The following is a 144,179-nucleotide window of genomic DNA, read 5'->3' on the forward strand; positions in this document are numbered from 1 at the left end:
TTAATACAAGGGGAAATTCAGCGTGCTTTGTCTTCATAAGAAATCGGTGAACTGTGCTGTATGCTAGAACGCCTATTCAGAGCTCTTTGAAATAGCAGTGCTTGGAAAACAAAATGGACTGTTAGTATTGGCACATTCAGCACTGCGGTATTTTTAGGAGTGCTTATTGCTAATATATTGATTCTAATTGGTAATTCCCACTTTTAATTATCTTACATTTAGTTACAGCAAATGGTCCCCTTGTTCTTTAAATCTAAATAAATTAGTGCAACCATGTGTTTAATGGCCTCTTTCATATTTTCCTTTTCACCAGTACTGGAGTTAATTCTACTTAAGCTAAGCACCTCCATGTTTTGTGGCTGTTTACTTATCTATCCTTCTTCAGGAAGTACCACAGTCAAGATTAATGGATTGGCACCATCTTGGTAGTTGGGTGATTAATGTGGAAGCTATTTCTAAACCATTAGTTCGTTGTACATGGCATTTTATCTTTGTTTAGGAAAAAAAAATGCATGAAGTGCAGATGCTAACTAGAGATTAAGCAAACTTGATTTATTTTGAAATGTAAATGTAGTGAGAGGGGTTGCCTCCAAAGGTAATTTCCTCACTCATAAGTGCTCAGTGAATAAAATGTCTCTGTTCTAAACCCACTTATGCTTACCAGTTTGTGAGGTGTCTGTGCAAATAACAGTGCATTTCAGAAACACTGATGTGTGTTTTAAAATTAGAAAAAGCAAACAAAACAACAGTAAACCAAAACAAACAACAAAAGAAGAAAGAATAAATAAATAAATAAATAACCCACCACTACTCAAAATGCATCTTTTTTAAGCATGCATGTTACTGGGGGCCCTGAATTATTTGGTATTCAAATTCCAATACCAGGTTTTGTATGCTTCACTTCTGAGTGAAGATATTTCATTGCCGACAATTCTCATTAAAACTTTTTATCTAACAAAAGCTGAAGGCTGTCCTTTAATTTTTATTATTATTTTTTTTTCTGATTTAAATTACATATGTGATTTTATAAAGCCTGGGTAAAGATTTGTGTTTGGAGTCCCTTGGGGCCCTCAGTTTTACTAGGCACAATTTCCTCTGAAACCAGCAAAATTCCCAGCCAGTTAGTGAGAAATGAATTTTGATCCTGTTTCTAACTGAGCAGCACACGTCAAGATGACCAGCTAAGTGCATCATGCAGTTGGGAAAACCTTTGGGAGAAAATGATTCTGGGTGGTACAAACTCCAATACAGATCCACAGTCACTACTTGCAATATGTTGTCTGAACTTGTCAGGGAAGGCTGGTCAATAGTGTGATATTAATGAAATTGATGGCATAGTTTTCCATTTGTGGACACACTACTGCTGATAGACCAGTACCAACTGTGACGTCTTTAGTGAAGGTTAGATCTCATGTGTTGTGTATTTAAACCTCGTTTCTGTACTCCAGATCTATGCTTGGTTGATACAAAGCTTTCCAACAGCCCAAAGAGATACGGGTAGCTCTAGTCCTTGATCAGATAGGAAATTAAACATACAGAGCTAGTTGATTTGAGTGATGTAAATGACAAACCAATGCCATGGTCTGGAATAGCACAATGTGTTCAGGTCTCTACCCTTAAATATTACTTTTTCCTTTCCATTCTGTGCCTACATAATATTGTAAAACTTCACTCTGTGGGGTTTAAAAATTCAGCCTGGTTTCCAGAAGCATTTATCTCATAGCAGCAGCCAGGGAGAGGGGAGGAGTGTGCCATGTAACTGGAGAGAGATCACAAACAATGTCCATCACGGTTCCCCAAGGACAGGCCTACTTTAAAAGCCTGCCTTTCCAGGAATCCTGATGGCTCGTGTGTCCTGCACATCTCTGCAAATCAGGCTCTGTATATTGCCAGTGAGGCTTCCCAGTGCAGATCTGAGATGCTCGTAGTCCTGTGCATCAAGTTTCTGCAGAGTTTGCCCATACTAACCTCCTGTGGGTTTGGGCCATTCACAGGATGTGCTGACTGCAGAAATATTTTACTGTGTCCTACGGTCTGTCTGTCGTGTGTCATCTCAAGTCTTAGTAACCAGAGGGATAACTCTTCAATTGAATAGAAAATAATTTTGCAAAATGAGAGCTAGTGAGAAAAAAAGAAAACTTTATAGCAGAGGAAGATAGAAAACACCATGATAAAATCATCAAATCATTAATGGATTAATCCATTCATCAATTACACTTCAAACTATATGTCAAGTCCTTGTCTTTTGATTTGTATCCGATGGATCAGCATTACTTCCAGGAATAAAGTTGTCTTTTTCTTCCTTTTGCTTGCCTTCCTTTCCTGCCTAGGACACATAATCAATATCTATAAATATCTCCATTTTTATTGTTCCAATGTAAAATCTGTTTTAAAAATACCTTTAGCTAAGACTTAATAGGCAAAACTTCTCTTTTTCTTCCCCAATGATTGCTGAAGGCATGTTGTTTATCATTCCTGCTCAGCACCTGCAGTGCAAACTTCATCTGATAAGAAAGGGAAGGCAGGTCAGAAAGGAAAGAATGGAGGTTAACAGGAAAGGAAAGAATTTTTCCAGAAAGGAAAAGAGTGGAGGTTAACAGGGAATGTGCGTGATGCGGGCCTGTTGTTTATTCCTAGATTCCAGATTTCAAAGCTAAAAAAGATCATTCTAGTCTAACCATCAGCATTATTAATAGATCAGAGCTAGTAAATCCTGCCTGGATCCTGTAGTTTGGGAAGAGATCCTCTCTCAAAAGGAGACACTGGATCCTTCTTGAAATGCTTCAAGCAGCAAAAAATCCATCTCATCCCTTAATTAGAATGTGACTGTTAATTATATTCTCTGCTAAATAATAGCATGCAGTCCTCTCTTGTGTTAATTCAGCTTACCTTTCTGACAAGCAATCCCACTGTACTGTTGCAGGCTACATGGCGAAAAACCCAGCAAGCAGCTGTTTTCTCCATGAATGTGTGATTAGGGACTACAGGGTAAGTCATTTCCCTGAATGTAAGAAGTATTTTTTCTTTCACCATTCAGTAGTGGTTGCTGTGTATCTCAGCATATCATTATATGAGGAGGGAGACAGTATTTTGTGTGGGCATACTCCTTCATTTATATTGCTTCAGTGTGGGAATTTGTTGGACGAGGTGGGATGTTTTTGTGCTGTGAAGCCTGGGCAGTACCTGAAGGGTGGGAGATCCTTTGTGACAAGCAGAAGGGGAGAGACACTGAAAAGTGAGGACCACTGGGCTGAAGATCGTTCACTGGCATTAAACCCTATGCTAAAATAGATTGTCATGCTACAGCAGGTTGTATCCTACAAAAACATTTTAGTAAGTGTCCATTTAAATAATAATCTTTTCAATCTAACCTTACTAGAGAAATGCCATATGGGTGCAGTTAGAGGAGAAAAGTTGTGTGCTCCAGAAGATTGGTTTGTTCCAGGTATATATGTAGTGGCATGGATGTTACCGGATTTTGCAGGTTCTAGATTAGTCGTTTTGGATGGAGAATTGTTCTGTGAAAAACTCCTCAGAATGTGTAAAAAATAAAAATATAGGAGGAGCTGCAATAAGGACTGGTATTTGTAAAGAGTGTTGTCTGCAGGCAGGTCTGTCAGTTTGACTATCCATCGTCGTGAGGTATGTTGTGTGAAAAGGACACAAATAGGCGTGAAGTCTAGTAAATAACAAAAGTGTTTCCTTTTGGACTGTTCTTTCTCCATCTTTAGTACAGTCTGCAGGGGTAATACACCCAGACACAGGCTTGTGATCTTATTCTGGTGCCTACTAGCAAGAAAGTGAAATGGCATCACCTGTTCCCTGCAGTATCATGTCTTTATTAACAGATCACAGTGTTATTGGACAGAAGGCATTTCTGAAGGAAGTTCTTTTATTTATTGAACTATTTTTTCTTGTTGTTTTGTTTTGTCTTAAACAGACTGGGAAGCCACCTCCTGTGCAGGAAAAGGAAGGGAGCTGACAGACTTAACAAGCTTCTCTGACCAGTGACAGCATGGAGGACTGAAAACCCAGGTAAGTCCATGACAACATAACAGGTAAAATTGCATTGGCGGGTCATCTACAGCATTTGATCTACACTTGTGCATAGTCAGATGCCTGCTTACAAACGCCATCAACTATATTTAGAAATAGTTTTTGAATGTCCATCTGGATTGGCAGAGGGCATGTTACTAAATAGACATAAGTATTGAACTCTCTACCTGAAAGAGTTAAAAATGTTTGCACATCTTGAAAGCACAGCCAATATTAGCATGAATTACCTACATCTTCAGTGTCCACTTTGTCCTCACTGTTCTTTAAAATCTGGAGCTCTGTTTCTCAAAGTGCTGCAGCAGATACTTGGGAAGAGACAGAATGCGTTCTGAAGGACACAAGCGGTAGGAAAAGAAACAAACTTCCCAAACACCTTTTTCTACATTTTTTAAAGGCTATCTCTCTTAAAGTAACTGTATCTCAAAATTTTGAGTCACTTATCTTTCTAGTGGTTGCACAGGACAGGAAACTGTCCTGTTACTTGCTGTCTGGCACATGAGAGAGAGGCTCCAGCTGAAAAAAAAAAGCCAAAAACATGCAGCAGGAGAAAAGCTCAGTGGCTACCATTTCTGCGTTTAGGGCACAATGCCTTCAAATAGGGATTTGTGCACTCATTCTACTAGCACATTTTTATGACTGCCTACAGTGGCTGAGGCAGGCTGGGGTATTCTGAATCTGTTTGTTTTCATTGTGTGCAATTTCAGTGCCTTCAGCTGAGTCACATTCTCCATGGTAGCTAAAATGTTATTGTTTTACAGCATGTGTACCAAATTGCAGAGCACACATCTACTGCAGGTCTTTTTTTATGTTGTCACAGAGAAAGTGATTTATTTTTTTCCTGAGATAATGGCGTTCTTATAACAGACAAAAGTTATTATAGTAGATCAATTACTTGCACAAGCAAATCTATTGACTTCAAAGCTTGAATTCTTTCTGCTAAATGATACTCATTACATTTTGGATTAGTATAGTTTTAACATAATTTTATCAAAAGTGGTTGAAATTACTTAGCACTCAAAATTTCTGTTTTCACAGATTTGTTTTTCTAGTACATGTTAGTGTTTTCATTGACAAACAAACAACCAACACAGATATGCCTCCCTGTATGTGTATCTGTCTGCCTTTGTCAGGAAGACCAGAAGGTCTTGAATCTTCAGTTTTGCATTATAAACCTGAACAAATCTAATCAAAATCAGAACAAAATCATATTTGTGTTTCCAGTTAGGTGAGTGTCATTTCTTTCAAATCCTTTCTGATGAATTTTGAGCAGCTATAATTTCCATGAGATGCTGTTGTAAAGTTATTGTCTGGAATAGTCTGCCTAACTAGATCACTACTGCAGGAATGTGGTAGATCTGAGCTGGAGAACAAATGATTGTTTGGCCATTGTTGGCCCAGAGAACAAAACCTGAGCCCTGCATTTGCCTTGTCTTGTCTTGCCACATCATTGTTCTGGTGTATATTTTTTTTATTTTTTGCTCTAATTGTATTAATTAGCACAAGGGAAGATACCCATGCAAATATCTCTCCTATTCAATGTTTATCTTTGTCTCAAGAGCCCCAAATAAACTTACTTCAGACATTTACATGATTAAAGTAATGAGAAGTAGTACATGTATCTTGCTATGTCCCTGGCAGGTGACCACTTAGCTAGCAAACTTCCACTTTACGGATATCCACTCCAGGGAGAAATATTTAAGGCCAACTACTGAAGAGGACACTGATAAACACACAGTAGCTGAGCCATTCTGGAGCAGTGGATTTACACACATACTCAAGCACTTTCCCAAATAGAGATGTTGCCTTAAAGCATAAACCTGTTCACTAACTGAGACAAGATGTGTGTATAGTTACCTGCAACAAAATGGAAGGGGTGGCACCATTTATGTAGGATTCTGCTGGGGAGGAGGAAATCAAGTTAAAAAATGGACATCTATTGCATGCTGGAATAAAAAAAGAAAAAAAAGGAAAAGAAAAAAAAAAGAGGGAACACGAATGTGTGCATGTTTGCATGTGTACACTGACATCTGGCTCTAGAACTACTACTATTCTTTGTGGTCAGGGTTTGGGTATTAGGGGATCTAGGACACATGATCCATGTCCCAACTGTGAGTCAGGCCATGTTCATTGCATCCCAGCTGAGAATTTGACCTACCAACTTTTAGACTGAGAGGGGTGAGTCCCTCACCCTTCTAATTACAGCTGTTCCACTTTGAAAGTATCATCAAACATTCCCTGGAACAGGGAGAGCCTGTTGTGTGCTCTGGCACATCAGGTCATTCCCAGTTCATACCATTGAGAACCACTGGTGAGAGTTTGCCTGAGAAGGGACTGCAAGCACCCATGTGAATTCTCTAGCCACTTTACTTGTGTGACTGGTTTGCTGTCTTGTGTCGCATTAATATTTGAAGTTTTTATTCAGCTCAGTTTCTGCTCAGAATTTTCCTCTGTGTAAACAAAGCAGGAGTTATTGCAGAAATTGTATTATTTCTGTTTGAGATCTGCTTCTTGCAGTGGCAGCTGCTTAGATGTGAATTACCTGGAAAACGCAAGGTTGTGACAGTACGCTGAAGGGCTCACTCCCAGCCTGAAGTGAATGAGTGAGTGCACATATGCATTTGGGGTGTGAAATACTGTAGGCTTATAGTGTATGCTTGTAAGTTTGTATAAGACATACAGCAGGCTTGCCTGGATAATAAAAGGTCAGAGATTTTGTATGTGCACGAACAGATGGTTCTGGAGGTGTACCATGGTCTCCTGGCTCTCTCTGCAAGAAATTTCTTGTAGTGCTTTATTCTGCATCAGAGCTGTGGTACCACTGGGGCTATAAATGCAAACATAAATGAAAAGGGGACGTGGAGCAGCTCTGCACCATCACTTGCTGGTCTCTTTGCTGCAGTGGCTGATGTCAAGTCACCATCCTGGTAATTCCTTCCCCTCTCCGCTATGCATATCCAAAGGCAGTCCTTGTCAGTGGCCGTATGATAGCCCTTCTCTTTGGGACACCAGTTCATCGCTGTCAGTCTCCCTACACAGGCTCTGAAGGCAGTGTTTCACAGAATCACAGAATCACCTAGGTTGGAAGAGACCTCCAAGATCACCCAGTCCAACCTCTGACCTAACACTAACAAGTCCTCCACTAAACCATATCACTAAGCTCTACATCTAAAAGTCTTTTAAAGACCTCCAGGGATGGTGACTCAACCACTTCCCTGAGCAGCCCGTTCCAAGGCCTAACAACCCTTTCAGTAAAGAAGTTCTTCCTAATACCCAACCTAAACCTCCCCTGGTGCAACTTGAGCCCATTCGCCCCCACAAAAAAAAGAAGCACTTGCACAACCCCTGAGAATCGTCAAGAGTTGTTTATTGCCAGGACATCTTGCAGGCAAGCCTGCGGGATGTCCGTGGTGTTTGGTGGCTCCAAGCTAATGCTTGCGATGGAGCCTGAGCAACGAGTAGGGGACTCGCCGGGCACTCCTGCAATGCTGTTGGTGCTCTCAGATGGCAGAGCACAAAGACATGCCGCAGTAGTCCCAGGTCTGTTCTGGCAGAGGTGGATCCACTTCCATCCATTCCTCCACGTTTGGTGGATCCAGCTCCATGGGCTCCACAATGTCGGGCAGAAGGCTAAGCCAGTTTTTGCCCAGGACTGCCCAAACTGGATGCTTTCCGTCTGGAATGTTCTCAGGCCGGGGTGCCGAACCAGGGGTTGTCCAGTCCCACACCTCGGTCCCATGCCACTGTCGGCTTGATTTTCATGCATGGGTCCAATGCTGCCATCTGGTTTACGGCCATTACTGGGTCCCGCACTGTGCTCCAGACTATTGGCACGCTTCTGATCCCTGCGGCTGTCTGCCTGATGCTCCCACCTTTGCCCCACATCACCATTGCTGCTATGGTAAGGCCCAGGCCCCCTGTCTCTGGGTGTTTGAGGGGCCAGCCTGTTCCCCGCATCGTTGCGGTGCCGATGGTACCACCTGTATGTGTCTGTGGGCTGGGTGCCAGAGGTCCCTTGGGCACTGGTGTCTCTTGTGCCACCGGCGCTATCCCTCCGCACACAACACATCTCCTTCCGGTCAGGTGCATTCCTTCTTGGTGCTTCACTGGACTGCATGGCTGTCCTCGCACACCAAGGAGGCCTGCCGCTCACCTTGCTCTTCTAGTCTCCTTCCTGCCGCACAAGCTGGCAGTCAGAGGGCCTAGATGCTCAGCGAATGGTGGGCCAGCTGCAGGGGGCCTGTTTTATAGGGCCCGCAGCAAAGGCAGGGCAGTGGTGGCCGCTGTGACCTCAGCAAGCCTCTGTGATGGAGTGGCCCACGTGTGGCCAAAGGCAGCTGTGTTGGGAGCGGCCTGGAAGATGCTCTCATGTGGAAGAAGGAGGAGGACTGGGGGAGCTGAGGGCCCCTTTTCTGGGGCTGGCTCCCCCTGGCCACTTGGCTTGCCAGAGAGAAAGGCTGCCCCTTGGCCACAGGGACTGCCCTGCACCTCCCATCCTGTGCCCTGGGTTTATTTTTAACACTGTTTTTTAGGTAATTTCATTCTATTCTTTACAGAAAAGAACAGAAGCAAGGTGCATCTTCAGCCCTAATTCCCATGTGTGCTTTGTGTTCTGAGTGAAGAATTTCTTCGTCATGTCACATCTCATCTAAATCTCCCCTCCATTTGTTCAAAGCTGTTATTCCTAGTTCCATGGCTACACTCCCTGTTAGAGGCCCTCTCCAGCTTTCTTCTAGGACACTTTCATGGGTAAGGTTAGGTGGCAAAAATGATGGACCTAGCAAATTGCAGCCTTATCTACCTTGTTCCACATGTTCCGCATGATGTTTTCCAGCTCAGGCTCTAGCCTCTCATCAGTGTAACATAGAATCCTGGCAGTATCTTTGGGGATCAGTGTAAAGGTCAGATGTCACAAAAGGAATGTTTAAGTAGAAAAAAAAAAATAAAGACCAGGTTATCAAAGGCAGAAAATGATTTTTTTTTTCTTTTTATTTCATGATGTAACACTCGCTGCAAAATACAGTACAGACTGCAGTAGCTAGGTGTGGGTCTGGAGAATGGGCAGCCTGTATGCCTGCGTGTGTATGCCTCTTAGGGATTCAGGTCAGCTGCATCTCAGGTGGACTTTGTTGGGTCTCAGCTCATATTCCAGCAATCTTCAGATTTATATGCAGCTCTAGGCCAAGGAAAATGGGGGACTTGAAGCAGGGATGACACATTCCTCGCTGTCCTTCGTGGAGCACCATTTCAGGATGCAACACAAGATGTGCCAACTGGCTGCTGGGAGTGGAGGTGGATCTCTGTGGCAGTTGGATGGGAATTGGGCTGTTGTTTTGATTTCCCTATCCTTTGGAATCAATCCAAAGAGAAGAGAACTGCTGCAAGGAAAGGCTACACAGCCACGTGGCTGCTGAATTAAGGAGGGGATGGAAGAGTGATCGGTCAGGACAGAGGAGGGTAGAATAATTCTGTGTGCACCTTTGAGGCTGCCATGTCATCTTTTTCAAAGAGTTTTCTAGGATTGTGATGTAGTATGTTTGCACTGAATCTCAAGGAAAACACTTTAGTGCCATGTTATAAGTATGGTTTGGAAATCCATGTAATCCATTGGTTACAGTTCTGGTATTATGCCAGGACATAGGTACTCACAAGATGCTTCTGCAAAGCAGAAAGATAAAATTATGGAACCTCTTTTAGAAATACATGGGTTTGGTCAAAGTGGTGAAATATACATTTAACAGTGTTTTCTTTCTCAGTTTTGAAAGACTGATGAGATCATTTCAGTGTGAATGGCTTTCCAACAGGCAACAAAAGGAAAACAAAAGTCAAGTTTACAAGAGATTTATGATTTCAGAAGTAATTATAAGGAGCAGTACTAAGACAGAGCACCTAACACAACGTAACTGAATTATCTCAAGAGATATGTATAACAAATTCTGTCAAGAATAATTAAGGTCACCAAACATCTTATATTGAAAAATCTCACACAGAGAAAAAAATAGAAAGGTTCTTTTAGTCATTAAACCAATTTTAAACCCGAAAGATCTTATAAAAAATAATCCCGACAGGAAAGGAGGTAAGAAAGAATGGGAATGAGATACCCATAAGGCAGAAAGTTGCGACATGGAGTTTGAAATCTCTGGTTCAGGGTCCCTTTCATGACTGCCAGAATGAGCCTCTTTTACTCATGTCAGAAAACTGTTTACCAGAACAAAAAAACATCAGATTCTATTAATGACTTAATGGCACTACTTTGGGGAGTGAAAACTCAGTATAAAAAAAAATACGAAAAGTATTGGAAGTTAAGTTTCCGTCTGCTATCTCGACAGCCCTTTTCTCACCTGAGTCAGAGACCATGAGCTGTAGTAACCCTTTCTCCTACCCCTTCTTCATAAAACTTGCTTGGAGAATCTGAAGCTCCTTTTTGCCATCTGGATCAGTGCTGCATGTTGGCTAAGAGGACAGGGCAGCTGCCAGGATGGATGAATCAAATTCCCAGCATCATTACTGATGCAGAGTCGTGCTGAGCAAGCAAGTGGCAGCAAGCCCCCTCCCCCCCACCCCACACACACACACTTTGTTTTTTCCTCTGTAAATTGGAAGTTGAACTATTTACCACCTTGTGCATGTTGGGTGTGTACATAAGGAGGGCACTGTGTAGATGCTAAATATCTTCACTCAATTGCTTAGCTGTAAACATCAATAGGCAGGAAAGCTTGAATCAGTGATCCAATCTGGACATTAAATCAACAGGCTCACTGCTGGTAGCATTAAAATGTGCACTCCTTTAAAATCCTGACCTTTAATCACACACATTTAGTGGGTTAAATGATAACCTTTTGATGGCTAGAAGAGACTTGGGATGATCTAGATATTAAAATTCCAAGTGGTGTCTGCAGCAGCAGCTTTTCATTCAGCTTAGCAGGTCTTCACCTGCCTCAGCTGACAAATACATCCTTTTGCCAAATAAGAGGACACCACGCATGTCAAAGTGGGAAAAGAGTCTGACAGTGGTGGTAAGATGCTTGCATTTAGGAGGGAAGAGTCACTGGATAGCAAAAAGCCTCACCTGAATTGACAAGTCAGAAAAAGAAGTAGAAGGTTGTAAAAGACCATTATGGTGGGCTGTGTTGTGCTTGATCATGTTATATTTTGAATTAGGAAAGGTCACAATCTGGTATGGACATTTATTGATATTTGCTGGCACTCTTGCTATTAAATCCTTGTCAATACATCCAACTTGCATCTGTTCCCATCAAACTTGCTGTAGCTTTCAGAATTCACCTAAACAGAGAAATTTCTCAGATGTGATCTGAAGAGGATTTCTCAGCATATGTTCATACACCAAGCTAAAAAGGATGTCATTTCAAAAGACCTGACCATTGCTTTGATAAGAGTTGGGAGGGAAAAAAAAAAAAAAAAGTATTATTATCATAGCGAGTTTGCTTAACCATGAACAGAGAAGTGGAGTCTTTTTCTGCAGTTGACTCCCATATTCTATAAGTAAAAATCAGAAGAAAAATGTGGAAAAACAAGGCTTTTGACTGTAACAGTGCTGTTTCAATGAAATAAATTTCATGGGCACATTTACATTTTGATGCCATTTTCAGTGGAAAGGTGTGGAAGCAAATAGTTTGTGCATGTCACTTATGTAATGCTGAATTGCTTGTCTCAATGAGTTAAAACATTTAATTTTCATGCTATTTCATTTAATTCCATTGAGGCTTTTGTACTCTAACATTCATTTTATGCTAAAAAGCTCTATGTTCACTTTTATATTGCTTCAGTGTTGATTTAAGACATCCTATTCTCTCTTTAAACAAAATGGTTCAACATTATCAAAACACAGCCTTTTGGTATTTCCTGAGAAATCTCAACTCTTGTACTATTTTATAATACACATTCATTTCAAAATCTCAGAAGATCCCACTGAACAAAAGTATTTCCTTTCCAGTTCTGGTGGAGGAATTGCTTTTGGACTGTTACAAGTACTGACAGCATGCATTATTACTTTTGCTGGGTGGTATTTCTTCATTATGTCCTCAGTCTGAGTTCTGTCTAGAACATGTTTAAGTAGTCTTAATATTGGTTTTGTATCACAGGCTCTTTAAATGTACAGAAAAGAGGTATCCATTACTCAGTGCTTCAGTGGTCACGACATCACACCATCTATGAAGGTGGTGATCCATGACCTTCTAAAAAGGCATTTTATTCAATTCCTGTTCCTATTTTCCTAATATAGCATTCATTGCTGTTTTTTTCTGGGTGGCTAATTATTATTTCTATTCACAGATCAAATGGCTTTTCCCATTAATCAGCCAGCCGGGCTCTCTGTTTGCTAGGTATAGTCCCTTTCCTTGGAAAGGACTCATTTTTACCACTTATCTAAATGATTCCTCAGGAAATCTGGGGTAGACATGGGGAATGAGTGAGTTAAAAGCTACTTTAGGCAGTATAGCCAGCAGGTGATATCTACCCTTTCTCAGGGAACATGACCCTTAATTCCAGTTGGCTTCTGTTGCAAACCTCTCGTCTTTGTGAACGATGGCTTTGCTGTAAGTTTGTCTTGGATAAACCCAATCAACTGCCTTAAGCTTCTCACCGTGAGGCAGGTGATTTATATCCCAACTCCTCCCAGTAACTCTCTTCTGCACTCTCTTGAAGATAAACAGAGAAGCATGGAGGTAGGGTGGAGGTTAAATGCTTTAGGTTATGCAGCTGTGCAGAAGCAGGTGTGTTGGTAGGCCTCAAGGACTGGCATGGCCAAGGCTAGAGCTGGGACATCTCAAGCAGTACTTTTTGAGTGTGGGGACTGGGCATTAACAGTTTCAGAACAGCCTGATGCCTTAGAGTATTGCATTTTGCAATATTCTTCATATAGGATTTCTGACTGAAGATTTCTGTAGTGGTTTGGGTTTATGGTAAACAAGAACGTAGACTTCTTTCCCCTGTGGTTGCCGAGAAGCCTGCCTATATGAGGACTGCTACAAGTGTGCTTTCCACCTTGCTTCTTCAATATTTGCAATCCATAAACACTTTCTGGCTCTGGGTGAGGTACGTTTTGATGGTATGAGGACTATCAAGAAAGAATCTGCCCTCCTGTGTTATTCCCAGAGTGGGGAGAAAAGGCTCTGAGAAATGTTACAGCTTTGTTTTTGCCAAAGCTTACTTAGGGCAATACAACCAGACAGGCTTCTGGTGAGATGTCTAGCTACATGTCTGAGCTCAATCGGATAGCCTTTTCCCTGTATTCCTCTGGTGAACTCATCACTAAACCTGCATTGCTGCGTGGTGGGACGTAGCAGAGGGAACAAGAGTGGTTGGGAAGGTAAGTGTGCTATCACCGCCTAACACAGAATTTGCAACCTCTCTCTTTTGTCAGAGGCTAAGTACCAGGGGTGTTAGGCTCTGTCACTGTTGGGAAATCGTTTTTCCATTTTCTTAATGTCCTAAGAGCTCTTAGAACTGTATCGACCCTCTGCAAGGGAAAACTAAGGAAAATTGGTTTCCCTGACTTGTCCTGTTTCCTAACAAAACAAGCAAACAAAAGGGTATAGCTTGTTTAAACTCCAGAGGACACCGTGGCCTTTACTCCTGAGCTTTTGTGTAGGAGTAAAACTAAGTTTAAAAAAAATTACAAAATAAGCATTTCTAATGGTGGTGTTATGGAATCATTTGCTGTCACAGTGATGCTATCTCCATCAGCATGTTGGATAAAGGCAAAGTATTCCTTGGCCACACTGGTCCAGATCTTCCATGGCACATTTTCCATGGCAGATGGTCACGGCAGAGCTGGGGACAGCCAGGACGAAGAGAAAACATGCTGCCCCCCAAATTACAATTTCCAAGGCTACAAAACTGAGAAATACAATCAAAGGCACGGCTGTCATTTGGTGACACTGGAAATGTTTTGCTAAGTGTTCCAGTAAAGATGATACAGTAATGGTGTCACATTGTGCATTTATATGTCACAGTGCTTTTTACAGTAGCTATAGACTTGCAGATACACTCCTTGATAATCCTACAATTTTATCATCAGGGAGTGATAAGCTCTCAGATATGAAAGCTGATGTCAGCATCTTCTGCCACTTTGATCTGCGTGTGTTGATGCCTTGAAAATTAATGAGAACGCTACATGTGAAATCAGAATCAATCTGCTGTGGAGTTTTTTCCCCTCTCTGCCTTTCCAGGAGTGCTGGCAGGGGGAGGGAGAGGGGGGGAGAGACATGCGTTATCAAATTTTAAGCGTGGCAGAGTATAAAGGCTGTAATCTCATCTCAGGATTCTTATGGCTTTAATAAACTCTTCATGCTTCATTCTTGCAGTTTACTGCATCATAGGGACCCTTCTGCAAAATTGCGGCCATAAATTTTTCCTTCTGCTGGACAGATTTTACTCCCTTGCTTTGGTATATATGTCATCCTGCTTTCAGCAGAGTCAAGACATGACAAAACTGATTAAACATTTGTATTACCTTTTCAAAATAGATAGAGAACTGCAGTTTCTTAGGTGGAGGGAAAGAAGGTGAAGGCGTTGTGGAGTACAGTTCATAGGTGCTTCTTGTTGCTTGCAAACACACAACGAAAAGTAAGACTCAACTCCTGCCACCTCCGGGGATGAAAATTGTCACTCGATCTAAGATGGTCAAAATATGTTTATTACTACTGGCATTTGGCAAAAGGTATTAGTCAATCATCCAAAAAAGCATTATTGTCCTGCCATCTGCTCCCACATCTGCTTAAGTCCTGATGGCCCCCAAGAAACTGTCTGCCGTTAGCAGTGATCCCTAAAAATAAAGTTCCTTTTACAATGGGTAAGTGAACTAAGTAGACCATGTTCTCCCTTAAGATGGTCTTCTGGCTGAGGCTGTGCATTAATTATGGTCTGGGCTGGCAGCTGTAATTTGCAGTGATTATTTGCCAGCTCCTGCTGGAGGAATTTGTGGGGTGGAGCCTGTTGCAGTCCCATCGTGTTTTCATCTCCCTTCTTTGTCTCAACATGGCCTCAACTCACCCTGCTGCTAGCAAAGCTTTCCCTGTGTGTGCTGCTGATGTATGTGGCACAAGGCTGGTGGTACCGATGGCTGCTGACACGAGAGGTGATGGAGCTGGCTGTCAGGTGTGCCACCTTCGTGTCACTGCTCCTGTCACTTCCCCAGTGGAAGCAAGAGCCATGCTGCAGTTTCCTGGTCTACACAGGTATTTTTTGGAGGCCATTGTTCTTCTGAACCTGTAAGGCACGTAAGGTCCTGCATCCCCATTTCCTCCTCTGGCAGGAACACAAGGACACTTTGTTCAGTTGCAAGCATTTTATTCAGCAGCGATATCGTACTGTTTTTGTCAAAGGGATGTGCTGCCATGATGTTAAGCAAAAGGAGAAGCTCTCGCATATGAACAGAGAAATGTTTTGGGAGTAAAATCCTTTTGCTTAGCAAAATGATCCCTGCTGGAAAGAGTCTCTGACCGGCAGGTAGGCTCAGTTGCTTCACAGCATAGCAGATGTCAGGAAAGGGAGGAAACCAGCCTGCCTAAAACTTGAGATTTGAGAGGGAAATCAGTTAATTTGGGGCTGTAGGCTTAGATGGTTTGTGCAATGTTGTTGTGTGTCCACGCTTTTCCTGCTCTCAGTGATGATGATCACTGAATGATGGAGCTGCAAGGATGGTATATGCACGATGCTGGGGAGATAACTGTTTTCTATCTGGGAAGGCAACCCCTGAGCTGCCAAGGGAGAGAATCTACAGAATGCAATAGAGTCAATACAGCTGGCGATGTATCTGCTCCCATGACAGCTGTTGGGTACACACAGGTGAGCTAGCATCAAATGAACAGCTGGAAGTGGAAGCAAGTATCTCTGGGCACACTCCGTGTGTGGTCAGGTTGTGCTCTACAATACATGGAAACTGTACTTACAATTGGAAGTGGATTTTTACACGTTTTGTCTTCGTTGCAGACAGTTTTGAGCCAAATGTCAAATCAGCATTGAAATGGAGGGGTAGGGTGACATTAGTAAAACATTTGCTGTATAATGTTTTGGCCACTAGGAAATGCAATAATTAGAACCTAGCCCTTTGGGGTTTGGGGTTGATGTTTTTTTGTTGTTGTTTTTTGAGGTGATCAGATGAGCTTTTAAATGGACAAAGACATTAAAAGCTTCATGCCCATCTTCCTAAGGTTGCCAAGTAAGCTGTAGAAGAAATAGGATATTTTTCCATGACAAACAAACAAACAGAAAAAAAGAAAACCTGCTTAGTGCTAAAACTTCAGAGTAGGAGTGTTCTTGTTTTTCTCCTGTTTCAGGGACTCGCATTCAAATTAATCGTAACATAATGTATTGAAGTCTTTTTTTACTGATAATGAAAAATAAATTCAAGTAATCATGGTGCCTTGGTATAAATGTCACGAAGTTTGAACACGCAAGTTTATAGTTTCAAAACTCAAAGGTCTTCGATTAAGAACCAATTTTAAATGTGTAGCTATCATGCTGGTTTCAGCAGGTAGCACATCTGATGGGATGCAGTACACAAATTGAAAAAGCAGTTAAGATTTATGCATCTGCATTACCATTGTCAGAAGAACCTTGCGTGGTTTCTTTTCTCTTTTTTTTTTCTCTTTCTCCTCAATGGTTTGTGTGAAGTTCTTAGATCCCAAAGAAAGGGAAGTAAAGATACTAAGACTTCAATATGAAGACAAGAAGAACGAGACACAAACATTTCATAGTTCAGGGAGGATTGTAAGATGGATGGGAAGGAAGCAGGATAGACAATTTCTTGGATTTTCTTCCAGCCTTATTTCCTGTGATCTTGTAAATCTGAGAGCTCATTCTGAACATCCATATCCATGGTGGGACCCAATGTAGTATGCTGGTGGGGGTGTTCCTATAGATTAGGAGTTTCCTGACCAGGTACAGTTGTATTTGTGCATGGACATGACTCGAGGATTGCTGTCTTCTCTGCTGTAAATGAAGAGCAGCATGTAAGCCCTTCTGTTTTAGCTAGGTTTAACCCACTGTGGAACACGCAGCCCAACACTTAGCTTTAGATAGTCAATTGTATTCACAGTGTTCCTAGAACCTTTGTCCTTTGGTAAAGAAATGTGAATTAATTCAACTAAGAGCATGTTTTTTAACAACTTCCCACTTTATTATTTTCTTGCTGTTAGACTGCGTGAGAGTTTGAGGCACACATTTTTCTACAATGACTTTGCTCAGCTCCTTACATGCATACCCATGAGGAGCACTTGTGCAGTGTGTTGCACCCCTGGTCTGTAGAGCTCACTGCTGTTTGTAATCCAAAGTGCTGAACGTGGAACACAAAGTCCTCAACAGCCTCTGTGTTGCCTCCACTGAAAGCCCTGTATGAGATCCATGCACTGAAAAGCCTTTGACGATCTTTATCACGTCTCACTGATGTTGTGCCTAACAGGTTGGAGCAAAAAAAAAAGATGACCGAAGTACAAAGCACCAGATTTTCATTCTCAGTGGGTATTAAAAAAACAAAACGAAGCTTTCCAAGATAGTTATTGGATTTAGGAAGAGTGGTTTCTTAGGAATTCAAAAAGCTAGCCAGGAAATTGGTATCCAAAAGCTACTTCAGAAAATCTGATTCCTGTTAGATTATTAAAAAATGCACCAGGAAAACTGAAATGTCCATTTTGGGTCACTTTCAATATTTGAAATTTTAGGGAGCTGTATAATTACCTAGCAAGCTAATTTAAGAAGAGGTTAAGGTGTGCATTATTCTGGTAACCTGTACCTCCAGCCTTTTCCATCTCCTGGACAGGGCCCCCCGAAGAACTGATATTTTCACAGAGATGCTGTCCTAAAATAGACATAACTGAGCTGTGGAGCAGAGCCTGCCACCAGCACAGCCACAGTGCTTTAGGGAAGGTGCGGCTCCCATGAAGAGCCTGGGGCACAACCAGGACAAGGAAATACAACTTCCACAAGCCACTTTTGGGGATCTCAAAGGAGAAAGCAGCCACTGTAGCTTTTTTTCTGCCAGTTTTAGCCAGGCGAGAACTATGCTCGTTAACCTTCACATCACATTGCAAGGTCTATTTGCTCAAGACTTTGCTTGAAGGAGAGAGGTTATACGCTGAGCTGATTTGACAATAAAAGCATCAGTGTTGGTTTTGCATTCTTTTATGAACTCGTAATGTTTTAAATTGAAATACATTTGTTCAGAGACTGCCATGGGTATACATCCATCACAGAGGAAAATAAAGTATCACACTATTTCTGATTCACCAGCAGTTGTGCCATCAGAGGCTGCTGATCTATGTCAAATGTGCTACTTAATCAGGAGGAACAGGGGAAACAAAAGTTTTCACAGACACATTCTCCTTGCATTGTCCCGCGGTGGAGTTTGCTGCATTTTCGAGGCAGTGGATTCCTAGCCAAAACCTATCTGATTGTTGGAAATCTTCAAAGACATCTAGCACAGCTCATTGCCAAGCTTCCGCTCCAGACCTGTTCTTACTCTTGTGCCGAATATCTCAAGAGCCAAAGGCAGGCTGCAGGTTTGGTAGCAGTTTAGGCTATTTTCTTCTGTTGTCCCATGTTATTGCTGTCATTTGGCTTTTTCTAGTTTGTTGGGGGTTTTTTTGCCCGTTATGCCTGTTCAGCTACTTAATCTGTTCTCATTGCAATGCTACAAGAAACAGGTTAACCCACACACTAATGTTTCAGTGCAATGCTCCAATTTGATAACAATAAACAGAAGCTTTTATGAGGCTGTAAATGTCTCTTCCATTTATAAATATTGTACTATAACTGCAGGCTCTGGGGTTATCACACAGTCAAACCCTTTATCAAAGCCAAATATTTCCTAAAGTACCACTCTTAAAAATCTTTTGCAGGCATTAATATTTCATTAGTTCTCTCAAATGAGTCTCTATGGGAATCTGGATGGCAAGTAAAATCTACCTCTAAAACATGGGAAAATTAACTGCATTTTTAATTCATTTCTTCAGGATTTACTCCACATGGCTTTTGGTGGTACATACTTGGTATTCCAAGTGAACTGTGCAACTTCTCAGTTTTAAGGTCGGCAGTAAAATCAGTAGCATTAGGTCTATAAATGTGCGCTGTGCAAACAAGTACTCAGCCTCCAGACAGGTTTCTCGCCTGTGTGCCCATCCATCCCTCCATCTACCCCTTGATGTTCCATGGAGAGTATTTGTGCCTACCCCAAGCATGTGTATACCCAATAGACCGTATTACAAAGCCTGCCAAAGCTCCAAGTACAATTATAATACTTCACAGCACCCCGCAGGGACAGTTCATTTCATCTTGAAAAGCATGTCCTTCAGCTTGCAGGTCCTCCTTTGCAGGATGCAGCTCTGCTGCTAGTTCCAGACCTGTCTCATTTCTACTGAGCTGGGGAATCGCTGTGCTGCGTGGGGTCAGCCTGTGCATTGGCAGGTCTGTGTGTGCCTCTCTCCAGCCTGGCACCTCCTGTCTTTGCCTAACAAGCCCAAATTTCCAGAAAGAGGTGACCAAACTGAAGTTGCACCGATGGTGCAACAACCAAAGAAGCACTCTCCAGGTATTTGACCTCTTCACAGATTTTCAGGTCAGCAGGTGCTGTGATTGCCATAACTACACCTACTACTTGTCTCCGCCACCACTCAAAGCAAATTGTGCTAGCAACACACACAGCTCATGTATTCACCATTCTGTTTTTTACCTCTAGCCTTGTGAAATAAGTATCCTCAGATCCTGTTCAGTGTTGAAGTGTGAGTAAGTAGCAACCTGTTGTTACTGCACAGTGGAGCAGGGCTTTACAATTCATGTGAAAGAAACTGATTTTGTTGCCTGTAGTGACTTAGTTTTTTTCTGGTTCTTTCATGGTCCTTCAAGCAGTGCTTAATTTTGTTTGTGTAGCTTGTTCAGCAGACATTTCATATAAAGATCAGCAAGAGCGCGGGTGGATGAGACTGAACCTGCAGTGTCCATTTCACAAGTGACTGACAGTTCATCCTTTCTCTGGAGAGGATTTTTTGGGACTAATCTGCAAATGTGTGAGGTGAGCATCTGCAATCTATAAGGCCTCTTAGAAACACAAACAAAGGCAAACACCTGTGTGCTGCCCAACCTAGTGTGGCAGGCACTGGAGGGAAGAGAAGGCCTGGGGAAGGCAAAAGCACACCAGGAAGCTGTGTCTGTGGGTGCAGGCTTGAAAGCGGGCACACGTGTGAAGTCCTGTGGTTGTCATTGTTGTTCACGCTGTTGATTTGAGCAGGGGTGCAGTTCAAAACACAGTGAGTTGAGCTGTTCCTTGCCTGGTCACAGCTAGCACAGCATGATCTTGGCTCTCCCACTTCAGAGAGCTTTGGAGCTTGGGGTGAAAGCATTGGGAAGAAGAGTGAGTCTGTCCTTGGCACTGAGCTTGACCATCATTATACCTCATATCAGCATAACTGCAGATTTCTGCAAAACGCTGATGTCCGTCTCATTCATGTCACATCTCTGTTATTGAACCGATTGCAAATGTGTTTATCGATAGTTCCCCAAATGCATTAGTAAACAGCGAGTTAGCAACATAACGGTTATGTAACTGATGGGTCTCCCAGGAATCTGTTTGGATTAATCTATTTGGACCAAGTCGTCTACATGATCTGTTCCTGTGGTCTTGAAGAAACTGTCCAGCCTTAGCTGGAGGGAGAAAAAAAATAAAAATGACAGTTGTAGAGTGAAAAATACCAAAAACGATAATGAAGTTATAAGAAGCAGGTGAGACTGTGTGGTGTCATTGCTTCATTTGAACTACATGCAGTCTTTAGTGTAGTCAACACAAGACCGCACATCTAGGAATGCCTGTTATAGTAGGAACTCACTGGGTGGTGTTGAGTATCTCAGAGAATGGAGTCTCAGCAGAGGAGCTGAGCACCTCAAGAGAAGTTGTCAGTGAGTTCCTTGGGACCTGTTGAGTTCAAATGCAAGAAGCAGTCTTCTGAAAGTAGGGTGTAGCCAGAGATTGAGAGAACTTGTGTTGTTTCCACATACAGAGTTACTGAAGCTGTTACATGAATGGTGTGTCCAAGGATGTTTGGGAGCTATGAAAGGTTCAGAGAAGAGCAGAAAACATCCATGGTCTAGAAACCTGTTTTTTTGAGGCACACCTATGCTTATTGCGAGCTAACTTAATTCATGTAGTTTGAATATCCAGCCTGCAAAAACCTACCTGTGACAAATCATTATAATAGGCCCACAAAGGTGCTTTACAAACCTGTGTGCTGAAAGCATTTCTCCTGAGATATTATACAGTCATTTGCAGCGAGTATAGAGGCCCAATTGGTGAATTCACTCCCCAGGCTCTCCATATTTCTTTTTCTCATGTTTTATGAAATTGCTGTCTGTGGCAGTGGCAAGACACCTGCAAATACCTTGCAGGAAAGTTATTCGTCATCAGTGCAGGCAGTTTGAAGGCATAAGCAAACAGCACTTGGCAGGAAAAATTTTTTAATGAGAGCGGTTTTAAGAAATTCAGTGTGAAAATTGTGAAGGGATTCTTTGCACGTGCCTTCAGGTTTTCAGTTGCTTTCCTGTCCACTATGTAAAAAAAAAAATTGAAAGAAAATGCTAATTTTGAATTCATTTTCCCAAATTCTGGGCCTTGCTGATTTCACATGATGGCTTTGCCACTCAGCTTCTCACCAACAGGAACCACAGAAAGACTTCAGAGTTAGGGGAACTGTAGTTGGGATTTTTGATACTCAAAATCTCCACAAAAAAGGCATCATGAAAATAATTGGCTGGAAAATGAAGTTGGCCAGAGAGAGTCTATCAATAAAGTGGAAACGTTGAACAGGGAAGGAATGAGTAACCTCAAGTTGGGGTAGATGACCCATCTCTTCCCATGACATCTCTCTAAAGCAACTGCTTGTGCTCATGCAGGAATTACAGGGCCAATGCAGAGATTATTTGATATTGATCTTCAGCCTGCCTTTATGCAGATCATAAGTCTGTAAAATTAGAGCGGTCCTTGCAAATTTATTAAAATGGCTTAAAGCGCCTATTAATCACTTTGGAAACGCAGGTCAGGGACTGTGAACTGGAGCAATAAAGCCATAAGCCACTACCAATTAGCTGTGGAGTTTGCACAGCAGGGCTGTTGGGCTCCCTTGCATGTGGGGTTCCCAGCCAAGCACGCTTACCATTGCTTTTTTCCTAACTAAACAGGGCTGCCAGGGCTCCCCAGATCATCACCATACCCCACCATCAGCCATTAATTCTCATTAAGGAGGGATACCTGTAGATTATCACCAGGACAGTCGTATAAATTATTAATATCAGAACCAAAGCGTGCCAAATGTGAGAAATGGGAGGCACTGGAAAAAGCCATGGGCATGCATCACTCGTCTGGGGAGCAACAGGGGATGGCTCCTTATCTACACAGAAATAATGGCTGTGCTGTCGTATCCCATTGCTCCTGATAAAGGAAGAGGTCGCTGCCGTGCATACTTTCTGACAGAATGAGGTCGTTGACGTTATCCCTGATTAGCTGAATAATGGTTGTGACAGCTTCTTCGGTTGTCTTGCCTTAGAAATGACAGTTTATTTTGTATCCCCACCGACCTTTTTTTCTTAAATGGAACAATGCTTGCAAAACAGGTCCAGAAACTAAGGTCTGGGGGGCTGGATTTTTTATTTTTTTTATTTTTCTTTCTCCTTGTGAAAGGATAATGGGAAGAGGAGAAAAAAACCTTAGCGGGTACTGTGGTGGCAGGCACCCTGTGTATCTAGCAGTGTGTCTAAAGGATGCTGCTCCTCAGGTGAGGCAGGAGAGCTGCTTGCAAGCAGCTCTTGGGTTATGCTACCAAAAGGATCATAGAAACAAGCTGAGTTAAAAGCAGTGCTTTTTTGGCAGGGGAGGGTGCTTGTCCCAGCAGCTCTGCTGTCACAAGTGGTGGATCTGTCCCTGTCACCCTGTAGGATCTCAGGGGCACGTGGTGGCTGGAGATATATGCTGCCCCTCCTGCCTCTCCCCAGGGATACGTCCTTGCAGCAAGGATCACCAGACACCTCTCCCCATCCCTTGAGAAGGAGGATGGCAGTGGCATGTCCCCAGTGCATCTGCCAGAGCCCTCAGCTGGTCAAACTGGATGTCGCAGAGCCAGGCAGCTCTCTGCTGCAGAGACCCCCAACTGCAAAAGCAACTCTTAAAGGGGAAAATTTAACTCATTTGCTTACATGAGGAATTTATTGAGTTTGTCTTAGTAAGGTACGGTTGAATCATTGCACTGGGGCTTCTTATTTCAGATAAATTTAGCAACGTTTTCCACACAACTTGATTCAAACTGGAGAAGGCACTTTTACAACAAAATGAGAGTTTAAGTTCAGGCGTTATTCATTTTCATAAATTTTAAGGCCAGGCGGATGCATTAGATCATCCGCTTTGCCCTCCACAGCATCTCACCCCTGTGCCCCAGCACTGAGCACAATAACGTGACTAAAGCTCCTCTTAACATTTAACGGCCCCATTAATTTTCAATTGATGCACCACTTAGACTAAGGGATTTGCACCCTTGACCTTGGGCATCTAACACATAAACTATCAGATTATGTTTTTGCAACTCTCTCGTATGCGTTTGCTCTTTCAGCGTCAGGAGCGCAGGCAGCTATAACCAGCTCAGTCAGCCAACATAAAAACCACTTAAACTTCCCTGGCACAGACAAGGCTAGAGACACAGGAGAAATTCAAATGTCCTTGTCTCGTTTAATAAGTTTGAAAGTGTTATTAAACATTGAGAAAATAGAACGTGGCACATCTAGAGGAAGTTTGCGGGGAGTACCTTTTCTCTCTTTTTGTTTTTTTAATTCCCGTTGAAGTCTCCTTGAAAAATGAGAACTGCGAACAGATTCCTCATTTTTGGTGCTGTATAGTGATTTGTAGTGAATGTGAACTGTTTTCTTTTCCCCTCCATCCCTTTAGCCAGTGAATGGAAAACATATTTTGCCGCAAAACCTTTAGGGAGTGCATGGGGATTGGAGTTATTCTAACTAACTGCTGCATTAGAGAAGTAATGTAATGCAGGTTTGGTTTTCCTGTGAAACTTCTCTTGAATTTGAACTGAAATGCAATGAACTAGATCACGCAGATACACTTTGGTAAGAATAGTTGGATTATAGAGAATTGTTACAAATAAAAAAGTTACAGCAGGAGCTGACCTGTGCCTGGTCTCTGGCACCAGACTTGGATAAATTTGGAGTTTGCATTTGTGTCTATCATTGGTTATTCACTCAAGCAGCTCACGGGAACTAATAAAGCACTAAGAATTCACGAGGGCAAACTTCAGTGCATTTAAGTGACTTCTTTCCTAGAAAACTCCTTCAGACACTTCTGACTCTATCTGCAGCAGAGAGAGAAGTGAGGTATGGGTATGGTGGCCATCAGTGAATGAGCTCCCTGGGGTGCTGTACCTCCAAGAGTCCTGTGCTGCGTGCAGCACATCTTGGGCTTCAGCAGGAAAGCAAGGAGGCTCCGAGTCCCTCTGCAGTGTCAGAGCTGGGTGGCGTTTTCCCCAACCACCTGTGGGCTTCCTAGGTGCTGTAGATCTTTAAATGCCATTTCAATTCAGGCATCTTGCCAGCGTAAGGTGTTTTCAGGCTGCTCACAAAGCTTGTAGAAACCTGATAATCTGAAAGAGGGCCAAGGATAGCAAAATGCCAAAGACTTCAGGACCAGGTTTATTACCCAGCTTTGAGGCAGAGTCACAGTTGTCTTTGGTGTGAGATGCTTGCAGAGCACCAACATGATGGGATGTGGGTGCAGGCACACACCATCACATCACCTGAGGGATGTAGTTCATTATCCAGTATTATCCCCTGCTCACTTACAGTGAAAATAATGACAAAGCCCTTTGTAGAAAGAGAGAGAAGGGGCAGTCTGGCATGGAGTGAAAAATAAAGTGAAAAATCCAAAGTTATAACCACACACACAGGCAAAATAATATTTTGCAAGGTTGGTATCAGGGAAAATTAATAGAGCTCTAATGAATATTAATTTATATCCACATAGATGACTAACTTTTGTGTTTTTGCTGACATGGCGAGCAATCAGTATTTAAATGTCTAGTATTTCTTTTGATTTGCCACAATTAATGTTTCATGGCATGTATGTGAGTTTATAAATTAAAAAAAATTTAATTAGAAGTTGTCGCTTTTGGTTTTTTGTAAAGAATGAATGGCAAACAGAGCCATTAAGCCATGCCATGCTCAGAATCAGGATGCTGATGTAAATACGGATAGATGATGCTAACGACTCTGAGTTATTTCTTTTTAATCTCCTCATATTTTGAATGGAAACATGGCTTTAAATGAAAATGCTCATTATACAAATTAGATGGATGTTATTACTAAGCACATTAATCATTTTTTCTCCAAATGTTCACTTTACAAATGTAATTATTTTTAATCATACTGGTTCCACTAAATTAGAGATTTGGTTTCCTTTTTGTACTCACATTTAAGGTCTTTGTATTTAAAAGCACATTATTTTTTATAGATTATTTCCTGCCATTTTACTTCAAAAGCACCTAATAAAATTTCAGTAAATGTGATTAAATAGCACAGAGAAGTTGCCATGGCATTTTTCTTCCTTTTAGCGTCAAAAAAATAGCTGGTTTCTCTATTACAAGCTTGCAGCTTCACAAGGATGTGGGTGGGTAATTAATCTGATTCCTCTCCGTGTATATCACAAATATATTTTCTCGCAGTTCAGTGATTAATATCAAGCTATTAAGTGCTTAACCCTGGCAGAAGATCAGGACAAGGCCTATAGGGCATTCAAATAACACCTATAGCTTTTCTGGAAGTTTCACAAGGTACTTAATCGACGGTGTTGTCACCTCAAAAGCAAGCGTGAATTGTACCCTATTCTTGTAAAAAAAAAATCCCAAATCCTCGAACCCATGGGAGACTTTGTGGACTGCTTTTCCCCTGGCAGTTTGCAGCAGAAAAAGCAGCACAAGATGTTGTGTTATCAGTTGCCATCTGGCAAAATTTCTTTGTCTGAGCTTTTCACCTGCTTTATGGGGAAAAACAATTAAACTCCACATTGAAGACTGTTCAGCCTCACAACCAGATCCAGTCATTTTCAGCACTGCCCCTCTGTTAGTGTGTATAATTAATACGGACTTTGAGACATTAAGCAACAAATTCTGTAATTGAAAGATATTTCATGTGCAGATTAGGAAGCAACCATCTGCCACCTTCTTTGTGCATTACTGTGGTTTATTTTAGAAAGAGAGAAAAAACCCTAACATATTCGTTGTTTTGCAAAGACCAAACATGCTCCCAGGAGAGCCTGGCTTTGCCTTTGCTGGAAAGGTAGTTCAATGCTGAGTGTCAGTTCACGATCTCTGTTCACATTTTCCACGGCGATTTTGCAAATGCGTTAAGGAATATTACTTCTGTGAGATTCTACCTCACCCGAAGTTTAGCAGAAGATAAAAAAAAAAAGTCTGTTTTATGCTAATACATGAATAGCATATTATTTGTCTGTGGTACTAGGTTATTTCTGTTGGCAATCCCATCCTGCAATCTTGGTGCCCCATTCAGTGTCCCTGACCTTGATGTCAGATGTATGACCATGCCCTCGCTTCTCCATAATTTGCCTACAAAAATGTTCATACAAAAAATGGAGTGAAGGTGAGAGATATACTGATGAGATTTTGTAATGTGGGATGAAGCAGAGAAGTGCTGTGAATAGTTGTGATAGTTAAGGGAGTACAGTGTAAAAGAAACCATCTATTCAAAACTATTCCTTGGGAAAACTCTGTTTATTGCATTATGTTAGCAATTCAATGCAACTTGAAAATAGTATGGGAGGTTGTTCTCTTTTCATTTGCTGTATGGCAGTCTGCTGTTGTACGGAGCATGGTGTTAGGGCATTAGTGAAGGGTTGTTTCAAGTCATTTTTGAAAATTGGCAAAACATCTATTCAGGTTTTCTAAAAGTGAACAGACATCCATCAGAAAGGAAGAGCAGGGAAGAGGCTGGCAGAAGACAAACCTCTTGATAGCTGTTCTATGCACTGTCTCAGACGTAACCCGTAGCATGCAAGCCTCTGCACTGACAATGGCCTGAAGATGTTACGTTCTTCTGTAAGGCCCTGCTCCTGTCAGACCCTGAGGCTGAAACCCACTGCAGGGACATTTCAATTCAATGTATGCAACTCCACTGCTGCATTTTAATAGTTTTTACTGAGATGATTAAGTCTTGGATTTACAGGTAACGTTCAAGGAGGCAGGTATCTGTGTTTCCCTGAGACGTACTTGTCTCAGCCCCGTAGGGTGTTTGTAACATCCCAGCTGAAATACTCATTTCTTTTTTGTGCTTCTACCTAGAGCACAGAGCTCAGTTCCTTCTTCACGCTCCATAGCAGGCACAGTGGACTCATCCCCTCTTCGCATCTCTAAAGATAAAAAACCCTTGTGGTGAATAACCATCCAAGTCCAGTACCATAGACAGGGCAGTAATTATTTTACCAGTGTTACTGCACCTCAGCAGCACATTACAAAGCTGGCAACTCCATTGGCAGTGGAATGAATTTGGCTTGGCTTCCTGTGACTTCTGGTGCTGTGTTAGCTTCTCGGAGGCTGATTTGGGTGACCTATCTGTTCCTTCAGTGGGATACTCTGCTAGCATGCATCTCTCTTAGCTTTCCCAGTGCTGTGAAATTTACTGCATTTGAGATGTCTGCCTTTTTGCCATATTTAATAGAAATGTGCAAATCTTTGAATTTACTGAGGAGGACAAAGGCATTGATGTACACATACGTGCAGCACAATTAGGCTTCATTCCCTTAGGGGAGCTAGGTGAAAATGTCCACTGCATCCTCCATGCCCATCAGTGCATAAAATGGTGAAGCTGTCTGTCTTAAAGGGCATTTAATTACGGCACAATTTTAAAAGTGAATGAGTGATAAGTGAGTTCTACTTACCTTGTAGTAAATGACCTGTTTTTTTTTTCCTTCACCCCTCATAATCCTTGACATCTAACCTTTTGCTTATGTAAAACACTTCAGCTGTTCATTCGCAAGTTTAACTATGCTGAAGACTATCCAGTGGAAAGAAATCTTATTATCTTCAGCTTAATGTTTCATTATCTGGCACAATATGAGGATATTAGACTTTGATTGCTGGTTCTCTTTGGAGATTACAGCATTTAAGTTCTTATTCCTATCTTAATTTTAAATTTTATCCTTTTTTTTTTTAACTAGTTGCATTTACGTTACATTTATATCTTGTCTTGCAGGGTTTGGGGGTAAAATGTTTAGGCAAGAAATTAAATATTCTGATTAGATTTGCCTTGAATTGCCCAGATTATTCTGTTGTTCATCCATCCATTTTGCATCCTAATAATATGTAGACAAAACAGTGGGCATCGAGCAATTGCAATGGCAACTCACTCCATACCAACATCACACATCTGACAGAAAAATCCCTTCAAGAACAGTGTGATGACCTGAAGCACCTATGGATATTACAAAACCATGAATCTGTGACAATGTCACCCAAAGTTACAGTAAATAAGTTATCAAAGTAGTTTTATGGATGACAGTAATGTATCTGTTTGGAATCTGCTGTGCTCCGACAGGCATATACATTCGCTATAAAAGGATCTTCAATCTTTCTGAATCATTTCATTCTTTTTTACACACTATAAAATTGCCATTTTTATGGCCAGGCTTGATGTACGATATGGCTGAAGAAATGTATGAGTTAATTAAAGAATAAAGAGCTGTCCCTCCTGCTGTGCATTTCTGTTCATGGCATTAGCATCTTAGGACCAGTGGCTTGTTCTGTGCAGAGATTTAACTGTACATGATTCATATGGGGCTGCGGGAGGTTATCACTGTGGTGTGCATACTCATACTGCATGGGAGCCTGTGATTTGATCCAAAATCCAGAGGCTTTGTATCTCCAGGACAAGCTTCTGCACTCCTAGGAAACATTTACACTTCTTTGAAATTGTCAGCAAGATCCCAGACCACAAAGCAGAGTTCTTTTTGCAAACGATAGTCCCACCAAGGAAGCCATCATGGAAAACTAGGGCAGGAAAGGATCTCTTGAATTCTGTCTGCTGCAATCACAGATGGCCATGCTGTCTCATTCTAGCCAGGCATGCATCAGCCTCTACCTTATATCTCCCTGATATTTGCCTTTCGTTTGTTTTTTGTTTTGCTTTGGTTTGTTTTCTTTATTTTTGCTCTTTCTACCCACCACTAGAAGGCTGTTCCAGGAACTCACTCCTCAAATAGCTAGAAATCACCCTCAGGTTTCCAGCCAAAATTTATTCATGCCAATTAATGTTCATCTGTTCTTGTGCCAACATTGTTCTTTAGTTTAAATTGCTCTTTGGCTCCCTGAAGCTTACCCCACTGTATTTATAGAGCCCAATCAGATCTCTCTTGGTCTTCGCTTTGCTAAGCTAAATAACACAAACACCCTTAGTTCACTCTCGAGAAACAAGCTCATTATTCCTTTGATCATCCTTCACCTATGCCCTGCTAGGTTTATATTTTTTGCACGGAGCTGTCAAGAAATGTCCCCTGAATTGCAGCTGAGGTCTCCCCAAGTTGTCTTGTACGGGAATTAATGCTCTCCTCTCACGGAAGCGACCTATTTTGCATCAGCCTTCAGAAGTGAATGTACATGCCCCAGCACCTACCTCTGAGCCTCACACTAGCCATGTATTTCCTGGCCAGTAGCCCTCTTCGCATGCCAGCGAGCAAAAATGGTATGTCCAGGGAGGGACCCTGGGAGGTATGTCCAGGGAGCACCTTCGATTTCTTTTATTTTGCCTTTGAATTCTGGCTACTGTGCATTAAATAAGATACTTTCTTCCTGTGTCTCATAAGCACGTTCTTTTTCTTCAAAAGATTATTGTTTAGACAGCCAAAAGGAAGGCAATTGTAGCATAGGATGATCATTGGAAAGAGAAAGATACAAGACCTCCTTTAAATTTTAGGAAACATGAAATGCTTTCTAGCTTGCTTATCATTACTCAATATGAGCTAAGGCATTTACAGAATGTATGCTCTCCAAAATAAATTTAAAAGATAAAATATTCTAATTGCTCTTTTTTTTTTCCCCTTCTCCATATTAGTATTATTATTTTAAGAAAAATAGCAGAAAATTGTCAGGAACTGTAACTTGTTACTTTTCTGTATGACTTAGTCCTGTGCCATAATTTCAAAGCCTATATCCAATAACACAAGTTTCCTTTTAACGGCAGCTTTAATAAGTCATCCTACCTCTGCACAGCCTTTATTATTGCTGGGCTCTTTTTGTCTTTTTTTCTTCACATAAATACCAGTACAGACACATTTTTAATATCCTATGGATACCAGTTTTCTTCTTGAGGCCATTTTGTTCTGTGGAAAGACATGTAGAGTCTTTAGTTAACAATAATGTCTTGTTCCCGTGGGGCAAGAGTAGATCCTCCTGCGGTCACTTTCCAATCTCGTTGTTTTGTCACAAACAGCCTAGAAAAGCTAGAAATACAGTTACAGAAATGAACAGTAGAGAAAGAAAGCATAAGAAAGATTTCTAAAGCTGTGCAGGTTACAGGGCATTAAAATGTACATGGCTGTATCATATTTCTTTCTAGAACCCAATTTTGTCTTCACAAATATGTTATACAACTATTATTCCTCTCACATACTAGGCTTATCATCTCCATGTCCTTTCCAGCCTTCCTCATATCCTCTGTGTTAGCTCTAATAAAAGTTAATCCATAAGAAAAGGCTCAAAAGACCAAACTGACCAAGCTCAATTAGTTCTCTGATGAACATAATCAAAGCCAGACCTTCAACTGAAAGGGGTGGCACTTGTAGAGACAGGATAGAGCCTGCTCACTCTGTGTTTGAGCACAAGTTTTATCAGAGTCTTTTAAACTTAAAGCATTTGGCTTTATTACTGTAGTACCTTATGCCCTCTTGCCCTGTACACAAGCCAACTGGAAGGGCACTCGCAGCCTCGCTACACGTAGACTTCAAGTGAGTGGCTAGAGCTAGGCACACATTTTTATTTGTCTGTCCATGGTAAGGAAGTCCCCTTGCAGCATGCTGCAGAAATGTAATGTTTTTTGAGGCAGTTCTGTCCAGATATGTTGTGTTAAAGAGGGTGGAAAACACAAGGATTTGGGCAGGGAGGCAGAGGGGAGGCAGTAAAGAGGCAAACAGGTGGGGCCATGGCACCAGGATTTGGGAGCAAAATCCTTATGTCTGTCCATGCAGGGCAAATCTTAAATAGCAAAATGTATTTTATACATCTTAACTAAGCAGACTAATTCATTCAGGGGCCTCTAGGTCCCTCTTACTTCTATACCATGATTCAAATAAGATTTTCTGTACTTCTCGGCATGGTGTGCAGTCGATGGAGTTTCCCATACTTATTTCTGCCCCGAGACATCTGCACGTGCAAGATACTATATAGGTATTTGGAGAAGAACAGAGGAATACATTTTTAAGGGCTCTTCAGACAACTCAGGTCAGTTCTCAGAAGTTTCATCCTGCAATCAAATATTTAAAAATGCTCTCACAATAAATGTATGCCTGTCTGTGATATGCACTAGCAGCTTGTTCTAACCTTACAATGCTGGAGACAGTCCTGTAATTCTCAGCGGGAGCATTCTCACTGAAGCCCTATAAAAGGTAATGGGTAATTAATATCATCCAAAATTCTTCAGTAGTGGCTGGGGATAGCAGAATTTAGCTCATATTTCCTTTTGGGACCGTGAAAGTTAATTTCTATACTTTCTGGCAAAAAGGCTGATCTTTCTATTCTGAGTGTTTTTATTTCGAAGCATTTAAGCAACAGCAAATGCATGCACTTATAGTTTTGTATCATTCTTATTGGAATTTAATTTGTTCCTTTACTAGTGAAGGAAGATCTGAAACATCCTCAAAGTTTAACGAGATGTTAATGTGCTAGAAAGAGCTTTTGAAAGAGCTTGTTTTAGTCAAAATATCGCAAGAGTGTTAATTCTGAGACTTTCAATAACACTAAAAATGTTTATTGATAAATGCCTCATTTTCTTTTAATAACACTTGCTTTAATGTTGCTGTAAAAGGCATCAACTTTGGCTTAATGATACAGTGTTAGCAGTTAAAAATCTACCTTCAATGGTTATTTGTATTTTAAATTTGGCATTTTCATTTGATCCCATATGCTTTTGACAACCCTGGATTGAATTAAAGCAGGATCCCAGGCACCTTATAATGGCAAGAGAGCAGCTAGATCTTAGGCAGCACCTGAGCTAATGTCTCTTTTCTAGCTGAGTGATAGCCAGGCAGTTTGCAGTGCCAGCAACTGCAGTTAAATCAAATTGACTTTTAGTGTTAGACCAATGGTGCTAATAGGCTGGGTTGACTGTCTATGAGTGGATATGGAAAGACAAATACATTAAAAGCAGAGGTCACGCTTATCTTTTGCTTTCGGCAGCACAGGCTTAACAGTTTGAAGTTCGTTTCCCCTCCAAGAAATTATCGTTCGTCCAGTTTATCTCAAATGAGTTCGCTAATGAAAATCTAGAAGGATTTCTCCTTGCCACATCATCCTCCATAACTCAAGACTTATTGCCCTTGCATCCCTTCATGCTCAGATGGGAGTAGGGATTGTTTTCCTTTTTGTTTTTGCATACAGCATCTAGCACAGTGATGTCTCGACCTTTGCTTTAGGTGTTAATGCAACAACTAATGAGGAGCAAGGAAGGTATGGGAAACACAGGGAGGCTGTGAACTGGCTGCGGGAAATATCTGGTAGGAAATACGGATCGCTGCTGCTTCCAACAGCCAACAGAAAGAGCAGTAGGCACTCCAGCAAACTTGCAGCAATATTCCTCTGCTGATTTCCTGAACTTTTTGCCAATGCTAAAATAACGGCCTTTTCGCACAGCTGAACACCGTGGGCAGTGGAACAGTTTTAATAGTCCTCTCAGTTTTGAATGTCAGGTACTGAGGGCTGCAGAAGTCTTGGCCCATTGGTTTGTGCAGGGCTCGATGAGCATGTGCCTGTGATTTGGCTCAGGGTAGTGCCCAGAAACCTCTGAAGACTCACATCAGGCAGATTAATAGCATCTCTGGAAGGAGTTAGCCTCAGTACAGAGTAACTAGCGCCAGCACAACGATAGCATTGACAGCACAGTAATAACACCAGTGTGTTCACAGCTGATGGCTTGTACCACGCAGTGAGGCAGGACGAGCAGAGCTGCATTTCAGGAAGAACATCAGCAGAAGGCTGCAACTCCTGCTTGGGGTAAGAAGTAGGATAAAGGTGGTGCCAGTAACCAGCAGGATCCTCTGCCTGTTGGTCGTGTCTGAGAGTGCTCCCGGAAGCTCAGCAATGTCTCATTTGTTGTATTGTAGTTAGGGGATCCAAGTGGGATGTCCTTTAAATCCTGCCAGCACCCACAAGATGGGACAGGAAAGAGATCTCTCACTTCTGAGCCCTCTTCTCTGCTGAACCATGATTCACAACGCATCACCCTGAGCTGCTGACTTGGCAAAGTGTTTCACCCCGGTCTCATGCTACTTGGAGGGCACATACAGAGGGAGCAACTTCTGCATGCTTGGGCTTAAGGAGCTCAGAACCAGTCCCACTTCGTGCATTCCCTGCTGCTGTGTCAGCCAGGAGAGGCCGTGTCCAAATGGCTGAACATCAGCCGTGCCATGCTGCCTGTCACCCTGTCTTTGGAGAGTACAGAAATATAAGGTAGACAAGGTGCAGGAGGTCCAATGCTGGAGAGACAGCATGGCCAGAGCCTTGTGCTCTTTGTACCTTCAGTTATTCAGCATGTTCCTCGGAGTTGACCGAAGCCATTTTCCAGAATGGTTTTTATTGGAAAATGCTCTTTCGTCAATGTCTGAAAGCTCTGTAGGAAGATTGTCAAAAGCTGAATTCAGACAGAGAGCTTTGTTTTGAAGAGTTTCGTTTCACCCATCAGCAGTGCTGTCTATTTGTATTAGTTCAGATGATAACAGACATTTTTAAATGCAGCTGTTGCACTCCGTCCTGGGAATCGCAGTGATTTTTACCGTGTAGCAAGGAAACATTTTAACACTATGAAAATCCAACTTTTTGCTCAAACATTTTGACACCCAGAAAGTTAAAATTTTGATATGGTAATTTGATGGTTTCAGTATAGATCAAGCTTGAAATCCTGCTCCACAGAACATTTTGAATGTGCAACAGTTTTTTTCTAATTTGATTTAGAGAGGGCAGAATAACAAGCCAACTGTGCACCAAAAATCTGGAGCTTCTTGCAAGTTGAAAATTCCACGTTTTGTTTCCCTCTAATACCAAGAGAGAAAAGGTTAATCTGAAAGTACACTGAAATTCACATTTACAAAATCCAGTCTCCACAAGGCTGTGAAATCCTTAATTTGTTTATTTCTCCCATAAGAATATAAATCACTGTTGCATCCCCCAAATGTTTGTGAGTTTATCAAAAGGAGCATTTATTCAGCATTCATTCCACTCTGTCATTAAATCCTCTGGATTATATGGCTGTTGTTGTCTTTTAAATTCCTGGTAAATATGTTGCTGACAACCAGCTGTTCTTTTCAGTGCATCATAACCAAGCCTCCTAGAGTAGATCATTAGTCTGCTTGCATCCATCTATTTTATTTATGTCAGTCAGGGAGATTACAACAGCCATCTGCAACCGTGGACAGCTTTTGTTTTGCAGGAATGCTCTATGGCACCATCGAGGGCAGGGGGATGTGGGGGACAGAGCAGAGCTTCAAGGATATCAGCTCGCTGAGGGCAAGAAGGCTTGCCAAGAGCCCATGGTAGGGACACCTCAGTCTCTGGTGACTTTTTCCGTTCTTGCCCCAAGGCTGCTTTGAGCCAGGCAGGCTCAAATGTGGGGAAACATCTGGGGGCTGGAAGCATGAGCAAGGCACAGGGCACCGCCTGGTTATCTTCAGGAGCCAGCTGGTCTCAGAGAGCTTCTGCACCATCAGTTTCCTTCCCGGTCCCCAAACAGTGCGTCCATGCCAGCAGCAAACTCATTACTTCAGCTACGGGGTAAGGAGAGAGGCAGCCTTCTCCTCGCCCGTTTCTCCTCCACATCTCATGGATGGAACAACTTGGATGCTGGCCTCTTGCCTACCTTGAATGTAAGGGTAGCCATTCTCACAGCAAAAATTTGGGTGCATGTTAAGCCTTGGTTATGATACAGTCATCTTTCCTTTGTACTCTTAGCCCATGCTCCATTTGTTAAATGGAGTGTCAGAGCTTTCCAACTACACATTTCCCCCTTGGCAGCATGCTGACTCCTGCTGCTGCTTTGACTTTTCCATGGTCTGATACATCAGACTCGGTTCACTCTCAGTTCAAGCTGTGTCAGAGACTCCCATGTGCACAGTGGTCAGAGGTTTTCTCTGCTGGGGAAATCAACCTGTACGTTTTCCAGCTTGCAGGATTCAGCCTGGCTGGTTCTCTCTCTGAAAGCATGGGGATGCTGTCCCTCACACTCATAATTTACAGGAATTAGCAATGAAGTGATGCTTGGTTTGAGGGAAAGAAGCACTGAGAGCAACTGGGTCTTACAAGGGAGATTTGGAAAGCGAGGTCCCCACTGGGAATCGGTAAATTTTGGTTTCTGGTGAAAACATAAATATTCGACACTTTCTGTAAATCAAAAATCAGAAGGAAAAAAAAAACAGTCATTTTGGATTGATTGAGCTATTTCTCTCACAGCTTATGCTGAAATATGTAGTATTTCATCTGTCTGTGAAATGCAAGCAAGCTGAAAGATTAGTTATATTAATTAGAAAAAATAGTAAAAAAAAAACTGTCTGAAACACTTTCAAAGAACAGATGGCTTTCACTTCTTGTGGCTGTAGAGTGTTTTGCTGCAACATAAAGGCATGCAGCATCTCCTCTGGGGTTGAAAGAAATTGAAATGGAGAGAAAATCTTGCAGGGAAATTCACTGGCAGCTCTAGGTAAGCAGTAGAAATAACAGGCATGATTTTTGCTCCCTCTAACCTTTGTTGGTTTCATTGCCTGCTGCAGGCTCACGGGGCCTGAATCGCTCTGCTCTGAATCAGGGTAAGGGACTGAACCTGGGGCTGCAGTAGACTGGTGGCTGCTCTTTCAGCTTAGAAGTTGACTTGCCTTCAGCAAGATAACCAGGGATTTCTCCACCAAGGACAGCAGTAGACTGAGCCTGCCCAAAAGTGCCAGAGAAGCAGCCCAGACCTGGTGAGAACCTGTGCACAGACTGCTTTTGGGACACTGCAGATCACTGCCTGAGATCAAGGTGTTAGGACATCTGCCTGCCCTCAGCTCTCTGCCCTTCTCCCCATCAGGACAGCAGCAGCAGAAGCCCCGTCTGCAGAGGTTTATTGTGTCAGAGGGTGGTTTTGTCTGTTTTCTCTACCAGCTCGTCGGGCTTAACCTTTTGACCATCCTTCAGCCTGCCTCATAATGTGCCTATTTTATCGACAATTGCAGTTAAAATGGAAGGCAGTTCGGCCAATCCTGCCTGCTGCCGCTTGAAAATTTTGTCGTGACCTTGTTTGTGTCCTTAATTCTTGCTGGAGATGCTCATCTCTTTGCACTGTAACCAATGAATCAATTTTATTTTCTCTGCTTCAAGTGGGGGGTGGGAGTTTCTCCCCCCTCCATATCTCCAATAAGAAAACTCCTGCAGTTTTTCTCTCTTTGTAACTGCCTATTGATTGTGTGTGTCAACCATATGTTTGTGGATGCTGAAGGATTTGATTTTATTTCTATTTGCTCAATGGTATCTGAAAAAAAAATGACTGCTCAAAGGGCTGCTGAGAAGTGGGGATCTTGTCAGCGTGTTTTATAACGCATTATTCACATATAATTGCAACACGACGTTGTGATTACACGAGGCATTTCCTTTTTTTTTGCTTGCTTTAAATATGCCCTTTGGATGACATATGCATCTGCAGTCCCAAGGCTACAGAACTGCAGTAGGCAAGGTTGCCTCCTGTTGCACGTGCCTAGATTTAGTGCCCTTACACAAACTGCATGCCAGTAAATAAAAGTAATTTTTCAAAGCATTTGCAGGCAGTGGCTGCTGTGCTTGTTTTTGTCGGTCTGGGCAGCCATGTGCCACTGAGAGCCAGTCGGCAAACCACCAGCTGGCACATACCACGAGTTGCTTGAGGGATGAGAAACTAACATTGGTGGCTTCTTCAAGGATGACAAACTGCATTAGCTGTTTGGCAGGCTTACCGAGAGAGTTAAACCCATCTTGCATCTGGCTTCAGCACCTTGGCCTGGAGTCCACGGCACATCTTCTAGCAGAGATGCGGTAGGCTTGTGGCATCCCAGCCCTTGAGCTGCTTAAAGAGAACTTGGGTGCTGAAATATCTGGCTGGGGCCACAGCCCCTGGGTAGAGCAGCTCTGAAAAGGAGCAGCAGTGGCTGAAATGGGCTTTGCTTCATCAGGGACTCAGACCCATCAGCACAGGAGCAGGGTGGTTGTGGAGAGCTGTCATCTCCTACTTATGAATGACTCCTGAATTCCCTCTACAAGCTCAAGCTCTCTGGCACAGTCGTGTGGCTGCCCTGAGGGTTTGGTGTCGCAGTTCATAAGTGCAAGAAACTTCACCAGCTTCTCTGGTAGGAATAGCACTTTATTTCCCTGACAAAAATGAAGATGAATAACTGCACATAATAAAACAGCATGCTTTTGTTTAGTCATTATCAGTAATTCCCTGTGTAACTTGCACTACTCTGTGCAAGTCCATGGTGTGCTCATAGTGCATGAGTGAAAATTATTGTAAAATTGGCGTTTCCAAACGAAGTGCAAGAATATTTGAGGTACAGTTTCCAACAAATATTTGCATGTTATCAAAATAGATTACCTGTTTGTTTAAGTGTTCTCAGGGTACTATGTCTTCTAAAGTTAATTTCAGGTCTGTAAGCAAGATCAGCACTGCCTTTATTACATTGCAGTAAATCTTTATTGTATCTGTGCTTCCCACTCCTGGGACAGATGTCCAAGGCACTTAGCCCTTGGGGAAACTACAGCTCTCAGATTACTACGGTCCTATTCACTTTGTCCTTGTGTCTGTACTACTGCAATATCTTTTCCTTTTACCTGCTAGGGCTCTCTACATAAGAAAATATTTCAAACGTATGTGAGATTATGTTGCAGCTTTTATTTCACAGATTTATGGTTTAATAGTAAGATGCTGTTACAAACTTGATTAGTTAGACCTGGAAGAATTATTCTTGTGTTTTGCAGGGAGAAGGCCATGAACAGCTGCAGAGGTTAGGAGCAAAGGAAATGTGTAGGAGAGTCATTCGGAAGTTAGGGTGTGTGGGGCAACAGGGCTGAAATAGGTAACATAGATATTTTATCTGTAGCCTTTTGAAATCAGGAGCTGGTTTTCCTTTGACATTACTGCATATCTCAAAGCTCTAATAGATAAATAGTAAGAGTTAGAATGAAAGCCATACTAGTCCAAACGCAAAGCACATTCTGCAAAGAGATGACATAAACCAGAGGGTGGAAGAATACAGTGTTCTTATGTGACAGTATTCACTGTTGGTTTCAGAACAGGTACTTTGTTTTTCATTAGATGCAATATTGGAGATGTCATCTTTAATCCATTTCTGTCAAGCTCTGTTGTCAGAAAGAGTGAAATTTCTCTCCAAAAAGACATATCTGTTAATCCCTAAAAGCACACTGCAGCCACATTCTAGTCCTTCCAGCTCTCTAATCAATGTTTCATTCTGCAAGGATGCCCTTGAACCTAGGAAATGGCTTCATATTATGTCCTAGAAAAAAAAATAAATAAATTTTCTTTTCTCGTCTTCAGGAGAGGGACACTTTTTTAAGTATTTGTTTATTTTGTAACTCAGTGTCATGGTGCTCCACCAGTCAACTGAAAACTCATCGGCTTTTCAGTATGAGTAAGAGCAAAAGAATGCTTGATGGGGTCTGTTTTCTTCTGAGCCTGCCCTGTAGTGCTTTAAAAGAAAGAGCCCCCAGATGGTGAGAGCTGTAATTTTAAAAGAAAAGCCTTCCTTGTTGAGAATGGCAGAGTATTTGGAACAGCAGAAGGGATCACGGGTAGAGCTATGTTACTTTTTCCCAGGAATAATGTCATGTATTAGGAGGAAGCTGGCTAATGATCAGAATTCTTCAACAAAAGATGTGAAGTTTGCTTTTTTAAATAAGGAATTCATTAGCATTGCTGAATACTCTTATCATATTTCTTTTATCTATAAATAATTTCCTCTTGCTTGGTTACTCAGCCTTCAAATGCTTCAGAAGTTGGATAAAAGCAGATATATGTTAGAACTCTAGGTATTGTGAAGGTGTTAATATGTGGTAGGTTTTTTTAATCCAAATGCACATACTTCAGGAACCGTTAGCTTGTCTTTTCACTTGACAAAAGAGGTTTTAGATTTACCATTATGTTGCAAGGCAATTCAGTGCAGAGTATTTCAGTCGCACAGTGACTGACGCCCCTCATGTGGGCCACTTCTTGTCCAGACAGACAAGAAAATGTTTTCTCAGAGCCATCCTCACAGGGCAGCGCCAGAGTAAAAGCCAGTCTCTGGTGGGCTAGGCAAATAAATAGCCAGCCACCGGTGCCATGATAAAGGCCCAGGGCAGCTCTACTCTTGGTTCCAGTACCTGCAGAAAGAGTTACATGTACGAGTTGCATACATAGCTGAACACTATGTCTGCAGAGAACGTTAGAAAAAAAATTTATTCCATGATGCTAAGGCCGCATGTTATGAAAACTGCCTTTAATTGTAGCTATACAGCAGCCTTTATACACTCACCTGTGATAAACCAGGCTTTTCGTAGTAAAATATTATTCATGTAGATACTTGTCACTGTGCAGTGACAATGCAACACTTCATTTACGTTTATCTGTGGAACGCTGGAACTGGCATACAGTACATTTCTCTAAAAGCTTTCATGAATGTTAATGACAGAGAATATAGCTCGGAGACAAAACTTGTGCCTAGGAAAATACAGAAAAGGGAAGCCAATAAAGCATCATGTGGAAAATATTAGCTTGCTGAAAAACTCTTTATGGTTTGAATTAATTTTTAGTTCAGCAGCACTTGTTAAAACTATAAATAGATAAATAGTCTCTTGCTTTCCTTTAGCTTTCTCCCTCTTATAGTGTACTTTAGAAGTCTTCACATCCAGTGATTTTTATTTTATTATATTTAGCTATCACTGCAGGCTCTCTTTCAGAGCACTACTTTGCTATCAGGTTGCTTTATCTCAGTTCCTAGTGTGATAAAAGCCAATTTAGAGTCACTTTCTTTATACAAAACAATGGAAAGTACAAGATATTTTGATGATAATAGCATGTTTAAAAAAGGATGACCATCTGCCTATTCACTTCTCCTGCTTTCAGTGTTCTATGGAAAGATGAAATCAGTGAGACAATCTTCAGTCCTGTCGACTGGGAAGATGTGTTAACTGTCTTATAAGACAAGCATATGGCTGGGTCTTAAGGGCCTTTTCAAACTGGGCATCCAAATGCAGGCTGCCAAGCTGTGTACAGGAGCATCTGCCACTTCGGTTCCCCATCACAATGCCTCACTGCACCACCAGAGAGCCTGAGCTGGTGCCTGCTCTTGTCAAGGTCGGCATTTCATGGCAAGAGCAGGCCACAAAAATGTAGATCTGTGAAACCAAAGGCCCAACTTTAGGCTACCCCATTTGAAAGTCTTGAAATTAGACTTTGAGAAAGATGAGACTTACCCATCTGGAGGATCACAGCACAAAAACCAGCAGCAAGCTGCTGGGTGAACACAAAGGGACCTGGGTGTGAGGAGTCTCCACCGATGGGAGAGAAAGCAGTACTTTGAGCAGTAGTGTTCACACCAGCCTTACTGGGCAGGCCAGGAAGGACTCCGTGGGACTTCAGCTGATTATTTTCACACTGTCCCCACCAGAACTGTTGTCTAGTAGGCTCATGTCTCTGTACCTTGCCGTATTTGTGGTCTTTTGGCTTGGATGGCCTAGCTTCTGAAGAGTGTTGAGCAGGAATTGCCGCAGTAGATAGAGGCCCTACCTGTGCCAGTAGTTGTGCTGGCTCCCTGCATCTAACCAGAATCTGTCTCACTCCAACTTTGACCACTTGATTCTTCTGCTATACATTGCTCAGCCTCCTGCTTCTTGTGACAAACATCATTATGTTGCGTCTAAGATGGGGGCTGGCAGCAGCATCAAGGAAGCTCAGGCTGGTCACTGGAGCAAAAGGCAAGGGTAAGGAACATCCTGAGCACCACAGGGCTGTGGGTTCACTGCCCTACAGTCCATCACCTTTCCAGGTGAAAAAAAAAAAAAAAGGGAGTGAGCTCAAAGGGAAAGAATTGCTTTGTTTGTTGCAAGTCGTAGATTTCATGGCCCCCACAGGGAAGCAGGACTGAAAAATTTCGTTCACGTTTTCCTGATTATTTTGCCATGTACGCCAGTGCATGCAGAGTGCTGTGTTGGTGACATCCTTCACAATGTCTGTTGACTAACTAACTCTGTATTAAGTGGCCAAAGTAGGGTGCAACTACCTGAGCAATGGGTCACATTGCATGTTGGCTCATTCCCTTTGACCTTGAAACATGATGGTATTCTGGCACTCAGGTGACCCTGCCCATGTCTTCCTCCTACTGATGACTCTGAAAAAGTTAGGTCTGTGCTTAAGAGAGAATATTGCCAAACGTGCTTTCAGTTAACCATTTATTTACTCATTAGCCCTTAATACAAGAAACTATCAGAGTATTTTGAGCTCGATAAGGACTCTTTTTTTCCCAAGTAATTAGTAGTCATGACAAACTTTCCCAAGAAAATGCTTGTGTGGAGATAATTGTTTTGTTTCAGAATATACATGATGCTTGTGGCTAAAATTACTGGCAAATACAGGGAGATAAGTTATCTGTTCTAATCACACAGAACTTGCCCTGAAAATCACAGAAGGTAGAGTAATAGAGAAAGATCCATGAATGTGCAGGAAGTTGGATTTATTGCTATTTGTGAAGTGACTTAACACAATTTAGAGCAGTTTTAGCTAGTCAAGATCACATCAGCGAATCCCAAAATATCTGCCATATTTATTTATTTTTTCTGAGACAGCCTGTTGTAGTATATCTTCGTTTGTTCTTACCTAGTATTTGCTCCTACCCTGATTTTAAAACTTCAGTCATTCAATTAGGGAGCCAACACCCTTCTTCCCCTATCCTCACATACCGAATGACCTACTAAAAATCAGAGAGGTAAACAATTCCTGAAGTACTTACTTGGCCTAAACTAATTGTTGAAGAGGAACTGGGCTCCTAGCAATTGGAATCACTCTGGTAGCATGCCTTGAACAGACTTAAAGCTGCAATAATCTCAACCAAGAGACTACTAGATAAATGTGTAATTTTATCAAGTTACCCTCCCTCATGAACTATTCAAACTTCAAGACTGCTAAAATGAGACATTTAATTAACCTGAAATTAAAAGAATCCCAGTAACTGGAGTTAAAAACAAAAAGAGACAACATTCTTATGACTCACATGTCTAACACTGGTTGGAAAAAAAGTTTCAAAATATTTCTGTTAGGTATAAGTGACTAAAGAGTACAGAAAATACTTTTTCTGAAACAGATCTTTATTAGTAGTCTGGGTTAGACAACTGGGTGTTCACTGTAACTTGGGTTTTCCATTGAGAGGAATAAAAATAAAATAAAATTAGATGTTATTAGCTTAAAAGTTAAAAAAATATGGAAAGTGATTTATTTACCAAGATGAAAATGAGTTATTCTTGCTAATAGGCAAGTTGTGAGACTCTAGATTAGACATTAGAAGAGGAACATAAACACAGTTTTGGGGGCAAATGAACTTTGTTAGAACACTTGGGCTGGTGCTAAGATAACAGTGCCTCTAGGAGACAGACTGCCTACTTTGCATCTGTATTTTGGTATTTCTCTAACAATTAAAGGTTTTCAGGCAAACTTTTTCATAGGCCTAAGGGAGCCAAAAGACCTTGATAAATGTGCAATGGTAGTAGGATGAAACTAGAATTAAGATATACAGAGTTAGGCCATAAATGCATGCTTAAACAGTTCTCATTCTCTTGCTGTTTCTAACTACAATTGTGCTTCTGCATGGCAAGGATGCACTGATTTGCAAATGGAGCTAAACAGTTTTCAGGACTTGAATAACAAATCCAGGGGATCCCCTAGAAAATAATGTCCTGGAAAGTAAAGTAGCAGTGAGAACTTACTAACCAAATTGAAGTGGAGCAGAAGCCATTCAGCAGTGTCCATCTATGACAGTTCAGATAGGGACTGAAATTTTGTCAGAATCCCTCTCCTTTTTGATAACAAGCTGTAATCTGGTTCACCTTGTGCCCAAGGGTTTCACAGTGCTTGATACAAGTTAAAGTGAACAGTGTCCAGATGCAGTCGGGCACTGAACAAGAAGATCTTAACATGCTTGTTAGTCCAGAAAGTCTTCTGCTATTTCCAGAACTGTTTAATGTGAGAAAGGGGGTGTGGACTTAAATGATGTACCCAAGGTCATGCAGCAAATTAGTAGCAAGTTGGGAAGCAGCTCACAAACAGTCCCCTCCTGGGACTGCGGGGCTGATCTGCCTACCTGAAAATAAAAGAAAACCAGACATCTCTGCAGTGAATCATTTTAAGCCAATTTGTATTGAACAATTTGCTATCAGAATCAAATAAAAAAGAAAGACAGAAAAAAAAAAGTTGTAAAAGAAGTCTAAACTGTTTTAGCAGCTTAGCAAGTCATCCTTTGATGTGATGCTTTAGAGGAGTTGAGGCAGGACATGCTGTTTCTGTGCAGTTTAATAGATGCAAAAATCCATGCATCTGGTCAACATCTAACACCAAACCTTAAAATCACCAGATCTGAATGCATGCAGTTGAGGTGTATTCCAGCAGTATCTGTGCCCATTTACACCTGCTAAATATCTAGCCTAATATTCAACATAAACAATTTTCTCATCATCTCCCAATTAGCTCCATTGCAGAAAATTAATTAAAAATCTTTTAGAGGGAAAGAAGAATTCAAGAACTATTTTTTTTTTCACTTAATTAAAATCTCTTCTTTTTGATCTGTTATTTTTCTGAAAAAGATATCCAGTAGTTTGTCCTCTTTGGTTACTGAATTCAGTGGCTCATTTACTCTGCATTAGTTATTGAGCTGTACACTTAGGCTTCAACTCTTGTGAAGGGCTCAGAAGATGATAGGAATCATAGCTGCTTTTCTCCGCACCTCTGGATAAAATTTCTTCAGGTACAGCTTGTGTTTCTTTTGGGCCCAGAGAGACATCTGGATGACCATCAGGAAAGCAAAAATGCCGACTATCAAGAAAAAAGGGAAAAAAAAAAAGGATCGTGTTTTCTTTCAGCGCTTGTTTCTGTGAACACAGGAGGGTTTAGGGAAAAGTCTGCAGTCTCTTCTGTGGGCAGAGACAAGTTAACCCTGCCCTCGTTCTCAGCCTTGCAGTGGCTGTGATAATGTGTCCTGAGGCTCACAGCTGCCATGTCAGAATGCATGCAGAAGATGTTCACATCTTCTAGAGACACCCTGAAACACCTCTGGCCTCATCATAAATCACGGCCTCCTTGGGCCTCGTGCAGTCGCGGCACAGAATTCTCCATGACCACACACGACTATTTCTCTGATTTGCTTCTGGCCTATAACACTTCTTCATTTTTACCTTCAGCTTCCAACTGCAACAGGGAGCTGTGCTGTAATGTTTTGTTGTACAGCTGGACCCTGGAGCAAGCAGACAGCCGCAGATTAAGCTGCCCAGCAGTGAGGTCTCACAAAAGCCTCAGTGTAGATGCATGGGCCCCTGCTGTGGTCATCAAGGCTCAGTAAGAGGTCTCTTAGGTTCCCCTCCTTTCAGGCTGAGAGGTATACAATGTTTTGCCTTTTCTTTTTTTTTTTTTTTTTTTCAAATTCAGTACCCTTTTTCTCCCTTAAAATGAGCTGGGGGATCAGATTCATCTGGCATCTGGCCAAGTTATGTTTGGGACAGTCACTGAAAGGATGTGCACACAGCATCCTTTGCTGTTCTCTGCCCCCAGGAATGCAGCCCTACAATGTCCCTGAACTTTCAGATCATTTCCATACCTGGACCTGTAGCACAAAAATGTTTTATCTTTCAAACAAAATTAAAAGTTTTATTTTTATTTTGTCATGATGGAGTTTAAGCCGCTTCTGAAATCCCTTCCTTTTTCATTTGTAAACCATGTGGGGCTACTTTTTGCAAGTAGTTTTTATTGTTTTCTGTTTTGGAATGGAGAGATAATTAAAAAGTGAATGTTCTGGGGAGCTCAGTCCCGGGGAGTTCAGTCCCAGGGACCATATTTGTATGGGTATTTAGGGCTCTAAGGATTCAGGAAAATACTGAGCAAGATCTGCAAACACTGCTAAGCAGGTTGATGTTAGGAACTGGGTGCCTGATAAAAGCAAATGGTGAAATCCTGACACCTGTGTGTGTCTTTACTCATTGGAACTACTCAGGATGTCTTTTTAGCTCTTCCTATTAGAAGTATCATTCCAGGTTTACAGTGAAAATAAAGTTCCCTGTATCATGTTTGACTATAAATGAAAAATATATATTTTTTAATTAAATTTCAAAGTTAATTTTCACTGTGAGAAGTGAAGAAACAATAATACTTCACAAAAAAAAAACAAAACAAACAAACAAAAAAACCCAGCAGGTTTAGATCCAAAGAAGCTGACTGGGGGTGTTTCAGTAGTGTTCATGCTCCCCACAACTTTCTGAGGGTAGCACTTTGAAGGTTTGTACAGTCATGTCACAGGGGAGATTTGATGACAGTATTTCATGTGCTGTAAATTTGGGGCACATTTTAATTTTACAGAATTCACCTCCACAAACAACAATTTCAGAGCTATCTCTGCTTTATTTCAAACTTACCTGGCAGTGTTTGTGTCATCACCGTGAAACTGATCCAAGAGCCAACCTGTCGCAAAGGAAGAGGCATTGTTAATTGTATACACAAAACAAAAGGGAAAATCTTCACAAGAAGAGCCTAACACTTTGCACTAGAGAGAGAAGAAAAACATCTAGAAAGGGGCCACCCAGCATCCTGTGTGAGGGTGAAGAGATGGGGGGTAAATCATTTGGTTGCTGGGGACTCTGTAATGGAGGAGAATATATTTAAAAGTCATGCTATAGGTGTGAGGGAAGAGAAGGGCTGGTGGAGAAACATTTGTGGGAGCAAGGAGACTCTGAAACAAAAAATGTAATGCTTGATGTATAGGGAGATGTGTCGAGGAGCTGCAGATTTGCTGTGGGCACAGGCTGAAAGTTTTACACAACCTAACAACCCGCCCTTAGCAAAGAAACAGGAGAAAGTCATGTACCTCATATGTATAGTTGGGACAGGATACCAGCAAGTAGAGCCATGTGAAGGGGTTGTAGGTTGGACTTGGAAAACAGGCTTTACTTCCTTTATAAAAGAGGGAAAAGAAAAAAGAAAAAGACAAGCCCGTGGTTTTATTACAGGGAGGGGAACAAGGCCCTATAACAAGCTAACTATGTGACAAGGGTCACTTTGGTCAATGCTTCCAGAGTATAGTTATAGTCTGGAAATTTTGTGAAATCTTTGAGACAGCAAAGCTGCATTTATCCCGGTGAGAACACTGCTTAGCAAGCCATGTATCCATTTGTACAGGAAAAGTTTGGCATGTCCAAAGCATAAGACCTTTGTTCAGAGGAAGAGAGAAATGAGTAGTTTAATGTGGACTAGCCAGCAGGAGAGTGCTAAGGGCACTCTTCTGGGATATAAAGGATGCAGATGTATCTTATTCAGCCTGACTCATGACCATGAACCTGTCCCCTCTTGCATCCTCATCCTTCATTCCTGAGCAGAACAGGAAAACAACTCCAGAGCTAACAGCACTACTCTCTACAGCCACTGATAACGCTTATATAAATTGCAACATTTCGCTTTTCGAGTTCTGGCAACGGTTCTGTCTTTAATACTTGTAGGCACTGAGAATGCTTAAAAAAATGATTTTGCTGCTTTTAAACTGCTTTAGACTCCTTGCAATAAACAACATAAGCACCTGCCTAACCACAGTACATCAAAAGCTTTCTGGAACAGAAGAAACTGACTTCAGTGTATGAAGTTGATTGTACCATGGTGAAGTATTTTCTTGAATAGGATGCTATTATGAGAAATTACACTATTATTACCTGAAAATATATTTTATTTTCTAGTATATCCAGTATATATAGGTTTTATTCGCAAGGTATAAAAGATCCTGAAAAAAAAACATGCCTGAAACAGCCTTTAAAAGCATACATATGCACACTTAGATAGATGTCTGTGTAAGTATTCATGATTTTATCGTGTGTTTGTACATATGTGGATGTGTATCTGTGCATGAGATGGGTATATCTAAACCTCAGCAATTTCACTTTTAAAATTTTGAAACTGATTTAAAATTGAATTCTTTGTTGTCAACAGGATGCTTTAGAGGAATTCCATGCTTAAATTCACACTTAAATTGTAGGTGTGTATAATTAAGATAAATTTGCTACAAGTTTTAGAACAACAACAAGTGTTGTTAATATTTCCTTGTCACCACATTTATTTTGAGCACATCATACCGATGGCAAGGTACCTACTTAATCTTTCTTTATTCCATGCTCATAGATACATAAATTATTATATACCAGCAGAAGATGGATAGGTTAAGCACACTTCAGTCTTAAATAGACAAATATGAAACAGACCTGAGTGATTTTGGTGAGCTAACGCTACGTTGATAAAGTGATTTCCAGCTTCACACATCTGCAAGACATTAAAAACATCTTTTCAGTTGTATGCCTAAAATGCTAGCTGCATTACAGTGCATAACCAGAGTCCCCCCCTCTCCCCTACAGCTTTGTCTCTGTCTCCAAAATATACTCTGGAAGGACTTCCACAGCCACACTATGGGAAATGCATGCTGTGCCCTTTGTCCAACACACAAGTGCTCAGTGAGGGAGTGCCATGGGCAGAACCTGGGGTGAGAGTCTGGAAACCAGTAATTAGGTAAATCATGGAGGAAGAAAAAACTGGCTGAATAAACACATAATGGTTCTCTGAACCACTCTGAAAAAATTCATTTAATGGATAATAATCAGGAATTTAAAAGTAAAGGGAGCCAACATTATTCCTTGTTCTGCTACTCTCTGCGTATGCCATTTCCAGCCTAACCAAATTCTCACACTTGATATTTAATATTTAGATGGTTAAAATCTTCAGACGAGGCACCAGGTCTCCCTGTTTGGTTACATAGCATGTAGAACAAGGTGGCTTCAGGTTTGCCTGGAAAAGAAAACCTATCAGTAGAACAACCTCATTTTGTATTTTTCATTTTTCCCTTGTTTTGTGAAGAAAAACAAAATGCTAGTACACATTTCAGTCTTGGACTGAACTTTTTTATTCAGTTCTGGGTTTGAAGACCGATTTCTTCTCTCACACTGAAAAAATGCAGTGTTAAAAAGTAATGTTTTCGTGTATTGTTTATCACTCTTAATTTTTTTAAGCTGGCAAAAATCAAGGAATTAGAATAATAAGGAGGAAGACTGCTAAAACCTAGAGACATTAAAAGTGTAAAGTCACAAAATTAATACAGAAAACAAGTGAAATATGATTTTTTAAGCCAATTATGAAAAAGGCAGCCATAACAAACTTCAATGAAAGCTAACTGAAAGAAATACATAAGTTCGTTTTGTATTGAAATGTGCCATTATCTGAAAGAACATTGCAGATAGCATTGCTGAAGAATTTTCCCCTTTTTGGCAGAGAGATATCTGTGTTTTTTGTTAGGAAAGTTGAAATCAGTTTTCCTACTAGCAAAGCTGTTATTCTGCATGAATAGGTAGTCATGGGTCAAATCCTGCAGTCCTTTTATTTTTTAAATTACAACTACCTAGCTGTCATCTATCATAAACACCAGATGTGAAACATTAAATAGGCAGAAAAGGAAGTTCTACTATAAAACATTATATCAGGAGCTGTAATTTTAGCCACAGCATTAGAAGTACATTTAATTTAGGTACTTCTGATTACAAACTAGGAACATGATTGTTTCTGTTTACAATTGCTTCAAAGAAAAAAAAAAAAAGGTTAAAAGTTTAAAGTGTTTTTGTGAAACACTGTACAGATTGAAAGGTGTGCTACCTATACCACTGTGGAGAAAAACAGATTTATACACTATAGATAACACGTAGTAATTCCATAATCGATTGTAAGTTAAAGCAGGGAAAGGGCATTTCTGCTGGGATTCTCTTTGGCTTACCTTTGGCTCTGCAGCTGCATTCAGCTAGTAAGTAGCTCTTATGTCACTCTTTAGAAATGTGGCTGGTAATGCTCTAAATTGAGAGGTACTGCTAAACGTAAGCCAGTCTTTAGTGTCTCAGAAATATAAAAAGTGGGGCAGTGGAGAAGTGCAGACAGAAGCCTTAGCATCTTTATGAGGCTGAACTGTTGAAGCCTACATCCTGTTTCTCCTCTTTGCATTCCACGTGTACCCTGTAAGATAACCATCCCTGCACAGCTTTGAGCAATTTCTCTAAATAGGAAAATCTTTCAGAAGGGCCTGGTGACACTCTTCAAATTACTCTGTACTGTTGTTTACAGCAGCTATGGTTGCATACACTTAAATCAGGATATGTACTAAAGACAAGTCTTAGAGAAAAAATAAGTCTTACAAATATTTTATTCATATGTTTAAGAATCTTGTGAAAACAGCTTCAAATCATTTTCTTTTGTTTGTTGCTGTTTTGAGTTGTCAGAGAATCTGCCAGCACGAGGTCTGAAAGAGAAAAGTTTTGAGTTTCCTTGGGTATGAATTCCTCTAAAGAGCTGTAGGAATTCAGACCACAGATCTTCTGATGCAGAGCTCAAGAGGACGGCTGTATTGTGCAGCAAACATCCTCAACAGGACTCTTGGCTTGCCTTGATGGCATCCTTTTCCATAAAAGTTATAGCAGAGCATGTCACAAGGATGTTTCATTTAAAAAGGATGTCTGCTCCTTTGCAGAGATCTTGTCAAGGGCTAGTTTTGCTGGCAACTAGTTTGCTTGGTTTCAAGTAATCCCTGAGCTTCGAAAGGGCACAGTCAGGCTCTGGGTGCACCACTGCCCACCACAGCCTCCTGGCACCACACTATGGGACTGTTGCTTCCAGCTGCACAGCCTCATGAAGTAAGCCTCTTCGTATGAGGATTTTGCATGTCTTTGCTGTGCCTTATTTGGGCAGGAAAAGCTGAGGACTGCATGGCCAACCCCAGAGATGAGCACTGCCAAAACTGTGATCTTTAAGGGTTCTGATTTACGGAAGCATTTAAATTTCGCACAGGAGCTGTTTGAGTGCTTTTCAGAATAGTGTTTGTCTGAAGGACAAGATATATTACTTTCTTCTCTTACTGTTGTATTTCTGGAAATTGATCTGCAACTGATTTTCAAAGAGGCTGGCTGCTTCAGTTACCCATGCTTGCTTGGGTAAGTTAATACTCAGCATTTCCAACTGCAATGCCAACAGAGGATGGAAGAGAATACACATTTTCATGTCAGAATTTCTTATCTTACTGAGCCTCTGTCCTCGTATATAGTTATGTTCATTGAAACATCAAGTTCAGCAGTCACCTGTGGGTGCAACTATGCATTTTCCTCTCTTCCCAGCACAGACTATTTTGACTCTCCATCTAGTTTGCAAAGTTTTAAATCTCTCAGGAGGCTTTTTTTTTTCTACCTGTGTTGAATAGCCTGCTTGAAATACATCCTTAGAATGATCCAGGTGAATTGTTTCTTACAAAGACTTCCCAAAAAGACATCGCCTTTAAAAGCCACCCCAACTGTCCATGGCATCGCTCTGTTTTCAGATGAGACCAAAACGCTCTCACCCATTATTTCTGCCTGCCATAGCAGCCCACAATGGAAGGCTATCCAAACACCAAAAGTGGTATATCTCACTCTATCTACACAAAGACAAAGTCAAGCAGTCTGAAAAACAAATGCCACCAAAAATCCTTCATCACCTGTGCTTCCCTTGGCTTCACCCATTTTGACAGGGATTTTTAATTGTTTTTAATATCTGCCGAGGATAAATTATTCAGGGTACAGAGTTGGAAAGTCTACTTACTGTAAAGTTCCTCTGTCTTAGAACCTTTTGAGTTCCAGTCTGTGTAAATATTATTGTTTTGCACAGTTGTGAGTAGTAATAATCCTGATGTAGTTCTCACAGCTCTCAGATGCAGTGCATTACATTAAGCTCTGTATAGGCAAGTAATACGAGGAGACTTCCTGGCCCAGAAACCTTGGTAGATTATCGCTAAATCCAGTCAAATGACACAGGACTGGGAGAGTGGACATATATACACACACGCATAGCAGCATTACTGCATTTTGCTAAATCATGAGTTGTTCCTATTGCACAATCATTAATATATATATATTTTTTTGTACTTACCAGAAAACCAAGGGCAGCAAGAGACACTTGTCTATGGCCAAATGCTAGAAAATAGAATGAAATGATAAATTGCATTTTACAGTATGCATATGGTTTGCTATGGGTGAAATTAATCTAGTGCTGAGGAGCAGAAATACTTCTTTCCTGACAGGCTCTGCAAGAAGGAGTGGATATTATCACGCAATATGAAGACAATGCAAATAGCAAAGGTACTCTAGAAATGCCAGTCTTTTCACCACTGATCTCAAGGTGGTTTTCACCTAACTTTTCCTATCATTTGTCAGCTTCACTCATCCAAGTACTTTGTCAAAACAGTTGGTGGTTATAATCCTTGGAAAGGCAAGGGGAGGGACGAAGTGAACATCAGTGGGAGAACCAGGCTGGCAGTTACACCTTTATCCTTCTGTTTTATCCACAGGCCCTTCTATCTCCTTGAGCAGAGAATCCAAGACATAAGCTAGCCATTATTTTTTTGAGTAGTGAGGCTTTACTGTATCTGCTTCACAGTCTCACCATGCAAGAGGTGTATTTATCCTTCGCAATTTTTACCTGCCCTTCACCTGCCATCTCCTTTTTGCTGTCGTCCCTAGACCACTCTAGGGCAGTACCATGTTCATCTCCAAAGTTACAGTTTTCCTGTAAACCCTGGTCATGGCTGAGGGCCATAAGCCATATGTACATCCCTCACTTCACTAACCAAGCCTCATCCAGCCTTTACTTTTGCGAACGTTTTTTTCTCTGGCTGGTGCATGGATCTGTTTGCCAAGGGCATATGCTAAAGCTCCTGCCCAGAATGGGCAGCACATGTCAACAGCTGAGTATGTAGCTGCTAAGCAGATGTTCTTCATGGGCCCTTTGTCAGCCTGGTCTAATTTACCACTCCTGCATTCCCTTCTGTAACTATCTGCTCGCCTTTCCTTACCTGTCGCCAAAATAACCATCTTCAGATGTGGCTGTGGAGGTCACCTTCTCCTACATCCAAAATAACTCTATCCAGCTAACTGTGCCAGAGGGCTGGTGATCTCCAGCGTTGACCCATTATATAATTGTCATTTTAAGGCAGTGGCAGGCAATTAGAAGTTAAAGGAATAAACACAGCTTCTGGCTTCAAGCTGCATCTTGAGCAAAGAGTTTTCTCTATAAATAAAGAAGCTGTGCCTACTGATGGAATGGTCCAGACTGATAAAAATGGTGTCTCAGAAGGTTTCAACCTTGTTTGCAGCATTACTGCATTGCACATTAACTATCCATGACCCAAGAGGAGTGTCACCTGCACACCAACCTTCCTTCTGACAGGGAGCAAAAGCCAGTCTCTGTCCAGGTTAGTCATATCATCTGATGTGAGGGCCAAAACATCTACTGATTTTGGGGGACTTAAGGTTGCACACCAAAAACTACATAAAACAAAGGTTAATTTTGCACTCTACTTATACATACATGGTGGCGTATATCGCGGATGGTTGATGTAGTATGCGATCCAAGAAGTGAATCCCCAGTAAAAGGCGCAGCCCTGGTATGGACAAAAGATACTTTTTTTTGTTGGAAAGGATGCAAAGCAAGTATGAACTGCAACTATAAATTCTCATAAGTGCAAAACCCAGATGACTACTCAAAGACTTTGCAGTGGCTTTGTGAGTTACAGAATATAGACCTTTTAAGATGTTATGAAGCCACTAAAAATAAATAAATAAGTAAAAAAGGATGCACAGTGCAGATTTTTCATTGTTGAATGGTTTTCATTCCTGTTGTAGGGACTGACATTTGTTTTCTTCTTATTATTTGATTCCAGCACTGAAGGGCACATTTCTCTGAGTTGAACTATTAAAAGCCTGGGGCTGGTTAAAACAGTTGAGCTATGACAATACCTTAAATTCAGTATTTCCAGGCAAGATAGAGCTAGCCAAACAGAACGCTAAAGCAGCTGAGATAATAAAGGGCACATCCAAATAGGCCTGGTTTAAACTTGGTGAAAAAAGGCCCTCGGTGCCTTTGAGCTATGTACTGCACCTACCACCATAGATTCAGCCTGGTTCCATCCATTTGTGAAAAGCCAGCACCCCAGCTACCTTTGCTCGGTGACCAAAGCCATGGGCTTGGAAAAGCTCAAGCAGAGATAATTTCATTGTGTTCCTGCCCTTCTTAAGGGTCACTGCTCCCATCCTCCGTACAAGGAAAAAGCCCAAACTCACCAGCCAGCCAGCTGAAATGACCGTGGAGGCTGGATAAAGCCTTTCTACGTGTCAAAGTTAAAGGTCCCACACTTTATACCTTCTCAGGTAGTGTGCTGGCACTGGCTACAGCCGCATCCCGAAGTAGGGCAGCAAGTCAGACTTTCTCTTCTCAATCTTTCTATGCAATGAAATTCTGGTGCATGTGCCACAGATGTGAGGGGACAACAGTAACTGCGGGTCTTTAACTCCCACATGCATGGATCACTTTAGAAATGGCACTCTGGCTCCTAAGCCATATAGGTGCTGTAGCTTATATTCCTCTTCATTTTTCAAAAACGTGTATTGTAACACAGCATCTCTAGTTGTGCATATCTTCTTAGCTCCTTTCTGACTCTGGAATGGAGATATTCTGAACGTATGTTTATCTTCTTCACAAAAATGTTAAATGTCTTGCAAAACTTTGCAAGAGAGGCTCTTCAGGGACGGAGAGTGGGGCGATGCAAAATGACTGAGTTTCAGTAAGTGAAATGAAAGGAAGGAGAGCTTATAATGACACATGGATGAAATTTGGAAGGCTTTTGGGAGACAGAAGACTTTATGTATCTTCCTTACCAAGGCTTCCATCTACAGAATGAGAAATATATATATATATATATATATACTTGTACTTGTAATTAGTTTTTAACTTCCTAATGCAACAGCTGTCTCTTGCACTGTATTCATATTGCACCAAGAAAGTGGACTGTGATTTCTGTCAGCATTGCTAGTTATTGCAGCAGCACATCTCACAATAAAATAGCATTCAGTCTGAAAAATATCCTGGACATGACGATCAGCCCCTTGGGTGGATGAGTCAAAGTGGACACTGACATGCAGGAGCTAAAATGGACATTGATTTCAATTCATGTCCTTGGGGATATGACCCTGAGATTTTTCTCATATTTATATTTTGACTAATCGTAATCGCTGGAGCTAGAGAATAAATTATTTTTTATTTTCCTATCTTCTTCCAAGGACTACTTCAACATGAGGATATTCTCTCTTGCCAAAATAATAAGCACAGTCACCTTTATCATATTTTTCAGAGGAGTGTGCCCTCCAGAAAACTTGTGAACAAATAACGTCTCCAGAAGATGTCTGATGTAGTGTAAACAATGGCAGAAGCAGGCCAAGCTGGAGGGGGGGAAAAAAAAGGAAATGAAGGTAAGCAAAAGATTGATTTTTATTACTTAACAGTTTAATGTCACAAAAAGAATAAGGACTAATATTCCAAAACTGCAGAGTCACAGTGAAACTGTGGGATTTAAGATTTTGTCTTAATTGAAGCATCTGGAACCAAAGATTAATAGAATCATTTTCAGTGTTATACAAAGTTGCTTTCATGTTGTAGGGAAGCAGCTTATTTTTACTAGCCTTGAATCAAAAAGAGCTCCTAAAGCTCTGAGTGTGATACACAGCCCTGACAGGACATTAAAACAGGACAGCTGTGTATACAAGCAGACGTCTGCCGTGCTTTTCCAAAAGACGTCTCCCATGTTTTAAGGCTACCTTAATGCTCCTGTAGGACGTGGCTGACATTTAAAAACATTCTGAATTGCTTCTGGATGGTTTCCTTGTCCTTTGCCAACTCCAGTATCTGCATGGAGGTAGTTTGTATTTCATTTCCTTGTGGACACAAAATGAGATTTTGTTGCAAAGTTAATCCATTCTGATGGCTTTTTTGTTCCCCGTTACAAAGAAATGAGGTAATTGTTGCAGGAATTATTATACTGATTCTCTTTTGAGGAAGATTATGAAACAATAACAGGCACTGCTGATTTGCTTCAGAAAATGAGTTGCGGCTCATAGAGATTGAGTTTCAAAAACAAATGTCAAGAGTGATTCCTGGTGGCATTTTATCTTGGTTACATTTACCATGCTACCAGAGCCTGCCTCACTGCAAACCAATTACAAGGCATAAATGAAAAGTGGCTTTCAGCACGTGAAATCTCAAATACTTCTATTATGCATCTTGTATGGTAGCCAGAGTCAAAGATTAAACAATTTCAAAGTAATTAAACCAGAGAGATTTGAACTAAGAAAATTTCAAATGATTAACAACTTAACCAAAGGCTAGAGCAAACTTCCAGCTTTGTTGGAAATTTTATAACCGATTTGGCTGATGATGAACCCATTAAGGAGCGGTCACTGGAAGGATTCCACACACCCCTTACCCATTTAAAAGAAGGTAAAAGTATTTCTGACTTTTCTGTGCCTCCAAAAACTCTCTCCTTTTAAGTGTGTGAGCAAAAGAAGGAAGGCAAGCGTCTTGCAACTCCGGATTTGAATTCATCTATTCTGTGTTCTCGTTCCCAGCTCCACTAACTCCCTTAATGTCTCTCCACTAACACCCCCAGAATGGGGACAATCAGACTGAAGATACGTTCCTTAAATGTGAAAAATTCCCAGCCTGGTGCACAAACCACCATCCTGTGGAAGGGTCACGGCTGGTGGCAGCAAAGCCAGGAGCCTCCGAGGCAGTTACAGCGTTTTGCTGCTTGCCACTTTCTCATCTGCAGCAGCTCTTGATCACTCACATAACCAGATCTGCTTTGTTTCTTCAAGAGTCTTGCAAAAGGCTCGGGAATGGCACGGACTGTCAGAGGTCCTAAAAAGTTATCTTGGTCAGCTGTCATCTCTTCGTTTCTTTTTGGTACGCTCTTCAGTTCTAACAGACTAACCAGGCTTCATTTCTTTGTGGTCAGCAACTATTGTATCATAGCTGAGGTGTTTTGTTTTTCTTGTTAGTGGTACTCTTACAGTGATGGAGAGAAGCAAAATTGTCAGCTTTGTGCTTCTGTGTGAGCTCCTCTATCTTTTTTTTTCTGTAGAGCTAGATACAACATGTGCTTTTCACTCTTCCATAGAAGTGGCTAAGCTCTTACTTTTGTTTGTTGCTTAAATTTCATTTCTTAAAACTCTCAGAATTCAAATATGTAGCACATGGCCTTGGAGAACGATTACTCTTTGAAGAGCTTAGTTTCAAAACTAAGGTGAGTACCTAGGTGAGAGCTGGCAGGAGGGTTGACGCTCCCCATCGTGTGAGTGGGAAGGCACTGTGAAGAGACACCTGAAGAGAGTGGGACACCTGAAGTCTTGTCCTCTCCTCTCTGTCAAGCCTGAGTTTGGGTTACTACCCCACATTCATTATTTTACCTTCTGTTCAGGCTGCGTGTCTAGAATGCAAACAATTTGGGGCAAATACTGCATTGTGAGCAGGTGCAGTGATGCAGCTGGAATTGTATTTTCAGCCAGGCTTACGAGTTCTGCTAAAACTCCAATTCGCTATCGATGGGAACCATCCAAAATTCTGAACACTGACTCTGGGACCAGTTTCCAGGACCCTGCCCTGGAAAGCCAGCCACCACCCCTCTGGCTCCCTGTCCTCGAGGACACAGCTCACACAAGTGTCACTTACTGAACCACTGGGTGGCGGAAGTTCTTCGTACTTTCCACTTGATCATAAATAGTTGAGAGGCGAATGTAAAAGAGCAGATATATTAGAAGAGGCCCGGTGTACTCTGTTAGAAAAAACTAGAAATGAAAAAGAAAATAGGTGAATCAGAGTGGGAAATGGTGCCAATAAAGGCATGAGAAAAAGAATAACCCCATCCACAACACCCATTCATCCTTCAAATGTCATTTTAGCTTCATTTCGAGAACTCAAATGACATATAGGTGTTTTTCTGCTGTCTCTTTAGCAATGGAGTAAAATCCATCTAGCAAATGAGAAAGGTTTCTGTGCAGAACATTAACCCAATCATGAAGGTTTTGTGAAAGATGGTCAAAATCACAGTTATCTCCTCTTTAGACTTCTGACTGTGCCATAAGATCCCTATTTTGAATCTAAATACCGTTTAAAACGAATGCCCAAAAGCTGAAGGCAGCTTGCATTGTGCCAGTGTTTTTTGCAATTATGCAATGCACTGGTCTAAAGCCAACCAAGCACAACAGAAGGAAACATAGCTTCGAATCCTGGTTGCTAACAGAGTCATCTGGAAGGGAGGAATCATGGCTTGAAATTTGGCAGTGGGTAGAAGAGCAGGGCCAGCCTGCCTGGTATACAGTGTTCTGAGCCTCTGTTTGCTGTTGAAAAGGGATTCCCCTATGCAGGCATCCCTAGAAGCATCCTATAGTGGGCAAACTGGACAAGTAAAGTCAGTCTGTAGAACAGAAAGCAATGATTTCATCTCTCCTCTGCAACCTCAGGTAGCCTCCAAAGCTGAGAGGAGAGAAGAAGCAGGGGAGGGAAGGGGGACCACTTTCAGGTTTATGTTTTGGCTTTGGTTTGCTACAGTCCTATCGCCTTTTGTCATGGCACATCGTTAAGCTAAAAAAGCTAGAGGAAGTAAAGCATGATTAGGATGACGTGAGGTCTGGATTTGATCATCCGTCTCTGCTGTAATGAAATAGCAGTATAAAAAGTACAGTCCTACATGTTTATGAGGGCCAGTAACTGGTAAATCACAACTCAAGTGCATAGTATTGCTTAAGGTTTTTAACTAATGGGCTATTTGGCTTTAAGGTGGCTATTTGCACTGCTGTAGAATTAATTGTAACAGGTAAGTACCCATGGCTTAAGGAAGCAACACTGAATTTAGACTACCTTTCTCAAAAACAGTATTTGGCCCGCACTCTGACCCTCAGCTGTTCCTCTTACCTCTCTTCAGAAGAGCTTTGAAACAGAAAGTTTTTCCAGCACAAATACTCTACACGTAGGTTTCCTTGCTTTGGGACCCCTAGTACCATTTCTTTTCCCCTACTGCAGGGGGAAGCTTCAGAAATATCAGCCTTTAATAGCAAGACTGTCTCCAAAAGTAAAAAACTTGAGTGTTGTTTAGAGGAGAAATGTCACATTCTTTTTTCCATATGACACCACGACTTTTGTGGAAAAAATGGAATTTAGATTCTGCATGAGCCCAAGAGCAGTAACATGTCTGTGTGCATGGAAACCTGTGAGCAAGGAGTGTCTGAGAACCCACATTGCTGTGGAACACACCACAGCCACAGAATTATCAGATTTTTGTGTCAGTAACAGTTGTACTGGTCTATTCCTGACAGTTTGTGAGCTTATTGTGCTAGGCATTCTGCAAACACTAAGAAACTGACTCTGCCATTAGAACCTAGTGCATTAAATATAGGCAATGATAGTACAGGAAAGAGATGTATAGATAATATGCTCTGGACAGGTCAGTGAACTGCTTGCTTCAGTGTAGCTTTTTCCCTCAGCCATGGGATGCACCACAAAATATGCCCATAGCTGCCAGCTTTCATCGTCTGCTTAGCATGAGCACACAACAAAGCTGCCAGGAAAAGACTGGCAGGACTTAGCACCAGGTTGTGGTTACTTGTCATTGCCCCAAGTGTCCCCTCCTCACCCCCTGTCTGATTTCAGGTGCTGAAAGGAAGAGGAGAGCTTCAGCATTTATTAAAAATAAATAAATAAATCCAGCCAAAGCTACAGGCAGCTGAATCCAGGTGTCCGGATAAGGTGATTTTGATATAGGAAGGGGGATGTAGGGCCTCCCCTCAAGCAACCCAGAGAAGCAGCTGCCATGCTGACAGCACCAACAGCAGGTCCCAGGCTGGAGTTTTGTGGAGCTGTGCAGCATCAGCATGCTCGAGGTGCTTTGCAGGCCAGAGACAGCATCCTGCCTCGTCTGTGTGCCCGTCACATCTCACACAAAGCACTAATCACCCGTGCAGAGGCATGCACGCTGAGATTTGCAATCAAAGTAGGTATTGTCTAGTAGGCAGGACTGTATTTGCCTTTGTCATGACTGCATCACGTTGCTGGCGTGTAGCTAAGATTAGTAGCGCTCAATTTTAGAAGATGAGTTTCAGTTTTCTGCAGTGGAGTATTTTCTTTTTGACACTTTGGGTGAGTTTTGGTCTGTTTCCCTCTGTTCCATCTCCCATGCTGCAACTTCTGCTCTCCTTCTCTGCCCTAGTGATTGTAAATTCACCAGAAGTGAGAAGTGAGTTCCAGAGAAACTCTGCTACAAAGCCCCCACGTTCAAACAGGTGGAAGGGAAAGTGGTCTTAAATTAACACAAAATTGCAATCAGTTCCAACCAAAGGCAAACAAAGACAAGTTCTATTCTTTTTCTATTGATTTTCAATAAATAGATGAAACTGAGCCTACCTAGTATTTTCATAACTGGGCTTGCAGGTTGTTAGTTGTATGTTAAGGATCAGTCAAGCTATTATTCTCAGAGATGCTCAAAACCCTGCAAAATTACTAAGATACTAGTTTTTGCTGACAAATCCTGAAAAAAATATTAAATTTTAAACAATAAAAAAAAGAAAATGGTAACATTGTAACTTGTGGTTTCTGGAAAAAAAAAAAAAAAGACAAAAAAAGGATGATTTAAGACATACAGCAAGTATGCTCTGCAGAAATTGCCAAAACAGCCAATATTCGGAAGAAAATTACTTTTTCTTTATCATCTCATGGGCCTGCCTAGATTATTTTGATATATATGGTGCAGCCAGATATGGTAGTCCATAATAAACACAAAGATCTTTTCCTGGCGGAGCATTACATCTCTATTACATAGCTCAACAGAATTTAATTCATCATTAACCCCCTGAAGAAATACAACAGGAGACTGGCCTTTTTTTTCCCCACATCTGCACACTCTGTATTTCATATTTCATACCATGCACAGTGTCCATTTCTCTTATATTCCTTCTCTCTTTTCAAGTGTCTGGCTTTACATACTCTAGTTACCTCTTATTCTCAGTGGCACAGATAAAGTGCTGTTCTTGAATCAAGACTCTCCCAGGCATGAGCTCCATACAGGGTGCTGAACCCAAATTTTGTAACCACCTTAGTTTTCAGGACCTTGGGAACCTGATTCAGTAATACCTAAACTGGAAGCATCTATTAATAAACAATTGATATATGGTGAAAGAAAGCTAACAGGAGCCTCCAACCTGCTTGTCTCCTAGACTTGATGAGAGAACTGGGAAAGCAATACAAAATAACTCATTTCCAGACAGCAAAGTATCTCATCCTGTATAAGCAGGATGGTACCTGCTTCCCTAGAGTTTTCAAAGGCCTCTTTTTTTTTAATTTAATTTAATTTTTTTTTTAATCCTTTGTTCAGGTTATTATGCCAGTAACACCTAGCTAAACTAAGTAACAGCCAGGTCAAGAATTATAATCCCAGACCTGATGAGGCAAAGGATCTATTTAGGGAGAGCTGAATGCAGCAGAGGTGAAAGGAGGTGTTTGAAGTGTTTTGTTCTCTGTAACGCAGAGGGAATGCAAGGTGAATTTCCTGGCTGGTAGGGGCAGCTGGCACAGTGCCTGACACCATCCCAACAGGACCACTGCAGGCGATGGAAGGATTTCTGATGTGAGTTCATAGGACTGTGGGTACTGCTTGGGAAAAGGCAGAAAAGGGCAAAAGGAAGCTATAAATAGAGGGGATGGACTGGAAGGAGCCTGAAAAAAGTCCAGGAGAACCTTTATAAATGAACAGCCCACAGATTAGCAATCTTCACATGAGGGCATCAGCTAATTCCTCTCTGTAATGTTTACAACATGCCCTTTTTGTAATACCATACGACGCACCCAAGCTCGTATCATGTTGCCTTTTGGCATAGTCTCGCATTATCTCATTTATGACAAGCTGCAGAGTGGAGCTGAGGAAAGGCCGTACAGCCTTGTCCACGCTGATCCCTTCCCGCAGCTCTTTCCATGCCATGTAGGGGCAGTTTCCCAGCTGATCAGTGCTGGTTGCAATGGTTTCTCTCCCACTGCCAATGGGATGTCTGGGTTCAAGCAGGGGAAGCGTTGGCTGTGATTTAAGGGCAATACCTGCAGCCAGGACAAGGACTTGGGGACGCTGCCTGAAGCTCTGAGCACAGCAGGAGATACAAAAAAAGAGTTCACGTGTGTCCTGGGTAACTTTGATGGAAAAACAGCTGCAGGATATAAATTATCTAACAGACGGAGCCAAGTTTCTCTGATAAATGTGAGACAAAGGCATTAGATGCAGGTCTGAGCCAGGGTCAGACTGAGACAGTACGTGCCACATTAGGAGGAGGATCTCCTGATACCAGACAGGCCATTACCATAGGAGAGTGTACACACAGCAGCTGGGATTTCTGAGAAACCCACAAGAAACAGGCAGCTGAATAAACTTAACATCTAAACTCTCTTAGACTCTTTTTACAATCCCAGCCCAAAGTATGCTTGAGCTAATGATCATTAAAGAACTTTATTATTTCTGGACTAATTTCTACTTCATGTGCTCTGGTACCTCATTAAAGGTCGTATAGTTACCTGGGGATGATAATGACATCGTTTTAGCAGCATCTTTAAATCTTCACCTTTTAAAAAATGTTGTATTTTCCTGTCTGCAGAAATCCTCGGCAGCAGCAGTTTTGCATCAGGTAGTAAAATTCTTAAGGGCTTCTTGAAAATTCAATGATTTTTCATCCAGTTTTCATGGAACTGGACGACCCATTCTACAGGATCTGAATGGTGCAAACAGAGGCACCTGAAACTCTCCTTGTCCAGGCAGATTTTACAGTGACTCAGTATTTAGGAGTATTTAAGGCTGCACTGCAGTATTTACTGCAAATACCAGATACAGGATGGATTTGTTGTAGGGTTTTACAGGCAAATTGCAGCTGACTTAGGAGCTGGGGAGTGAACAGTGATAGATGCTGCTTCTTCCTGAGCCAGGCCTGTGCTTCCTCTGGGACAAGAGGCAGGGGAAATCACGTCTTCTCCTAAGTCTGTCTGAAACATCCAGCAGGGCACAAGACTGCTTAATACTCCGCACAAAATTCTTCCCTGAGAGCATGTGGCTTTGCACGTTTCTTCCTTAAAATGGAAGCTAACAAATGCTCTTTTTAAACACACGTATACATGCACGTTATGTATATTTGTACCTATATATACTCAGTGAGGCACTCAAGTTCTGTTTGTAACCACAGACCAGTATGAATTCAACTTTCTGCCAAGTCTTTACAAGGCTTCAACAGCGTTTTGAGATCTGCTCTATAATCTGCCTGAAAATGTGTATCCATCATCTGCTATGTAAACACCTAAATGAAATGGTGCTTTTAAACACCTGGCTATTACTAATAACCTCAACCAGCTCTTCCACAGCGCTTTTCATCTCGAAGCCTCAAAGCACTTTGTAAAGGAGGGAAATACTGTCATTTTCTTGCCACAGAACTGGAACAGGAGATACATTCAGTCAAGGTCACCACACAAGGTGAGCAAAGAACCTCACTTTAAAAAGTCTGGGTCACTCTCCTCTTTGTGTTCACTTTACCCACAGTGTAAGGTTGGACCAAACTTCTCCATCCACAATAATTTTGCCAGACTTCTACATTTTAGAAAGCCTAAAGCTTCACACAAATATGTGTAAAGATTGACAAATTGTCAATGTCCCTTGTTTTTCTGCATGCACCCAGGACAGGGTCTATACTTATCAGCACCATACACTGAGTATCCCTTTGCTCCTTGAGTAGCAGAATTGGTTCAAAGTGTGTATAACTGAAAAAAAAATAAACCAGCTTGCTCTGTTTATGCTTATTGAAGTCTCTCTACCTTCACTTTGGACTTTAAGCAGTAAAAACTCCAGGGTATTACTATGAACAGCGATACATGGGTTATGCAGCCAGTGCTCTGCTCAACAGCAGCTAAAACATTCGTTTCTCTTAGATTTAGTTTTCCTAGTAGCTTCCTAGCTCCCTTTGGCACCTGAAGGATGGATATTCTGGCATGGTTCATCGTGAGCTGGTGGCATTCGTTGCCGAGACCAGGAGATAAAATTGCAGTGCTGTTTGCCTTACTAGAAACAGAGGCTGAGCAATCCCAATCAGCCAGTTGGGCAGCCTCAGCAAAAGAGAGGTCTCCTCTTGCCTTATCAGCTCATTTCACGCTGCCACTGGGCAGTAACAAAGAGCCAAAAGTGTATGTGGCCCAAGGAAAGGCATAAATAATATAAAACTATGGCAAGAAATCAGCCAAATGCAAGCTGTTCTCTCCTGATAACCCTGGAGGTTGCAAACTATTAGACTTAATTAAATGAAAAATAAGACCGATCTTATGTATGTAGTTTGTCTTTGTGAAAGGTTACAGTGTTTTGCAGCATCTGACTCTGATCAGCTCAAGACTTGGCCAGCTGTACCAAGGCAGAGCGACTCTCACCGTGTGCAATATTGTGTGTTCAAGCAGAAATCTCTGCCAAGTACAAACTGTTAGCTGTAAACCGGAGGTGCTTTGTGTTACAAATAATTATAGTTGGAAAAGTGGCTGTAGAGGAAATAATGACTTTTTTTTTTTTTTTTTTCCTGGAGATCGTCTGTGATCAAATTCTCTATTGATCCAAGAGTTTAAGCAATCAAAAAAGTTTTGGGAAATTTCTTTGGCAGTTTATGCATTCTTAAACTGCTGAAGGATTTACAGAGAGTCACATGTTCTGTTTCTTGGGCATTGTTGCCAAGTCTTTCAGGCACCCCACACTTCTATGAAAGTATTACTCAGTTGGAAGGGTCCTGTCCCACAACAGTATGTGAATTGGCCCCAAAATATACAAGCTCTAATATGTTTCCAGTGAGAAATACGTTCTCTACCTATACACGCTGCAGATCCTCAGCTCTTTCTCCTACCTTGATCCCAAATTCCTTCCAAAGCAATAATCATATGAGTATTCTTACATTTGTCTTCTTCACACTGACCCACTAGTTTGCTGGGACTCCCAGCCCTCCCACTCCTCCAAATTCCTCAGATCCTGTCTTTTTTCTTAAATTTTAATTGTCTGTACTGCTTATTAAATCCCATGAGGAGGATATAAACTTTTACCAAATTCTCTTCTCCTGTTGCTGAGTTAGGGAAAGCATCCTAAGCTTCCCCACCAGAAGCTCAGAGCTGATTTTGGTGTAGAGGAGGCTAAGGAAAGGAGTCTACAGTAGTTTGGCAACCTCTTTTTCAAACCCACTGATACTCATAAATTGCTTCATATCCCTTCATCCCACAGACTTCATGAGATTACTCCACATTCACAAGACCAACTCCTTGCTCTCAGCCATGGTCACAGCAAACTACTCCTCCCCTATTTATCACCAACCCACACCGACGGGGCAAAAAAAAAATTTTTTTTACTATGTGAGTAAAAGTAGAGGACCACGCTGCCTGGAGCACTGCCTTTACCCCCAAGAAAACAGGCACACCTCATTAAAAATATGTAAAATACAATCTTAAACCTACTAAATATGGTTCCCTTTTTTTTTTTTTTTTTTTTTTTCAGCCAGCTGTATGGTTTATAGTAGCAGAAGTCTTCTGAAATGGTAACTGTGCATGCAAGTGGGGGGCAGGAAGGGGAGGGCTGTGCAAACACAAAGCAAAAAAATGTACAACCTAAGGAACTAGGATAAGCAAATGGAGCAGTTTTGCTGCCAGCCTCAGTATTTTAAGGCTCCCAAGAGTCAAAGTATTTAAGCAATCCCTAATTTTAACTCGGTTACAAAAAATATTTACTGAAGCACTGCGTTTCAGGATTAATCTTCCTTAAAAAATTCACAGACTTGGAGGCATAATATATTTTTCACAGCTCCATGTTGTTTTCGCAGTTCTATTTTGATCCTTCTGGTAGCCTGCCTGGATAGCAACTAGACAACAGAAGCTGATAAATCAGAAGCTGCAATCACTGTTCAAACAGGGAAAGCTTTAACACCAGTCTGAATTTCGGCAGGAAGAATGGCTTTCTTTTTCCTTTTGACTACAGCAGCTCTACGCGTTTGTAGCGGTAAAATGCCAACCATGTTTCAAAAGCCACATGCTACACCACAGTATATAAAAAAAGGTCTCTGTCAAACATGCTTAGGCCCCATATTGGACAGAAATCTAAAATAAGAAGCCATCACCACAGTGGTGGGAATTTCAAACACCTCTGGGGGTGCAGGCTTTGCAGGGAGCATACAGAAGAGATCCGTACACTCAGCTCTCATTCATCTCTCTGCAGATCAGTCAGCAAACCTCAATTATGCCACCCAGGTATATCATTGATACTGTATCAATTCCCAGAGTAAGGGAATTGATAAAGCTTGTGCAGAAGCAAATTAGGTGTTTCTGCTAATATTTGTTTTATTAAAAAGAAGACAGATGAAAGGGACAGTTCTAACAACATCTACGATGCAAGGAAAGTTTTTGTTTTCTCCCTAAATAGCTTTCTAGAGATGCACCTTTAGGGTCTGAATCCTTCTAAAAGAGCCAAGTGAGGCTGGATTTATACCCACGTTATCCCAGGAAAGGGCTTCATTCTCGAGAGAGTCAGAGCTTAGTTGCTCCAGCGGAGGACAACCGTAAATCCTTCCCACCACTTTGTCTTTCCTCTCTTCCTCAGAGCAACTCAGCCCCTGGAACTTGTTGGCATCTGGGTAGCCCATCAGGGCTGGGGTGCAACCTGAGCCCAGGGAATGTCTGGCCTTTCACAGCACAAACCAAACCTATTTGCACAGCCACCGTGCAACCATGTTTTCAGAAGGCAGCGGCTGAGAAGGAAGCATCCTACCACGTGGCAACACTTAAGAGAGTAGGCAACAGGAGACAACAGGCCCTTGAGTCATCAAGGTGATGTCTGACAAGGACTGTAAATCAGAGACCATGCATGCCCCACAAGAGAAAGTGAGGTTTCCTGACTCAGAGATGTATGCTCCTAGACTTAGGGACCCAAACTGTGTTCACTTGGGAACAGACAACAGCATTGCCTTTTCTTTTACAACATGCCTGCAAGAGGGTACTGCTCCCGGGAGGTGCAAGTGGGTAGTCCTTTCCCCTAGCCCCTACCTTTTAAAAAACATGAGCTCCTCTTCTGTGCTTAAATCCCCAAGACTGAAGGACTTGGTGTCCTTGATCCTCAAGTAGGCATCTCAGGTATGATCCCAGTGAGGTGAAAAGCCCCAGCAGACAGACCTCTGTGCTTAGTTTTCCCCCAGCAAGATCCATGCCCAATGCATCATTCCTTGGAGCAACAGCACATCTCCATATGCTCCTATGCCTATTTTTAGATTGCAGAACTGAATGTGGCCCTTTGTACTTCAGCTATCATTTTGCTGATGAGATAAGAATATTTTTATTCTGTGCCTTGTTTATTTAAATGTCAACCCTTTAAATCATAAGTGTCCCTCCCTGTGTGCATAAATCTGATGGAACAGCAAGGGGTTTGAATGGGAGCTCTATGCACAGCAAAAATAGCAGTAAAACTGTACATCCTGTGTGCAAATACATTCTTAATTGCTATTGTTAAAATACAATCTTTTATGATTTTTCTCTATTGCTGTAGACTAGCTATAAAATCTCTCCACTGTTTAAACTAAATGATGTGGCCAGGAAGATTTCTCCCACTGAGAATAGAGACAATTTAAAATGTGGAACAGAATGGGGTAAGGTGAGTATTCAGAAACTCGTGGAGTCAACTTTCTGCACACACAGATCAAATCGTAAAAAAAATGCCACTGCCTGCAGTATCAGTGCCTAGTCATAAATGCACTATTTATAATGGGATATTAAGCTTTAGTTATGTTACTGTCTTAGGCTACATAAACCACCAGGAAAGGAGAGAATAAATAAGGCTCGTGCAGATTACTTAGTTGCAGCAAACAAGAGGCCACACTACTCACACTTTTTGCTCTTCAAGGAAATTCCACAATTGCTTTTCCATCAGGGATATTTTAAAATGCTACAGCAGAGATGGGATGGGTGCGGGGGACACAGGACCTCAACTAGCATTAATTAGTATGGCAGCATGGAAATCAGTGGGACAAAGCCTCAGCCTTGGCAAACACACAGATCTCTAAACGGGTAGAGGTCACTGAGCGTGAGCTGCTCCAACTCCACTGATGTAATCTGCTTGTTAAAGCCTGGAGGTTTGGGTCCTGTACTGGAGCTGGGAAAGATAGATATAGGTCACATTCTTACTCTTAGGGGTTAAAGCCTCCCAGAGACTGTGCTGCTAGGGGCTACGTGCTACCCTGGCTAGTAAGAAATGAATGTGACCTTGAGCGGGACAGATGGATACGTGACTTCATAGTGCTGATCCAGAAACTGTTTCTTCCCAAAGTCAGAAGCAATTCTGGCAGAAACACCCACCTTGACTGTACTGGTTAATTGAAAAGGAGCCGTGTAATAGCATGTCCATTCTATTAAGCAACTTGTAGCAATACAAGTTAATAAAACCCATAGTGACCCACTGTAGGACATTGCTGTAGGACAGTCCCATGCAGTAATTTTCCTGCTTTAGTAACAGGTTTACCAGAAATCCATATTTTATTTATTTGTTAATATCTTTTCAAAGCTGAGGAGCCTTGCAGCAAATGAATATGTTTGGCTACAGGTTCTACACGGGCATATAAACCCTGGATAAGTTAAAAATGTTTTTAAAAATTGATCTTTTTTTCCTCAGGAAATATTGTTACGTCCACCTTCTAATCTTTAATAGAATGTTAGAGTTAGCATGGTGATAACTTGTTTTACTACCAATTTAATTTTGCTTTGACTGCTAATATAGTAATTACACTATTTGACATAGGGAAGGGCAGGCTGAGGAAGTTGGAGCAGTTTGATGCTAAAACACAGTGTACGTTAAGGTGTCATGCTTACTGTTACAAGAACATACTTACTGTAGTCCAACCAACCTGCTGACCCAGGTCTGTAAAATACAGTGTAATGATGGAGGAAACTGCAAGGCTTTGAATGTTAACGGAGTCCTTCAGGTAGGGCCCATCTGTAAGGATAAAAAGGGAAGAACAAATGACATGAACAGCACACATCCTCACGGTGGATCCTTTCAGCATAGCGTGTAGGCTGCCCTGTTAATAGTCAAGGAGTTAAACCATTTTCTTGAATTTGCATTGCACTCTAGTGCCTATGCCTTACGTGTAAAAGGCACAACTTATATTGTGATTTATTTTGGTGACTTGGTCCTTGTTCTCCAGGTTAGCAGCTTAGAGCATTTCTATGGGAATTATTCTTCTCTTCTTTTAACAAAAGCGTTAGGCTGACATGCTGCTGGGCAGCAATGCACAGCAATTGTTATGATGCTATCTCTGTTCATCTAGATCATTAGAGACATGCCATGCAATCACACAGTTTCATAGATCACTTTTCATTCTGTCTTGCAAGACTAATGGGAAAGTCAACGTTATACAGCCTCTTGGTCACTGATGCCTTTTGATAGTTTTTGCCTGAGTATTTGCATTCTCAGGGTATTTTACAATAGGTTCCACCATCATGGTGAATGCAACTTCTTAGGCAAAAGCCCCCAGTCCAGGATTTCTTTGTGAACTATCAGACCTAGGCAGACCATGTGTATCTGAGCATTACGTTCCTTTTCACAGCACTCTGAGGCATCTGTTCCCAGTCCTAATGAACCGGGAGTGAATGAGAAAAGACACCAAATAGGAAGATACAGTTCTTTTTCAGAGAGGCGGTGAGCTGGATATTAGGAAACCCCAACAGCCACGGGCATGGGGTTTTGCCATGGCCGCAACACTTCTTTCTCTTTTCTAATTTACATATTGCATCTCCCTTTCGACGTATGTTTGTTCACTGTTTAGGTCAGGGAGGGTGCCAAATTCTGCCAGCTGCTCAGATCTCACTTTCTGGGGCTCTGTCCTACTGCATGTCCACAGACAAATGCCACTTGGTCAGCAGCAGCTACAGCTCCCATGGCCATGTCCAGCAAGAACTGGTGTGCTGGCCCAAAAAAGGAGGCTGCCTCCTGTGGCCAGTTGTATCTTCTGATGAGGCTGCGAACAACGAGTGCAACTGGAATCACAGTGAGGGACTGACATCGGTGAATTTTGCCATGAATGGCTTTAGAACTGCTTTGTCTTCATTATCCGAGCACATGCTGTATTCTGAAAAGTTTTTACCCAATGGTTATGAAAACCATTAGACTCCTGTACTGATGAAGAAGCTAATAACTTCATGATTTATATCAATTAATGAAAAAGTACTAAAAGTTCACCTACTAACATATATCATGAGAGTAATACTATTAGGAGGATAACTTGCCAAAGGTTTAGTAATACGTTAGGGGTCTTTTTAACATCCATATGAAAACTTACTGCGTTCCAGTTGCAGACCAACACGGGAAGGGTACCACTGGGGGCCTGTTCAAATCACAAAGCACAGCTGTTAATTTCATGGTGGATGATCTAAATTTATCTTCTTGCTAGTATTCTTTTTAGCTGACGGATACAAATATGAGGTAAAAAAAAAAGTAATAATCCTCTCTTTGGGTCTCAGCTATACAAGGAGAATACAATAGCGCTAGGAGGGATGCACAGCACAACACATACAGGTAAAGCAGAAACCCCTTTTCCTAGGTCCAGTGTTGGATGGGCCAGTCTCATTGCTGAATGCTCCATTAGTACATGGAAAATACAATGTGCATACACTACTGGGGAGTATAAATAGGACCCTATTTATTAATATATTTGTCAAAACACCATATTAAATCTGTCAGTGTAGCCTTTATGCCCAGAACGATGCTTTTTGTACAGTCTGGTCCATAGGGGGTTGTTTTTTCCCATTTAGGAATATAAAATCTGACTAGGGACACACAGCTAGCACTACTTCTTAATCACAGATGCTCAGTCAGTAATCTTTTAGGCAAATAGTGAACAGAAAGCAGAGGCGTCTGGGTAGCTAATACTAGGTCACATATGATTTCCATGATACTCATCACCTTATGGATGTTTCCTAGAAGCAGCTTTTAAAATGGTCTAGTTTAAAGGCTGCTCCTATAAATGCACAATAGCAGTTGGAGGTCGTTATTAGGTGCCCTTTGATGATTTTAGATGGAGACCAGTCAGTTTGTTCAAATAGGTACAGATCTCCAGCTGCATTTGTGCTTCTCAGTGCCAGAGCGAGTGGGTAAGTGCCAGAGAAGGACTGCAGAAAAGATTGTGGCCATCCAAATTGCTAACTTACTCAGCTCTGTGTAGTGCCTGTATGCAGGAGGCTCTGACCCAGTAGCTGTGCTGGCTGAAGGGACAAGGTAAGCACACCTCCTTTGCATTGTAAAGAGACATAACATAGTTTTAACTGCCTCCTCCTCCTGCTTCAGATTTGCTGCTGAAGGGTTTTTGGGCTGATCTGGCACGCTTGGCATTGGAGCATCCTTGGGAAAACTTACACAGCCAACATTGTTGACTGAGCTTTGGGGGCAGCAAAGTGTGACAGAGGAAAGGGAAGGAACAGCTGTGCTATGGCATCCCCCAGCCATTTCCACGGTGCTTGTCTTTGTTTCTTTTGATGTGCCTTAGGACAGCAGATAGCCTGAAGAAAATTTGCTTTGTCTCTTCAGTTCAAAGTCTGAGTGAAACTGGTCAAATACAGCTGTGGTTTTCTTTAGACCCACCTTACAATTGTTGGTATTGCTGTATTTAAGATACCATTATTCATGTACCTTAAACAAATGGAACAAAATCTTCATAATAAGTGTAACCAAACATGGGAACAGTTGCCTAGAGAAGCTGTGGGATCTGCTTCCTTGGAGGTGGTCTAAACTCAACTGGGGAAGACCCTGAGTCATCTTAGATAACTTTGAAGTTGGCCCTGATCTCAGCAGAAGCCTGGACCAGATGAACCCAAGAGGTTGCTTCCATGATGCTACGTGCCATGATGGTCAGGAGAGCTTGTTCACCCCTCCAGCTGGAGGGGAAGGGGGGCTGCACACAGAGTGCACGGCACCGACCCAGACACTCCCATTTCAAAAGCACTTGGGCTAAGTGTGAATTTTGTAGGCAAGAACAGGCATTTGATGAACCCCTTGAACCAGGGCTAATAGCAGGAGGTGAAACACATCCATCAAGTAAGGCGCAAACATTTTTTTTCAACAATTTTTTTTTCAACAATTCATGGCTATTAAAGATAACAAAAGGAAGATAGAGAAAGAGAAGCTGTCTGACTTGTCAAGGAAGATATGATTTGCTCCAGGACAGCAGATATCAATAGTTATTTGGGAGCCTGAAATGCAATGTACCTGCTTTAAATTGGAATCTTCCCCTCAGCCCCCCCAACTCATCTTACAGTATGTTTCAATAAAAGCCAATTTACCTGATCCTGTGGCAAAGTGCTTATAGGTATGGCTCTTCATCTGCACAAGGGCAAGCAGAGGTTGTGCGTTTTAAGCACGTCATCCCACATTTCCAGTCCTCTAGCCTCAGCACGCCATTATTTTTGAACATACTCAAAGATTTAGACAGATGGGAATGTGCCTTTGCTTCTGCTCGTCTGCAGTGGCCTTGTCATTACCCCACTGCGTGTCTCTGGTTTCCAGGCCATCTGTGGGGTGCTGTGTGTGTTTTGCTGGGGGGACCTGGAGTTAGCTGTCGGGATGTCTCTTCCCAGCTCTGTATATTGGCAGGGGCCCAGTAGCTAAAGTCAAGTGGAAATGTTATACAGATGGAATGGGGGGACAAAGTGCAAATGCATCTCTTTTTGTACATATGTCAGTTTTAGTCTGGACAGAAAGGTTTCTCGCTTTTAGTCTTTACTGGCCGCAGAGTATAGCAAGGCTGTTCTGGAGTCTTGGCTGCCCTGGGATCCTGCAAAAAACAGCCTTGCTTTCTGGAGGGAAGTGCGACTCCACTTTGCTCGGGAGATCTCTCTCAGAGCTCTGGCTGGTCTGTTCTCCCAGCCTGATGAGAGACTTCTTTCAAAGAGAAAACCCCACACATTTCTAGGCCTCAGCAATTTGCCTGCTCATCACTGCGTGACGGTCAGCCAAGGGGACCCTGGCTCCCCTTGCCACCTGCCTTCTTCTAGTGACTGAGCATTTTCCAAAGGGCTCTGACAACTCTGGATTTCTGTCTGGAAATTTGGGAAGCCATTCCAGTCCAGCCTGGCTCTGGCAAGCACACATTCATGTCAACCCTGTAGGAGAAGAGCTTTCTTTTGAGAGTGCAAAGAAGCCAACCACAGTGTCTCATCATCACCCCCGTTAAATCTTGCTGCTGCCTGTCAAACAGGGGGTCGATGGCTCTCTCTGACACCTCGAGCCAGCAGTAGCTGGCAGATGAGCTTTACCTACTGTCAGCAGGAGTTCACAAGTGCACATGGAAAGTGCATGCTCCAGGCAGAGCAAACAAGCACTCATTAAAGACGGAGACATAGCTGCAGCTGTGTGTGGTGCTCGAAGGCCTCTCTGCACTCCCACATCTGGCAAAGCTCCCCTTGCTTCCTGCTGGAGCTGGAGGCTTTCTTTTTTCCAGGGATTTATTTTTAGTAGGGTTTACTTCCCAGTTTATTCTTATTAACACTCTCCTTTGGTGCCTTCTGTAGAGATTAATGGTGATCCAAGAGCATAGGTGACTGAAGCTTATCTTGTAACTCCTGCTGAGTGTAAGATCAAGCACATATTATTATCATCTACTCACTAATATTTTGAGAGTGCATCAGAGCTCAGTTGTGAGCTCCACATGGTACTGGGGAGGTTATATTTATTCCCTGTGTGCTCCTTGTGATCAGCAGAGCTGCTCAGTTCCCCCATTTGGGGTTTATGGTTTTGGCTAAGAATTTCAGGCTTGGAAGACAGTTGTAAAAATAACTAAGTTTTCAGCCCACTTATATCCCAGACTGGTCTTAACTTAAAAAAAAAAAAAAAACAAAACAAAACAAAACAAAAAACCAGATGTAGGCTGGCCAGAACATAAGAATGGCCATCATGGTTCAAACCATGGGTCTGTTTAGCTGATATTAAATCTGCCAGCATTTAGCCAATGTTGTGATTCCTCCATCCTATTTCCTAGATTTCTAGCATTTGTGTGGAGTAGCTGTGGCTTCTTTCACCCATCTTGCAGTGTGCTTAAACAGCCATTGAAATTGCTTCCTGGTTTTTCATCTCCTATTTGATTCTCTCTACTTTTTAGACTTATCCTTGAGGATATAGAATGTTTGTCTCTGTCTTTAAAACCATCACCCCCAAATGCATGCACATGGGTACTTGAAAACTTGCCCCATTCCTCAGCTGAAAGGATATTCACAAATTGCTTGATTTTTTTCACTGTTGTGATTCAAAAAATGTTTGTTCTATGCGTGCAAGCTTCCTTTATTATGGATAAGTAAGCAATTCATGATGCTTCTTAAGCCATTTACCATATTCCTTCTTCTCTGTCAGGAATCTGTTCCAACTTGGTGGAATATTTTAGTCCAAAACAGAAAAAGACATATATCCATTATGAAAAAGTAAAAATATTTAAAGCATTTTAATTTTTTCAACACAAGAAGTTGATATTTTCTTGGAAAGTGACACTAAAGTAAAGAAAGTAAACATTGACTTCACTCTTTATATTTAAAATATGAAAGTGAAGAAAAATATTTAATTTTAGCCAAGTTTTTTGTTGTACATGGCAGTATTTAAAACAAAAATTTAAACCTAAGCAAGCTGACACGTTAGAAGGAAGGATATAAAAATAAATAAATAAAAACAGCCATTTTAAATTTGGCCATCTCCAGCTAATAGCCACCTGATAATATTGGAGATAAAAGGAGAGGTACTGCTTGTACACTTAATAAAATGGCAGCCTCAGTACCACACATGCAAAGATGCACAGGAAACCAAGCTCTGTTGGTCCCACTGTTTGGTTTTTTTTCACTGCATTTTTACTAGAATTTCAGTAAATGAATCAGCAGACAGTCACAAGAGCTGAGGACAGTTTTAAAAGCCCATATACAGTTTTAAAAGCGTGCAAGGTTACTCTTTATCCACATGATTTAAATTGACCTTAATGTGTGCTCCACTGCTTAAATATGACAGGAGGTTTTGAAAAATTAACAACCAAGAAATCTAAGTGCTAGGTATTTTCCAATAATTATGAAATTGAAGGGGTCACTAATTTTTATTATTTTTCATAAAAAAATTTTAGTGCATTGCCTGTTCTTTAGTAAATTACACACTCAAATGCCTATTTGTCACGTAGTATTTATGAAGTTACATGAACCTATATGAGAGCAAAGGTTAAAAAAATAAATAAAAAAATCATGAAGATCTCTCCTGCTGGGAAATTAGGTGCATTCCTTAGAACTCAGCCATGCAAAAGCTGTTCCTCTTGGGGGGTAAGGAGTCTAAGAAATGCCAAGCAGAGCTGACAGACATAGTTTGGAGATAATTATCAGATTGACTTTCCATGAACAGCTAATTTTATCAGTTAAATTGTTTGCTTCTCATTGTTTTTCACCACCCATGCATCTCTAATAACAAATAGGCTTAATAATTACCAGCAATACCTGCTGTGATATGAATAGGATGATATGAACAACAAAATTACTATAATCAATCAGCAGCAGCATGCTGCTTAAATTTGCAGAAGTATAGGAAATTCTGGGGAACGTGGCGGTACCGATGTCCCTTATATGATCGCAAAGGGTCATGCAGTAGCTGAGCAAGGTAACAGCACCTTCCTGTATGAACTGAGCACAACTGAAATGCACTCTGCCACCTTAACCAGACTGTTGATCTGGTATCTGTGTTGCAGTAATAAAAGGTTGCGAAAAAAGACTCATGCATTGCTGGGGGGATGGTGTTTTTGTACATAATAAATAGAGACAGACAGACATACTGACACACAGATTATCTTGAAAGTAACTTGCTGGACTCTTTCCTTGAAAAGTAAATGCTGAACAAATATAGTTATTCCGAGTCCGTGACCTCAAGCAACAATGGTCATAAACATCATTTCTCTCGGCTGCAGCAGGCATGTGTGAGCGCTCCCAGGGACGTTTCTGAGGAAGCAGGTACAGAGATATCACCATGCTGATAGCCACAGCCTTTGCTGGACTGAAGTTTGCACACCCTTGCTTCACGGAGCTGACAGGCAAGCAGGATGCTGAACTGACCTGGAACTGTGGCCTTCTGCTTTTGTTTGGAAGAAAAGGGTGTGGGATTCATTGTGCACTTGAGTGAGTCCTGAGCATGAAGGCAGTAAGCAAGGCACACCTAAGAAGCCACAGTAAAACAAAGCTGGGCCACAAGACCCAGACAGGAAGTACCTGAAGTTATTACTGTGTTTACTTGCCCTGTAATAAATGACAGGTACAACACAGCTGTCCTTGCCTGGCACCGTACTGAGCTTATGGGGGCCAGGTGAACAACAAAATGCTGCTTCCACCTCTTGCTAGGTCCTTGAGAAGGTACCTGCTGCATCCAGGATCTTTTGGCTAGCCTGTGTTTTTCGTTGTAGCAGGACCTTTGATATGCTGTATCAGAGTATTTTAGGAGGGAGCAAGATCTTGACTTAGATCTGTGTTTTTATGGGAAGCCAGTACAAAGAGCAGACCCAGTGGGCCCTGTTGGGTAAAATCTCAGCAGGGCACTGAAAGAAAGGGATGTTGGTTTTAACGGCTAAAAAAATAAATCCCTTTTCTTTCTCAGCTTCTCTTTCCTCTTACCTGAGTTACCTGTTAACTTTCTGAGGATGATATTTGGCCACGTGTTTTCCAAAGGCATCTTGATCTCTACTTGCTATGCCTACACAAAAACCTGCTTTCTTAATTACTTGAAATTTGAAAAAGAATCCATTTGATCATTAGCATCCATTTCTTTCTTCTGTTTTTATAATACATGAATGCATCTAGCTACAAACATACTGCTTGCACATGGAGAGCAAGCTGTGAGCAGGGCGAACTGACGCCTCCAGTACTTAGCTAAACCAACAGTGCTACAGAGAGGTTATGGACAGATCTGGCCAAGAGGCACAACAAACACACTTCCCAAAGCCTACAAAGCAAGTAAATCCCAGCCTGACAAAGTGTCTGGTCATGTGCTTCCTTTTTAGCTGTCCGTTTGACAGATGCTTAAAATCCACGATCGTCCATTTTTCCTACATGAAGTCATGTGTCTGCACTGTTTGCTTGTGCTCAGAGCTGCTGTTACCTCAGCACCCACCTCACAAAACCTCACAAGGCCTGATCCCGAAGGTGTTTCAGAGCACACCTACCAGCTCTAACAGCAGAGTACTACATTACATCAGTCCCTGCGGGCACTCCCTTAAAAACAGTGTCAAAATTATACTTTTCTCGCCCAGGATCTGACAAACCTGGGTAGCCCCATCCAGCTGGAAGCAGCTGTGCAGCTGTGACTCTGTCCAGCTGTGCAACACCAGCCTGCATGGCTCTGCACTGCACCCTGGAGCACAAATTCACCTGACTACATTTTCATCAACTTCTAACTTTTACAAATGCCTGAACCTACCGAGGAACAGAGCACTCCTCCCCACCGCCACTCACTCAGCGAGTTTTTTTCCTAAAAAAAAATTAAACTTTAGCTATATTCTGATCAGGCAATAATGGACAAATTTCTTAAGAGTCAGCAAAGCTTGTCTTAATGAAGATCAATTGTTATTAGTGGAAAACAGAATATTATTTGTCATTTAGAGGTCGATTTCTGTCACTAGCAGATTAAGCTTTCAATTCTCCATCTCAAACAGCTTGGTGCTGAAAACAACTGGAAATTTAGACAAGCAAAAAGCATCAGAAACTAAAAGCCGGCAAGCATGCAAGCAACATTTATATATGTATTTGAATAGTTTTGCTACATTGTTTCTTAAAAAAAATAAAATAAAATAAAATAGAAAGGAAAAAGAAAAGGCAGCCCTGGTCATTTCAATTTTCCATGTAGCCTGCTGCAGAAAGTATAATTAATTTTGATCTTTCTGTGTAGATTTGCATTTAAATTGATGTGTGTGAGCAAGGGAAGGGAATGAGGCTCACCTTTTATTTCATTAATAACAACCACAGAGCAGAATACAGAGGAACAAGCAAACAGATATTCTGACAATGATGGAGCTCGAAGCAATGTTCCCATAAGGGAACGAATGCCCTTAAATCGGAGCGAGGAGGTGAGGAGCTGCTGGATGCACAGTGCTGCGGCACTGCAGGAGCACTCAGGCTGAGAGTACCCACCTGCAGCAGCACAGCACACACTGCCTGGCCCCGAGCAGCTCCCCTCTCCTGGGCATCGTGCTGCAGCTCCTGTGGCAGTGGTGGGGATCAGTTGGTGAGGCTGGACCCACTGCACTCTGCTCTGCGTAATGGGTTTGGGGAGTTTTTTGAGCAGGGGACCCCCAGGGAGGACTGCGCCCTGTGATCCATGCACTAAAATAGCACGGAGCTTGCTTGATATTATTTGCAGACATTTGGGTCCTGGCTCTGAAGTGCCAATGCCAATGAAAAGAGTGACTTAGTAATTTATGCCGATTGAGTATTTTAATTCTGGCAGTTATCTTTGCCTTTGATTCTTCTCTCTGTACAAGTTTGAATAGGATAACGAAGATAATTGCTGAGGTATCAGGGGGATGTGAGAACTCAAGCAGGATTTTCTTCCTCGTTACAAGCTGTCAGAAAAGCCTTAATGCAAAGGGTGACCCAAACATGAGACACTGCACATTAAGGAACATGCATTTGGCAAACTGTGTATGTGTTTCAGGAACTACAAGATACCATTCCTTCTCTATCTGCCTGTTCATATAATAGCGTGGGATTTTCAAAAAGGCAGCTTTATGTTTGGTGGTTTATGAAACCGCTTATCATCCATCTGTGTCCTTAACTGCTCAAAAACCTTTACAGGTGTGGCATTGGCCAACCCACCTAAGGGTTTCATAGGCAGTAAAGCAGAGCATTTAACACAGGTATCTGAACATCCTTGCAGTCTCAGAAAAAAGAGCAACAAGATATAAAAGCCTGTTTCAGAATGACTTTTCTTTCAGAACCTTTGCTCGTGTTCAGCCTATGCAAGTTTGTGAGAGAACCAACCAGCACTGTGCCTTATGATGAAGGTATTATGTGATAGGCCGTGTTTCAGGGCACTGATAACACAGGTCATTGCCTCCTCACTTCAGAAAGCTCTGTTTTGGGTACTGCCACAATTAGCAAGCCTGTCAGGCACATTTGGGCAGCAGTTCTCCACAGAGCTACACACGGGGCACAGAACTGACAGGGCAGTGGCACCGAGGCCTTCCCTGCTATTTGCCTCTCTCAGGTGGGAAACTCAAATTCAGTGAGGACGAGGGAGCCACAGCATCCCTCAGCCTCTCCCTCTTCCTCTCACTCTCTCAGGGGTGCTGAGCACCTGTATGAGCTGCTGAGCGCCCTGCATTCTTGCTGAGCTCCACCAGGCCTCAGAGGGACTGCTGCTTTACCCCATACTACGTTCCTGCTGCCTGAACGCAGTATGGGGGCCATGGAGCAGCCTTGGGGCCGTGCTGTTATGTTGCAGCATCAGAAAGCACCTGGTGGTTCAACAAGCACAGCTGACAGGGCAAAGATGGCTCAAAAGCTCATTTATCCCTCCACCCCAGGTGTACTGGGCAGAGGAGAGTCCTACCCCAGGCCCTAGCTGTGTTTCTTTAAAAGTGTTCCTTAGTCAATTAGCTAATAAAGTATGCTAATGAGGTATAATTTCAATATTTGACTGTCCAGGGGATAGCTCTTTCTCCAGCTCCTAATCTAATCAGGATGCGTTCCTTCACTAACCCCTAATAGCAGTGCTTTATATTTTTATCTAACAACCACACCAATGCTATCACCAATTAAATGAACGCATTTGAACTGACATGATTTCTTCCTTTGTGCAAATTAAATCCTCATAAATACATTGGTAAATTCACCACACTGAAAGTTAATCCTTGCTAATATGAAGGCTAAATTGTAGCTTTGCCATGGGCCATGAGGAAGGGGCAGCACAGAGCTGCCCTGCTTTGGCAGCAGATCAGACACCAGCAGGCGAGTCACAGGCCCTGTCATGCTCCTGTGTCCTTCCTGAGAGAAGTTTATTTGGGCTGGTTTAATTCTCCCACCCCAGCACCTTAATTAAGTTAAGCAGAGGCTTCTGTGCCTCTGAAGCACTGCCATAAAGCTTGTGAAACTGCTCTTCCTCCTTCAGCTTTATGACAGAGGGCAAATACTTTTCCCTTGCATGCTGGGAAGAACTAAATGCTGGGATAAACGAAAGAAAGAACTAAAGACTGGGATACAGAGGTAGGTGTGCAAAGAGCATTTAGAATTAGGCACCTATCTTACACTAGTAACAATGTGAGTCAAGCAAGGCCTGTCCATGTTTTATATGAGCACAGCTTATGAGTGAGCTGCAGACCCAGAATACCTCGCATGTCGATTATTTCAATGGTGAATTATTTTCAGCAGCAAATATATTCAAGATCATTGTAATGTGGGGACAATTTAGAAAGAGGCAAAACTCCCCTCTATCACATTATTTTTATTGTAAATCATTTGTTCAGCTTCTTGTCTTTGATGCATTGCTTTCATTAACTTGAAATAATGGTAAATATCAAGTTTTATTTGAAAGATTTCTTATTTTGATTGTTCTTAGACTTTCTTTCCCTCTATGCCCAAAGAGGAAAATAAATAAATAGGCAAGCTGGGATCAAAAGAGAAAGAGTAAATGAAAGTAAAACAAGTCACTGTCATAAAGCAAACCCAGGGGAAAATCTGAACCTAGCAGCAAGAGCTGCTGCCTCTGCTGTGACCTCTTGAGCAGATGAGGAACCATGGATCTTGTTGGTTTATATTCATCACTCTCCTGAAGCTGTCCAAGAACGAGGTAGGTTCCTCTCATTCTATCACAGGAGATTTGCTTCCTCTTCTGCTATCCTAGGGCCTGTTGGCTCTCTTTCACAAGAAGTCTCTGGCATGTTTTGTGCAGACCCATTCCATGCAGCTCCTCCCAAAAGAAACTACTGGGTCTTTTTGCAAAGCTATCTGCCCAACGCTGGTGCCCAAAGGCATGGGGACCTCTGTGAAAACCTTGATGTAGATTCAGGGCATATTTGAAGGCCTGAAGTGATCTATACCCTACCGTAATCAATACGCATCTCTCATTAATGGACATGAGATTCTTTTCACAATCATGAAGACCTGCTGAATGAACCTTAAGCCCACATGAATGTGGTGATGAACACCAGGTTCAGGTTGGAAGTCTGTTGCTCAGACAAAAATGTAATACCTGAGTTTAAATTGATATAGGAACTCTTTAAGAACAAGAACTACTTTGGCATCTTCTATTAACAGTTCAGTAGGCTTTAATTCTTATTTTATCAGAGAACGCACATTCTCTAGGGCCTGGATTACTTCTATAGTGCCTTGTACTGCCCTTTTCTCAGTTGAGCCATAGGCACTGTAATAAGATACATTGTAAGTAATAACAGGCAATTCTGATAAACAAATTTTGTTGTTTCTCATCTAGATATGTCAATTAAATCTACTGCAAAGGAAAGAAAAGCAAAGAATCTAGCTATGAAATTTCCTTTTCTTAATGAGGCATTTAAGTAGCATCTCACATTTGTTCTCCAATTGTTTACATAGGATGTCATTTGTGATGCATTGTTAGAGTCCTGTAAATCTCAGCTGGGAACAATATCCCAGAGAGCAGAGAGGACCAGTTCTGCTTCAAGCTACATCTCTATAGATTCATTGCCTTTTCTTTTATTATATTACTCATCTGAAAGGATATCTGTAATCCTGCTAATGAAATGCAATAACATCAGATGCAGCATGTGCCAAAAAGAGAAATAATGTGAATTTCCATTAAAGTTTTTGAGTTGATCTTCACTTTTTCTATTTCTGGTTTGAATATCACCTTTTTTTTTTTTTCTGAAGGCCAGCTTACTTCCACAAGCATTTAATAGATAGTCTAGTTTTTGTGTTTTAGACACCTCACTGTCTTCAGTTCAATAGGTCATTAGGCATATATTTAAGTCATTCATTGTCCCAAATGTTTCTTAGGGATCACAGCCAAAACAGACAAAAGAATGCAAGGTGGATGAAAGGCAGGTTAATTATTCTTATTTAATGGATGAGAAAATGAAGCTCAAAAAGGAGAAAGCGTCTGGCATAAAACACACCCAAGTCAATAGCATGACTCCCACTAGTTTTGAATTAAGCCTTGAAGAACTATGTCCCAGATATCACATTCAGTTCAGTGTGAATCAGGCAATTTTAAAAATCTCAGCCAGCCCTTTGACTCTTGCTGTTATCTTCAAAGACCAAAATGCCTTGAATAACTGACCCTAGAAGTCCTACTTAAGGTCATACGGGGCTAAATGCATTGCTTTTACACTAGGTGGGTAAGCCAAAACTCAACCATGGTTTCCTAATGCAGTACACGCTGAAATCATTCTTTATAACAACATGTACGTTTCAGAAAGCAAATCTCCAGGGACACACGATCAGACGCTTCTCAGACTTATTTAGTATCTCTTCCTCCAGTTATGAGATTCGAGCGCTCAGCAAAAGTGAAATGTGGTGCCTAGTCTGGTGTTTGCTCTCCTTATTAGTCAGACAGCTGGAAGCAAGGAGCCAGACTTAGCACCCCAGCTAGGAATGTCCTAATGCAAGTTCTGGGCTTCAGCAGCATCAGCAAGACACACATGGGTCAGGGCTCAAATGGAAGGTTAGGACCCAGAGCTCGGGATGCAAAATGGGTTGTCAGCGAAGCACACACCACTTTCTGGAGGGCTACCTGGGAACCCACATTGTGACTGCAGCTGCAACACTCCCTGCATTGCCTTTCCCTTTGGAAAAAAAGACAGAAGTGGTTTTCTGTAACTCCAACACAGAATGCATGGATGAAGGCTGAAAGTGGGGTATAAACTCTAAATTATTAGTCACTTTGAAAATGAAAATCACAAGGTTAGCTTGGTTTGGCTTCTGCTTTCTTTTAACCATGTTAAGTCAGTGATGCCACCCTCATTTCCTGGCTGGCTATTATAAAAGTGAAAGTATTCCCAGCTCTTAAAGGTATGCTTCAATTATTTTCACAGGTAAGCCATAAATTCGAGCTACGCAAATCTGTGCCAACAGCCAGACTCTTGTATTTTGAATAGAGAGATTTGCACGGATGTGCCATAAATAAGCTGATAGAAAGTCACCCTCCTGAAACTTCTTGCTGCGTAGATCAGAAATGAAGCCTACCAGACAGACTGGCCTCCTGGCTAAATCAGCACGCCAAGGCAAGAAATCAGGTCACTGGAGGACATGCGCACTCAGCAGGGCCAGGAAGCAATTTACTCATGGATTAGATCTGATCGTGAGCTGGAAAGGAATATGGTAGTGATCATTTGATTGTTGTGGCAATCATTTGATTTTCGTTGCTTACTTTATGCTTAGCGTTGCAAAACAGAAAGTAAAGAGTTTAAATATATATGAGCCTTGCTCTGGCAGTAACAAGAAATTCGAGTTCCTAGTAAAGTGAGTTATGTCAACAGGCACAGAGAAGTAAAAAGACCTTAGAACTGTGTCATTTGATGGATACTTATATTCACTGTAACCTAGTCTTCTATTACTATCTGCTGTCTGGCTAAGACAAAAGAAAAGTAAATTATAAAATGAAATAAATCTCATCATGCTTCCTCCTAATCTAGTCATTCTCATTTAGAAAGTCAACACAGATGAATGAGCAATTTACCCAGATGAAATCACTGTAGTTCATAGTGCCCATTTGCAATAACTGCCCGTCCCTAGCGACTCACCTTCATTGTTAATTTCCAGTTGAGTTATGAATGCAGAGAAGGGAAAAATTACTAAAAACAATCATTGGATGTGACTGCTAACCCAATGCGTCCTGTGAATCTGCGACGCAGACGTAATGCTGGGCCCAAGAGTTCTGCACGGGAAGATATTACTTCTCCCTTTGAAAACTTATTCATATATGAGCTGTGACTCTGGGGTAGCATGAACTGCTTAGGATAAAAACAGGAAGGAAGGACTTGGAGATTCGGTAAGAACTGTACAGCTGCCTTTCTGCCTGGGGAGTGCATCCAGCTCAAGACAACTCATGCCAGGATCAGGTCATGGCTCTGTTTCCAAAAGGCTGGCTTTTTCAAGGCCTGGTCTCCAAATAGAGGGCAGAGGAAAGATCCCTCTGGAATGCTCTGTGCCCTAGATATAACTTATTTGGGTCTCTTCAGTTTGTGAGACACATGAAGGGCTCCTGGTTGATTGGCAGGCAAGGACTATGAAGTCAGCTTGGGAGAGCCATAAATAGCATAATTCAGCTTCTCTGCATCCCCAGCAGGTGTATTCATTGGGCACATGAGTCTCTCCAGGCATCTGAATTGACAGATTTCATTAACTTTCTTCAACCTGAGAATCCAGCTGTAACAGGCAGTGTGGAAAAATCAGAGGAACTGCAGGTTCTCAGCAAGACCGTGTTATCAGACACTCCTGATTACATAGAGCCGGTAGGCAAGGCACTGGCTTAGCAGTCACCGTTCTCACTGGTACTGCTCTTAATGACTAATCCCCACAGCATCCTTTCTCACCTCTCTGAGCCTTGCAGTTTAATATCACGGCCAGCCTCTGGATGGAAATTATATGATGCAGTAAGAATAGTCATCCTTTCCAACGACAGTGCTGCATCCAGCTCTTGCATTTTAGCACCAGGCTGGCAAATGTGGAGTTTTACTGTAAGCCCTTGCTCTTGCAATCATGCTGTTAGTTCTCAGATGTCATTAAAAACAGGAAAGGTGCAGATGCAGAACTTGAAAACCCTTTTCAGACTACTTAGGAAGTAGAAAAGAAAGAGGACCTGGTCCTCCAGTAAAGGATTAGTTTTAGTACCTCACATGCCTTAAGCTACTCTCACAAGACTAGCTGTGTCATTTCTAAGCAATGAGAAATCCTCCTCCTTCCTCTTCACCAGGCCAGCTTGGCTTCCACAGCTCTGTGTTTTGACGATCTGCTTCAGGGCTTTGGGAGCAAGCAAGGAACTGATGTTTCTAAAATGCTGCTCTCCTTCCATCTGCCCAGCGCTGGCAGAGCTCAGCACTACTGGCAGGCAACTGCAGGGGGAGCAGAGCTGGCAGCAGCCACAGGTCATTTTGAGAAGGGAAGGAGGGAGAAGATGCACAAGCCTCCCACACCACTGGAAAAGGAGTGTGTGCTATGGTCCTTCTGCTTACGTTTGTCCTCTGGGATGGTAAGGTGTCTCCTTGCATTGGGCTATAAAGACCAATCAGCATGAGGTAGGAACTGCACTGTTTTTCTCCTTGCCCTCTCTCCAGAGGAAAGCAAAGCAAAAATATTTCAGTCATTTTCCAGGGGATGTAGCTTTCAGGATCTCCATAGAAATACCTGCAAGAAGCGGTTATAAGACTGTACCACAGACCACTGAAGTTTCAAAGTGTCCAGAAATTATGATGTTTATTCTTGAGTGCCACCTACTGACAATTTCTTTCTTAATGATTTACTTTGATTAACATTGCTTTTTTTTTATATACTCTATGTAACGTTTGCTAACTTGGAGAGGGAGGCCTGCAGTTTTGGAGCTGAATGATTACGAGTTAATATCTTATTGGGAAAGCTGGAAGCTATGTTCCTTTTTCCTTGAGAACTTCATTCCCCTCTGCAGGCTGGGATGCTCTGCATGTGTTATTTTCATTCCATTCAGCTTCCCTTTTTCCTTCCATCCATTGCCAGGCTTCCTCCCATCTGCCCTTCCTTATCTGCCTGCTGGTCCTGCCTTAGGGGCAGTTTCTGGCCTCCCTAACCTCGCTCTTCTGACTTCAGAGAGTAGGTACAGTTGTGCTACCTCCATGTGCAGGATGTTGTATCCAAGAGTTTTTTAGATTATTGCTGAGCTCTTATTTCCTTTCTGTTCTTCCTCCATTTTCAAGAGCTTTTCCAGAAACTTTTGTGTTCAGTAACCTTGAAAATATTTAATGATCACCGACTCCACTATACTACCTGTTCTCGACGTATTTTATTTTAGTTATGTGATACTTGGATTAGCATTATTATTACAGTTTTTTATTTTCTATCTGTAAGATTTCCTCCTCCACCAGCCCAATACATCTTGCAAAGATAAAAATAAATTAAAGGTGAAGAGTTATTGCCAAGGACAAGAGCTTGCAAAGTTTAGTCTACAAGGTATTTCTTTCCCCATTGAAAACATCATCCTTATAGATAGGGGAAATGCCAGGTACCTGACTCATTATAAGCAACTGAAAAAATGGGACGAGAGGATTCCTTCTGATAGACGAAGTTACTTGTGTGGTTTTACCTCTGCCAGCCAGCCAAAGGAACGAGGAAAAGAGCAGTAAATTCACCTACAGCACAGCACCAATTTGATTGAGGCTTCTGTGGCCGTGCCTTAGATGGTACAGCGTGAAGGTCAGTAACACCCAAGCACTCGGCTGCCACCCAATTTCAGGCAGAAAACAAGCAACAGAAGTGTAGGCATTTGTATGATGCCACCGTGAACAGTGTGGTTTTGTCTGCAAAGCACGTATTGCGGAACTCCTTCCCAGAGGATTTTGCTAAGGTCAGAACTGTAAGTAGGTTTAGAAAGGATTAGACGGGTTCATGGCGGGCAGGTGTGATGTTTCCTATTAAGCATGGCAGCCTGGATCTAACATCTGCTACAGAAAGCCCCTACAGAGCTAGGGCTGGAGCTCTGCGACAGGCAAACTGCAGTTCCCTGCTGATCCCAGCGCTGCCAGTCCCTGCCACAGACGGTGGCTACAGCGGCCAGGGGCTGATCCAAAACTGTGCTCTTCCGTCTGGAGAAAGACTCTTGTTTCCCACGAAATGGCAGTTTATCTTAGGTGGTACCTCCACTAAAAGCTCATAGATCCCCGAATCCCCAGCGATCGCCCCACTGAACTCAGTGCCGCAGAAAACACGGTGTTAGCCTTTGCTGGGGTTGTTTCCACAAGGAGACTTTTGCTGAAGTGAGAGCCATAAAATATTTCAGTATTTGTTCCTGGATTTCTGAGACCAGATTCTTTCATATAAACACAGATCCAAACTAATGTTTGACTGACTTAGAAACTACTGAACGGTAACATGTTATGTGCCACTTGCATCCCATTTCTTTTATTTTAATGATTAGCAGTCTCCTGCTGCAATTCATAATTCAGTCTTTTTTCCTCTTTTCTTGAATCAGGCAGCAAAAACTGATCAGTGACAGAGTTGATGCTTGTGAAATTGCTGCACAGGGGTTCCTCTCACTCACTGAAGGGCTGACAAGATACCAGCTGAGGAGAAAGCTTAATTGCATGGGTGATCAAAGGAGAATGCATGAGGACAGGGAGACTGTAAGGGCGTGTGCGTAGGAGTGTTTTAGCAAGAGATTATAGGGAACATGTGAGTCTGGCACACATAAAATGACAGAAATGAATGCATGAACTAGCACAAATAGCACACTAACCAAAGGCATCCACAGATCAGCTTCAGCTACTTCTCAGCTCTTGCCTAAAAGAACTGTAATATAAATTCTGTAAGCTGTCATCCTCCAAACTACACAAAGAGAAAAAAAGGAAGGTTTGTTCTTTGCCAGAGGAGAAGGAGGAAGGGGGAACCTCAAGTGACAGCAACATCCAGGCTGAGCTGGAAAAGAGAGATCAAAGCAATGAGCTGGAATGGGAAGAAATGACACAGGACATTGACACAGTGTACTCCTGAGAACTAAGAAACTGGGGACTGGAAAAACTTTGAAGGCATATGTCAGCCTTTCCACGTGTTGTAAAGGGCCACACTGTCAGAGGTTCAGTTCATGGTGTGTGTCGTGCTTTGTTGTATTACTTAACATCTTCCTTCATACACCGCGCCACTTAATCCCTGGATGCATTTGGGGAGTAAGGTACCTCTAAATATGAAAACAGGTGCCAATAAAATGGCTGATACACAAATTTGCACTATTTTATCCCAAATTAATTAAAAACCTTATTACAATTAAATTGTCATAAGCCTCTGTGCCAGTGATCTTCAGCTGATTTAAGCTGCATCAATATAAATCCAGTCTCAAATGATTTAAGAGAGCCTGAGCAGAAAAGCACTGCATTTCACAAAGAGGTGGGAGGACATATCCTTATTGAAATATTAAATCTTAGGCACTCGGTCTTCACATATTTAGGTGCTGAGTTTTCAGACTTTTAGATTTTTGCATATTGCAGGCTCTTACAGGGGTTGAAAACAAGTGGTTTTGGAGCAGTCATGTCTACAACCTTTTGCTTCATTAACTGAACCTTTGTGTAGTCACAGAAGCCTTAGGCTTCGGTGTTTTATAAAATTCTAAGGACAGAGAAGTATAATGCTTCTTCCACTTATCCTACTCTGAACTTGATATTAGCATCTGACTAAAGCATTTCTTTGCAAAAGGCATCTAGTCGTTAGTGGCATAGACCTTTTTTTTTTTTTTGGTAAAAATAATGAGAAGTCCATCATCTAGAACTCCTACTCCAACAGTAAACCATCCTGAATCTTAGAATCAAATGCCTCATTCCTAATTTGAGTTTTTGTGGTCTTCATTTCCAACCCTCAGTTCTTGTTGCATCTTTTTTTCTACTCAACTAAATACCCCAGTTCAATTTAAGAGGCCTTGCATAGACCTGCATGTCCCATGTGCGTGACACTCAAGGCTACAAGTAATGGTCACAAATAGCAACTTCCCTTCCATGGGCAGGAGTAGAAGAAACATTTCCCAGTCTAGAAGCAAGGTCACAAAACTGGGCTCTCTACAAACATCGGTTACAGCATTTCAGAACTCAAGGCATACCATATATACATATACAATATCTGGTAGCTTTCAGGTACATTTAGCCCCACTCCTCAAAATACTGATACAGCAATTCATAAAGGATAAATGAAAATGCCATCAAACCTTGGCACACAGCAGTTTGTCTTGTTCTTTCTTTCTCCTTTCCATCCAACAACCCCAGTGAGAGCAGGATACCTGTGACTAGGAGGTGACAGAAGAGAAGCATCCAACAAAACTGTTCTGTTCTCTGACAGCAAGAAAAGAGGGATCTTCAAGTATGATTGCTCGTCTCATGTACAAGGTCCACATCTGCTGTGCATATGTGCCAAAAATTACCCTCCCCTATACTATTTTCTCCTGTCCTCATGGATGTGAAAAACAAAAAAAGCAAGAAGAAAGGGAGGTTTCCCTGACCATTAAGGAACTGGACAGTGCTGAGTCAGTTGAGAACTCTGCCAGATTGCCTCCATGATCCCAGATAACTCATTTAATCACTCTGCTTGAGCTCCCTGCTACAGTAACTATTTGGTCCACACGGTCTATTTATAGCCAGCTTGAAGCAATCTAATGTTATCGAAGCTTATCTAATATAACATTGAGAGAGCGAATGCAGCTGAGGTCTTGAATTGACACTGTAACGTTAAAAACAGAATAAAAAAGTATTGCCCCTAATGGGCAAGCAGTGATGAATTATGCAGTCCTCTCCTTCCAGCCTCTCATGTCTGCGATAGCTACAGGAGAACCTTACTCTGAATACTGCTCTAATTTAGCACTGGAGCTGTCAAGCCAGCCTCAGCTTTTGTGTGAGATTTCATGAAAAATAAATTTGACTACTTCTCCATGCTGAAAGGCTTCTAACCATGTCTCCAGCCTGCTAGCCAAAGTACTTACATGCTTTGTGAAATTTGTGTTTCACATCAAGAAGAGTGGATGATGGAGGTACCTGAAAGAGAAAACAAAATGCAAGCAGATTAATTTCTCTACCTTCTCAAAATGAGGTCACTTTTACCCTCCTCTTGTGAAGACATGATTCAATTTGTCTGCAAGTGCTTTAGGCAATAACAAAGAAAATTAATAAATTCCTCTCTCACATGTTGATATATTAGTATTAAGGATTGTTCACATTTGATTTATGTATTACCTGGGCCACCTTTGTTTATTCAATAGAAGAGTAAAATACCAAGGGCAAGAGGGAAAGCTGCTGGCCCTGCTGAGACAGTGATTGCCCCCAAGATCAAACCAATGGGACAACTTCAAGGATTAGCTTTAAGGTTAGGTTCAAGCATGCTAGGACCTGGCTCTTAGCAGTTTTTTTCAGGGGCCAGTAGCAAAGGTGGCAGGTTCTGTTCTTTGTGCTTGAAATTGTTCTGGTTCCACACGCTGTTATTCCTGTGCACTGAAGCAATTCAGGTGTCACAGTGTTTGGTGGCAGTCTAGAGGTCTTTTAGGCTCTATTTTGTTATGCTTATTAGTTTCTTAACGCACTTTGTTCAAAGTGTCTGAGGATCACAGAATCACAGAATGGTTTGGGTTGGGAGGGACCTTAAAGCTCCTCCAGTTCCACTGCCCTGCCATGGGCAGGGACACCTCCCCCCAGACCAGGTTGCCCAAAGCCCCATCCAGCCTGGCTTTGAACACTTCCAGGGATAGGGCAGCCGCAGCTTCTCTGGGCAGCCTCTGCCAGTGCCTCAGCACCCTCATGGTAAAGACATTTTTCCTTATACCTAACCTACATCTACCCTCTTTCAGTTTAAAGCCATTATTCCTTGTCCTATCGCTACACTCCCTGGTACAGAGTCCCTCCCAGTTTTCCTGTAGGCCCCGTTTAGGCACTTGATTTTCACTGCTGTAGCAAATGTCACCACCTTCTGGAACTATAAGGGATTTTTTTTCTTTTCTGGGGAATATAAATTGAACTGCATCTTAACCATGGGGATCCATTTTGGCTCTAACGAGAGACTTCATGGCTCATAATTTCATACCTGCGAAGTCTGGAGCCCTAAATCTGTCAGATAGGGATTCAAGTGCTCTTAGCTAGGAACAACTACAGAGTTCACAAGGCTGCAGACCAAACCCTGTCAGATGTCCTAGCATGGTACAGGCTTGGAGGTTTTCAGAGCTGTCATTAACAGCTCAAGGAAGGGACTGGTCTTCTCCAGTGTGAGAAAGGGTCATGTGGCTCCCTAAACAGAGTAAGCTGCATTACCACGGGGCCTGCCTTCCACAGATAATCAGCCATATTGAGTTCTGGTAAAGAACAGTCAAGGCTAACCAGTGCTCTGGAGAGCTGATCATCTCGATAACCCAAGGGAAAGTTAAAAGCCTTGGGTGTTTAAAAGTTGCCTGTGCCTGCCAGCATCTGTGCTTACAGTGGCCTGCTGCAGTGAGCATACCCACAGGGCATGGTGTGTGCACCACACACCACTTCCCCCCACATCCAGAGCTGGTGCTGGAACAACTACAGCTGAGGGGGACGGCGCTCCCTTACTACATCTATGAGCAATGTAGAGCTCATTAGCAAGAGCACTGCTGTGTGTAAGTACATCCAAGCTGCCGGAGGCGAGATCTGGCTTCAATGGTGCCAGCTCCGGCTAGCTGGTTGGGCAGTCATGGCCTGGTGGCTCTGGGTGGCACCACGCTGTACTGGCTGCATGTGCCCGGGGAAGGCCTGGAGCACGCGTTCAGCCAAGAGGGCAGGAGGACATCTGTGTTGTCGGCCAGCTGGCTTGGACAAGGGCTGTTCTCTTCACTCGAGGCAAGCTGCACAGACCACAAGTAGAAAAATAACACAAATACCTTCCTTCTTCAGAATGAGCTGTGACACAGAGGAATTGCAGCGTCTTTTCTCAGGCAGAATAATGAGGCTAGAGCCACAAAAGAATGAAATACATTTTTTTATGATCTTGATAATTCTGTGTCCTTTTTCTTAAAGACCTCATAAAACAATGGGCGAAGCTATAGATTCTAATATTGATCAACGTGAAGATGGATGCTGAGACATCAGCTCACTACTAAGAGTGTCCTCTTCGTAGACCATTAATTATCTTTTGTTCTTTTCATTGTACATCAATACAAACTAAAGAACTGCACGGACTGGAACGGCATCTGCTCTTATTACCCATTGTGCTCTCTGAATAAAACACCCTGAAACATTTCACTGTAATTATTAGTCCTATTCTTCTTTTATCCTTTTAAATTATTTATGAAAGTGCTATAACCTTCCTTTTCCTCTAATTCAGCACTTTTCAAATATGCAAAGGGAAAACAGAGGGAAAGCCTACCCTTGGTTTATTTAAAACAAGATGAATTTCATTGTAAAAGCACCTCTTAGTCGGCATATATCTTCTATGTTTGATGGTCAAGCCAGTTTTGCCCCCAACTTTTTAACTTGTAGTATAACACCAGGTTTCAAGTATAGCTTCCTAACATGTTGTCATTGTAATTAAGGTTCAAGACTACTTTTTCTTCACCAAGAAAATAAAAATGCAGATTTTATGGGTATGGATTGCATTCATTACAATTTTCATTCAGAAAAGGATGAGTTTAAAACCGCATATCCTGTTTTCTCTATATCTTCATAGCAAAAATATTTTAAGTTTTCCGCTCAAGGCTACTTTTAGTATTTTAGGAATTCAGGAATGAAAGGATCTTCTGGGTCATCTTTTCCATTTCTGTCCTTCCTCTATGCAGCAATGCACAAAGCATCACATTTCTTTTTAAGATTTAAAATACTGCATTAGAAACTTAAGCTATGACTGAAGGAAGAGCTCCAAGTGGAAGATATTATGGGAATTTGAAACTGCCTTTTGTGAGTGCAGGCTAATCAGATAGCTTTCCACTTTCATACCTCTTTCACATTTGTAAGTCAAGGAATTACTTAATATGGTTATCTGTATGTAATCGCATCACAGTTCTCATACTAAGGAATTATTTCAGCAGTTACAGGTTAGAAGAATGTCAATAAGAATTTGAATAATACGGTTTTAGCAAACAAGTGGTCCTACATTCAACATTTCCTTTTGAATGTTTTTTCCTCTTTGTGACATGCCAGTCTGACTGCACTGCTGAGCCACCTGCTTTCCAACAGGCATCCTCTGTGACTGCAGAAATTCAGAAATTCTGCGACTCTAGCTACTCATTAACAGCAGACAGCCCCCTCTGCAGCCAGGTAATTTTTTCAAAAGGGTCACGCCAGCTTATTGTAGCTGAGGATTTGATTCCAAAACAGATAACCGAGCTGGTGGAAAAGCCAGGTAATTTTCAAATTCAGCAGTCAACAAATACTTCATCATTACTGCTCTGACACCCTGTCCTTGCTTGGGGAACATGCTGTATTATTATAAATCTGCAGCCATTCACAGAAAGTTAATCAGGAAAACACCCCTTCTAATTGATCTCCGTGTCTTGTGAGTTTGGCTTCTAAATCCGATTACTTTTTCTTGTTGTTAAATTTCAAGGACAGTATTAAAAATGGGTAGTGTGAAAACCTCCCTCAGCGTGTCACACAATGGGCTCTTTTGTTAGCCTGGTGAACCAGCGTGCTGGTCATGTCCAAAGGGATATAAATACCTACCACATTTAGACAAGTAACTACATATAAGCAAGTGCTGTAAGCAACTACACAAAGGAGTTATATGAAATGCAGTATTTTATTCAACAGACTGGAGTGAAAACTCTATACTAAAGAGCCAGCTCTGATCTCAAACCTGTGTTTCCACAAACTGGAGAGATTCAGAACCATGGTTTAGCCCAAGCCTATTACAGCTATATTGCTTAGCAGTCTCCTGGAGATTATTTATGTTGTCACCTGAACTCTGGCATATGAGATAATCCAACTAACATTCCCAATGACCACAGGTCAAAATATCTATGAATGCACATAACTGCATGCTTATTAGGTGCAGTCATGTCAATTTATACTAGCCACGTTTGTCTCTGAACATGTTATGTTGTTTTTATAGGGCTAGCTGGATTCTTAAAATAAATAAATAAATCCTCTCCCTTTAAAAAAAAAAAGTGTAATACACAGGTAAGAGCTTTTTCTCCCTCTACTAAAATGAGTGAGGAAGTAAAGAAAAAGCAATCTATTAGCAGATAGAGGGCTTCCAGGCTATCCCTCAATTTACAGAGTTCACCACGTCCAACTGTTTCTGAGCAAATCTGACCAGCATTGGCAAGCCTCCATGCCTTCTAACCTTTTGTTAAAAAGAATTGAGTAAAGATCCTGTACTCACCTTGAGAGCTCAACAACAGAACTAGTCAGAAAAGTTCTGTCACAACGCTTTTCAACTAGGAAAATTGAATTGTTCTGGCAAAACTTTGGATGTGTAAATTTATATTGGCTTCAAATTTTTAAAATGAAAAAGAAAATGTTTGTGTTGTTGTTTTTTTCTTTTTAAATTCTGTTTCAGGAATATGCTGAAAATTCATCTCACTGTGTTGTTTTCAATCCTTTTTATTTCTCATCTGTACAGAACTTTCATTACTTTTGCATTATTTTATGACACATCAATCATAATAGTGTAAAATAATATAACACCCTCTAAAACTATGGAAAATCACCTGATAGGAAATAACATTCAAATAAATGAATGCACTATTAAATTGTAAAACAAATTGCACTTGAAATATTTATTGTGTCATGACAGATTGAAATATCCCAAAATTAATTTGTAATGCCATCTTTCTCTCACAAATTCTCTCATTGAAAATTGAAGGTTCATTTGTTTTCACTGTAATTTGCAAAGAAAACAACATTTGTGATATGCACTTTAAAAAAAAAAAAAAAAAAAAAAAAAACACCAATTTTGACCAGTTCTTGTTCTTCTCAGGAAAAAGGTGGGGCTTAGGGTTTGTTTGGATTTTGACTGGCAGTATTAAGCATACTGCTCAGCTATAATATGATATCTGTCTCTATTTGTCTTCTCTTTTCTATCATATGGCTGTAGAGGCTTGTGCTTGCTTCTTTATACCTATGCAGACTGCTATTGTATATAATCAAGCAATGCACCTAAGAAACTCAACCAATACTTAGCACAGGATGGTCATGAACTATACTGGGGACTGTATGAAAACAAAAGCGGGAACAAGATTAACCAACTCAAAGGAAAATTCACAGAACACATATTGGCAAGGTAAGTGGTTCCAGAAGTAGCAAGGCTCATGAAGCTTTATATTCTCCTAAGTGAGGATCCCAAAGTCTTCTCCAGTCTTCTCCAGCTGACCCGTACCTATTCCCTGTCTCCTCTAATGTTCCCACTGGGCAAGAAGATTGGTGATGGTTGGGTTCTGCCTGTCCTCCCCACTCTGAAACACTGTGCTACCCAGCCAGCAGCTTTTGTTAGACAAGAAGGAGCTAAGTAATCTTTTGAACTATTTTCTTCTCTTTCAGGTGTATTTATGTTCGGCCAATAGGTCCAAAGTTGTGTTGCTGAGATCAGACAGAAAAATGGAGAGGCAGCCAGCCCCCCGTGGTCCATGAGGATAAGTATGAAGCTGAGAAGCAGAAAAGAATGGGAAATGAAGGTGATCTATAAGAACAATTAGATATCATCAGGGCAATGAGAAATCGAAATACTTTTCACAGTATCAAGTGCTGTGAAGAGATATTTGCTGTACCTCTAGTACAGGTTCTCTGACTGCCAAAGTTTGTTCTCCTGTAGTGCTGGAGCTGTATGTATTTAAAAAGGAGAGTTTGCATTTTAAGGACTTTTAAAAACGCAGAAGTGTTCAAATGTAGACATGTATGTTATAACATTAATATATACTGTTAGATATTTATAGATCTGTTACTGCATGGCTCGGGTATTTTGTGAAGAATCGCAGCACTAAGATTTCAGAAAGAAACTGAAGCATATTCTAATGGACTGATAAATCATGGGCAGGAGTATTTTAATGCTACAATAATGCCTATATGAGATGCCATTATACACCTAAATTTCCATCATGGACTGTGCTGATTAACTGTTAGACTAATAAAACACCTACAGCTCCCTATGGTCTTATATTGCTCCAGTACATTCATAATTTGCAATTATCTGTGAATTACCTTTGACGCAATAAGGCAAATGTGCAGCTGGGGTAAAATGTCATAACTTTGTGGGGAAAAAGGACATTTTCACACTGGTTAGGAATCTGTCTCTACAGATGTACTTTTGGCAATATTCACTGCTCTTGTAGAATAGCTGGCTTTTTCCATTGCCAGAATGGCTAATGTTCATGAAGAGCTGGAGCACCGTTGGTGCCTCAAGAATTCATTCTCTTGTTTTCACTGAGCTTTGAATATAGCTTTATTTTTTTTTGGATTATCTATTGTATTTCACTCTATCTCCCCCCCCACGCCCAGGCTTAGACTTTTGTAACTAAAATAAGAGATGCATAAAACCTGTCATTTAAAGGCACTTCTAAGCTTTGAAAATTAGTATCATCTGAAGCATCAGCCTTCTCTAGTGGCTTCTCTAATTCTTTAAACCATCCCTTTACAAATGTGAAATGCCCTGAAGTTAACAGCTTCTTCCTTCCTCAGTCTCCCTCTTCTAGATAAACCAAAGGCCGTTTCTCCAGGTATTGCATCTAAAAAGCTGTACTGAAATAAGAATGGTAATTACAAACAGAAATTAACATATCCAGTTGCCTCTTTTCATGTGAAGCTCTCTGTAGCTCTGTAGCTATATTGACATAAAAACAATGTGAATTTCTAGTAGAGTGGGAAGAAATGAATGTAATGCATTGCTTCAATAGAATTTGAATATGTTTAACTAAAAACTGAGGAAGAAAATACTACTACCAGCACCTCCAACAGTAGGAGCAGGCATAAGATTCAATTCTTATGGGCAAGAAAATGCATAGACTTTATAACATGTTTGTAAATGTAATGTATTTATTTGCGGTGCCTACCAGCAGGGACCAGCTCCCTGTTGAGCTGGATGTGGTGAAAACATACAGCAAAAGACACTGACACCACAAAAGCCTCCTTCCAAAAGAAAATAAAAAAGAGGATTTACACAGCAATGAGTCTGCATTCGGCCAGTTTGTCGTCTCTGCTCCTTCACCTGCATTGCTGTGGGAATTCCTAATTTGTGGGACTTGGTATCAACATGTGATCTTCTCGAGGAAGCCCCTCTCCTTTGACACAGCTGGTTATTGAATTATTTTGGGCAGCACTGGCACCAAAAATGCCCCAGACAGAAGCAGGGCATCTGTAAAGAGAGAGCGCTTGAATGAGAAAGATGATAATCTCAAAAATCCTGCCCATGAAAAGAGGCAGCTGTGGAAATGCATAGGTTCAGCTCATTCCCCACAAGAAAAAATATTACATTTACGAGATATTTTATAAATATTAAAATTACAAGATTTAAAAAAAAAAAAAGTATACAAGGCAATTAAATATCTAGCTTGTGGAAAAGGACTTCAATACTATTCTTCGCTAGTAAGAAGCAAATGAGAAAAGTCTGATGTAAAAGGCAATGCCCTGGTACTGCAGTGAGTTTCTTTGCTGAGTTGCATTGCATACTTCCATAATTGCATTTGCTCCCCTTATATGAATGTGGTATGTAAAGAATAGCCTCCAAGTTATGATGTGAGAAGTTATTTTTATTTACTAGATATGACTACGCAAAAGAGAGCTGGTGATGACTGCTCTTTTGGCTGCCCACTTTCTGTGACAGAGATGCAACCTGCAGGTGAGAAAAAGATTTCTGATACTGCAGGTATTATTTCTGCATGCATCTGATTTTGTTGTCATGCCAGTGCAAATCAAGAGAAACTCCATTTTATTGTTAAACTGCAGTGTGCAGATACAAGGGTGCTATTATTTTAGGTGCTTTACAAACAAAAATTGTGAACATCTTCAGGCACAAACAGACAACCTTTTCAAAGAAATCAAAATGAGTCCTACGTTCAGCACTCAGCACAAGGCCATGGACCCGTTGGGTTGAGTCCAGAGAAGAGCCACGAGGATGCTCAGAGGGCTGGAGCACCTCTCCTATGAAGACAGCCTGAGGGAGTTGGGGTTGTTCAGCCTGGAGAAGAGGAGGCTCCGGGGAGACCTTACAGTGGCGTTCCAGTGCCTAAAGGAGGCCTACAGGAAAGCTGGGGAGGGACTCTTCATCAGGGGGTGCAGTGATAGGACAAGGGGTAATGGCTTTAAACTAGAACAGGCTAGGTTTAGATTAGATATTAGGAAGAAATTATTTACTCTTAAGGTGGTGAGAGTGGAACAGGTTGCCCAGGGAAGCTGTGGATGCCCCATCCCTGAAAGCGTTCAAGGCCAGGGGGTTTGGTACTAGATTATCTTTAAGGTCCCTTCCAACTCAAACCATCCCGTGATTCTATATACTGTGTTATATTTAACAGCAAGAAGTTGTGTATATATATGGATGGATTGATGCATAGGCTTGTATTATGCTGGGTGCAACAAAAATGTGTAAAAAAGGGACAGACCCTACACAGAGATCCTTTAATTTAAGAAAAATGATAATGCTCACATCACTTTTACTGCAGACATTGCATGGCAAGTCTATGCTCACAAACAGACAGTTTGCTCCTATAGTATATACTGTTAACCACAAGCATTTCCTACCAGTAACTCAGCTTTCCAAAGTCTGCCATCTGAGTTGTGAATTTATGAATCATGAAACAGAAAAAAATAGAAGTAAATCATGAGTTCTTTTTATTTACTTTCAGTTTTCTGGGTGTCCAGTAGTCAGAATAGAGAGGTAAAGTGTATCTAAAAATCTAAATAAAGTGTTTTGGGATTTCCATGATTGCAAGAGATGGTGACTTAAAAAATAAATAAAGAAAAGTGAGTTGTGGCAAAATTGCAAGAGGTGACAGTGTTGTGCTTGAAATATATAAAGAAATCAAATATGGAAGTACCTGAGGTGGCGGAGAGGAGATTCTAGTGGGAGAAAGCACAGGATGCATGGAGGACCAGTGCAAGGAACAGTGGAGAAAGAATCTACCCTACAATCTCTGCAGTACACCAAGACAAGAGACTCCTTCCTGCACATCTTAGGAAGCAAGTTCTCTTCTGTAGGCCTTAAGAAGTTTTTTTTTTTTGGAAAGGAGTGCCACCATGCAGCTGACAAAACCTGAGTTTGCACCTCCGCTTATAGCTTAGTTGGCAAAATTGGGAAGCACAAAACTACTGAGCTCCAAGACTTTTGATGGGAAAAAAGCTTTCTCTGCTGGTTTCCCCAAAGGTGATTTATTCTGTAAAACAATATTGTGCAACACTTTCTGCCTTAAAAGCAACTCATGCAAAATTAATTACATTGCACTACATTTGAAGGAAAATACATTTTACTACAAGTTAATTTGAAGAAAAAAATATTATCCAATGAATGCTATAACAGAAACAGTTACAAGTTGCCTTAACAGAATTTATAAATCAAATCACTGCACATCGATAACCTTAAAACTAACCTACTTCAGGCTCTTGGAATAATGTACAAGTAAAACAGTTTTTGAGTAGCTATGTATCTTTCATAAGTTGTGGCTGGCAATGAAAAATGTGGATTGTTTGTTTAAAAATACAGCAAAAAGAATTATTTTCTTTCATTTTTAGGACTTCATGAATTTTTCATGCTCTGTTGTTTTCTTAACTTTTTGGAAGTAAAAATGGGAGCCAGAATCCTTACGCAAACTGGTTTTCATTGAAAATATTTCAAACAAAAATATTCATCAACACTAAATACACACCCTCTTGTTCTTTACAGACAGATGGGAATTTCATCAAGAGAAAGCCTGCTACCTGAGGAGCGGGACAGAAGGAAGAGTTGTGATTGTTAATGAAATGGACCCATGCTCCTGGATTCCTGCTGTTTCGCAGGCAGCGTGCAGTGCAGGAGGCTGCTCATGTGCACCCTTGAAACCTCAGTGCCTTGCGTGCCACTGCTGCGATCACGTAAGTGTGCAGATACCTTTTGCTCACGAGTCTGGTCCTAGGGTAACTGCTCTGAGCATTTAACTTTTAAGGACAGATGGATGGGGCTGTTAGCTCAGGTTTAAATTAGCTTTTCCTACATCTTCATGAGTCCTCTTTCCATCTCCCAAGGGTAGCCCTTTCTGTCTACACACTGCTGGTGCCTGCTCTCTGCCAGAAGTAGTTTGGGTACATTTTGAAGAATAACTGGGGAAAAAAAAAATTTGAAACAGGTTTGTGTTTCCTCCTGTCTCTCCACGCCCCCAAAATCTGAAGCCTCTTCTCCATGACATCTCACCTCAGAATTCATTTCAATACCAAGAGCAAATCTGGGGAAATATATGTTATTTTTGTTTCTCATTTAAATTCTTTAAGTAACTCATCAGAAAAGCTCATCTGCACCAAACTAAATGCATAATGTTACATCCATTGCAGAGCAAGTTGCCAGAGCAGGTTGACAATATTAAAGTAATGCTAGTTTTAAAAATAGTTTTATGTACAAGCACACAAGTGCAGAAAGAATTGACAGTGAATACTTCAGGTTTCGCAGGATTAGGTATTCAAGACCCAGCTCCTGGAGGGGATGACTATGTGATAAAATATGTGGGCTTTCCTCTTTTACTGCTTTCTTTCAATATTTTATCTGGCTTTCCTGACTCTGGAAAAGCCTGCAGTATGAAGTGAATGTGTCTTACACGCTTTAAAACCAGTCTAATATGTATTTATTCTGTGCCTTTAAGCCAGTCTTCAAGACAATGAGGACCTTAGACTAACCACTCAGCTCAATTATATTACATGGCTGATCCTTCCCCAAAGTGTAAGGTGGGTAAGAAAGCCAAAGGAGATGATGTGATTCTCATTTTTCAGCTGGAGAATTAATTCACAGTTACTTATGCCTGATCCAAAGCCTTCTGATGTCAACTGATTGCTTGAGATCACACAGCTGAACACACCTCTTCCAAATCCCTGACACTGCATTGAGCACAAGACAACTTTTCTTTCTAAATACCAAAACCAGTTAGAAGTATCATCACTTTGCAGACTTTACAGAGCTTCTACTACTCTGAACTGGAGTCATATGAATATGCAAGTGTCTTGTAGCAACTAAACCTCTGGAAGCATTGGCTGGTATTTAATCAGTTCATTAATCATCTAATCACTGCCTGAGTTTCCATTAGGTGGAGAAAGAAAGGGGTCTTCTTAACTTAGTTGTTTCTTTCAGACTGAGACTGACAGATCTGAGAATATTACAAATACATTTCCTAAATCATAATATTCTAAACTACTAACAATATTCAATAAGAGCATAAATGTACACATTTTAAAATATATGGCTCCTATTCTCTCCTATTATACATCCTGAGAAGAATTAATTACATGCAACCCTGAGAAATGAAGCTAATCATAATTATCTGACAAACAGAAAAGAGGCATTGGAAGTGTCAAGTTGGGTCTGTATCAATGTTGTATTTAATTAAGCAGAAGATTATGCATAATCCAGTGAAATGGTCTCTTGATTGCTCTAATAATCAACTGAAATGAGGTTCACCAGTACTAACAAGTATTCACTGAAGTAAGGAACTCAACTTCATTGCTTTCAGGGTTGCCTTAGAAAGGGTTTATTATAGCAAATTAAGGAACTTAGACACCCAGGTGAATCAGCATTCCAAATACAAATTCTTTAGGCAGTCTCGGAAATCTCTGCCTTACACTATATTTGTACCAATCCCTTGGGTACTGTGCCTAAATAAATAAATAAATACATCCATAAATTAGGTCCATGCCCAGAAGGGCTGGCCGTGGCCATGTAAATTGAACGTAGCTTCCTGAGCAGACACTTTCAGCTTACAGTTGCTATTGCTCCTCTGTGTGTATTTTACCTCCATCTGGAGAGTAATTTGCAATCACCACTCATAACTCTTTTTGCCATCACTACAGAGGCAGAGTCTATGTTTGAGAAAGGTGCAGAAAATGCTCAGGCTCATAAAATTCTGAATAAAAATTAAAACAGACTGCCGATCTTCCATGCATAATGGAAGGATTCCTGAAATGTCACTCTTGGCCTAATTCTGTTTCTGTTAGTATATATATTTTTAATGAGACTATACAAAAGTTTAAGATAAGAAAAATGCTCACTCTTTTCATGGATTGAAGCCTCATTCAGTACAGTGTTTAGACAGCCCTTTTTAATAGTTGTATAAATATTACTCAGTAAATCAAATAATACAGATGCTGTCATTAGAACTGGTATTGACAATCATCAGAGTTGTTTGATCATTTTGTACATGTTGCCCCTTTAGCTAAATTCAAAAAACTCAAAAAATTGTTGGCCTATTAAGAATGAACAAATCAGACATTTGCCTTTAACTAGGCACACATTGCAAAAACACCCTTTAAGTGACCAGGAGCACTAGAAATCTGGTAGTATTCCACCCTGGATGTTTCAAAGCCATTGAATTAAATATTGAAAGTAAAACTTATCCACCAGTTCCAGCTGTTGCCAGTGAGAATAAGGGATTTTTTTATTTTTTCTTTTTGCAGAACAGTAAGTCTCAAAATTCTACTGTGTTACAGAAAATTCCTACAATGTAAACAGCTTAGGATTCCCATTTTCAATGGTATGCGAGAGGCCAGCTCTTCTGCTGAGGGACAACGAATCAAAACTGTAATGTAAATACGAGGTATGTTTTCAACTGCTGTTTACTGTGCTGTAAAGTTCTTTCCTACCCAGTCATCTCATTCTGCTTAGACAATTTGAATGTAGTTTATATCTTTAATGATTCACATCATTAAAAAAAAAAACTCAGCTAAGCCACTTTGTTTAAAAATAGAAAATACAGCAAGAACCCATAACATTACAGAAATGCTAAGCTTTGCAAATGTATTACATTTTAATATCTATTCTGAAGCAGACATTTAAGTATCATGCTCTGAAATCATCAGTGTAATCTAAGCATTAAGACATTAAGAGACATGCAAAGGACATATTTTGAGTCCAAAGCACAGTCTGGTCTAAAAGAAATCAGTGTTGGTTCATTTGTAAAAATCCTAGAAGAAAACAGACAAGGATCGTGACTGAGCAGAAGTTTTGAGTATCTCCCAGAGGGAGGAATGAAAGTGTTTCCATTACAGAAGAAGATCACAGCAGAGAGAAAACAGAATCCCTGAAGTGGCACTGTGTGTACTAGGCACATCCCCAGCATGCTGGAATAATACACTCACCTTGTCCACAATGCAGATCTGCTTCTTGCTTTGCACATCAAGGATTTCCACTTCAAAGTAAGTAATTTTTGAATGTTTGAGCACTGATGGTGATTTGAGATGGCCAGCAGCGAGCACAAGCTGAGAAAAGTTGAAAAAAGAGCGTGTGTTATTGTGGGACATGGACAAAGTTCCTCCATGAGCTGCAGGATCCCTCTTGTGTTCGGGGGCACCGAGTTTCTGCCTTCTGAGCATTGTGCGACCCAGCAGTAGTGACCGTCATATCAACAGGGGACAGCTCCAGGGGGAAAATGTTTCCTCCCTGCGCCAGTTAAATACAATCACAGACTGATGAGACATGAAAGGTCAAGTGTCGTTCCATTTTAAGAGTACTGTCTTATTTAGCAGGAGTGAAAACAATGGCTCTGTAATCCGTGTCTATATTTAACCAACTATTGTGATGTGCTGTATTACTGCTTTTTTTTTTTTTCCTTTTTATTTAAACCATCATTTGAAACAACACATTGTATTTATTCCCTAATGTGAGAAGTCTGACCCTGAAATTCCAGAGCCCTGGAGAACTCAGAAATGAATGCAGCAAATTGCACTGTTATCAACTCAGACAGCTGTTCAAAAGTGCCCACAGATAGGCATATGTATAGGTATGTGCATGTGTGTACATATATATATGTATATATTGTGTATGTATGCACACCCATAATATGTAGCTGTAAAGCAATGTCAGAAATCATCTATTCTGAAAATATTTCCTCTTTGTCATGGAGGCCCCAAGCACTTGAAATAACAAAATGCAAGGATCTGATCAGCAAAACGTTGGGGTTGCCTGCAAATATTGAGAGGATTTTGTACCTGTTTGTATTTAGTACATGAACTGGCTGTTACTGAATAGTGTAGAGGTTTCCTCGTAGCTCCACCAGGGAAACTCAGCTGCAGTAACAGAAATGATAACCATAAAGACACTAATTCAGGGCTTTGATCATTTTTCTATTTTTTTATTCTTTCCTTGCAACTACTTTTCACAATGAAAGTCTGCAGGAAAAAAAAAATAGCCTTAATTGTTATAAATAAGGATTTCATTAAAACAACATGTATTCTCTGGAAGGGCTTTCCCAAGTCTTGTTTAAACTTTATTTTTCCTTTTAGGGGTTTTTATATGATTTAATGATAAATAGCAGCATTTTTGCATCCTGAGATTCTCCCTAAATTTCCCTGAGCTGCCTAGGATTACAGTGTTAGAAGGCCACCACAGATTTCTGCAGACAAGCATAGAGTACGGTATGAATACATTTCTATATGGCAAAACCTCAGGAAAACTACAATCACAAAAATCATATAGGTTCATGACACCAAGAAATTTTAATTAAGTGGAGAAAAAACCTTCAACAATATAAAGGGGACTATACAACTACACCCCCTCTGGGAGATGGGGGTAGAATCAGAACTAGTCTCTTATCTTTGATTCTACTATTGCAGAAAATTTAGTGGTCACCACGTCTTTTCTAGCGGCACATGACAAGAAGTCCTTTGAAATAACTGAAAAAATAATTGGTAAGTTTTTGCAGAAATTAAAAAAGAGAGTGAGGGGATCCTCCCCAGGGAAGGCCATTTCCCAGCTGAAGCTTCTCTCCTGGAAAAATTGTCACATATGCTTACCTTCATTTGCATGAGTGTAGTTGTTACTACATCAAGGAATAATCCATACTACATGCAATTTATAAATGTGCTTAAGTGCTGGAGGATCCGCCTGCATACATGAAATCTGTGTGCTACATATAGACATATGGAAAAGACATATGAGAAAGAAACAGCAAATTAGCAAGGGCTGAACTCATCAGCAGGCTTGAGTTCAGTGGTGACGGGACTGGGCATTGCAACACCAATCAGTAGTCTAATTTATTTATGATTCTTTAGCCAGCTGTTCTGACTAAATAGGCTGGCCCCAGCTTATAACTAAGATGCTACATGTCCATATGACATGGCAAACTTTTGGGTAGCTAAGGTCTGAGAAAAGCCCTATTACTTGTTGATGCAGCCGTGCAGCCTTTGAAATGCCTTTGTTGACTCTGTTAGTGGAAAGCTCTGATTATGGCGATGCAGAAGTATAATACCAGTTACCCAGTATCAATAAGGGTGAAATTTTGGCTATACTGAAATCAATTAGTGTTTTGCCACTGATGGAAAACAAATCAGCATCTAAAGAAAACGTTGTCATTAGACTTGTACAAGATTATATTGTGATCAAAGAAGTATGCCTGTCTTTGAGTCTAGATGAAAGGTGCGAAAGGAACCACAACCCTGATAGATCCGATATAGCAAGCAGAGCAAATTTGCAGAAATTTTGGTACAAATTAGTCAGAGCGTGGAGAATGACAAATTATTGGCTGACTGTAAGGGCCTTAATAAAAACAGACAGGTAAGATCACAGAACACATGGGTCCTAAATTGTCCTGAAGTGTGAGATACACTTATTTCAACAGACTACTATAAGGAAACGGTATAAATTGCTAAACAAGTGATGACACGAACTGATATAATACCCCCTTTTAGCCTTAAAATCTATGAATCAGTCAGTTGTAATATTGGAGGTCTCTTCCAACCTAGATGATTCTGTGATATTAGTATATCTCTAAAATTATTTCAATTGAAAAGCAAAAAAGAACAATATCGATAATTAAGACTAATTTCTGTGCATATAAGGAATTGGTGTTGCAGTCCTTACTGTGGGTATATTTATAATGTTATTTAAAATGACAAAATCTAAGCTGCTTCCTCTGAGGAAAAAAAAAAAAAAAAAAAACCTTTTGATTTCCTGCAGACATTTAAATGTTCAGAATTTTATTACTGACCAATGAAGATGTCATGAACCTGAATCAATTCCAGGAAAATGCTAAAAAAAAAAAAAAATAAATAAATTCCAATCTACGCTAATGATATGCTATTTTAATATTTTGATTAAAAAGAATCTTTAGAGAGCCAAGTCCTTAGCTAACAGTAACTAGTAGGGTTTCCCTGAAGATAACTGGCCCTTTCTTCATTGTTTTAAATTATGGATCTAGGGTTAGACTGTAGCATCGTTCCTGTACACAGTGAGTGGGGACTGACTGAAGGCAAATATAAAACTTGCATATAAGGTGTGTGAGAGCTACTCTACCAAAAATAATCAGGGGTAGAGTTACCACCGTTAACCTAAGCTCTAAAAGAGAGGTGCATAAAAGCAGTGGATATTTTGCCATCGATGTGCGAAGTACTGCACTTGCTTGCATGTCATCAATGGGTTTGGTTTTCGTGGCTTGATGTGAAGTAACTCAGCCTGTTCTATGTATAAGTGCACACAAAAGGGAAACATTAATTACTGGACAAAAGGAAGATCTTCACTTTCAGTGCAGTAGATGTACCTTGCCTCAGACCCCAATGCTGGAGACAGAGAGTCCTAGTGCAGAGGAGCCAGCAATCAGCCCGATGGTGAGATTTATTGATCAGCATTACATAGGTATGAGCTGTTAGCACAGCAGCTTCTGAAAGCTCTGGTAGGGCTAGTAGCCAACAGACCCTGACTCCTTGACCTCAGCTTCATTCTGGGACTCCGAGAGGAGTCAAAGAGCACTCAGCAAGAATTATATCATCTCTGACAGCTTCAACTCGCGCACAATTTCCTGCCATATAAGGGGCCGATATTTTCAAGGGGCCACGCAGATGGGCGTAACTCTCATACTGTGGCTCTACCTCCTCTCCTCACTTGGCAGTTGCCTGACATGAGCCATTTTGCAGATGGGCAGGCACTTTGTTAAGCCATCCCTCTGAAAGGCACTTTTTTTTCCAGATGCGGCAGGACTGTTATTTCTGGTTTACTGACCTGCTGATGTTTTCACAACACAAGCAACAGCTGCAGTTGGCTTTTTGCAATACTTCTCATACAGCATCTTAAACAAGCGTCAGGCTGTGCAGGCCATGACAAAATGGGTCAAAGTGTTGGGCGGGGGCTAGGACTTGGCATTTAGTTTCTGTGTAGGACACTGATTGTCCTGTGTGGTTAGGGAGCTGCTGTTTCTCTGCTGTCCCCTTCTCAGACCATATTCCTTCTCTTGTGATGCTCCCTTGAGCTGTGCCTTTGTAGACAGCCTGGCACAAAGGGATCTCATGAGATCTCAGATGGGTTCTGAAGGTGCCTCTGAAGTACCTTTTCACCTTTGGTCATGTTTTGTATGCCTTCTTCCCCAGAGAACTGATCACCTCCTTTCGGTCTGCAAAATGTCACCTGTTAAGTCAGCAGCACAGGACCATCTCTGTCACTCCAGGCGCTTGTCAGCAGCCCCTCACACATCACTTTGTTATCTTGTGCACTCTGCATGCTTGGTGGAAGCAAGGTTATTCACTTCCCACTGGCTTCATGATGCCAAAGAAATGAGCAATGCGCCCAAGTCACAGACTCCAAAGACCCAAGTATTCGGTACTATAGGTACATGCCGCTTAAAGCAGATTCGCAGGGTTGCACATACACACCTTAGTTCCTCATTTTTAGAGATTCTGCCACTCCTTTTGCTGGGGAAGGAGATGCTGAGAACAACTGTGTCGCAAACAAGCAGCAAGACCTCTTCTAAAGGAGATCCCAACTGCTATGTCCAGCTGGTCCGCATCGTGCCCCATGGCCTCACCACCTTCCTTTGGCAGCCATGCAGCCCATAGGCCTGGTACTGTGCTTGATCTCATTAGAACTGCTCCACATCTCGAGTTTGATGTGCTCAGAGCCAGGTAGGAAGGTAGTTGTGCAGGCTTTTTTTGCTCAGCTGTCCATGGAGGGATTTAAGGACCTGATGCGAAAAAACATTTGTAAAAACATTTGTAAAAACAGTAACGATAATTTGTTTGTCTGGCTCCTGGCTTCATCTGGCTGTGAGTTTAGGAATAGGTTTACTGAATTATTTTGGGAGATAATGCTTTTAAACAACTCTTTGATTCTGTTACTCATATCACGTTAATAACAACTAGAATGCACCTCTGAAGCAGAGTAGGAATTTACACATTTAAGCCTGGCTGTTAGAAACAAAGATCTAAGATTGCAGTGTATTGTAGAGGAAATTTGATACCATTATTCCCAAGTGCCATTTTCTCATGTAATTAAAGGCTACATTCTTTGGGGGGGGAAGAAAAAAGAAAAACCTGCACGAAGAAGCTCTGGGACGTCTTTGCTTGTACGTGCCTATGTTTGCAGCCTCAAACTGAATTTAAAATATTCTACACACACACATGCAAAGACACTTAGAAGAAGCTCTGCAGTGGCACTGCTACAACCACTTGGTACTTAAATTTTCTATTTTGAAGCTAAATCTCATAGCAAATAAGAAATGGACAGGAAAGAAAAGCACAGTAGCACTGACTCTTTAACACAAAATAATCCTAAGGCTATTTTAAATAATTCTAAAGTCTGAACCAGACCTTAGATTTATTGCTAGGGAGGGGCAAAAGTGATACACCCCCACGTTCCTCCCCTTCAGCTAAACTGGCGGGGCTCTGCAGCAGATGATGCCAACCTTTCTGACCCTGTGAGCAGCACAACATAAACATCACACGACCAAAAGCCACACGGCTCACAGTGCATCCTTCAGAGGCTGTGGGAAGGGAGAGCCCGGGGACCAGCTTGCCAGCAGGGCCTGGAGATCTCCAGTGCTGTCCCAGCCCAGCAGGAGGAGGAGTTTTTTATGACTCACGACCACAGCAATGGAGTTTTGCTCCCTGTTTAAAATCTCACTCTAGTGGCTTGGCTTTACCACTCTGGCTTTGAAAACTGACTTTAAACTTTGATGTGTGTGGTATCAGCTACTAGCAAATCCGCAATATAAATCATATCCAAACCCAGCACTCATTTTATCCCCCACAGACATCCGCAACAGACCTGAGAGAAATAAGCACAGCCAACAGACGGGTACAGTAATCCTACCTGCAAGAAGTACAAAGTGAAACCTCCGCCCCCAGCCCCTCGCACACAAACACACACCTACTTCCCTACCAAAATATGCAGAGCGTGATGCAGAGCTCAAATCTGATGGCAGTCAGTATAAATTGTAAAAGACAGCTGTTGGGCTGCAGCGATGGAGAATCCTAAGGAGATGCTCCAACTGATGAAGAGGCCCAAAGGAATTATTGTAGGTGACCTGCTAGATCAATCTCTTAATGTTATTGCAATAAATAAGAAATTATTCATCTACATCAACATCTACAGTTGTGCAGTTTAGAATTTTCAGTTCTTTTGTAATTCAAGTAAATCAGTGCAAATATTGATATTCCTGATTTTACTCATTCATTATTTGAGGCATGAGAGGGTCTTTTCCCCAAAATACGAGGTATTTGGAAGTATGTGACTGTGAAATACTCCATCATTTTTTTTTACTTATCCATTCTGTTATTCTTTTTCACTTGCGTCAGTGCGTAGCACTTAGAAACAAACAGGAATGTTTTGAGAACTTGGCTTCTAATGGTCTAAAAACAACGATGCTTTTTTAAAACAAAGTATGGTCTTGGCACTTAGCAGACAGTCAGAGATGGGGGGCTCAGCACTGTTCATGTTTTGAGTTTTATGCTGACAATATGCTTTGCCCTAATAGTTTCTTCGAGACAAAGATTAGAAAGCAGTCTGGGGAGATAAAGAAATGTCACCCAAGCTTGCTCAATAAATACTTACGAGTAAAATTGCACTGACCTTTACCTGCAGTATGTTCCCTACAGCATTACACCACAGCCTTTAGCATCTCCTGAAGCAGCCTTTGCCCTTTCAATGGCAACAAGTGTTTCTATACATTGGTCTTAATACTGGTGTGATGTTCCCTTACTCCACTGTCAACCTACCTAAAAAAAAAAAAAGGCACCTCAGTTATCAAAGGTTAGAAACTTACTTCCAATTGTTTGACTTCATTTCAGGGTCTCACAGCAGGCTTTGGGCACTGTAATGTGCAGTTGCTCCCTTAAGGAAAGCCACTGGCTTGACTTCTGTAACTCAGTGGTGTGATGAGCTCGCTGCCAGTCTCTGCACCCCAGCAGCAAAGCAAGAAACAAAGCAGCACCTACGTTGATGAGAGTCCTCAGAGCATGGACAGACAGCAAGTTTCCTTGCATTTCGTTGCAGTTTCAAGCTATCGTGCCACTTCACGGACTAAATAGAGAAGACTGAGTGGATTAATGTAGGACAGGTGCTGATACCCTGTACTTTGCAGCAGTGTAAGCTTACTTCGTGTCCTCACTTAATTTCAACTGAGTATATTACTGACAGCGTTTTTTAAATCCCCCTCGGTGAACACATCCTGACTGGATAACGGATTGTAATTTCACAGGGTAAGATCAAGTAACCACATTATCAGAAGCTGATCAGCCACTAAATAAGGATGATGAAAAGAAATACAATAATGCAAAGCCATTTCCCACAAATGGCAGCAGTACAGCACTGGCAAATCCAGGCTCTTATGGCTGAGGTTAAATGCATCTTTCTTTTGTGTAAAACCATTATGTGCAACGTGAAGTTGGAGTTACTTGGAATAGTTTCAAGAAAACAAAATGTTTTTCAAATATGCAGTTTGCATTCACGCTGAAGCAATTCCAAAGATTTATTCATTCGGATGGAAAGATTTTGATGGTGCGAACAATCTGGTCTCTCTAATAATTTCTGACCAGTAAGAGAGAAGAAAAGCCTTGGCTAGAACACCTGCAGCATTCGAAAAATTTCAGCAATAAAAAATATTCAAAAGGTTTTGTTTGCTAATGTAGAATATAAAAAAATCCTGAAACCTCAATAATTGGCACAAAATATAATCATGTTTTTGTTTTTGTTTTTTTTTTTCAGACTTTTCTATCCATAGATATGTTAAAAGGTTTATAATGGCAAAAGGAAACCTAGCTTCTGTTTTAGAATCTTACTTTTTATCTGAAGTTCTTGGGGTGATTGGTCTTTTATTACTTTTTGAAATGTTATGTGTTATTTCTTCTTACACAAGAAGCCAAATCGTTCTTAGTATTTTTCATTTCAGGGCTTCATTAATTGGGTTTCTGAAACATCTGTCAGCGTAACCTCCTTCTTTCACAAACTTCCAAGTTTTCAGAAAAGTTGCCATTTAGTATGACATTTTTAATATTCAGTCTCAGCCTGAAAATTAATCTTGAGCTAAAAGAAAAATGATCAGTCTTTACTTTTATATTTATTGACTAAATATATATATATATATATATATATTCTTGTGACATTTTTCTCTCAAAGCAGGATGATTCTGAGAAACAGCAGAATTCCTGAAAACTTGGAATTAGACAAGCAAACAAAAGAGGATTTTATTTATTTAATTCAAGCAGTGCCAGTGCCAGTTTTTCTCAAGCTTGAAATGTTTGGAAAATGCAGCAAAATTAAAAAACAAAGGCAAACATGCTCATCAAATTGAATTACTCTGTGTGTTTTTTTTCTGTTTCTTCCTCCTGTTTAGTCTCTTCTGCCTACACAGCTACAGCATCCACCCCCCAGTTTAGTGCTCTTTTTGTTGCGTACATATCGGATGTAGAAAGATGTTTCTCCTGAGATCAGACTGCTTTCTTGGCAGGGCTAGGGCCCGGTCCAGCATGGGAAACAGTGTTCAGACTGTTCTGCTGGCAGTAGAAGTAGGTGACAACAGCCCGGGTATTGCCTGCAGTTTGGCAGCATTGCCCTTTAAAGATTACCACCTATCAAGCCTGCCATCTTCACAGCACCTGGGGCCACCACATAACCTGAAATAAAGCCTGCTGAGACAGCTGCCTCCCCTATGCAAGGTACAACGCTGAATGCCCCTCCACGACCTGCCTGTATGAGCTCTAAGCCTCCCTCAGTGCCACTGCTAATCACCAGACAGAAGTGCAGACACAAAGAAGTGTGCCTTACGGTCTTACGCCACACAGCATCCTGGAACTTGGAAGTTGAACGTGGAAGTTGAGAAGAACAGGGCTTTAAACTTGAGCTCCATGTGAAAACGGTACTGTTAGCTCCAGAAATGCTTCTGTGGCTTCTCGTGAAACACCTGTGTTCATAGTGAGAAAGCATTTTCCACCTGTTTTTCTATTGCTGACACATACCTGTTTATTCACGCTTTTCTTTATTACAAACGATGTTTGCACAGAAGCATTTTAAAGCCCCCAAAATTGCTGCCTGTACAGCAAAGTTGGCAGGGAAGAATGCACTAATTTGTGTGAAGCTAACGATGCACAGACTTCCCTCATCCTTTTGCAAATCAGGAAGCAGAGAGGCTTGCCGTTTGTATTAGTTAGCATGTGACAACTCAGCAATAAGTACTTTGGCTCTGAGGACAAGCAAAGCTAAAGCGGACGGTTGCCACAGCAGACTTTAAAACCTTGACAGGAGCCGATATGTGAGCTTGGGCTGCCAGAAGACAGCACTTGTTGCTTGACACGTTAGGACAGCAGTGTGTCACTCAACACCTCTGGAGCCCGAGTTTCAGTTTAACAGCTCCTAGTCAGGAATGGCTGGGACCAGCTTGCAAGCGGTTTCAGGACAGCTACCGTGTGGTTACATCCAGCTGTCAGAATTATCTTTGCTTAAAAAAAAAAATAAAAAAAAATAGTCGAATCTGCTGTTAGGCTGACAACTGTCTCTATAAGGCACTCTTGCAATTTCCGTAACCGTTCTGGGGACAGGGTCATACAGACAGATGTGACAAGGAGAGCTGTGGCATTTAACAGCCTGGGAAACAACACGGGCAGATTACCTGTAAACTGTCAGCATGCTTTGCCAGGCCTTCCTGCTGCAGAAAGCAACTCGGTTCAAACAAACGCCTTCAAAAATGCTCTAAAATACATCCCCTGGGTAGAAACAATACACCCCGCTGTGTGGAGTACTCTAAATGGCTGAAGATGCTGCCCGTATGTAAAGGGAACATGAGGGAGGATTTAGCATCACATTTGCAATCTTCTAGGACTAGAAATCTGCCAGTGGAAAGGGAAAATCAACAGCCGCATAGCGGAGCCTGATGCAGTTACTGTTAGTTCTACAAGCTGATGAGATACAGAATTTGTTTTCAACAAGGAAGCTCTCCGAGCACCCTGGCTCACCTCTGCCATCTTACAATGGGAGACCAAAGTGCCCACATTTGGAAGGATGTACGCCCTTCAGCCCACTTGCTAGGTATCCTATACAACTTTATTAAATAAGTGACCCTTTGCCCTGTCTAAAAAGCGATGAAATACAGCTTTGCTTTTTCTTTCCTGACCATCAGCTCTTTTTCTGTACGCCCAGCACCTCAAGTTGTCAGGCAGTTGGTAAGCCATGTAGTGCTGCAGATGTACCAGGCATAAACCTGGTGTGATGCTCTACTGCACTGACTGGCAGGGATGAGCCAACGAGGGCTCCTCGCTGTGCATGCATGACAGAGCCACGCTGCACCCTCACATCCTCTGCCTTTTTCTCTTTCCAGAGCTGCAGACAACTACGGGCATCGCTGCCGTACAAAAGACCGTGCTCCAATTTGCTTTCCGCTGTGACTTTCCACGGAGAGCAAACCACATACGAGCGCCACAGATGCTGTGTGAGAGCCCACCTGGTTTACCAGTCTTTGTGCCAGAGCTCTTGGCACTCTGTCAGCCCCGAGAGGAACTGGCTGTGCCTGCAAGTGTCTTTACAGATAAAGAACCTGCTTTGCTGATGCTGCTGTCAATAAAAAGGAATTGGGGGTTTCATTCTGTTCTCCAAAAGCTGATTTTGCATGCAAAAGCACAACAGCTAAGAACAGACACTGAAAATAACTAGTAAAGGGACATGATCACAGTCCGCTTTGTGTTTTTTTTTCTTTGCAGATTTAGCTGGTACAGAGCTCCCAGCTTCAAGGTGAACTGTTGATGTATACAGTTTTAGTAATAAAAAATGGCCTCGGGTTTCTAATAAGCATTTGAATTCACAGCATTTACAGCAAAGCAGACTGACCCCTGGTGTATGAATTTGGTTAAGCTAAGCATGGGACTACCTAACTACAGGGAACCACAAGCTCAGCCTCAAAATATTTCTTTCAGAGGACTTCCTTGGCAGACTAACACCAATTTAAAATTAAACACTTAGTTCTTCAGCCAGAATAAAAATAAAAATTTAATGAATAGGGCCAAAAAAAAAAAAAATTGTTTCTCTCAAAGTTTCTCCCAGAAAACATTTCTGTTTTCAGCTAGCTGTAGCACTGGAATAATATGAGATGTGCTCAAGGGTAAAAAAGAATCTGTGTCTAAAGAGGAAAATAGCAGCATTCTTCTATCTTCCTTTTGCACAGTCTACCAGTACGCACTGATGACATTATCATTTTTGTTCTTACACGATAACTAGTGCACCACACCTTTTTAAAACACTCCTAAACAAAGGGAGAGGTTCTTTTACGAAGAGTAGAGGAGGCCCCCGGAATCCTACAGACAAACCCAGCACGTCCGGTGTTGTAGGGGAATATCGCCAGCGGGATGCCGCACAGACCTGCCAGCCCCTTGGGTCAGGAGACAAGCTGGGCTCCTCAGGCCCAAGTCTGAAGTCAGCACTGCTGAGATGCTGATAAAGAAGGAGCCAGGCATCTTCCCCAGCAAAATATTTAGCAGTTGCTTTAATAATGTGCTGTGTATCACTACAGGGCAAGTTCTGAGCCAAAAGTTGATCAGTTCCTACTTGATAATCTTTAGACTTCATGAGACAAAGTTTTCAGGTTTGATAGTTTTTCACGTGGAACTACTTTTTATAGCTGTCTGTTGAGAAATGCTATGCAAGAAGGCAAAATCTTCAGAAGCAGCATGTGCCTCATTTTCAATAGCTCTGTCAGCTTGGTCCCAGAGAAGCTGAAGTACAGTTTACATCTCTCCCTTCTGAAATCGAACAACGGATAGCAACAATACAGGACAATATAAAAGTGCCAGTAAAGCATCTGTAGCTACTTAGAACAACAGAACAAGCAGAAAGTCATTAGTAAGACTACTAAAACCCACAAATTAAATTATGTATTTCTCCCCCGAGGAAAATGGGAGATCGAGCATCGTAACTATTCCACAGGCAAAGACCATCTGGGCAGAATTTTGAAAATCATAGTGAGTGCGTTCATGTGGACTGGGCGTTTGGCCAGAGGGAGCTTACCAAAAACTGAAGCCCTCAGGGGGCTCAAAGGCAGGTGACCTAGAGGCTGAGCAACAGGAGCAGCCAGAAGGAACTTGGTTTGGATTGAATAACACCAGCATGTTTGTGTCCTTGAGTAAAAGTGTCACGATAAAGCAGTTAAAAATTAAATCTCTCAAAACCTAAAAAAGATAGTAACATTTTATGGGATAAAGAGTTTTTAATTCAGTTATTTTTAAAGCCCTCATTCAGATGTTTTTAGCCTAGGAATGAATAAAACACGTCTGCTCACACCATCCAGCACAGGGTACTGCTTGCTGCACCCTTCCTACATAGTCGGTGGATAGAAGACAAATCAAAGCCTCTAAACTGGTCATCTTCTCTTAATTGTCCTGGGAAAGAAACACACTCTTGTAATGTGGATTTGCATGCCTATGGTTGAGCTCTCTGAATATCCCTTTAAATGTACAACATCAGAAATCCATGAGGAGTGAAAGCTCTGCTTTCTGATACACTTCAGTTGATTCATGGCCTAAATTTGGGGATTTGCAAACTTCTCAGAAAAAGGATGCAAGGATCCCAAACTGTAGGCAATCAGAAACTGTACCTGAGGTTTCAGCTCCTAAAAAACTTTCCAGTATGAGAGGAATCCCCCCAGACTTAAGACAAGTTACCACACCTGCCACCACAAAGCAAAGGACAAGGCCACCATTCCAAAGTTAACAGTCAGACAAGGTTTGTTTATGTTTGTTTGTTTGTTTTATCATGAAAACATCTGCATGCATCTATTAGCCTCAGCACATCTATTTCCATTGCTTAGTGGGTAACCAGGATCAAAAATCTGGTCTTTCATTTTCAGCACATAGTCCTATTAGCAATAAATTCATATATAAAATAAAAGCCTATTTTGAGAGATGATTTTTAAAGATGAATGTGTATAATTCTGTTTGCAAAGCAAATGGTCAGGTTAGGTTTAATTCATCTATGTCGAAGGCCATGAGAGTTGCTGTATGAGAGACAAATACAATTATCTTTACCACAAGAATAAATGCATAATGAAATCCTAGCTTTCCCTCTTTAAAGTAACACACTCCACAGTAAGCATGGATTTAGGCAAAGCAATGGTCCCCGGCCACACAGCACACGTTTAATGAAGTTACTCCTCAGCTGTTTGCTGCTGAACTGAACTGAGCCAAAATCGAGATGAGCTAACTGAGTTTGTGAGCACTCCTAGCCCGTTAAGTGGAAGCCTCCTCTGACAGAAAACGCTGTGCTGTTCCAATCTAAAAAGTTTGTCAGCTTATTGAGAGGACAACTGCTCTACCCTTCCACAGAACCATTAGAGCAGAAGGCAATCACAGGAAGGAATTAAGAGAGATTTGTGGTCAGACCTCCCATTAGGATTGCTCAGACCAGATGGATTTGTACAAGCCCAGGATCTCTCCCTTTGCCTTGCCACGTCCTGGCCATCAACAGCCTTGGCATGGGTGCACTGAGAGAAAGCCAACAGCACTTGTGTGCCTTGCAATTAATAAGCAAGGTTTTAATTTACCTATAAAAAATATGTTCTAGAAAGCTGATGAAAAACCATTTTATTAACTAAACAAAGTTTCCCAGGGCTGAATAAATGACCCCAAAATTACATCGTCCATCTGATCTCAGAAGGGAAGCCTTTTAGTTTCAGAAAAAAAATCAAGACTTTTTGCATGGAAAATCATGTCACTGGAACAGTATGCACTGCAAAATGGAGCTTTAATAGTCAATAAAGCCAGAAAAAGCCAGTGCTTGCTACCTCATAGCTAGCAGGTTTTCAAATTATGGAATTCATCTGTCACACTCCACTTAGCATATCTGTATCACTTCACTCAGTAATGCCACCATCAGATAGCTATTTTAATAGTAAAAGAGTAAATGAATAGTGTAAAGGGTAATAGAATGGGGGAAAAAAAGAGACAAGACAATTAAATCAAGATCTTTTTTTTTTTTTCTCTAACACTAAAGATTTCTCTTTAACATGTCTTTAAATGGGGACAAATGTAAAAAAAAAAAAAAAGGGGGGGGGTCTTATTTAACAAGGTGATTCACTTGACACAGGAGGAATCTTCAAGGTTATTTCAGGGGCAGATGTCCAGAGGTGCTTGCACTGCAGAAGTGTAGGTGGACATAGAGGATTTCACTGCATGGACAAATGATTTGCAGAAAGCAAACTGTGATCTGATCTTCAGAGTGACTTAGGACTTGTCCCTACAATTCAGAGCCTGCACCTTTACAGCCTTTTTTCTCTGTGGCAGATGACAAGCAGTGGTCTTTGGACAGCCTTCAAGATCTAAGCTGTAAACTCTCAAGCCCCTTTGAGCAGGCTGGCTGTGCACACACTGCCACCTGCCTGGGCTGACCGGCGCAGTGACGGAGCCAACTTAGTCCTTGGACTCTCCACAGCAGAAGCAGTTGAATATGCAAACTGGCAGGAGCCTCAGGCAGTTCTCCAAATGTGCATCCACATGTTCTCCCCTTCCCCAAATGCTTATATTACACCGGACAGGAAAAACACCTTTCTTGAGGAGAAGGTGCAGAAACAGGGATTAAGCATGCAGGAGGATCCCTTGCTGGGTAAAACACCTTGCTTGCTTTGTCTATTTTCCTGGTGGCTGGCTTACAAGAGCAGCACAGACCACAGCCACCCTGCTTAGTATTACAAGGAGGTACCCAACCTTCCCTGTGCTCCAAGCTGGGGAAAAAGCATACAAGCCAGCTTTACTACGGGAGGTGAGGGCCAGCGAAAAGGTGGGTTCTCCTCACCCCACCACTCACATTTTGTTAGCACAGCTGAAACCATCAGGAGGCTTTAGCAGCTACTGGGTTTTGCACTGAAAAGCTGAGTTTCCCTCAGTTCCTTTGGTTCTAGCGCTCACTTTGGCAGGAGAGGCAGCACAAAATGCTGCCCCAGCCTGAAAACTGAGAGCTGCAACATTTCGTGTTTTGTTTTTAACCTGCCCTCAGGTGACCATTCCCACACCATGCAATGCGTGGGGGCTCAGGGAGTGAAGATGACAAAGAAAGAAGCATTCAGAGAATGATTTCTAAGGTAAACCCCTGTAATGTGTAGCCTACACATAAAATCCACAGTGCCACGTTTACTAACCAGCCTAGTAGAAAAGACTCCTAGTATCTTCTTTACATCTTCCCATGCCTTTTCATAAAATAAAGTGCGCCTATTGCACAAGAGATTATCTGAATTTTTCAAAAGATCTTCTGTTCATTATTTAATAGAACAAGAGAGCATACATTTGGGGAATATAAAAATGTTTTATTCACTATCTTCAGCTGACTCTTATTTTTCCTCTACCCCAGTAATAGAGTTAATACATTTGTATGCATTCTCAATGTAATATTTCACATTCCACCTGCAGATGTATCTTTTTGTCTTTGAAACATCTATGAAATGCATTAAATAATCACTGTAAGCCATCTTTTGTTGATAACTTTATCATTTTACTGCCCTGAATTATTCATACAAATCCAACATCATCTTGCTATATTATTACAGGAAAGCAATTAAAGTAGACTGTGTGATTTGGAGAAAATAGAAATACCTCTATTCTGTCGCATATAGCAGGTAGTCTCCATTCCCTGCTCAGGTCAGTGTCAGAAAATATTGGTCAGAAGTTTGCAGATGTATTTGGGGTGGAGGTGAAGGGAATTGTTTTTTCAGAAGTGGTACAGGGTTGGCATGGCATGGTCTGCCTCCAGTTAAGCTCATGGCTCCTGCCTGCTGCAAGGCACCTGCAGGTCCCAAATGGCAGCTCACAAAATCCCAGCTTCATCCCAGCAGAGGGAAGTGGCTGATGTTAAAAATGCGGCCACTGGATTCAGGTGGCTCAACACCTCTGTAGTGTTTTCATGTACCTGTGAACACCACTGATCCTTTAATATCAGCCTGTAAATTGAAGTCTACGTTGCGACTTACTTTATGGAAGAACACGAGCCAATCTGAGCACCAATCTACTTGCATTTGTTTGAAATTTGTGTTTCTTTCACAGGGCACTCTTTATACAAGAAAAGAGTACTCAATATATGTGTGGTTTTTTGTTGTTTTTTTCAACAACTCAGGGTACACTGAAAAAAATCAATGGCCGCTCTAGAACACATATTAAAGTAATGGATTTTGCTGATTTAAAGAAATCAGGACAGAAGTGGGAAATCTGCAGAATCGGTACAGTTTTTGTGTTTAGACCAGATTTAATGCAAACATGTCAGAGGAAACAGGAATTGCCCCACACAGCCTCATACAGCCGGACATAAAAAATCAATCCCACTGATGAAGGGCACTAGCAGAAAATGGAAGTATTCCACAGGAAAACATCTCATAAAAACTCAACTTCAAAAGATTTTGCTATTAGAAAGCATAAATACATTACAATTCTACATATATATATACTTCACTGGTTCAAGTAACGAATTATTCTTTGTACTAGAAACACCACAGAAGTTAATGAAACATTTTCTTACTCTGTAGAGACCTATTTTGGGTAATAACCAGAAAACTGAAAAAAAAAAAAAAAGTAAAAGATCTTGCCCAGGCTGTTTAAATTCTGGGAAAAAAAAAAAAAAAAACTTTGAAAAGCCAAATCACATTTTTAAAAAAAAGAATACACACAGAAACTCCTTCTCTGCCCCTCTCCCCTACATCAGCAACAGTACCTTTTCTAGAGATGACGAGGTGGGATCACAGAGCACATGGAGACTGAGTAGCCAAGTAAAAATAATTAATAATATAATAATATAATTCAACCTAGACTTTTTTTTTTTTTTAAAAAAAAGGGTTCTAAAAGGTTCTAACAAGTCACTGTCTCTGTCATTTTCACAATGAAGCATTGGTGGTCGAATAGGCCTTTATTCACATACAGCAACACAGAGCATAAAATAAACCAGGGAGTTGGCAGGTTAGCTGAATGTAACATGCTGGGTAATTTATTACGCACAGCTCCCTAATGAGCTGTGAAATAAATTCAGATTTGGCCATTTTAGTAAATTCAGAATAATCTCGATCTCTCAAATATCTGAGCTAATGATTCACAGTTTGTTCACAAACGGAAATGTCACTCCCCTAGTCTGTTGCTACTGGTTTTAATGTCAAGGGATCAGTAACAATTCTGTAGCTCTTCTTTGCACTGTAGGGATGCCTAAATGCTTCAGCCAAGCTCAGCCTTCCTTCCTGACAGGACAGCACAGACACTTCACAGTGTCTTCACTGCAAAGTAGACCTTTTCTAAGAACTTTGAGACAGATCTGAAAACATCTTTTGATCTGAGAACTTTGGTAAAGGCTATCCTGCCTAGTTTTTTCACGCACTTATTGCCACTTTTTAACCAGAAAACTGGTTACTATCTGTTTTGTGTTTGGGTTTTTGGGGGTTGGATTTTTATATTATTTTTTTTTCAGAAGTGAAAGGAGCAGTTACACATGAGCAAAGGTATCAAAAACATACGGATACTTGCTTATGATTCTCAAAAATACATGGCATAAAACCATTCTTTGGCTAAGATGCACATATTATTTGCTATAACTATAGGGAAGTATTAAATGTGATGAGCCCAAGACTGCTAACCCTCAGCTGGCTCAGCCCCATGGTAACTGTAAATTCATATGCCACAAACACACAAACCTCTCTCAACCTGCAGGATATTTGTATTCCATCACACCCCATTTTAAAAGTCTCAGGCAAAGATGATTTTGCAGACTATTATATTTCATTAGCAAGAATCTTTCTGGATACTCATTTACAATTTTCCCTTCCTTAATTAAGTCCAACTACTTCTGGTTACACCTTTGTGTGCTTCATTAAATCATTTCATTTCCTCCTTGGTATTTAACAGCCTTTGGTTATTTGCAGACTGCTGAGCTCCATTCTCACCCTTTAGGTTGGCTAGTGGCCAAAACTAAACTAGCTAGCTCAGATCCTCAGATGGCATAAATCACTTTGGTACTTTTAATCTTCTCATACTGTACAAGTTGCTCATTCCAAGTCAATGATCTGCTCATCAATTTCTTTCTCTGTCAGCTCTGACCTCTGCCTACTGATAACACACAGCCCAGACTCAGCACGACATTCGAGAGATGACTGCACCAGAGAATTTCTGTACAGGCAGCTCTGAATGGCACTGCCTTTTCTAAATGGGTTGCAAACCAATGATGTCTAATCCTAGATGCTATCAGCTCTCTGTCTCCTTCAAGATTTTCTTCTTGTCTTGTATGTAAGTTTTCAACAAATTCACTGGGGAAAAAAAAAAAAGGTAACTTATTTACACATACAGTTTTGTAATTTCTCCTTGATTAAATATATTTGTCTTTCTCATAGAACGTAGTGATAGGACAAGGAGTAATGTCTTCAAACTAAAAGAGGGTAGATTTAGATTAGATGTTAGGAGGAAAATCTTCACTCAGAGGGTGGTGAGGCACAGGCTGCCTAGAGAAGCTGTGAATGTCCCTTCCCTGGAATTGTTCAAGGCCAGTCTGGATGGGGCTTTGAGCACCCTGGTCTGGGTTTTTTGCACTACACATCGGTCTGGGCTGCAGCTTGAAACTACCCAGCAAATTTTTCAACTCATGAAACACAGGGAAAATGAAGTACATTTTCTGTTAGAGAACTCTTCCTTCCTGAGCAGGATCTTCCCTTCTTTTCCCCCAGCTTTGCTTGGTTTAATTCTGCTGCTCACAGTAACATGCACCAACATGGCCACAGGACTGATTGCCTCCTAAACCATCCTGTGCAGTAAATCAGACCTGCAGAGATTTTAAGCATGAACCTTGCAAGGCTGGAGGTTTTTGAGGTTTCCTGGAAAGATCAGCCTCTTGGAGTAGAGAGGTTATGTGAGAGTATCAGTTTTCATTACCAGAAAGTTTAAGCTTCTCCTCTTTGAAGCCCAAAGCATGATGATCTTAATGTCAGTGTTGGCAAGGCTGGCACTGTCTATCTTAGCAGAGAAGAGCTGCAAGATCCTGGAAAGATGCTTAATTTTACATGTGACCCATTCCAATGGGAATGCAAAGATGACAACTTTCACCCATGCAAAGAATTCTTGCCATGACAGGCAATCAGATGTGCCACAAAGGATTGGTCTCACTCCAACTTGCTTCCCCTGCCAGTCCAAATATTTTTAATGCTTTTCTCTTTCCCTCCACAATCCATACACATCCATACGCATACACTCCTTTCTTGACATCTTTACCTCTGCAATCCCATAACTAACCCAAAACTAACCCAAGAGTCAATAAGGAAGCTCCAAAGTGTGCGCTTCTTGGGGGGGGGGGGGGGGGGGGGGGGGGCGGGGAGGGGGGCGGATTGTGGTTTTATACTGTGCCTCAGCTTCTGTCAGCAGCCAGCTTCTCACTCAGGTAACCCCTGTGAAAGCCTCAGGCAGCTACATGTGTGGTAAAAGCAAAGGGATCCCAACAGAACTTAAGGTCGATGGTCCAGTGCCTGAAACACTGGTGCTGCTTTCTCAGCTGGGGTTTCCAGTTTCTTCCACAGCACACATAAATGTTATGGTAGGCCAGTGACATGGAAATAAGCTCTTTGCCTTCAGTTTTAGAGAAGTTTTACCTCAAGACCTTATCTAATTGGGATGTAGTCACTTCAAAAAGATTTGAGAAGGCATTATCAACAGCATCCCGCAATGCCTGTTTTAATTAAGCTGCGTTGAACCAACTGCACTTTGAGCTTCTTATGCCTTTGTTTGCTGGGTATGAATCATCTTCATCATTTGTGATTTCATTCTTTCACTGATGGAAAAGATAGCAGGAAAGGATTCCTCAGCATTGATTAACTAAGCCCTCACCCCATTGCCCTTGGTAAGTTTAAAGAGAACTTGAGGTTATAATCATCTTTATCACTGCACATTGCACAGCCACGCGTTTTTTTCCATCTTTCATTTTATCACATCATGACTTTGCACTTAAAGGAGCTCTGCTAAAGCGACCATCCCCTCTCACTGAATCCCCCTTCAGTGAACATGGTTTTATGAAAGTGCTTATTATGGTGTGGAGAACATAACATTAATCATTAATAAATCTCTGCTCCATCCCACACTGCCTGCCTGACCTGGGGCTGCTCAGGTTGGGTTACAGGCACAGCAGGACTGTGCCTGTTCCGAAGACCAGTGAATCCCACAGGCCTGGCTTTGTTTTTTGAGGACAGCACTGACGGCAAACGCCTGAGCCTGCAAAAGCACTTCAGAGCCAGCAAGGTGCACAAGGGAAAGGAACAGAGCTGAGTATTTCAGGGCAAATTGCAAAAGAGACCGCTCAGGAGTTTCAGAAATAGCCCTTCCCTCAGACTCAGAGGCACAGACCCAAGTGCAAAAGCCAACTTAGCTCAACCGCTACAGACTTTATCTGGGATGAGGGATGAGCACAGCTGTGTGATTACAACTTTTAGAACACGTAAAACTCTTTTCACAGAGCAAATACTTCAACAACCAAAGTGTCCACTGTCTCTCAAGGCATGTGGAGGACCAGTGGTAATATCCTTCTGACAAATTTAGCCTAAGGAGAGCCAGCTGGCAAGGCAGGAGGGTGATAAAAGACCTTAACTACCCTCATCAACTTTTCCTGGGGTCTACAGACTTGCAGGCTCCACCTATAGCCTAACGGAAGCCTGGAGAGGTCTGGGCCCTTCCCTTCTTCCTGGGAGCTGTGTTGCAGGTAAATTGGGTCCAGCCCTTTTGCTCTCTGGGTTTCTGAGTTTGCTGTGGGAGCTGTTTCATTCGTGCATGCCTGCCTGATGGTCTCTGGACTGCTGCTGGGACTTCATACTGCTACCAGCCCTGCTCCGCTTGGCAGCGTGACCACACTGGTGAAGCTGCTGCCTTGCCTGCACTGTGGATCTCTGTGTTCCCTGCTTGTCCTCCTGGGTGGAGCAGCCCTGGTTTTCCTGCACCCTGCCGCTGGCCTCCTGACTCCAAAGTACCAGGTGCTCTCATGGCTGGATAAAGCTCTGCATCCCTGGGGCAAGGGCCTGCCCAAAGACCTGTTCTAGTGTGTGTGGCGTAATGTCCCTTGCAGGGTCGTGTGTGTGTGAAAGTCCAAAAACAAATGTACCTAGAAAGTGCATTAGACAGAGCAACATAAAGCTATGGGATACTACTTAGGGCTTCTGTGTTGTCTGTTAGAGTTGGGTTGCTTTGTGAGAGCTCCTAGCCGCAATGTGAGGACCTGGCAGTCCCTGGACTGCAAGATGGCAGAGCAGGGGCTTTAAGGGAAACCACTGATGCTGAAAAGGATTTGGATAGCTGTATGTTTTTGTAGAACAGAAAGATGTTTAAATGAAGGTCTTGTTCTGTTTATGTGCTGATATTCCTCTCTAGGGAAGGCTACTGATGGGAGAATGGTTTTTGGAAGGTTTGAAGACATCTGTTTTTGTGTTCTTCCTTGTGTTTAGCTTGTTTTAGGGATACTGAGATGGTCTGTAGGATCTGATGGAACACTGCTTCCACCTCCTGGTCTCAGAAAGCAAGCTGGAATTTGACTAAGATTTTATTGTCACTATGAAGCATACCAAGCCTCCTCCTCCTTATAAGCATGAAAGCAGAGGAAAAAGGAATTATAAAGAATAAATACATGGACTGTGTTTTTTCCAGAGTTTAAAGGTGAAGTTGTACAAAGATCAGAAACTAATTAAGCTGTCTGTGTGATATTTGGTTATCTTGGATCCTAAGAGAAAAATTGATTTCTGTTGCACTGAATTGAATTACATTTTCATACTGATTGACATAAGCAGACTTTGAATCACCAAATAACCTGAGTTGGAAAGGACCTACAAGAATCATTAAGTCCAAGTCCTGACTCCACAAAGGACCACCCGAAATCAAACCACACGTCTGAAAGTGTTGTCCTAACACTTCTTGAACTCCAGCAGGCTTGCTGCCATGACTATTTTCCTTGGGATCCTGTTCCAGTGCCCGACCATCCTCTCAGTGCAGAACCTTTCCCTAACACCCAGCCTGACCCTCCCCTGTCCCAGCTCCATGCTGTTCCCTTGGGTCCTGTCGCTGTCCCCAGAGAGCAGAGCTCAGTGCCTGCCCCTCCACTCCCCTCATGAGGGAGCTGCAGGCTGCCATGAGGCCTCCCCTCAGCCTGCTCTGCTCTGGGCTGAACAAACCATGGGGCTCAGCTGCTTCTCATACATCTTCCCCTTTAGACCCTTCACCGTCTTTGTAGCCCTCCTCAGCATCTGGAGAGTGTGGACACTCTCCAATAGTTTTATGTCCTTAAATTGTGGTGCCCAGAACTGCACACAGTACTTGAGATGAGGAAACACCAGCGCAGAGCAGACCGGGACAATCCCTTCCCTCGACCAACTAGCAATGCTGTGCTTGGTGCGCCCCAGGGTACAGTTGGCTTTTTAGGCTGCCAGGGCACACTGCTGGCTCATATCTAGCTTGCCATCAAACAGAACCCCCAGATCCCTTTCTGTGGGGCTGCTCTCCAGCCTCTTGTTCTCCAGTCTGTATGTATAGCCAGGCTTGCCTGTTCCAGGAGGTGAATCCAGCACTTGTTCTTGTTGAACTTCATATCGTTGGTGATAGCGCAGCCCTTTAATTTGTCAAGATCTCTGTGCAAGGCCTCTCTACCCTTGATGGAGTGAATAGCTTCTCCAAATTTAGTGACACCCAGAAACTTATTTAGTATACCTTCAATTCCTATATCCAAGTCATTAAAAAGGCCCTATAATGGAGACCTACAGTGACTGGTTGCCAGCCTGATGTAACCCCATTTGCTATAACCCTTTGAGTCCAACCCATCAACCAATTGTTCACCCACTATATCATGTATTTCTTTAGCTATATGCTGGACACTTTATCCAGAAGGATGCTGTGAGAAACAGTAGCAAAATCTTTGCTGAAATCCAGAAAGATTACATCAACTGGCTTCCCTTGATCAACTAGGTGGGTAACCTTGTTATAAACAGCAGGCTGACCACGCATCAGCGATGTGCCCTTGTGGCCGAGAAGGCCAACGGTATACTGGGGTGCATTCGGAGTAGTGTTGCCAGCAGGTCAAGGGAGGTGATCCTCCTCCTCTGCTCAGCCCTGGTGAGGGCTGAGCGCTTGGAGCACTATGTCCAATTCTGGGCTCCCCAGTACAAAGGGACATGGAGCTCCTGGAGTGAGTTCAGAGGAGGGCCATAAGGATGATTTGGGGACTGGAACACCTGTTGTATGAGGACAGGCTGAGAGAGCTGGGCCTGTTTAGCCTGGAGAAGAGAAGACTGAGGGGAGACCTCACCAATATTTATAAATCTCTGAGGGGAGGGTGTTGAGAGGATGGAGCCGGTCTCTTTTCAGTTGTGCCTAGCAAGAGGACAAGAGGCAATGGGCACAAACTGAAGCACGGGAGGTTCCGGCTGAATATGAGGGGCACTTCTTTACTGTGAGGGTGACAGAGCACTGGGACAGGCTGCCCAGAGAGGTTGTGGAGTCTCCTTCTCTGGAGATATTCAAAACCCGCCTGGATGCCATCCTACACAATGTGCTCTAGGTGATCCTGCTCGGCGGGGGGGTTGGACTAGATGATCTTCAGAGGTCCCTTCCAACCTTGGCCATTCTGTGATTCTGTTATGAAAGGAAATTAAGTTTGTTAAACAGGACCTTCACCATGACTGCACTGTCTTTCAGGTGTTTTGTTTTGTTTTGGTTTTGCTTCTATTTGTCTTGTCAAAGTAACCATTCTCTCGCTTTAGTTCTTCAAACTATGCTGCTGAACTACTGAATGATGCTATTTTAGCACTGTATGGTTGAACAAACATTTTGTCTGAAAGGTCTTACATGAATATCACATCTTTTTCAACTAACTGGAGTTTAGACTTTATTTTTCCTAAGCAAAAGAGTATTCTTAACATCTACAAAATTATGCTGTGCTGTTATCAGCTTTCAGGTGTGGAAACTTTGTGTGAGGGGGTGAATGCAAGTAACAAAGACTTGCTTCCTTCCTTAACTGCAGTTACTTTTAAAAACACAGCTGCTGACTGGAAACCAAGCACTCATGCTCTGGAGACAGTCGGCTGTTCAAAAATGTGTTTGTGCGCACTTACATTGGTGATTTTAGGTACTGCTCAAAACTTGTGGTAGCACCCATATGTGCCCCATTGCTGAGAGACAAGCCTGAGCTCAGGGCTTGCCTGGCTTACATCTTAGCGTGTGCCAAAGGAAGCCCCTTTCCTTACCCAGGTCAGCTCAGCCAGTGACAAACACGTGTTCAAGCTGCATGGCTTCTTGCTGCTTCTAACACTCCCAGATGACACAAAACAGCTAGCTTCAGGAAGATGAGTCTTCATCTCCTAGATGGACTCATGTCAGCTGCAAGAAGGCTGCTGCATTGCAAGGGTCCAATGGCCAGCAGTGGGACATGGATATTGTGCACGTAGGGGGCAACAGCTGCTTTAGCCCCCTCACTGGCCTAATATACTAATTTATTTTTCCTGAGTTGCTCACTCAACTTCAAAATCTGAGATGCTGTTAAAGAGTAGGATCTCTCTTAGAAGGAAGGATAGCTAAGATTCTCAAACAATCTCTGGAAGCTAGCTCTCCTGGCAGTCCATATTGTTCCTCCAGCACAAAGGGAGAGGATGTTTGTATCTGTGGGTGAAGTTGCCAGTATCAGGACAAGAAAAGGAGGATGCAGTACACTGCTCTGAAGTGAACCAGGAAGATGGTCCTAGCAAAATGGAAAAGCACTGGAATATTTCTGGATGATACTAAAACTGCTTTCCTACTGTGAGAGAACTTCTTTTTGACTTGAGGGGAGAGGGAACATAGGGTGATCTGAAAACATTATCTTGCTATCTTGATGTACTTTGTAATGGATTATTTTGTCTTGACCTTTAAAGACAAGTTTGAGAATCCCCTTTCTTCCTATGGAACACAAGTACAGCTGGAAGAGCACTTGAAGCTGCCCAAGGTGTTTCTGGTCGGAATAACTTTCCGCATGCCTGACTCTTTCCACTCATTCATGCTTCTTTTGGATTCCTAGTGATCTCTGTAATGGAAATTGCATGTGGCATGTCTTTCACACTCATGGGTTTATCAAGGTAAAGCTGACAAGTTCTCTTTTCCCAGCCTTTGACTCTGCATGACAACCTGTAGTAAGTCTTAGCCACTTCCAGACAGACGACTACTTCTGTTTCCCACAAGGCTTGGGATGCTTTGTTACACTGATAAAGTGCCTGTCAGAGTGCTGGGGTTAAGTGCTGTTCAAAATACACTAAAAGTAACAGAGAAGCGGCACAAGAAATTATGATGAAAGGGAGAAAGCACTGCTAGGAGCTTGGTCACCTTATGGGGAGAACTGCACAAATTCAATTCAATGGACAAGCTCTGTACAAATGCACTCATTTTTCTTAGATCAGTCATGTGCTGTGCCTATATGTTTTCCAAAGTTACATACCTTTTCCAAGCACTGTGAACAATTTGGTTACGCAAATCTGTGCCCAAGTACTTCACATGAGGACCATAATGTAGTATGTAAGGATTTCCTAACCCAAAAGAAAGTGTAAGGTCATGTCTTCATTATCCCCAACCCTGCACTTTGCACTGAGCAGCAGAGAAGCATCCATCCCTACAGTTCTGTGCTTCATGGAAGGCCTGCTGCATGTCAATAAGGAAGTAATACTGTCCGTTGACAAAATGTTGTTAGAGTAAGTAACTCCTTACTTACCACTAGGGACAGCCTCCGTGCTATGGAAAGTGCATTAAATTCATTTCATCTTTGTTTATTCTTTGTGTTGTCTTCATTTAATAGGTTCTACAGTGAAAGCATCACTTTGAGACAGAACCTCTTAACGAGTTACATTATGTAAAGCTCAGCTAAACACCATTCTACTTACTTAACCTTTCTGCTCTACTAACAGTACCTTAAAAGGCTGTATCAATTTGCAGGCTGTTCTCTTCCAAAAAAAAAAAAGTTCCCTTTCCTTTATGAAAGCTAAAGAAATGCTCCCTTAGACACATCTAAAGAAAATCTCCTAGTTTGACTAAGTATTATGACAAAGACTTCACAGCTTCTTATTTGCTTCATTTTTTCCACTTTGTGTAGTTGTCCTGGTTTCAGGTGGGACAGAGTTAATTCTTTTTCATAGTGGCTGGTATGTGCTGCATTTTGAATTTAGGAGGAAAATCATACTGATGACACACTGAAGTTTTAGTTGTTGCAGGGCAGTGTCAAGGACTTTTGGGTTGGCCAGGGTGGGACAACTGCTGCTTGGCTGGGCATAGGGTGGTGGGTGGTGAGCAATCACATTGTGCATCACTTGTTTTTATGTATTTATTATCATCATTATTTTCCCTTCCTTTTCTGTCCTATTATATGTCCTATATTATATATATAATTATAATATGAAATTATGATATATATATATAATAATAATAATAATATATATATCATATGTCTTTTTCTCAAACCATGAGTTTTACCTTTTTTTCCCCAATTCTCTCCCCCAGCCCACTGTGGGTCAGGGGGATTGAGCAAACAGCTGTGTGGTACTTAGCTGCCTGCCAGCTTAAACCACAACAGTAGTTTAGATCAAATCAGTGTAAAGATATTTCCTTCATTACTGGAAATGTTCCTAGTTTCCTTTCACACAGAAGTGTATAGCAACAAAAAATTCTACTTTGTAAGACTAAAAGCTTGTAAGACCCATTTGTAAATGTCAGATATGTGCAGATGGTGTTGACAAACATAAGTATGCAAGGATAAGGAGAAAAGGCAGAAATAAAGGAGGTAGAAAGGACAGACTAACAATACCAAAATAGCCTTCAAAGATCAAGAGGTTGAGGCTGAGACAGATGAATAACAGTGAAAGTACAAGCTGCTGATGCAAAATGATGGCTACAGAGATGATAGTGACCTTCTCCTAAATTCATCAGCTTACACGGTGTCTTAGGGTAGATTCAACTTGCAATGTGTTGCTTTCATTCTTGTGCCAGTATTAGACACAGGGCAGAAGTGGCTACTGAGTTTTCGGATGTGGTATGGGGAGGATGGTCACGGAGCAAAGCAAGCAATCTGCTTCTCCTGTCACAAGCTATCCTCCAACCCACCACAGAACATGCTCTTACACTGCTCAGCCAGTTTGAGAAGTAGTACTCAAGGACTAAATTTCCACTTCATATAATTGAGGAAGGCTGTAGGGCTTTACTGCTATCATTGTTTAGCAGTTATTTTTTCTGAAGCTGTAATTATCACTGCCAATGCAATTCACTGGGTAACACAGGAAGTCAGGAAAGTACATGCTTCAAAAACTCTCAGGTGCTACCTGATAATGACATTTATTTATGATGATCCCACTCTGTTCCTCCTTTGTTCCAGGCATATCATGTTCCAGTCGGGATAAAAAACATCTGTTCACCCTGATTTAGACTGCTAACCCATCTTTCATCGGTGTATTTGAAAGAGCAGTGAATGAGTGTGGGAGAAGAGAGAGTCAAAAGTTAAACGAGGGTAGTTACAGAACAAAGGTAAGCACTTGCTAACCTCGCTAATTCAGCCCTCTGGAGAACTGATGAAGTAACAAGGGACCAGACGGTTACAGGCAGGTAAGATTATGTTAGTAACTGCATTTTGGATCAGGTAAAGTTAAAACAGAAATGCTTGTGGTACTTAGGCCTTGGTAAATCTAGGGGTCATTTGGTACCCAGTTGTTTATATCGCTTCCAGTAATGTTCTCATCTGGAACTCTGATCCAAGCCCTTGAATAGAAGATGCTCCTAAGACAATCAAGCACCCTCTGCAAATTTCACCCCATTCCCTAAAACCTTTTAACTTAAGAGCCCAGTCAGTTACACTTTCCATTAAAAGTCTGTGTATAAGGAGCTAATGCATGTTTTAATACATTCTCCATACAGTCATAAAATCCAACGGACCAGCAAGTTGTTTCTATCTGTGGCTTGTAACCATCCGCAGTATTCACTCATGTATTTACAACCACCTAGAGTTAAGTGGCATATGTAGTAACACATCATACTCATTTATTAACCTCATATAACCCCCGGAGAATATTTCTTTGATGTGAAGTTGGATCATAATTTTATTAGTCAGAGGATATAAATTAATTTCCATTTTCTCTCTAGCCAAACAGAAGGTATCCTTGTATAGTTTCAGTAGGAATTTACTGCTTTGCTGCTTTTGAACCAAAAGGACAAAAGAAATCCCTGAGCAGTTCATGAACATATGCACTGAACAAAGCTGCTATAAACATTTTTATAAAGAGGAAAGGAAAATCTGCAACCCTTGGAAAGGGCTCAGTAAGGTAAAGGCAAGCTTGTTACCAAACTTGCTGAAAGAATGAAAAAGTAATGAATTATCCAGGCAATATCTGTGATTAAATTTGCAAAATACAGAGCTTTCTTGGCATAATTATTTTGTTTGCCCTACTTATTTCCACTCAATACTACAGCGTTAGATTCGTTTAATCAATTAAACAGGTACATTCATCATGCAAAACAAATTAAGTAGAACAACTTTGGACGGGATTTGCTTGTTGATTTCTGCTGACTTGAGGCTGCTGTGTGCTTAGGCAAGTGTGCCATCAAGTGGTACAGCAAGAAAACTTGGCAAAGAACTGATCCTCTAGCTTAAGACTATTAAATACAGGAAACTTAGTGTTTCCTTAAGTGTCACTTTTTAAGTGTAAATAACAAGGGACAAATACTCACATGCCACTGTAACACTACAAAGGAAGACCTCTGTGGCTGTTGATACCAGGCACGTAGCTACAGGGGCAAATTTTTTAATTCTGCAGGCTTTAAGGATTTTATAACTGGCTTATATAAAACCTTAACTTTTTCAAAGCCTGCCCAAGTCCTAAATTATTATAAAGCATGGTTTATATCCCACATTATAAAAACGAAAACAGGTTTTGAATGACCTTTGGAAGGAACTGTTAATCAGCATGACTTCTTCAGACAGAGGATGTTGATTTCATTGCAGGTCAATTCAGCCAGGAAGGGCAACTGCCACTGTCATCTGGGACCTGCAGGTAGTGCAGGTGCTGTGAGTCTGCCTGGTTAGTAACGTACCTGTTCACCTACATGGGCATAACATGAGATTCTTCATTCTCCATACATTGCTTCCAGCCATGCTGGAGCTGATAAATTAGAAATGTCCAGTTAGGATGAGGGATGCAAAGGGGTTATTTTCAGGCATTTATTAAGGACCTACACTCCTTCCATCACCAAACTACTTTATCACCTCAAACTTTAATATATCAATGAGGAAATGTTTTACTGTTGTTTACGTTCTAGAAGTTCTCTGCCCCTGAATATCTTTACAGATATGATCCTAGGCAGTTTGCCTCTGAGCATATAGTAAGTCAGCACCAGTGCACAAAATCACTGTTTCCCCAGCCCTAGGTGAGTGGAGGACGGTAAGACCAATAGCAGCATAAAGCAGACCTGCTACTTCTTAGACTAGCCTGGCACACATAAGTTTTTAGCTGATATACACACACACACACACACACACACACACACACATACATATACTCAGTGCTAATGAGTTACCACTGCATTTTCTGTTCTGGTAAGCTGAGTAGCAGATATTATCCTGTGCAGAACTACTACTGGCAATTGCACTTGTTCAAGATTTTTACAGCATTTGTATGATGCAGCTGAGATAAATGCAGCACAATTTTCATTGATTTCTTTTTGGTCTATCTTAATTAAAACTTTCCAGTATTTGCTGAATGAAACAGAAAAAACTCTGAGGAAGAGCAAGCATCCAGCATTTTAGTACAACCTTGCACCAAGAATAACAAGTCTTCTTTGTTAACACTAAGAGTCCTTGAAACATCTGGGACAAGGCTACCTTTCAAACATAGAGTTTTTCTTATGGTTACCTTCAACTCTATTCCCAAACAAGTTTTTCTTTGCATTATGCCTGATGCCTAACACATCTCAACACTGCCTGCTGCCTTAATGGGAAAAGGTAATGTAACTGTGTTATGTAGTGCAACTCCAAGAGAGAAATAGTGTGTGCTTATTGGGTAACCACAGCCATGTTAAAGCAGACAACTGAAATGACAGAATAGAGGAATGCCAAGGAAAGAGAGCAGTATGAGTAAGAACAATACGACCAGTAACTGTTTGGAGAGTATCAGTCATTTGTGGTTAGCAACATGTAGTTGTTTGAATGAGGACCACAACAATGTATTCCCCAAAAGCTGACAAAACAAAGCTCCTTTCCAAAGCAGCTTGTTCTCACTGTCAAAAGAACTAGGAAACATCACGGTTTCTTTATCTCACTAATTGTGAAGACTTACATTTCATACAGTTATCCCTGGCCAGCTGAGCTGTGATATCTGGCTGTGTCTTCTCACCCACAGCTAACCTCCCCTGAAAAAAGGTCACAGGACCATAAAGGGGGCTCATTTACTTGGGGGGAGCGTTCATAATGCTGAAATGTTCTGAAATGTCCAGGAGTTGTATTGTCCTTACCAGCGTTTAAATGAAGCTGGAGAAAAGCAGAGGAAGGGAGGAAATGGCAATACGATATGTGAAAGAGATGAATGCAGCTGCTAATAGTTAAATGGACAAGGAAAAGAATTAGGCTTTGCAAATGTTGTAAATGACTATATTTGCATGCTGTGTAATGGCGGGGGGGAGGGAGGCAGGAAGGGAGTTTCACTGTTAGCATCATAACCAGTAGAACACATTGCATCCTGGCAAACATTTTTTAACTACCAAGAAAGTGAGTGATGGGGAAAATGTCATCATAAGCCAATGGCAAAGAATGAAAGGTAATCTAGTAGGTGCGTACCCAATTACCTGGGGAAGAAAGGAGAGGAGGGAGGAACAGACTGTTCACTAAAAATAAATTCCCATCTGAAAGTGTTCCTTATTAAAATTGCAGTTACTCTCTCACACTTGAAATGCGGTTTGAAAAGGAAACTTGCTAGTGGATGAAGGCACAGCTAAGATGAAAGGGAATTGGAAAGCAGAATGTGAGAAGGAGAGGCTGTGCTTTAAGGTGGTCAGAGAAAGTGAACACCAGAACTTGCTGGCCTCTTCCAAGGTGCTGCCTCTCATCACTGCTGGCAGTTCTGCCTTGCCAAGCTTGAGTAACTGCAGTGCTGCTTCCTAAAGAGCTGTTTACCCTCTGGTCTTCAGCTCTGCTACTCTAACACCCTGCCTTTTCCCTTTCTTCTTTAAAAAATAAAATAAAAATAAAAAAGTTTTCACCTTTCCCTCAGTGTGAAATACATAATGCCCAGTGAGATGCACTGTCCTACACACCCTAGCTGGCCTAGAAAGCTCTAGCTTTCTGTAGAAGTCAGTCTAAAGTTTGCTGCTGGTACATCTGCATGAAAGAAGGGTCATTAAAGCTGAACATGGTCTTACAGGCAGCATCAGAGACTGGCTGATGGTCCAGCTATATTCACTGCAAGCCCTATGCTGAGCCTGCAAAAATGGAGAAGACTCCAGTTCTTAGAAGGCTGCTTCCCAATAATGTAGTATTGAAGGGAGAAGCTTTCAAGCATCCCTGTTTGTACACATAAGTAAGCTTCTCTGAAGGAGTGTGGCCCCACAGTTCAGTGAGATTAACAGTCCCTATGCAACAGGTCAAGCCACCGTGCAAGCAAGGGTTCAGAGAATCAGGGCTAATGGGGTTAGAAATCTGAATGGCAGAGAAGTGATATCTCTGAGCAGTAGGATGGAAATTGCCCGCCTTTCTACACTCTATTAAAAAGGATGGAGTTCAATGCAATTAAAATTTCATCTAAGTTACTTTCTTTTCCTTTTATCTGCTCTTCAGTCTTCTTATTGTAACTCACAAGGCTTCTCCAATTTCCAAATTGATTTTGTAATAATTGAACAATTAACTGCATACTAAGTAATTATTTGTCAAGTATGCTCCTTATGCTAATATCTACAGATCTAGTTTATACATATTCAATGAATTTAATAAGACATTACTTGGATGTTACAGAATTGTTCTTCATTGCAGCAGATATTTTTAAGGCACAGGCTGGGATTATATTTCACAGAACTCATTTTTTTCATCTGAATTGCATTGTACAATAAAATTACTGCATTGGATTGGAGGCTGAAAAGCTCCTTAAGACTTCTAAAGAGTGAAAATTATTTTGAAATTTGTGTGGAACTTCCAGGCTGATACAACAGCTCCTTGGTATCACGTAAAGAAATTGTAAGGAACACCACAGAAATACAAACTTTTACACTTCTAAAACCATGACAACGCATCTCAGAGCTTGAGATGGTGACTCCTGGTTTTTCTCTAATAGTCCAGATCACAGTGCATTGCAGAAAAGACAAAGAAAAGGCACTGAAAAATAAACCAGCTGCTCTTTCTGTTAATTCCCTCCTTCACTCCCAGTCAGCTTTCAAGCTTCAAAAAACTTACATCCTTTTTTTTTTCCTGACTTCACATTAATGCACATCCTAAACCCATCCTAAAATGGCATCAAGTTAAAATAGAAGCAGCATCTTCTCATCAGACAGCCTCACCAGCTTAGCAATACCAAATCAGCTAACAGTTCTAGAGTCTACCCTGCTGCTCATCAGCTGTATTATTAAACCATTCTTCCTGCTCTTCCTCTCATAGACCAAGTCCACTTTGAATGCAGTGTTTCTGTACCTGTTCCATCATCTGCATTCCTAGAGCACTTCTGGGAGCCAGTCGCGTTTTGGGCTCCTCTTGTTTTGCTCTGTGCTTAGACTGATGTGAAGCACCATGTCATTTGATGGACTGAGTTAATGGCACTAACTAATGTTCAGAAAGAGCAAGGCATGGAGCAATTTTACTTTTAACGAGCTTAGCCTGGATAGTTCTATTGTTTTGAATGCTCAAGGGTTTCCAGGCTTCATCCTTTTGTCTTCCTTCTGCGATTTCCATACTGATCTAGAGTACACTGATATTTTATACAGAGAACCAAGGAACCTTAAATGACCCTTTTTGCCACTTTTTGTCTCCATTGAGAGTTCCTTCTCTGTTTGCCATTAGTGACATCCATTACAGTCGGTTTTGCAATTCTTTTTTGCTGCTATTTCATCATCAGACACTTGGAGGAAAGTGAAGACACTTGACTGAACTGTTCAGTTCTATGGCAGCTTTTGTGATTGCCTCTCTTTATTTCATGGCTGTTTGAGAGGCAAAGGTTTTAGAAGTACTTGGTCTGCAGTTATTTGTGAATGATGCCAAAACACCCATCATCCTGTCTAGAGAGCTTGGCAGGACATTTTCTGTTCGGAAAACAAAGTTGCGGGGATGTTTAGGAACAAAGATTCTTCCTGATGGCTGGATGTGTAGCTGGCCTCCAAACTGTGTCCCTTGCACCCTCTTGCCAAAGATGTAATTCTTCCTCCTATGGCCTCGTTGAAGCATTGCTCAATGGTCTGGCTTACTAGTGAGAAGAGAAAGGATAATGCCTTCCCTACAGTTAAGGGGTTTGCTGGTCAGTCCTTAGCGGCTTTCAGTGAGGACCTGAAATTAAACTGTTTAGCCCAACTCTGTCGTTTCCACACATGAAATTTGGAGTCGGCCTTTAGAGTTACTCTGGACCTGTTCTGGTATTTAGGAGATGCAAAGATGACCTCTGACAGCGTATGGCAGCATGCAGGACAAGTGTGTGTGGCAGGGACTTCGTGCCAGGGAGAAAAGTGCCGAGGGAACGGGCTGGGGGTGCTCCGTGGGGAGCGGGGCCGTGAGCTCAGCTCTTGGTGGGCTGAGAGCTCACTGAGGCTCCAGCAGAGGTGGCCTGGGACCTGATGAGCCATGCCCTGCTGGGCAGGGGGGCTCTGTTTATACAATCACAGAAAGGGTTGGGTTGGGAGGGACCTTAAAGCTCCTCCAGTTCCACCGCCTTGCCACGGGCAGGGACACCTCCCCCCAGACCAGGTTGCCCAAAGCCCCATCCAGCCTGGCCGTGAGCACCTCCAGGGATGGGGCATCCACAGCTTCTCTGGGCAGCCTGTGCCAGGGCCTCAGCACCCTCATGGTAAAGACATTTTTCCTTATACCTAACCTAAATCTACCCTCTTTCAGTTTAAAGCCATTGTTCCTTGTCCTATCGCTACACTCCCTGGTACAGAATCTCTCCCAGCTTTCCTGTAAGCCCTGTTTAGGCACTTGATTTTCACCGCTGAAGCTAATGTCACCAGCCTCTGGAACTAGAAGGTGTTTTTTTTGTTTATTTGTTTTTGTTTGTTTGCTTGTTTGTTTTCCTGGGGAATATAAACGACCCTCGTGGACTATCTTTTTGTCTGAAAACTTTGGATTTACAGAAAAAAAATGCATATGGAAATGTTCAGGGCCCTCCCCATTGCATCCTGCTTCCTCCAGGTGAGGCCAGTACCAGTGCCTTGTGCCCTCTAAATCCCATGTGTTATCCATACAAATGTGATGCAGATGCCCTTAACCCGGTGTTACATAGTGTGTCAGAGAAAAAGCCAGTTAAAAAGTTGTGATGCTGAGGAGAGAACACTAGCCCTTGTCACTGTTTTTGTGATAAGCGGTTTCTTTGTTTTTCCTTCCTTCCTCCAGAGATCCCCAGCACCGGGCACTGCAGGAAGGAAAGAGGAGCTGTGCCAGCCTGCAGCCATCCCTAGGTGGTGCACGCCGCCTGCCAGCCTGAGCCCTGCTCTCCCAGCCGGGGGAGTGCACAGCTCCTAGCTCCCAGGGCTGGCTTGGGGGAAGACACCAGGGCCAGCCTGCAGCAGCCCATGTAGGCAAAGCTGAAGTGCTTTTGAGTTAGTGAAACTGCGGTGTTGTGTACCCTCGAACTGGTCATGCTTCACAGTACAGAGCCATTTTGGAATGGGTTAGAAAAAGTTTCTGCAGAAGTTTTCCTGTGGTGAAACAGTAAGAAACATTCTGGTTAGCTCGAAAGGTGTGTCAAGCAAAGGAAGGGTGAGCTCTGGAATTGCATGAGCAGTTTATTGCCCTACAGAAATGCCTTGTGGTCTAACAATTAACCATCTGGTACAACATCAGCTCAGCATCATACAGCTAACTTTCCAGGAGAGGTTATTTTTTAGAAATGCACATGAAATGACTGATAACGTCTGCTATTTTTAATTCTTTAAGGTAATGGCCTTGAATCAGTTGCATTTCTGGCAAAATTCTCAGACAGGTCTCTGGCTAGCTGGGTGACAGTGCATATCTTGCTAGGCAAACAGTCAGAAACATAGGAGCACATATTTTCTACTGGGATTTTCAAGCAGCTGCAAGATTGTGTGCATGAAAAAGAACAACTCTTAAGAAGGGAATACTAACTGTAGCAAAAGAGGTATATGATACGTGTATGTGATGCTGAACAGGCCTAGCAAGCAACCTGCTCAGTTACCCCTATCATGAGGAGTCAGAATGTGGTACAGAACAGGGATAGGTTGTTTATTGATGCTGTCAGTTTCGGTTTGTCACTAATTAACCCAAAAAGGAAATGAATGCAATCTGGAGCAAATTTACCCTTCGTACTTTCTCTGAAAAAACACTCCTCCAGGAACACTGAGGAAAGCAGAAGCTGTGACTGTGAAAACCAATTAATTCTTAAAACCACTGGAATGAAAATCTGCTTTGGAAAACAAAAATCCACATTCGTATTCTCAGTCTCTTGTGCCACAGGCAGAGTGCAGCTTGAAATCGTCTACTGGAACTTCAGGCTGTTTCTTCATGCATGTGTTTTTCTGGGACTGAAAAGTGGCTACAACTTAGGAAGAAAAAAAATATGTAGTTACATGAAGTCTTGTACAAGCCCAAGACTGTTTTTGCAGGCAATATACTTATACTCAAGCATTTGTATTTTTAGACCCTAATGTGCATCTGCTTATGAGCCACTACCAAAGGTGTGATAGCAAGAGTCCTCAGTAAGACAAAACCAAATGGATGAATGATGAGTTGGGAAAAACAAAGCCTAGCAAGAGCACACTTGGCTGTACCTACCTAGGAGATAAAGGTAACCTGATCTGCTCACCCTCTTGAGGGTTTGAGGAGCAGCTTGTGTTATCAGTGAGGTGCCAAACTAATTTGATTAAACTGTTAGTGACACTGCAAAATGAAGAGTCTATTTTGTATGAATGCATCTCTGATGTGTTCATTGGAAATACGGCCAAACCACAGGCTAGCCAGGAGCTAAGTCTTGAGTCAGGTCTCTATTTTTTATGAGTGGATAGAGCTAGGCAAACAGTGTCAGAAACATAGCACATTTTCCATTAGGATTTTCAAGCAGCTGCAAAACTTCACATATGGAAAAATAGCAGCTCTTACGAAGGGAATGACAACTGGAGCAAAAGAGGTATATCACAGAATCACAGAATCGTCTAGGTTGGAAGAGACCTCCAAGACATCTAGTCCAACCTCTGTCCTAACACTAACCAGTCCTCCACTAAACCATATCACTAAGCTCCACATCTAAACGTCTTTTAAAGACCTCCAGGGATGGCGACTCAACCACTTCCCTGGGCAGCCCATTCCAATGCCTAACAACCCTTTCAGTAAAGAAGTTCTTCCTAATATCCAACCTAAACCTCCCCTGGCGCAACTTGAGCCCATTCCCCCTCGTCCTGTCACCGGGCATGTGGGAGAATAGACCAACCCCCACCTCTCTACAGCCTCCTTTAAGGTAGCTGTAGAGAGCGATGAGGTTTCCCCTGAGCCTCCTCTTCTCCAGGCTAAACAACCCCAGCCCCCTCAGCCGCTCCTCGTAAGACTTGTACTCCAGACTCCACACCAGCCTTGTCGCCCTTCTCTGGACTCTCTCGAGCACCTCCACGTCCTTCTTGTAGCGAGGAGCCCAAAACTGAACACAGTACTCGAGGTGCAGCCTCACCAGAGCCGAGTACAGGGGGACAATCACCTCCCTAGAGCTGCTGGCCACGCTGCTTCTTATACAAGCCAGGATGCTGTTGGCCTTCTTGGCCACCTGAGCACACTGCTGGCTCATATTCAGCTGCCTATCAACCAGTATTCCCAGGTCCTTCTCGGCCAGGCAGCTTTCCAACCACTCATCTCCCAGCCTGTAGCGCTGCTTGGGGTTGTTGCGCCCCAGGTGCAGGACCCGGCACTTGGCCTTGTTGAACTTCATATAGTTGACCTCAGCCCATCGGTCCAGCCTATCCAGATCCTCCTGCAGAGCCTTCCTTCCCTCAGGCAGATTGACACACGCTCCTAACTTGGTGTCATCTGCAAACTTACTGAGGGTGCACTCGATCCCCTCGTCCAGATCATCGATAAAGATATTAAAGAGGACCGGCCCCAGCACTGAGCCCTGGGGGACTCCACTAGTAACCGGCCTCCAACTGGATTTGACTCCATTCACCACAACTCTTTGGGCCTGGCCATCCAGCCAGTTTTTAACCCAACAAAGCGTACGCCAGTCCAAGCCGCGAGCAGCCAGTTTCTTGAGGAGAATGTTGTGGGAAACAGTGTCAAAAGCCGTACTGAAGTCAAGGTAGATCACATCCACAGCCTTCCCCTCATCCATCAGGTGCGTCACTTGGTCATAGAAGGAGATCAGGTTCGTCAAGCAGGACCTACCTTTCATAAACCCATGCTGACTGGGCCTGATCGCCTGGTTGCCCTTCAAGTGCCGCGTGACGACATTCAAGATAATCCGCTCCATGAGCTTCCCTGGCACTGAGGTCAAACTAACAGGCCTATAGTTCCCCGGGTCTACCCTCCGACCCTTCTTGTAGATGGGCGCCACATTTGCTAGCCGCCAGTCGACTGGGACCTCTCCTGATAGCCAGGACTGCCAATAAATGATGGAAAGCGGCTTGGCCAGCTCCTCCGCCAGTTCTCTCAGTACCCTCGGGTGGATCCCATCCGGCCCCATCGACTTGCGTACATCCAAGTGCTGTAGCAGGTCGTCAACCATTTCCTGGTGGATAGTGAGGGCCACATCCTGCTCCCCATCCCCTTCCACCAGCTCAGGGTACCAGGTATCCAGAGAACAACTGGTCTTGCCGCTAAAGACTGAGGGAAAGAAGGCATTGAGTACCTCAGCCTTTTCCTCATCTTTTGTAACTAAGTTTCCCCCCACATCCAGTAAAGGATGGAGATTCTCCTTAGTCCTCCTTTTTGTGTTGATGTATTTGTAAAAACTTTTTTTGTTATCTTTAACGGCAGTAGCCAGATTGAGCTCCAGATGAGCTTTGGCCTTTCTAATTTTCTCCCTGCACAGCCTCGCAACATCCTTATAGTCCTCTTGAGTAGCCTGCCCTCTTTTCCAAAGATTATAAACCCTCCTTTTTCTCCTAAGCTCGAGCCACGACTCTCTGTTCAGCCAGGCCGGTCTAGTTCCGTGCCGGCTCGTCTTTGGGCACGTGGGGACAGACCGCTCCTGAGCCATTAAGATTTCCTTCTTGAAGAGTGCCCAGCCTTCCTGGACTCCTCTGCCCTTCAGAACCTCCTCCCAAGGGACTCTGCCAACCAGTGTCCTGAACCACTCAAAGTCAGCCCTCTGGAAGTCCAAGACAGCGGTTTTACTGGTCCCCTTCCTGACTTCGCCAAGAATAGAGAACTGAGCCATTTCGTGGTCACTCTGCCCAAGACAGCTCTCAACCACCACATCTCCCACCAGTCCGTCACTGTTTGTGAACAGAAGGTCTAGCGGGGCACCTCCCCTGGTAGGCTCACTAACCAGCTGCGTCAGGAAGCTATCTTCCACGCCCTCCAGAAACCTCTTAGACTGCTTTCTCTGGGCTGTGTTGTGCTTCCAGGATATGTCTGGGAAGTTGAAGTCCCCCACAAGAACAAGCGCTGACGATTTCGCGGCTTCTGCCAGCTGCCTGTAGAACTCCTCATCCGTCTCCTCATCCTGGTTCGGCGGTCTATAACAGACCCCCACCAGGATGCTTGCCTTGTTGGCCTTCCCTCTGATCCTAACCCAAAGAGACTCAACCTTATCATTCCCAGCCTCAAGTTCCTCAACATCAAAACACTATCTAATATTGAGAGCCACACCACCACCCCTTCTGTGCTGCCTGTCCCTTCTGAAGAGCCTATAGCCAGGCATTGCAGCACTCCAGTCATGAGAGTGGTCCCACCACGTTTCCGTGATGGCAACCAAGTCATAGCCTTCCTGCTGCACGATGGCTTCCAGCTCCTCTTGTTTGTTACCCATGCTGCGTGCATTAGTGTAGATGCACTTCAGTCGGGCCATTGCCTTCTCCCCTGGCCTTGCCATTGTTCCCCCTGGCACAGCTCCAACAAGACTTATTTCAGCCCCGTCCCCCTTCTTTCCTAGTTTAAAGCCCTCTCAACGAGCCCTGCCAGCTCCTGGGCTAGGATCCGTTTTCCCCTTGGAGATAGGGACCCGTCTGCGGTCACCAGGCCGGGTGCTGAGTAAAGCGCCCCATGGTCAAAAAACCCAAAATTTCTGTATTGGCACCAGCCTCTGAGTCACGTGTTAATCAGGTGGGCTTTCCGTGTCCTCTCGGTACCCCTCCCTGCCACTGCAGGGATGGACGAAAACACCACCTGTACTCCCGCTCCATCCACTAACCGTCCCAGTCCCCTAAAGTCCCTTTCGATAGCCTTCAGGCTTCTCTCTTCAATATCATCACTGCCAGCCTGGACTATCAAAAGAGGGTAGTAGTCAGAGGGGCGAACCAGGTTGGGAAGCTTCCTGGCAACATCCCTGACCCTGGCCCCAGGGAGGCAGCAGACTTCCCTACGGGTAGGGTCAGGTCAACAAATAGGGCCCTCTGTTCCCCTGAGAAGGGAGTCACCTACAACGATCACCCTTCTGTCTTTCTTGGTGGAGGCTGTCTTGAGGCGTGGAGTCAGCTTCCTCGCCCTAGGCATCCTCCTGGGTAGACTTTCTACCTCGTCCTCACCCACTGGCCTCTCAAGCTCCAGGGCCTCAAATCTGTTATGTAAGGGCACCTGGGAAGGAGGGGCCAGTGGGAGGGTGCGTTGCCTGCGAGGTTGAGCAGGGACCTGTCTCCATTCCTCCTCAACTCCTAGGTCCCCTCCCTCTGCCCGACAGCAACAGGGCAGGGGGTCCACCCCCATTTGGGGTGTCTCGCCCCGGTACCTCTCCCTCAAGCCCTGCAGGGAGTCGCTCCACCAGTCTATCTCCCGCTCACACTCCCTGATAGCCCTCAACCTCTGCACCTCCTCTTTGAATTCTGTCACCAGGCGGACCAGGTCATCCACCTGCTCGCACCTCACACACACGGAGCCTCTGCCTCCCTCAGATGGCAGCAACAGGCTCAGACACTCCCTGCACCCAGAGACCTGAACTGCCACATTGTTGAGCAGGCGGTCAGTCTGGGTGGACACAGACTTTCTAGAGAGAGCAGCCTGCCTGGTGTAGACCATTGCAGCCTAGTTAGCAGTCGACAGCCGTTAAAGGTGTTGTTACTATGGGCGGGGGGAAACTCTGCCCTCTCCGCCCTCCCTGCGCGAACTGCCATGCTCTGCCCTTCTGACGCGCCACACCCTGTTTGCCCATCCTGGTCGCCGCGCTCCTGGTCGCTCGCGCTCCCTAGGGGCTCCTTTTGAACGGCCGGGGAGGGGGCGCTGCTGGCTCCGCCTACGCCTCGTCAGCCTCCCTCACGAGGGCTGCCGGCTCCTGGCGGCTCCCTTGAGCGGCCTCGATGTCGGAAAAAAAGCCCTGCCTGTCCCGATCCCCCGCTCCGTTGCAGAACGCGTCTGCCCCGGAGCCGATCGCCTCGGCAAGTATATATATGATATATATATAGTATATAATATTATAGTATATAATATATAAGTATATAATATTATATATAGTATATATAATCCATATGTGACACTGAACAGGCCCAGCAAACCACCTGCTCTGTTACCCCCATCATGAGGAGTCAGAACATGGTACAGAGTAACAGGGATAGATGGTTTATTGATGGTGGTGTCAGTTTCACTTTATTTCTGATTAATCTGAAAAGGAAATGAATGCAACCTGGAGCAAATTTACCCTCTGCACTTTCTCTGAATAACACTTCTCCAAGAACATTGAGGAAAGCAGAAGCTGTCAAAGCTGTGAGCTGAATGGCATTTCAGTTGGTTCTGAACCATTGGGTTTGCTTCCATTTGATGGGTATTTGGTTGTCAAAAGGAAAGCTTACCCAAGAAAGTCAAATTAAGGGTATGGTTAAGCAAAATCTGTTGGTTTTGTTGTTGTTTGCTTGCTTTTGTTTTTCTCCTAAGGGACATTCAAGTCTTTGAGCATTTGTCTTTGCCCTAAAGTAGAATTTGAAATGTTGAAAACTTTTGAATCCAAAACAGGTGTATTGCAGTTATGAATTGCCAAATACTCTTTGGTCTCTCTAAAATAACCTGACGTGTTCTTGGAGATAATTGATGAGTATACTCTTGAACTAAAGGAGCATGAAGTTGTAATCAACCTGAGTGCAGCCTTCTGGGAACTTAAGGCCCAGCGCCACCAGCTGCGGTATTCAAGTGAGCTGTATCTCCTGGGCTGCAGCATGAATTCTCTGGCCTGTTTGGATGTATTACTGAATTGATTTTGACAAAACCAGATTTAAAATGAAATAACTGCGGTATACAAGTTAAAACAAAGATCCTTTGTGTGCCTGCAATTGGCAAAATCACGTAACTTCATTGAAATTTCCCTCACTGTGGAGCTGAAATAGTTACTTTAAAAATGCAATTTGGATGTTTGTGGAAGTTGC

General features: G+C 42.1%; 1 protein-coding gene across 1 annotated transcript; it reads right to left on the bottom strand.

Annotated features, from left to right (window-relative positions):
- Positions 1–44,266: 44,266 nt before the first annotated feature.
- On the bottom strand, positions 44,267–102,653 carry TECRL (trans-2,3-enoyl-CoA reductase like). The gene is made up of 12 exons (XM_035540558.1): positions 102,420–102,653; positions 89,165–89,216; positions 69,843–69,887; positions 68,394–68,497; positions 57,163–57,278; positions 54,773–54,878; positions 52,972–53,044; positions 51,535–51,578; positions 47,811–47,868; positions 46,433–46,518; positions 45,984–46,029; positions 44,267–44,394 (listed from the first exon to the last, which is right to left on the bottom strand). Exons 1-12 carry the CDS (start codon positions 102,651–102,653, stop codon positions 44,267–44,269), a joined length of 1,092 nt encoding a protein of 363 aa, XP_035396451.1.
- Positions 102,654–144,179: the final 41,526 nt, after the last annotated feature.

Source organism: Cygnus atratus, chromosome 4 (genome assembly GCF_013377495.2).
Source record: "Cygnus atratus isolate AKBS03 ecotype Queensland, Australia chromosome 4, CAtr_DNAZoo_HiC_assembly, whole genome shotgun sequence".
Lineage (NCBI taxonomy): Eukaryota > Metazoa > Chordata > Aves > Anseriformes > Anatidae > Cygnus > Cygnus atratus.

What these genes read in the sequence shown, in the direction of transcription:
- TECRL (XM_035540558.1), bottom strand. Translation starts at nt 102,653, where the DNA reads ATGCTCAGAAGGCAGAAACTCGGTGCCCCCGAACACAAGAGGGATCCT. An exon ending in CTCTGAAAAATATGATAAAG is followed by an intron (nt 53,045 to 54,772) that starts GTGACTGTGCTT and finishes TGTCCATACCAG; the next exon opens with GGCTGCGCCTTTTACTGGGG. An exon ending in GATGACACAAACACTGCCAG is followed by an intron (nt 44,395 to 45,983) that starts GTAAGTTTGAAA and finishes TTTTCTTGATAG; the next exon opens with TCGGCATTTTTGCTTTCCTG.